This window comes from Oculina patagonica, chromosome 1, assembly GCF_052425735.1.
Source record: "Oculina patagonica isolate OP01 chromosome 1, crgOcupat, whole genome shotgun sequence".
Classification (NCBI taxonomy): domain Eukaryota; kingdom Metazoa; phylum Cnidaria; class Anthozoa; order Scleractinia; family Oculinidae; genus Oculina; species Oculina patagonica.
This window is the reverse complement of record NC_135758.1, coordinates 7824315-7967865: the sequence shown is the minus strand read 5'-3', so window position 1 is coordinate 7967865 and position 143551 is coordinate 7824315. Positions and strand designations below refer to the sequence as shown.

The window sequence follows — 143551 nt, the reverse complement described above, 5'->3', positions numbered from 1 at the left end:
GATTAAACTCGCTGTTGCAATCAATAGTAAACCCAAGACTACCTTAAGGTTACTATTTTTAGCGACTACTAATTTTAGCGATTTTTTCTGAGCAAGATTTAGCGACTCTATTTAATTTAGCGATTTTCCGAAAAGTTTTTAAAAAATCAGTGATCTCCTGTAAACCAGTTTTTGATGAGCCTGCCAATGCACACGTATTTCCGGCTGTCGCTTGTCGTTCACAGGCTAGTTTTTGATAAACATAAAGCTAAGATAGGATAAATGTTCAGTAACAGAACAAACTCACTTAAAATTGAACGAACATTTGCATTTTTTCATTGCCAGAAATAACAAAGTCACCGGCATCCATTTCTTGAAGAATTTTTCAAGTCAGCTATGTTTAATTTTGTTTTTCTTTGGGGTCGGAGGGGGGAGTACATAAATTTAACGAGTATTAAATTTGACCGAGACAAATTTTAGCGAGTACAAATTTTAGCGATTTTCGCCCAACTCGCTAAAATCTCTAAAATTAGTAGCCGCTAACAAGAGAGTCCAGGATAACTTGCATGCGCATGCGCCAGTTTTTCCCCCAAAATTGGGGGGAAAAACCATATTTGGAAGCACTTTTGAAAACGTGCGCGCACAGATGACGAGTTCAACTACGCGACCGTGTACTAAAGCAGGATCACCGGAATAACTTTAAAAAAGCGTAGCTTTCCAGTCAGTGTCTACTAAAAACTAACGGCCAAAACACAAAGCGCTATCCGTCAACTATTCCAAGTATTTTGTAGATGTTTATTGAATTGGTTTTGGATGAAATTTAGCAAAATTTTTTTTTCTTGCATTTATTCGCGCGCTTGGTCGCGTTGTTGAATTCGTCATTTGAGCGAGCATTTTTACCCAGCGCGCGCGTCCCAAACAAGTGACGCCACACTCCTCGCTTCTGATTGGTTCGTCCTGAGCTAGACTACCGGTATAAAACTGGTTTTAAAGAATAAATCTTTGTTCCTGCCAGACTACCGGTAGTCTGTCTTTTCTCTTAGGGTCAAAGGAGCGCGCGCATATACTAATCTGCAGAGACGCGAGCCGCAAACTTGCGGATGAACGAGAAAGGGATTGGGGCGAGACGAGAAAAAACATGTTTTTCCTCGATCGCGCGGGGTGAGCGCGCGCGCTCTCTTGTCTTGCCCCAGTCTCTCCTCGCGCGTACTGAACCTTCTCCTAAGCCTCATACTGCCTTACAAATTTCTAGAAAAAAACAGACTGCAAGCAGTCTAGTTCTGAGCATGTGCATGCAAGTTATTCTGAACTCTCTCTTCGCGCGCCTGGGTTCAAACCATATAAAAGCGCGCGGAAGAGAGAGTTCAGGGACTGGACTACTGACAATAGTAATCATGACTATAGCTCACACACGTTTTCCTGCGCGCTTTGCATCGGCTTCAAGCGTTGCTTTGAGTTTATTTGGTTCTCTGAACTAGTGATTTGTGATTACTTTGGTTTTGGTTTTTGCGACACTCATTTGCAAACCGCTCCAAATTAAAATTAAAATTATCTTGACAGGGGAAGATCTGCCAGTGGCTCGTGTTATTCCAAACCTGACAGTATCATGGGGAGACAGCGCGACGCTTTACTGCAACCTCACTCACAAGAACAACGAGATGACGACACCGATAGACAAGGTTACATACCTAAGGGGTAACAACACTGTGAAAATAACCAATGACGTCACACAGGCGTTGATCCTACCTTCTGTCAAGTCCAGAGATGGAGGAGATTATGTGTGCAGGATCCGAGTGCTGCTTCATTCGAATTCACGATTCCCATACTACGTGACCTCGTCTCCTGCATATCTTCACAGTAAGAGTTGGGCGGGGCGTTAGAAATAGGAACTCTAACTAAAATACTAACGTGAATCTGTTAAAGGTCCCCCCCCCCCCCAAAGTTGTATTGGAAGTAGTGTTCCCGGTCCATAAAAAAATTATTCTTCTTATGAGTCCTCACAAAAAGAAAAGCAATAGAGTTAGTTAATCACATATTCACTTAGCCGCTTTCCCTCTTTCCCTAGCCTCTTAACCGCTTATTCAGCAGTTCGCGAGCTGGACTTCCCAAGTGATATATATTGCAGCAATCTCTTATAACTTGATCGGAAAATTTTAAATAATTTCGAAATCGTAAATATAAGTCTTCACCCCAGATACTAGCGTAACCTTTCTCTACACTCTTAACAGTATCTTGAAGTGGCGTGCTGAAAGGAAAAATGGACAAGTAGATGCGAAACAACCATTTAGTCTGTGTCTGAGCCAAGTGGCCCATACAGCCGGAGCTTATCCCGGTTTCCGTAGCATTAAGCGACTAGGAGTATTGCTACTCTCCCCTGGATGGGATGCTAGTCCATCGCAGGGAAACAACCATACCATAATGATAAATATCAACCCAAAAATACCTCGACAAATTACTTAAACCAGGGAAGATTCCATGCCACACATGGTAGAATACGTTAATCTTAAACTTTTTTAGACTTACATTATTGAAAAAAAAAGAGAAAAAAATAAAAAAAAAAAAAAAAAATAAAAAAAATTATAAACAAAAAAAAAAAAACGCGTCAGAGGAAATCCACCTTTAGTCTGAAGTGGCAGCCGTCTTCTAGGCCTAGCACCTGGACGAGGGGCGCGGGCGAGACGTTCCTTCTCGCCAGTGCCTCCAGGAGCTAGCTGCTGTCGCTTCAGACTATAAATTTAACTCAGAGATTAAAAGAAAACGATGTCTTTCCGTTCAACAGTTCGTGTCAGGTTTCCCATCAAGGAGGCGAAGCTTGTGGCTTACATTGGAGATAGTGTGGCCCTGGTCTGCAGCGCTGAAGGTTACCCCTTGGATGTTGAATGGAAGAAAAATGAAGCAGGATCTTCTGTGATTATCAAACGTAAGTGCGATAGTAAAAGTTAAGGTAAAGCATGCTGTCGAGCCAAGTGGCTCATCTGGCTGGAGCTTATCCCGGTTTCTGTAGCATTAGAGCGACTAAGAGTATTTCTACTCCCCCCTGAATGGGATACTAGTAATAGTCCGTCGCAGGGTTACCCTGCAGCGAATTCGCCGGTACCAATTTATTCACCTGATCAGTGGAGAGAGACACTATGAGGGTAAAGTGTCTTGCCTAAGGAGACAACGCAGTGAACCAGCCAGGTGTCGAACCCGGACCGCTCGATCCGCAGTGCGGCGCACTATTAGCACACCTCGCCTCCCACAAAGTGCGATATTTTAATTTAAAGCTATATCAGACTTGCCCTCAGAGTTTTTTCTCTCAAACCAGTTACAACATGGTATTAAAATGAATTACGGGACATAAGTCTAAAGAAGCTGTTTCGTTCAGTCGAAGGATATGTGAAACACTTTGTTAACTTATTTAGACCAGGGACAGACTAAATGACGTCATAACAGACAAATGATCGCCAATAAAATACTCACGTTCGGATCGATTCTCAGATTACTGATTCACTGTTTCACATCACTGAATCAATCACGATCTCAGCGTCTAACAGCCACATCAGTTAAAAATTTAAATGATTTTTGTTATGTTTTTATCATCAACAGCCAATGGTCGTTTCATACTGCAGGGTGATTCAATTCTCATGATCCAAAACATAACCGTTGAGGATTCTGGGAACTACTCGTGCAGTGCAAGTGACGGTGCTGGTCAGCAGTTTTTCCTAGTTACAGTGAATTCCACCCCGACTTCTACCAATGGTGAGAGAAAATATTAAATTAAACCATGCATGCAGGACCGCTTTCGATATAGTTTATTATGCATTAATTGGTGACATTGCTTCTTTCTCCGCAACAGTTTCTGAATCAAATATCACTGCCACGTTTAAACGTTCACTGCGGTAAAACTCCCTGCTTGATTCTATTTAGCCTTAAAAAATACACAGCCGGTTTCTGAATATCTTATATTACGTACAGCTTTGAGAAATAATCCATCGAAAGTATTACAATCTAGGCTGGCAACACTTTATGTCAGAGGGACAGTCCAAACATTCTACAGAATTAGTCTAAACAGTGCCAGTTTAAGTTTTCTTTGCACCTTTGCTTAAATATACACCTCAACGATTGCCTTAAGGCGAATTTACACGAGCAATTTCCATATGGCAGTATTGATGTCACAATCTTTATTTGCTCGTGTAGATGAGAAAACTTGGCTAATTTTTATGTGTAAAATATATTTGTTGAAAACCTGGCGAGTTAGCTTTTACGTGACCAGGTATCACATACAAAAATTGCTCGTGTAGACGACTCGTCACATAAAATGTGGAAAATATTGCGTCAGAATATGTGGTCCCCAATCTCCTTAGCTCCCACAAAGCACTGCACGCATACCTCTGTGCGTATTTCTGCTACCCAATGTTTTTACTGGCGCACTTAACTTTGGACTGCTGACAAATAATTGTTGTGTCATCTACACGATCAAATATATTTGCCACATAAAAATTAAATTACCCGCTTTAATGGGACATATCCTAGCTAAGAAGCTATGAGACCGATCTTGCATTTCCGAATTAAGGCCAATTTTCTCAGACGCAGGTTGCAAGGCCCGAGGTTGCCAGAAAGTGCATGCATTAACTGCCTGATTAAGGGTTGCATTGCTTATTAATAATGCTCACGATTTTCGTATATTTCAGTGGCTGTTACTACCATGGGTCCTTGTTATCTGGCAACCATTTTACCAGCATTGATGTGGATTTGGTGGAGGCCCTCAATATGGCAGTGAAAATAGAAATAACATTAATTAGGCGCAAACATCTAGTTATTTCTTACGCCTAGCACTTTTATACCGGCTTTTGGCCTTTGGTTACATGGTATTGACATTAAGGGACGGACCATAATAATTGTTTTGGAGGGCGGGGAGATCTTTTTTTTTTTCCAAAATAACCAATTTTTTTTGTCAGTGTCGTTGTTTGTTCCAAAAAAAATTCGGCTGCAGTGTCCTGCAGATAAGGTTTTTTGATGTCTGCAGGCAAGTCATTAGGGCTTTTTTTTGCTTTTGCAAACGATTTTTTTCAACCACCATTTTTGAACCCCCCCCCCCCCCCCCCCGCCCCGTCCCACAAGACGGATAGAAATAATTTGCAGTGATTGTGAAGTTCATTCAGATAGATCGTGCCTTAAGCCAGGAATTCGAAGGACCTTTTTTGTGAAAGATAGAGTTGAGATTAGGAATTTCTTTATTAGTCCCTTGACTATTGACGTTACTTTGAATGATTTCCAGGCATTAGATGAGTGGATTAGAATTAGTGTTACTGCATTGTAAGGCCGTGAACCAGGTCTAACTTAGATTTGGAATTACTTAATAATTTCCGAGTTTATTGAAGTAAAATGTGAAGCTGAGCCAAGTATTACTAACGTACTTACAATCTGTTTTGAGATTTAGTAATAATAGCTATTGCGATATTTTATGAAGCAGGAATTTCGCTTACGTACAATGCAGTAAGATAATAACTTATTTCCCTCTCACAGTTTTAGTTTTATTTATAGTAAGAGTAATCACAATGAAATCTCATCTCTTTTCCATCCACCAATACATTAAAGTAATAAATCAGATTTTGACTAGCCAAGGAAAATAAAATTTTTAACTTAAAATAAAAAAAAACTGTTGCTACATTTAAAAATAATTTATACGAAATACATTTCTGTTGTTCTTGACAATTATCATGTTTAAATCAATTAAAGTATTTCTTGATGATTTTTTAAAATAAAATTTTCTAAAATTAGTTCCTGTCGATAACCAATTTCTTAACACTTGAGGACTCGAGGAGAACGTGGGACTTCGTTTTGAGCTCAGTAAACTAGTTAAAGAGAACGGACTTTCCATACATATTGTGGGCATTTGTCGATTTTCCGCGGTATCGCAAGCAGCCCTTTGTTCTCTCGCCAAGATGCAGTGTAAGTCAAGGTTTTAAAGTTGTATTAAGAGCTTATTATTTACGCTTTTTCTTCAATGCGCGCGAGTAGACGCCCCAAGTCGCTCGTTTTCGGCTTTGAATCGATAGAGTTATTTGAATAAAATCGCTTTGAAATCGCGCGCAGGAGATCGCACGGGATTCATTTGTGTAACGAACTAAGCTATGCTCCTCCGCCATTTTGTGTTACATGTCCGCGCGCACCCTCTGTCCGTTTTTGTATCCAGCAGTCTCCTGCGAATCAAACGAGCGACTTGGAGCAAGTGCATTTTATGTAAATACCCCGCACACAACAGAACGTCAAATCACAGATTTTTTTCGGCGATGACCTAATAGATAGTGCCTTTTAAACCAGAAGTACTTCAAGAAATGTAAAACCGACGTTTTATTTCCCTTTCAGTCAATTAGAAGCTGACAAAATTTGCTGACCCATGTACAGGCTAAACTACACAGGCTTATCAAGGGATAAACAAACTTTAAACAGCTAGGGACTGATGTTATAAATTTATTTTGGCCCAATATTTCGGTTGAACAAAACCAACCTTCATCAGGGGCATACAATGCTAAGTGAGTATGGAAACAAACGGTAACAAAATTTAAATAAACTAAGATGAAAAACCGGTACGTGATAGGCTGATAATAAGAAAACAAAACAAATAACGGTAGAAGATAGAAATAGCATACAACTGACAAACAAAATATATCAAGTTTCATCCCGTCTATTCATGCCATAGGGTTCAAGTGTTTTTCCTAATTAGAAATTAAAAATGCTTCTGTGGCTTTGCGGATGCTGTCTCTATGTGAGTTTATGAGTTCTATGGGGATGAATTCAAGGTTGTCCATTGAGTGTCCGGCGAGAGCGAAGTGGTCTGAAACGGCGGTGGGTTGATCAAGTGACTGTTTACGAATTACTTTTTCTATTGCACGTCGGTGTTCTCCGAATCGGTTTCTTGCTTTACGTTTTGTTTCTCCGATGTACTGTAGCTTGCATTTATTACACTGGATCATGTATATTAAGTTGGAGGAATAGCATGATATGTGCTGCCGTATTTGACGTTGTTCGTTTGTAGAGTGGAAAGTGTAAGAGCTAGTTCCTTCTTTGATAAAAGGGCAGGTCTTACACCGTCTTCTATTGCATCGGAAAACTCCGGGAGGCTTAGGGGGTTGCTTGCGGTGCTGGGCTCTAACAAGGATGTCACGTAAGTTCTTCGATCTACGGTAGGATATCAAGGGAAGAGAAGGGAAAGCTTCCCTGCATTTTTGGGAAGAATGTAGAATGCTGATATTATTGCGAATGACTTTAGATATGTTGGGAAGGATTGGGTTGAATGTTACGACAAACGGTATTCTGTTTTCCTCCCTCGATTTGGTGGACGTTTCTAAGGCTCTGCTTCTCGGGATTTCTACGACTTTCTTTATTTGCTCTTGGACAAAGCGGTGGTCGTATCCTCTTTTCACTAAATGCCCTTTGAGGGCTGTCGTTCTTTTGGTGAAAAGGGCTTCCGTTGAACAGATTCTACGAAGTCGAAGAGCCATGCTATATGGGATTGACTGTTTAGTGTGGGAGGGGTGGCAGGATGACTATAGAAGGTACTGGTGAAGGTTGGTTTTGTTCAACCGAAATATTGGGCCAAAATAAATTTATAACATCAGTCCCTAGCTGTTTGATCAGCCCTGCATTTAAAGTTTGTTTATTAAGTCTACTGCTGATCCTGATCTACACCAAGATCCGGCTACAATTTGCTCCTGTTTGTCAGAGTTATCAAGGGATAGCCTTTCACAGCGGTCGAACGCAGTGCGCGTGCGCAGTTCATGTGTAATTGTCTAAATTTTTAATTTTTTTTAAAAACCCCCCCAAAATTATACCCCGAGGAAAATTATAATTATCTCCCAGGTCCCCTTATTTTTTTACCCTAATATTTTTTTAAAAAATTTTTAAAAAAATTTTCCCCCTTTCGATTAAAAATTCGGGGGGGCGGAGACCGGATGTGCGTAAATTTTGCGTTTGACCCCTGTGCATGTGAAAGATAGCCTTCTGCTGAGCAGGCGCATGTGTAGTTTTGGGCGCGTATTTGGAAAACGCGTGACCGTCTCGTGCCTTTCACGTTTCCCAAATGCGAGCTCAAAATCGATCAAAAAGTTAAACTACACTAGCCTGTTCCATGCTCTCGGTCAGTCAGCGGGAAGCGAAGCGAGCGGAAAGCGAAAAAAACGAACGGAAGTGAGCGAAGCAAGCGGAAGCACACTTTCTCCCGCTTCGCTCACGTTCCGCTCGCTTTTTCTTTTCCGCTTGCTTCGCTTCCCAATGACTGACTGAGAGCCTGGAACAGGCTAAACTACAGTTCACAGGCTTATCAAGGGCGGGACCGGGAAGGGGAAATTTTCGTGGTGATAATCGAAATCGTTTAGTCGTACATTTTCGTTTTATAGGCCGGCTTAAGGGTACGTGATTACAAATTAAAATAACCAAAGTCTATCGATCTGTTCCTTTTCATTTTCATTTCTTCTGTTGTTAATTTGTATTATTTTCCACGATTCTAAGCGACCACCCCCCCCCCCCCCCCATTAAAGGCGCAGAAGTTGATGTGTTTAAGTACTTTAACTAAGCGTTCTGAACGAGACTAGAATCCGTTCTAATCGGGTTAAGTTTAAAGCCCTCTTGAACCACTTGATAACATATGTCCGATTCATTGAGCGTGCAAAAACAAACGCAACTCACGCAATCTAACTCGAAATATAATTCGTTATCCCTCTAGATCGGAAATAACCTTCACCAAAGAAACGAAAGTCGGGTTTTATTCCCGGTTATGAATAAGGCAACAACAACAGATGACATCATAATTATCGGCTAAACAGCTTTGTTTTGAATTATCCCATTGTTTTGAAAGCTGCAAAATCAGCCACTAAGAATCGAGCCCTTTAAAAGTCTGTCATCGCTGTTTTTACAGGAACAGTTCAGACAATTCAGGCGTTTAGACACGTTAAGCTTTGTTGTTACATTTTCTCGCTCCGAGTTACAAGAACAGGGACCTAAGAGATGGCAAATTACGCTTTTTTCTGCAGCCTGGTTTTGTTGGTTTACATTTCTAGATCTGCAGAAGGTAGGTTTAATCATAGAAACATATTGTATACTCCGATAATTCTAAAAAGTCAAATTAAAGTCGTATACAAAAATATTCAAAATTGCACGTTAAACGATTCCCTCTGTAGGTTGTCATGTTCAGTCGTGCCAATGTGTGTTTTAATTGAACCCACATTGCGTGAGGTTCTACTCTGAGTTTTGCTAGCGGTTGAGTCATAGATCGGCAAAATTCTAGCGCTTAAAGTATTAATTTTCCTTTAATGGGAGTTTTAGCTGGAAAAAATCAGGCGATTGATCAAAGAAATTTGTGCACGACAAAGCATCTTTTACTAATGCTTGTCAACATTAAAATTTCAATTTCGCAGAGACAATACCATACATGGGCAGCTAAAATTTTCTTTAGCTCATTCTTCATGGTTTTATAGGTCTAGTTTTTGTAACAATTTCTTTTATAAACGGTAACGCAATACGAAGAAAACTCGAACTTTTTCTGCTGATCTGCGCAAAATTTGTTTTCCTTGCATGTGTGTCGTGACAAAACTCCGAGGAAACATGCATTTTCACCTCGCAAAATGATCACGTAATCAAGAAATGATCACACGCAAGTTAGGAATACAGTCGAAGCTCTCGTAAACGGACACCCTCGGGACGCGAAGTGTCCGTAACTGGAGCGGCCGCTTCGGTTGTTCTCGTGCGGCCCGTGGGGGTGTGGCCGCTCGGGGCGCCCGCTCACCGACGGACGTGATGACGACAAACTAACACTACATGGTATTGTTACTGTCAGTGACGAACGGCGTGTGTTGATTGATACAGATACAGAGGCTTTTTAGGGATTTCCGTGTCCCTTCGGGAGCTTAAAAACAAAGAAAAAGTCCAAGTCGTAATCTGTGGTGTCCGCGGCCGCTTACGGGAATGTCCGCTTACGAGAATGTAAATACAGAGTTGTATGGGAGTTAAAACGGGGTTTCCCAGGCGCGTAGAGAGCTGCCCGCTTACGAGAGTGTCCGTTAAGAGAGCTTCGACTGTATATCATATTTACGGCAATTATGTTTATCGACTAAAGTTTTTCGTTTTTTAACATTTAAACATGTGGAGTTTTAAGGGGTATGTTATTTTCGGGGAAAGAACAAAAAAAATAATGAAATATTTCGTTAATATTCCAATCGATTTAACTGCCAATTTTGAATGGTTTTCCCCTTTCTCGTGGACTAAAAATATCGTACAGTGACATCATTGATGCTAAATACGTAATTTATTTTAACTTGCCTAGGTTAACGATCTTAGTATAAGCGCAATTTTATATGTGACAGTAAAATATACAACTATATTGACATTTCCTAAGACCAATTTACATGTAGAAAATATATTTTTTTCTCTTCAAATATGTACGACATGACGTGACAGGTTGTCAAAAGCATTATTCTTTTATGTCAGGTCAACATCAAATCTTTCACCATGTTTAAATTCATGTAATTCGCTGGGCTGATGTCAGGTTGTTGCATTGTTTGTTTATCACGACTTTCTAAACTAAAAATTGATAAATGGTTTACAGTCTTATAAATTTGTGAATACTGCCGCTGTAGAGTAGCTAGTCTTCAATAGCGTTCGTGTTAAACATGAAAGAGTAAAATAAACAATACTGCTATTGCAGGCTACTGGAACTGAAAAAAAAAATCGAACGTACCCAAAAAACTGATTAACAGATGATTATAATCAGGTTGCTAAGGTATCGTTTCGTGCTATAGTGTAATCAGTTTTCCTAAATTTTCCACCAATTTACATAAAATTAATGAGGAATTTACCTTGAGGGATTTACCTTGGCTCTATTTTCTAAAAAAAATATATAGCCAAAAAAAAAAAAAAAAAAAATTTGATAAGGTCTAGCCTTGACACGAAAGGTTAACTCGACAAGAATAACACTTCAAGTACCCAAAAACCTTTCAGGGGAAAAAATTGATCTTTATGTCGTACGTCTAATACGGTTAGTAAAACTAAAGAACCTACTTTAATACTTTTCTCGATTTTCAAAAGACCTGAAGTTAAGTAATGGTCCGTGTAAGAACTAGGCAAAAGAACAATAGGCTAGTGAAATAGCGGCAGTTAGGCTTCAGGCGCTAATTTCTCTAATCAAATTAAATCTGAACGACCTGATTGGCCCATACGCGAAAAGCGCGAAATTTGAATTTAAAATTTAAATTAAGATAACTCGTAAATCATTCAAACAACATTTTATTTCGGCTACCCATTCAATACATTCAAAACTGTAACATATCTAAAATTTGGACAATTTCTACGCGCCAAAAGGGAGAAAGTTACAATGATATAAAATAACTTTGGGATTAGCTCAGCGATACATCAATCAGCGACCTCGTGAAAACCATTTTGCTCGGATTTCACAAAGGAACTGCCAATTTGTGATCCAAAACAGCAACAATTCACGCGGATATCGGGAACGCGCCAAAGTCGCGCGAAATATCACCAACAGCAACAAACATTCTAAATACAGACTGAAAACAAAAATACCTCAGTGAAAACGTTCGATAATGCTTTTCAAAACGAGTCTTCTAATACATCTTATGCTGAAATAATGTCCACCACATCAACAATAATAATAATCGCCGTCTGCCGTGTCCGTTTCCAGGTCGAGTCCATTTCCGAGCCGCGGGAAAGGTTTTGATAAAAACAGACTCCATGTACTCCAAATCGATCCCCCTGGCACAAATTTCTTTGAGACTCTACAAAGAACAGATACAAGCGATAACGAGAACGCCGAAATGTTCGTTTTTGTAAAATGTTTATGCTTTCTTGTCAAGAATCGAAGCGACGGTTCAGCTTTGAACAGCTTGTTCTGCAATTCCGTCACCAGACTTGTATGTTCAATTCCTGAAGTGGCGTAGCAGTTGAAAATGAAGCAGCCTACAAAAATAACAAAGTCGAATGAGAGAAGAGTTTTAAAAGACAGACGCGTTTCGAAAGAAACAAACAAGCCAGTTGTAAGAAGTCACACGCGCGGACGTGTGAAAATATTTCCACTGCCTTCAGCCGGCTTACCTCAATGCAAGTGCTAAATTCGCATCTCGTTTGGAGTGGTATTCTCCCTACAAAAGCATATCTTTTGCTTTCACTTGTTGTGACCAGTTAGACTCCATTTACCAGTGCCACAAAAATTTTCTTCTTGGCAGGCGACAGCAAACAACTGTTCCAGGTCAACATTTCCAAATCCGTCACCCCTCGTGTTGTGGAAAGCAGCAGTCACTCTTGAAGGACATTTTCATCGATATTTTCGACGATATTTACTTTTCAATTGTAATAAATAATATGTTTGTATCCGAGAAATATATAATAAATAAATTTGGTGAAAAATACGACAAGATTCGCTCATAAAGGGCTAGAAAGCTCAGAGCTCCGATCGCAAATCCAACATGGCGTCGCATGAGATCGCGCTTGCTGAATGTTTTGCGTTCTCTTTTGATTGGCGCATAGAACAATGCTGAAACTTGGCCGTGAGAGGGATAACAGGGGCATGGGGAAAACTACGTGAAAAAATGTTGTTTTTGTCAGGATTTTCTTGTTTTTTTGGGCGATTTTTTGATATTGACCAATCAGATGCGTCGATTTAATTGAAATTAATAATTAAGACTTAACACCTTTTAATCGATTTTGCGTTTGGCCTGCCTAGTTTTTACGCGGACCATTACTTAAATATATGGATTAAGGGGCATATATCATCGATCTATCTGCTCAATGCTGTAACATCCCATTCGTAGCAAAACGCCAGCACGTTTGGACAGAGAGTGGTCACCGGAAAGCGAAACGAATATTAAATTCTCCCTGGGTAGCCATGTCAGTCATTACGCACGTTTGTGCACTGGCTGAAGGCTTTAATAAATACGTCATTTTTGTTTGCGCGTTTTAACTCACTGGGGCCAGACGATGACCAATACTCACAAGTTTCTTTAATTCGTTGCTATAGGGGAAAACCTGAGCACTAGTTTTCGACACTTGGACTACTGAGATCGCTTGAATAATCAGTGTGAGCTATGATACATGATTGGTCCCCGGTTTCCAAGGGCAACCATGAACCAATCATATACCGTATTTACTCGAATAAGCGCCGTGGCTCTTATTAAATTTTTCACGCCTCAAGTGCGGCGCTTATTCGAGGGCGGCGCTTATTTGATGGCGGCGCTTATTTAAAATTTGGACGCCACAAAGAATCTAATACTTTGCAGTAATCGAAAATAGCGTCTTTTGGACATGTTTGAGTGTCAGTATTGGTCTCTTGCTAAAGCGAGAAGTGGCGCTAGCTGTCCTTGTAAAGTTTGCGGCCTTCACAACATTTACAGAACTGCGTGATGTAAAAATGTTTGATAGAAAACAAGTGGGCGAGCGGTAAAAGAATCACTTTGAACTACAAAACATTGCTTTTGATGGTAAGAAATGTCCAAGTTTGTTCAAAAGTTGCTTTGTATGGCTGTTTTTAGTTAAAAGGAATTTCTCAAATAAGGGCCGCATCGGGACTGCGGCGCTTATTCGAGGGCGGCGCTTATTCGGGTTACCAACGCATCCTGGCGCTCAGTCTCCCCAGAGGTTTTGATGTGCGGTAAACCACATAGGGATGTTACTTGCTTAACCTGAGAAAACAAATGCACGTGCATTTTTCTGATCGACACGGACTACACAAATATGGTACGGTGTTCCTTTATACCTCTTTATTATGAATGCTTTGCTTAACTGCCAACCATCAAAACTCGCTTAAGGTGGATGTCCACTGGCGCGAAATTTTTGCGTGCGCGCGTATATGTTGCACAGTAATTTTCAAAGAGTTATTACTAGTTTATGTTGAGGTGCATAACTCGACGATTCTCTGTATTCGAATTAAAGATGTTTTTAGTTAAACTTTTTAGAATAAAAACAAGCGATATAAAAAGTGAACAACGTTTCGCTGTCTTCATGACAGCATTTTCAAGTGCAGTGTATATCGATTCTCTGCATGTTTTTTCCTTCGATATTTTACCATGATACCTGCTGGCTTTTCCTACTCACATAGTCTTTATATGTTTTCTTTCTCTAGCTGTGACACTTGTTGAGCCTTATCCGAACAACGTATTCGCAATCAGTGGATCAGCGGTCAATTTCACGTGCATTTTTGTTGGAGACAATGGGAAGCCTCCACTTAGGGTGATGTTTCAGAGACGAAAGGAAATTGAATTTCAGTGGTATGATATTCCGGAGACGGAGAGAGTTTATCAGACGAACAAGACCGAAGGTGAGACTAGCGATTACTTCTACAACTGGGATGGTATTATAGAAGATTTCAATTCGCACCATTTTGTTCAAGCTAAGACTTTAAGGGAAGTGGTCATAACAAGTGTACTCGACGAGGACCCACCTTGTGTAGGGGTAGGGGGGCTAGCAAGACACCACCTATCTAATTAGCCTAATGGACGAAATTTATTGGCCTCAAAATTCAAGTTGAGACTTTCATATTAGGTGTGTATAAAGCTTGTATTGCTGGAGAAATGGCACAAGGAGGTTTGAATATTTTTCTTAGTTTCTACTCCTGATAGAGTGGGGGCTATACAAACAAGGCACCATCTTTTAAGGCGGGAAAGGTAGGATACATGAAGAGACCACCTGTCTGTTTGCAGAGTGCACGTGGAGGGTCCTGTCTGAGAAAAATAGTTTTGACCATTTCCCTAAAAGTACCGAGAGCGAACATGTAGCGGCCGGTACTAAAATACAGTGTTTCTTGATATATGCCGAATTTGATTAAGAGAAGGAGAAGGGGAGGAAAGTGTATTTGTCACGGCTTTTAACAATTTTTTTTACCGCCAAAATATATATTTGTGTCGTAGGAAATCTAAAAAGAAAAGGTCCATTTTTATTACAGGGTCGTAACCAGGTATATGGGATCAGGGATTTCAGCCTTGGGATCGGGATCACAGCCTCGGGATCGGGATCATGGACACGGGATCCCGGGTCACAAGTCATGGGATCCGGATCGGCCAATCAGATGGGATCAGAATGGAATCAGGGATCAAATGTTGCCACATTTTGGGGATCAGAAATCAAAATTTAGAGCTAAAATTTGGGATCAGCAATAAAAAAATATACCTGGTTACGACCCTGTTATTAACAATTGCTATATTCTAATGAGAGAACATTTCGACATACAATTAAGAATAAAAATAAGCGAAAATAAGCCACGACGTTTCGAACTCATCTTGAGTTCATTATCAAGTAGATAAGACCGTAGATAAGATACTCGACCGTTATTTCATCTTATCTACTTGATAATGAACTCAAGATGAGTTCGAAACGTCGTGGCTTATTTTCGCTTATTTGTATTCTTAATTGCTATATTACACAGAAACTGTTAACAAGCGTCTTTGGCTGTGGATGGCTCGGATAACAATGGATTATACAACTTGAAAAATAAATAAGGCTAAATTTTTCAAGTTGTTTCCGAGTTGTTAAAAAAAACGATATTAACAGCCGGGATTTGATTTCTTAGCGCAAATTAAAGTGCACCTAACCCCCGAAACAATACTTTCAAAATTGATTGTACATGAGTTAGAGAGTTGAATGGTTAAATATTTCTTCATCTCAATGTTGCGTTTTTAAGTTATGAAGGTTTATTTTTCCAATATGTTAATGAGTATGACGTCTACCCAGGCTTTTAAGCATACTTGTTTTGCTTATATCATTATTTACTCGCCATTACCAGACACCAAATTTACAATAAAAATTGTGGAAATTGCGAGTATTATGATAATGCTTTTTAAATACTGCTTGTGTGAACCAGTCAAAATCTGTATATTGAATGAAGACTGGGTAGACGTCATACTCATTAACATATTGGAAAAATAAACCTTCATAACTTAAAAACGCAACATTGAGATGAAGAAATATTTAACCATTCAACTCTCTAACTCATGTACAATCAATTTTGAAAGTATTGTTTCGGGGGTTAGGTGCACTTTAAGGTTATATCGTCCTTTAGATTTTCAAAGATAATGTTTCTTCTTGTTGCGCATCTATAATTTCGAAACAGTTAAGAACAAATATCGGTGAAATCCCCTTGACGTAACTCCTTTAAGGTGGAGAATTCGGGGCTATAGTAGAATACAGATTTTTCGAATCCTCAGTTTCTTGAAACTCCCGATTCCTCGAACCAATTGTCGTTTGCTTTGGATGGTGCTTCTCTGTAATTTTAACCTCGATTTTTCGAATAAATTTTCGTTGCCTTTCTTTAACTGCGCCAAATTGGACCGGATTGGCAAAAAGGTTGCTAAATAGGCCTTATTCGTATTCTCGGTATTGGACTGGACTGCTTGCTGGAGGCTCATGCGGGTAATCTTTTCAAATGCATACATGAAGCTGTTTTTAATGATATTCCCCCGCATGAGCCTCCATTCAAGCTGTTCCAGTCCAATACCGAGAATACGAATATGGTCCATTAGCCAAAGATCGTTCAAAATGGCGTTTCTTTGTGGATACCCTATATGCTCCTTCTAGGATCTACGGGGTAAGTAGTAAAAAGGTATTACTAAGTAGAGGCTCGAGAAATCGGGATTCCAACGAGCATGTGCATAGGTATTGCATGGGAAAACTAGCACAGTTAAGCCTCTTTTATATATGGACACCAACGGGGTAGCTCTGAGTGCCTGTATTGTGTAGGTGTCCGTATATTGTATATGGTTTCTCGTCTCGTTTGACCAAGTGAATGAAGCTGCACGTAAAGAGAGATTCAAGTATACTTGTACTCTTCTTTGTAATTGCCGCATATGCTGAAGAAATACGTTACTATTGTTTTTATATTCAGGGAACAGAACAAGCGCTACACTGCATTTTACGAACATTACAGTAGAGGATGACCATGATATGGGGAAATACAAGTGTGTTGGATTGTCTGGAACAGGAGGAAGCTCAGACAGTCAGAGATTTACCGTACGAGTTACAGCAAGTAAGTAAGAAATGCCAGCCACCGAGCCAATTAAAATGGCAGTCCCGTCAGATTCGCTGTTGTTACCCTTGCTTAATATATGCCTTTTGTATGTCGTCGGTCCGTCCGTCCGTCCGTCCGTCCGTCCGTCCTCCGTCCGTCCGTCAGCCAGCCAGCCAGCCAGCCAGCCAGCCAGCCAGCCAGCCAGCCAGTCAGTCAGTCAGTCAGTCAGTCAGTCAGTCAGTCAGTCAGTCAGTCAGTCAGTCAGTCAGTCGGTCAGTCAGCCAGTCGACCAGTCAGTCGGCTGCAGTAGATGGGTTTGCAGGAAGGTAGTTCAAAGTAAGCCTCATAGATTACTTCCCTATAGCTACCGATAAAAACACTTTGGCCCAAGGACTCTTATTCTTAAAACAAAAAGAGCATTTTTCTTTCGAGTGCCGAGTTTTCGCGTTTGCTATGGTTTTTCATTACTGAGCTAAGTGATTGGTTGAAAAAAGTCGCGCCACTTCAAAACCAACTTTGTAGACGAGCCTAGTGGACCATCAGGCCGGAGCTTATCCAAGTTTCAATAGCTGACGAAAAGACCTAGCGGGAAGGTATTTCTTCGATTCGACCCTTTGGATTTGGGATGCTAGTCCATTGCAGGGTTACCCCCATCATTAAAATTCGCCAGTACCCAATTACACACCTGGGTGAAGATTTGAGGCACCGCCGTATGAGATAAGTGTCTTGCCCAAGAACATACTTTTCCGAGACCAAACATGACTGCGCTACACCCGTTTTCCTTTTGCGCTTTGCACCGGCTACTTCTTCAATCAGGTATATGTATTTGCTCCGAGTTTTTATTGGTTCACTGGATTTTTTGTGTCCATTGTGATCACATGATTGGCCAGAGTGTTTGCTTTGGATTGGTTTTACCAAAATTAAAAACCCTTTCTTAGACGTAATGAAATTAATTTATACAGGAGAGGATCTGCCAGTAGCTCGTGTTATTCCAAACGTGACATTATCATGGGGAGACGGTGTGAAGCTATACTGCAACCTCACTCACAAGAACAACGAGATGACGACACCGATAGACAAGGTTACATACCTGAGGGGTAACAGCCCTGTAAAAATAACCAATGACGTAACACAGGCGTTGATCCTGCCTTCTGTCAGGTCCAGAGATGGGGGAAACTACGTGTGCAGGATCCGTGTGCTGCTTCATTCACGAGTCCCCTACGAAGTTACTTCATCTCCTGCATATCTTCACAGTAAGAGTTGGGCGGGGCGTTAGAAGTAGGAGCTCTAACTAAAATACTAATTGAAGTTGATAAAGGTCCCCTACCCCACTTAAGGTTGCAAGTAGTTTTTTTAGGTCCAGGAAATTAAATAAATTATTCTTCTGTTAAAAAAGGTAAAGTCTGTGTCCGAGCCAAGTGGCCCATACAGCCGGAGCTTATCCTGGTTTCTGTAGCATGAAGCGACTAGGAGCATTTCTACTCCCCCCTGGATGGGATGCCAGTCCATTGCAGGGTTACCCCCAGCAGTAAATTCGCCGTTACCCATTTATACGCCTGGGTGGAGAGAAGCACTGTGAAAGTAAAGTGTCTTGCCTAAGAACACAACGCAGCGCCCCGGCCAGGGCTCGAACCCGGGCCGTTCGTCTCGGAGTCGAGCGCGCTAACCATTAGGCCACCGCGGCTCCCACTATTCTTCTAATCAGTCCACAAAAAACCTCATAAGTAAAAGATTTAGTTGTTCACCATTAATCACTTAGTCACTTTTCCTTTTCCTTACTATGCACTTCTCTCGCGTTCTTTAAACTCCTGCGTACTTGTATAATTAAACAATCAGATCCGTTAAACTCCGAAATAAGAATAAAAATTTGAAATGTTTTTTCCTTTCAACAGTTCGTGTCAGGTTTCCCATCAAGGAGGCGAAGCTTGTGGCTGACATAGGAGATAGTGTGGCGCTTGTCTGCAGTGCTGAAGGTTATCCCTTGGATGTTGAATGGAAGAAAAATGAGCCAGGATCTTCTGCTATTATTAAACGTAAGATAATAAGGCGTTTTAAAGCTATATCAGACTGTCATATCGTGCCCTCGGAGTCTTTTCATTCAAACCAATTAGAGCACTTGAAATACTTAAAATTTATTTCAAGTGAAAATGGGAATCATGCTTGGTACTGGGCATATGTGCTTAATGTTTTATGGCTTGTACTTTTTTTCACAAAACAGACAAAAATAATTAAACTGCTCTATCCTTTTGTAAACGTTTTTTTTATACTTAAAGTTTATTTTCGAAATTGGAATATTCAACTTTCTGTTTAATTCCCCACTTCCGTGCATGACGTTTTGCAAGTTTCTTACGCCGTTCGTAGTTCCGAAATTGTTAAATCAATTTGAGTAAATTCCTGATGTCATCAAAAAATCGTTAAAACCAAGAGTAATGGAAGTTCCTGACGTAATTCAGACCATATGACGTCATGATTGGCTTGTTACCACCTGCTATAAAATATTAGGTTCAAAGTTAAATGATTTTTTTTATCATCCACAGCCGATGGTCGTTTCATTCTGCAGGGTGATTGCGCCTACTGTGACTCACTTCTCATGATCCAAAACGTAACCGCAGAGGATTCTGGGAACTACTCGTGTAGTGCACGTGATGGGTCTGGTCAGCAGTTTTTTCTTGTAACAGTGAATTCCAACTCAACTTCTGGAACTGGTGAGAGACACACAGATTAACTTAGCACATGCATGCGGGACCTTCTTTCTTTGCGCCATTTTCTGAACCAAATGTCACTGTTACCTTCACTGCGGTATAAACTTACTGCTTTATTCCATTTAGCCCTGAAAATTTACAGAGATTCCGGGAATAAGGTTAACTTTGCGCACTTCCTCACACCTCAATGATAAGGGGACATAACTTAAGAAATTATGAAAGCAGTATTAAAGCAGTAACTAAAGGCCAATTTTTCCATACGCAGCATTAAATAACACTTAATGATTTGAAGTGCATGCAAAGCCAAACCTGGAGGCTATAAGGCCCAAGATTGAAAGAGAGTCCTGCATGAACTGCATGCAGGTATGCATACAGTTGTGACAAAAAACAATACTTCTCACCGTTTCTCTTATATTTCAGTGGCTGTTACAACCACGGGTCCTCGTTATGTGACAACCGTTTTGCCAGCATTCTTGTGGATTTGGTGGCCTTCAATATGGTAGTGAAAACAAACCTAACATCAGACGCATACGCACTTTTTCATCAGCCGCTGGCCTTTAGCTCATTACATGCCATTAAGCACAAGATGGAAAGGAATAATTTGCAGTGATTGTGAAGCCGGCATTCAGATAGACCGTGCTAAAAGCCAGGAAGGATTTGTGACTGAGTTAGACTGGTTTATGTTAGAAATTGCTGTATCACTCCTGAACCATCCCTTGGGTAATGGCGTTTAATACTTTGAATGATTCCCAGGCATTAGAAGAGTGGATTTAAATTAGTGTTACCGTAAAGGCCGTAAACCAGGTTTAACTAATATTTTGTTTACAGCGATTTTCGCGTAAGTGTTGAAAGTAATTCGCATTTGCTTTGGTTTTGCATTACTATGTTTAGCGATTAGTTTAAAAGGTTAGCCCCTGTTTTCACAACCAATTAGAAGGAAACCCCAAACGGTCGTGACGTTTTCCCGCGTTTCAAGCTACATGTATTTACGTCGGGTTTTGACAGGTTTTGATTACTTCACTGGATTGTCTGTGTCCTTCGTGATTGGCCAAAAGTGGTTACTTTGGTTTTGGTTTTTCTACACTCAGTCGAAAAATGCTCTAAATAATCTCGAAGTTTATTCAAGTTAAATTTGAGGCCAAGCCAAGTATTACTAACGTACTTACAATTATTAATACGATATTTTTCCATCTAGTTTGTATGAATCCTCTTGTTCATATGCATTAGAGCATTTAAAATGTACTCACTGTTGCTACGAATAGCAACAGTGGCGGATCCAGGGGAAAATAGCGCATTTTCTTTGAAGTGCCGGAATTATCTTTGCAGAATTTAACATTTATAGCCAAGCTGTTAAAAGTGGGCCCCCTCCTTAGCTGAAGGTCTGGATCCGCCACTGAGCAAGCATTATTTTATTGAAGCATGAATTTCGCCAACGCGCGATAAAGAAAAACAATAACTTATTTTCCCTCACAGCATTAGTTATATTTATTGTAAGAGTAATCACAGTGTAAAAAGCCAAGGAAGGAAGAATTTTTTTTACTTAAAATAGAAAAATCATTTCGATATCTAATAGTTATAGCCCCCCAAAAAAAAAAAAAAAATTTTCTCCAAAAAAAAAAAAAGGGACCCAAAAAAAACCAAAAAAAAGGGGGAAACCCCAAAAAAAAATAATTTTAAACAAAAAAAAAAAAAAACAAAAAAAAAAAAAAATTTTAAAAATTTAGAAAAAAAAAAAATTTTTTTAAAACCTCTTACCCCAAAAAAAAATATTTTTCCCCCAAAAAAATATTTTCGCCATTAAGCCAATCTTTATATCGGAGTTTCGATATAACGATATATTTTACTGCTTCCTTGGCATATCGTTATATCGGGGTTCTACTGTAACACGAAATTATCTATTGCTCTTGATTATCATGTTTAGGTTTATAAGCATTAGGTGTAATTAGTTTAAATACTATATTGTAATTAGAGCATCGTAATTTGAGTAATGTAACATGTCGCATTGTAAATATTGCTGTAGTGTAATGTAATGCAATGTAATAAAAAAATGTTTAGAATAAAATAAAATAAAAATGTTTAGGTTTATAAAAGTATTCCTTTATGATTTGCTATTATATCGTATTTAAAATATTTCCTTTTAATGCGTTCAATAAATTATTTCTAGAAATTTTGCCGATCCAAAGGCTCTTTGTTTAATAAGCGAATGGCCCGTCACTTTTTGCGCCATGCTTGTAAATAACTTATACGAACGAAACGACGTCAAGAATATATCAAATGGTGTTAAAGTCTTTGCCGGCAGTTTTAATTTTCTGAAGACATTTCAGGATAGGATGATTCCCCACCCCGCTGTATTGGTCTTCTATATTGCAGTGTTATAGGACTCTTTTATTATGCAACTCAGTACAATGTACAATGTTCAATGTACAGTACATTTATCCCGATTTCTGAAACCACCAAGGGGAAAGAAAATTGGTTCAAGAAATCGGGGAGGTCGAGAAATTAGAGATAAAATTTCAGTGCTCAATTTAGGGAGGGAAACAACTTTTGGTTTGAGTTATCGAGAGGTTCAAGGAACCGAGAGATCGAGAAATCTTGATTTTACTGTAGTTTCATGATCACGTTTTGCAATATCGAAGTCTAGATCTTGCCCTAGCTAGTTTAAAAATAATGGGGCGATTCCCTACAAATGGTCTACAAAGCTTCCCTCTGTTATCAGGGCTTATTGTTGACACAATTGATGGTGAGGTCCCAGGAAAAATAGCAATCCTTCCTCTCTCGACGTCCTAATATTAATTTTGCTAGAAATTAAAATTAGCGCTGTAGTTAGCAATAGCGAGAAAGAGATGAGAAGTGGCGAATCTATCGACAAAGCTGACTCAGCACTTTGATCCTTGTTACACCAGATGTGTGCGTTACCTCCCGTCACGGCACGTTAAGAACACTTCACCTCTGTCAAGACATGATACATCAACTTATCTTTATTTAAAAGTTATTTCTAGAAATACATCATCACTGTTTTGTTTTGGGATTAAGCTGTCTTAACAAGTGAAGACAAATGTAGCTCAAGAAATGACCAAAATTTGCGACGTTTATACAAAAACTAGGTGTTTTTTGGAGTATGATGGCTTAAGCCTTTTACCAAAGATTTTGCAACCTTCCTGCGTCAATTTCTTTGCGGAGTTTAACTGAAAATATCTGGGATTTTTTTGCGTGACATAACACTGCATAACATCAAAATGTCCACACGCAATGAGCACTTGAAGTACAACTCGCGTGACCGCGACAGCCTAGGCCGATTACTAAATAAAGCGATGATGACACATTTGTTTTCGACTTATAAAGGGTAAAGATTGGACAGACTCTTTCCAGGGGAACTATTCGATGATCTTGATACCTTGGCATTGAACAAAGTCTCTTTAGTCAGCGAGCCAATCACATGCGCCCTTGTTTGATAAGCATTTACAGGACTTGCCTTTGATTGGATTCGCTCTCCTACATAAACGAGCTTGTTGCATTGTCAAAGGAAAAATCCTGTCCCATTTTGCGCATCGTCGAAACCATTCCTGGCAAAAGAGCGTCTTTTTGAATTCCCTGCAAAATGGTGGTTTTCTCTGCTCGTGAAATCACTTTATTGGCCTTATTTTCAGCATTTGGAGTTGCTAAAGGTAAGTTAAACTATTCTCCTTGTAACCCAAACGCTCATTTTTTCGATCCATGTTTTCGTCGAGTATTTTTCTAGATGCAATTTTCAACGGCAACACGAAAAGACTCGTTTTCGTCGCAGTATTAAACAGTCAAATTATCAACCAGCTATTTTGTAATGGAGCATTTCGTTTTGAATTTTCCATCTGTTACTTTATGACAACGACGGAATTTTACAAAAAGGAAACAATGCATTTCATTTTTCCGATGATTTCAAGCTATATTTCACCGAGATAATATTAAAGTATATGTTTGGCATTAATTCGCTGGGAAACGATAAAACAATTCATCATTTGGTTTTGCAGTTGCGACGAAAATGAACAAAAAACATTTATCCGTTTATTTTTCTACTTTCCCTCTTTCTTGGATTTCAAAAAGACTACAACTTACATTGATATTTTTATCCCACTTTCCTACCCTACCTTGTTCATAGTCCATTGTTTTGCCTCCGGAATTTTTGTTATTCACTGAGCCCAGTTTACATCTTTTTTCTTTTCTTGTTTTTCAACCAGATCAATTTACTTCACACTCTGTCATGGCGTTTTGTGATTTGAATTATGTTTGTTTTTTTTTTCGCTCTAAAATCTGGTACTTTTATTTCACAAAAATGCAACATTCGAGGCGCTTGTTTTATAAAATGCTGAATACGGCTAGTTCTTCAGTAAACATTGCGTTGTGCGAATGTACACAGTCTATACATAAGATCACATAAGGCCATCCCAATAAAATGTTTCGTTTCCCATCGCCCCGTCTCTTGTAATGGTGGGTCGGTCGGTCGGGCAAAAAAAAAGAATGAACACTTTAAGGAGAGGCAGAACCGAAAGATTTTGTTTCGGTCGATCTCGCTGAGAACAGTTGGAACAATCGTTAATGCCCTTGGCACAAGGACATCACATCATACCAATTAATGTAAATAAAACAAGATCGCGTGCTTGTAAATTTAAGTACTTGCCTCTTTGACTAGTGAAACTGATTTTTTTTTTACATTTTAAAAAAAAAATGGGTCGGTCGAGCGACTGGGAAACGAACAATTTTATTGGGATGGCCTAAAGAAAATCGTCATCTCGAAATGTTGTCTTGTCGGGTCACGAAATTCTCAGAACTACATTGAAATAAATGTATTGGATTTAGTATGGAGAATATAAATTCCGAGCTTGACATCACTAAAAAATTTTGTTTCCTACTTTTCTTTGTGGAAAGAATCCGTCAAGTACGCGTTTCGACTCTTTCCGGCGTTTCACTAAGTTGGACTCTGGTCAGTACATCGAAATTGAAAGCGCACCAAATAGACATGATATAATCTTTTTGGTATTTGCATGGCTGTATGAATTTTCAAATGATGTTGACGAGACCCAATGATAAATTTCCGTACTTGACAGGCTTCTTCTTGCCTCAAAGTAAATGTCTCTTTGACGCTATTGTTAAGAACAAAGAGCGTTTTAAACAGATTAAAATACGACGCGACAAAGAGACAAAAGTCTATTTCATAAACTGCGCTGATACGCGAGTTCGCGTCTACGTGACGCGAAAAATCGTGAGGTTCGTGCCTTTTCCCTTTGCCTACGGTTTCTTTTTTTTATTGTTTTAGTGTCAATAATATCATCTGTTAGGGCAAGGCCTGACAAGACAATAATTTCCTCTCTCCAGGTTTTTCGTTTCTCACAAAAAATGCTTAGCAAAACGAAATTATTAAGGGGAAAGGTATATGCCTATTTAATAAGAGCTTTGAGGGAGGAGGGAATAAAATTTCACAGGTCTTTTAGGTCCAGCATTTTTTTTAACGGCGCGTTTCTCGCCAAAAATGTTGAGCGAAAACGAAATTCTTCAAAACATTCACATAATAAGTGAATGTATGTACACCCCTTCAGGGGAAAGGTTTGCCTATAAGAGCTCTTTAGCGAGGAGAAAAAAACATTTTTACAGGCCTTTTTTCATTCGCCAAAAAAAGTGCGTAGAAAAAACGAAATTCTTCAGGGGAAAGGTGGGAATAAAATTTCACAGATCTTTTTTTCATTCCCTTAAAATGCGTAGCAAAACGAAATTCTTCAGGGGAAAGGTGGAAATAAAATTTCACAGACCTTTTTTCATTCGCTTAAAATGCGTAGCAAAACGAAATTCTTCAGGGGAAAAGTGGGAAATAAAATTTCACAGATCTTTTTTCATTCGCTTTAAATGCGTAGCAAAACGAAATTCTTCATCAGGGTAAAGGTATGTCTATTAAAGCTCTTGAGCGAGGAGGGAATAAAATTTCAGAGGCCTTTTTCATCCAGCAATTCTTTTTTGAACGAGGGTCAGAGTTTTCGTTCTTGGTTGTTTATTTTAACCTTGTTAAAACATATCCAAGCAGATTACTTATGTTGATGCAGTTGACCCCAGTGGCCAAAATCTAGTCACGAAAGCATACTCGAGGTTTATTTTTATCAGCGTGATGTCGTAATGTTTTGAATGATTTCCCCGAACTTGAACCAGCTCAGACTTGATGGCCATAAGCCACAATTAGACGATGATATAAAGGAACAATTGTCTTTAGAACCGGAAATAATTAGTTGAATTTTTCCTCCACAAGTGTCTACAAGCGCGGACATGAATCAGTTAAATTTAGCAAGCAATTGGCACATCATATGCCTGAAGTCGCTGTCGAGCAAAGTTTCCGGCGCACAAAACTGATGAAAGAAACTTGTTGCAAGAATTATCCCTGCAAATACCGAATGCACCGTTTACAGCAGGTTTTGCACCCTTTGCTTTCAAATTTACCACGATAAATATATAAAAACGTTTCTTTTATTTATGTCTGTTGGTTCTGAACTCTGAACGCTCGATGTAAACAATGACGTCATTCTCAGACTTCTCTCTCTTCTCTCGTCCCTCTTGCGTTTAAAGTTTTTTGAAGTCATCGGATGATAAGATGCCCGGCCGCGCTAAACAAAAACACCGAATCATAGGATCTTTAGAATCGTTAGAATCCAGTGGCAAAGTCGTTACGACAAATATCTCTCGTTCCTTCGGCTGTGTTCCTTCGGTTGTGACTTTTTCAGTGGATATTTCTGTTTATAATTCTGTCCTATGGTATTGATTTTGACTAATCTCATATTTCACAAAACAGTACATTGAGAGTGAATTAAAATACTTTTATAAAAGGGAAAGTAAAAGCGTTAATGGGCCTTCAAACAATTTGCGGGCCTAGAGGTCGAACTCCAACTGTCCAAACTCCGGAGTGCAACGTATACAACTTATGTCCAACATAAAATTTAGAGTGCAAATGGAATGGCAACATTTTTTGTTTTTATTTTTCCCAGCTGAATTTGAAATCGTGGAGCCATACCCAGAAATCATCTATCCAATTGAGTACTCTTCAGCTGAAGTGACCTGTGTTGCATATGATTCGTCAGGAGTCAAGGTTCCCGATACAATCCTTTTTGTGAGGCGAGACGATTTCAATAACTATGTCAATCTTACAGATGATGGCAACTTGTACTTCACTAACAGAACAGAAGGTAGTAAAGTGCACTAAATTGTCACTAGAGAGAATATCTTGATTAGCAAGTTATAAAGTAAGACCTTTTTGTCTGGTTAAACTCTTTCTACTCAATCTTGCTTCCCAAACAATTTCAGTGAGGGTTTTAAGAACCAAAGACAAAACCCCCTTCCCCTCGAAATTTATCTTCTACTTAGACATAAACAACAATTATGTTCACAACTGGCTGGGAATGAAGAAACTACAACCAAAGTGGGGATGAGCTTCGCTGGCTATCTATATTCAAGCAATAACCTCTATTTCGAGCACAAATTTGCAGGGGTATTTGTCCGTGGACATTATATGTTCCCGGGAATTGTTTGAGAGCGCAGCTAGGACAAGTTAAGGGATAAAACGGTCAGCTAGCTGCAAGCGTTATCGTCTAACTCAGTTCTATATTGTGCTATACTTAACTCCGGCGAGAAAGATTGAACAAGTCTTTTAGAACTAGACCATACATGTTTGATTCGAAGAAAGAGGGTCTCAATGTGGTTAATCGTTAGTCGTAAAACGGCCGAAAATTTTCCCGTTAGGCGTAAAAATTGAGACAATTTTAACCGTTAGCCGAAAATATGTTAACCTTAAAAAAGTCGGTCAGTAATTATACCTAATCGTACCTTTTGTCCGCGTCGGCGGGCCCTGGTCGGGCGGACGCGTCCCCCCGCGCCTGTTCCGCGGTACTTAGGTTCGCCCCCCTCCGGTGATTCGCTCAGTCGGCCGCTGCCCGGTGCGCGCGTCTTCTTCCACTTCTCGCCTCTTTTTTCTCGTTGTGGTTCTCCTTCTCCCTGGGGCCCACTTCTTGTTCGGGGTTCAGTTCGTCGGTCTCCGCTGGCGGCGCGCTCAGGGGCGGGGTTTTCTCCGGTCCGCTAATCTGTTTTGGTACCTCTTCTCTCGTCGGCACTCTTTTTCAAGTGACCGTGATATGGTGGCATCGGTCGTGACTTGATTCGTGGATATCAGGACAGTGTCGCGCTCTGATTGGCTACTTGCAAATTTGGGTACGGTAATTATAAATACAGCATACTGGATCACTTTATCGTCCCAGAATGGTCCTAAGACCTAAAATATGTTCTTCAATAATGGAAATTAATTTTTAACTTTTAAAATAATGGACACTAATTTTTATTTTCTGTTAACTGCGTAATGGAAATAAAGTAACCGTTAGCCGTAAAAAGGCCAAAATTTTAACCGTTAACCGTAAAAGCCAGCACCCCATTTAGACCCTCTTGAAAGAGTTTGCGCACGTTTCATTTGCAGAAAATGGACGGAAGCTCTTTGTTACAATGCATATTCGCAATGTCACAATGGACGACGACAGTGCCAAGGGCAAGCTGGGAAATTACGAGTGCCATGCGTATGCAGTAAATCATTATGTCCCGGCTAGGTATGGCTTCAGCGTCAACGTCATCACAGGTAATGCACTGATGAGCGACCAATGATGATGGTTTTAGAAATGTAGGTCCGCTATGCGTGCATGTGTGAATTAGTGACCTTCAGATTTGACTTACGAGTTCGAGATCGAGTACGAGTACGACTTTGGAATTTCAACACAATTGTATCCCCCAAACTATAACTCTTCCCTGTTGCTGACTAACATATAAATAAACGTTAGGGATAAGACTGGTGTGATAAGTAATTATAGGAGGCACACGAATTTGGTTTGAAAACTCTTACTCGTACTCAATCTCGTACTCGTAGTCCAATCTGAGGGTCACTAATTAGCAGCATAGTGCGGCGAACAGAGAACGACAGGCGATATATATATGTTCGATTGGAAGTGCGCATGCTAAAAGTCAATAGCATGAAAGCTAACAAACTAACCTTAGTGATTTTCCTGTTCAATTTTTTAACATAAGTGATCTGACAAAAAAATACTGTGCTATGATTATTAAATGCAATTAGGCTTAATTAGATAAGGCGATTATGAGACTTAAATTAGATTCACGCTTTTGCTAGGGATAGGGTCATTTATTATATACTAAAACGGTGGATATCGTTTTTGGTACGCGCTGATTGGCTACTCAAACTCCAAATATGCTTTGCTGTTCACCCAGAGCAACGCGCGCGAGAAAATTGTAATCTTTGGCTGGAATAAACTAGTCATCAAATCATCCTTTTGGGCTCGTTTATCTCACTGTTTTAGAATATACTAAAACAACTATTCGCAGAAGAGGAGGTGGCTAGTGGTGGATATTTACCGAGCCGCGAACTATTATAGATTTGACAGCTAAAGAAAGGCACCTTATTTGATTGCATTTTAGGGGTTTTGAGGGATCAACCCGGCGGTGTAGTGTTTTGGGATGCTAACAAGCTAAAGGTCATAGCTGGTGACATAAAAAAAAACTTGGATGATAGTAAAAAAAAATTCTGCGTCGCTACTGGCATCGATTGTTTACGAAAGAAAAACGTGTGGTGCCTTCTTATTTGTGCTAAGTAATAAAGACAATTTTTGTTACTTTCTTTTAGCAAAGGAAATCCCCAAAGTGGTTGTTTCTAAAGTTAAGCTCCTGGAACACGATACGGACGCTTCAATCCTTTGCAACATGACGGAACGAGGAAGTCAGGACACACGACTTGTGAAGGTTTCGTGGTTCAAAGACGGCGTAGTGAACCGCACCGTGCTAATCCCTAACCCGCCAAATTCCAATAACCCGCTTGGTCCGTTTGTTCTCGAAGATGTCGGCGTCAAAGATGGAGGCGAATACACTTGTCTCTTGGAAGTGCTCTTGCAAAACAAACGGCCGTACAATGTAACAGACAGCACTGTTGTTAGCAGTAAGTGTGTGCTACTAATAATAATAATACAGCTTTTGTTTCAATTTATTTTGTTTCGTACGCGGTCCAGATAAACTGAATGCGATACACACAAACTAATTGTTTTTTATTTATCTGAAACGGCGGCATTTTTTATCCGGACAGCTAGCATGCTAGGCAATCAAAATGTTAATAACATACCGGTTTGTTGAGTTTAACTAGTAATAAAGTTATTTAACTAGAGTTATGACAAAGAGTCAGAGTAAGGCAAGGTTAAGTCGGTATACGGGCCCAGTAATCCAACAGGCCGGAGCTTATTGCGGTTCAACCCCTCCCCCCGACCTGGATGGGATGCTAGCCCATTAGGGTTATCCCCTAGCATTAAAAGACTTCTAAAACGTTCCATTATAAATTCCTGAATTCAAGACTAAAATCTTAAATCTCGAATACAGGAGCCTGGCTTACAAAGTCTTGAATTCAGGATTTTAGTCTTTGGTTATAACTCCAAAAATATAACTTTTAGAATAGCTTTCCCCTACCTTGCTCGGTACAAATGTAGATCTAGTATGTTCGAGTAATATTGACCTCTTTCATTATGTTTTGTTAATTTGTGAATTTTTATTGCGTTTTTTATTCTAGTTGCACCGTGGTTTGAACATGAAGGCGAGAAGGAAATCGTAAAGGAGACAGGAGAGGGCGCGAAACTGGAGTGCAGCGCAAAAGGATTTCCTTTGAACGTGGAATGGAAATTTAAAAACGAGAGCGACGAAGTGGTTAAAACCTGTATTGGTAAGTTTGAAGTTTGGACAGATTGAGTCAGTTTTGCCAACTTCGAGTCCCGTTCTGGAATAAAGAAAAGTCTCCCTTTAAATTCAGTGTTTCAAAAATTAAATCCTAAATTAAAAGGCTTTGTCCTCTCAAGAGCAACGCTGTTTGAGCTTTTGAGAAAGCACTTTTTGTGGTCTGGTGTGTATTGATCGTTTTTACTCTTTCAACGTTATTGAAAGACGAAAGAAAGAAATAGCAAATGCAACACTGTGCATACTAACATCAGTCAGTCGTTCGATCGGTCGATCGGTGGGTCGGTGGGTCGGTGGGTGGCGGGTGGTCCGTCTTTCGTTCGTTCGGTCGGCCGTCGTTTGGTCGGTCGGTCAGTCAGTCAGTCACACCAATAAAGTATTCGAAACCGGTAGAAACAAGTAATGGTCCATTAATTTTCGCGTTTGACTGTATTGCAGGTTCTTCAACGAATAAGCGTTACAATATCACACGCAAGGGAGTGTATGACCTTTATTACCTGGCCGTCAGTGACCTGGTCACGACTGACACCGGAAGCTACTACTGCTGCCTGCCATCAAACTGCTCTGAGAGCGTCGACGAGGATCGGTGTCAGCGGTTTGTCCTCACTGTCGAAGGTAAGGTATAGGTGTAGACTAGTCCTGAGATTGGGTTTTTGCTACCATTTGAATGAAAGGATTGAGAAAAGTTTGGATTCATCGTTGTCTTGACAAAATTAATTTGTGTTCTTGGGACCGTCTACTTTTAATTATACTATACATCTAGCAGAAAAGATAAGGGAATCTGACCTATTCACAAAAACCATCATGTTGTAGAACATAATAATAATAAATAATAATAAAAAGTATTTTTATAGCGCCAAAATCCAATAATTGCTCATGGCGCTTTACAGTAAAAAATATTAATAAAATGATGTTAAAAAGTTAAAAACTCTAAAAAATTTAAAAACGGATATTTACAAATATAAGTTCAAATGTACCTAAAAAATAATAATTATTAAAAAGCCTGTTTAAAAAGGTACGTTTTTAAATGTCTCTTAAAAGTGCCAATAGAAGGACTTAATCTAAGTTCAAGTGGGATTGTGTTCCACAGCCTTGGGGCTGCCACGGCAAACGCTCTCTCTCCATATGTTTTTAATTTTCTTTGGGGGTCGCCAGAAGGTGCTGTGTAGATGATCTTAAAAATCTCCGAGAGGTGTGATAGTAACATAACCCAAATCCCAAATTGAGACCGTCTAATTTTAATTATACTATACATCTATCAGAAAAGATGAGTGAATCTGACCAATTCACAAAGACCATCATGTTGTAGAACATAACCCAAATCCGTGACTACGAGCTATATTGACTCCTGGAAAAATGCCTGTCGAAACGCCCTTCAGAAGGGCCCTTTTCAGCCGCTTTTCTTTTTCTCCATTCCATCAATTTCACTTTTACTTCCTGGGTAGAAGCTTTCGGTTTGGAGATATTTTTGGCTTTGTATAAATCCCTCTAGACCCAAATTTCCTGGGATGAGTTCAAAAATTTTCGATTTGATTATCGCGGTTTGCAATATTTGTGAAAAATTAATGGTCCAGTCAATCTCTTGTGACCATCGGACCCTTGACAAAAGTTTGGGCCTATCCCATAAAGACTGTTCACTACATATTCCCGAGTACCTTTGTATGAAACTTGTGTATTGTATGAGACTAAGATAAACTTGTGGAGGCGCGGTGGCTAATGGTTAGCGCGCCGGACTCCGGAGCGAACGTTCCGGGTTCGAGCCCTGGCCGGGGTCACTGTGTTGTGTTCTTGGGAAAGACAACCCGTTACTCTCATAGTGCCTCTCTCCACCCAGGGGTATAAATGGGGGGAATGGGGGGGCCCCGCGCTAGACATCCCCCCCCCGGGGGAAAGAAAAAAAACCCTAGCTGCTTAATGCTATCGAAACCGGGATAAACTCTGGCAGTATGCGCCACTTTGGCTCAAAGCTGCCCTTTATAAGACAAAACTTGCATAAAAACGTACAGAACAGGAATGACTAAATTTTTCTTCTTATTCAATAGATCCTTTAGACCCGAAAGGTGGTGCGATGGCTTTGGCATCTCATGGTGTTCTGGCGGTGTTGGCTACATTCCTTGCGTCGTCCCTGCTTTTGTAAAATGACAAGTGAAGAAGCGCAGAAGAACGGGGAAAAGCGATTTTTTTATTTGCTGTCCCCTCTTAAGAAATTGGGGAATATGATTTAATTTTGAGTTATTTGCTACTCGATGCAAGTTTTTTATTTAAATTTTGACTTCTTTTGGACATATAAATTTGATTTCGTGCAGGCGAAAATCAAGCTTGTTACGTCATTTGAAGGCATGGTTATCGTATTCCGATTAACTGCGATGTCGTTGTTGTATGCTTTTTTGTCCCTTTGCAGACCTTATTACGTAGCCTTGTCAATAAAAAATAATGATCGGTTATGTACAAAATGGGTGCCAGAAAATTAGAAACATAATTGAGATTGGCCAATGATCTGATAATGAAGATTTAAAATTTTGAAAAAGTAAAAAGGTTTGTTTGATAAAAAGTTGCTAGGTAGCAAACTTTGCCATACCATGCATAAAAATCATGTAACGTTTTTAAAATTTTGAACGGTCATAATTAAGTTTCGGTCAATTGTGGCAGTGATGGTTGGAAGAATAATATTAAAATTATTTTAAAATACCTGCGACTCCAAAACGGCGGCGAAAACCGTGCATGCGCATTTCATGGCACTTTTGGTTTAAAGCAGATACAGTATTCATTTTATAGTACTGCGTTTTTCTTTGAGAAACATGCAGGAACTTAGAAATAGTTTGCAGTCAATATTTGATGTTGGAATTTAATTTGCTAATGTTTTTGTTTATAGATTATGAATAGCTTAGAGTTTCTTCCATTCTAAGCCGATCAGGTTTGTTCTGGCTTATATTGAAGAAAATGTTTAGGACAAAAAAAAATTATAAAAATGACAGATTTACTTTCGTTCCATAAAAAGCACTGTATTAAGATCATTATTGCTATGTTAACCTTATAAAAATTATATTTATTAATGATCGAAAATCATTGCAGCTTATATAGAAGTGTTTGCATATACCAGGTATCGTTCATAGACACATTTTGCTGTGATAATAAATGGAGGAAATGAATAGTGTCAGTGAATTACTGAATTGGAACAGTTTATACAACTGGTATATATAATTATGCAGAACAAAACACTGTACAAAGTAAGGCCCGGGGTACTATAAAATTTGGGTGGTGTGTGCGGCACGCCTTCCCGACCCTTATTGTACTTCAAACTAAAATAAGCTATTTCCTCTACCATTTTTTCAGACCGACCCTACCCCAGAACTGCTTCGGTTTGTTTAAACATTCTAGAAAGGCTTCAAATTTCCGATTTTGATTAAAATGATACAAATAGTTACTTCCAAAAATTATTCCTAAAGTTGACCAGATTGCAAAACCATACCCTATACCATATCCGTCCAAACCAACTATCTTCATTATTCCTCTGCTAAGACGAATTATGAAGATAGTTGGTCTGGACGGATGGTCCGTCTGTTTACCCCCCGTCCTGACCAATCGATGAAGCCGATAATCGATGATAATCAATACCAATCGATAATAATCGATGCCAATTAATCGATTGATATTGGAAATCGATGACCAATCGATGACGGAAAATTTTGTGACTTTTAATTTCATCGATTTTCATCGACTGTTATCGATTTTCATCGATTATCATCGATTACCATCGATTTTCATCGATCGTTTTTTATTTTGTTTGATTCAATATGGGTGCTATTACATCAACTCAGTGGCTCTTAAAAGCGATCAATACCTCATTTATTCATTTTCGTGATATACTGTTACCGTATTTTCTCGATTAAACGCCGGGCCCCGAATAAACGCCGGGTCTCCAAGGTAGAGTGGTAAGTAAGCCTTTCAGGCATTTATTAGAGGTGTAATATGCTTTAGGTATGATGGAAAGATACATTCATGTCACAAATATTGATTAAAAACCCTTGTTTAATAAACATTTTGCTCAAATAAACTGCACCATTCAAATAAACGCCGGATCTACGGAGCCAAGTTTGGAATAAACGCCGGGGCGTTTAATTGAGAAAATACGGTATGTCTGTTATGCAGCGAAAAAAAGGGGCAAGGTTTACACTTGCGTATAGGTTACTTCAGAAGATAGTAGCCTTTGACTACGTACTTAATAACAAGTGTAACCTCCGTTGCTTTATCCCCGGTTTTATCCGCATCTTCAGACATCGTGCGCTCGTCTCACGTTCAGTCGTTTTAGGATTGCGAAAATCTATTTCCGGATCATGACGAGCTTCTTGCGAATTTGAAATCGTGGACCCCTGCCGATGTTCTGCAGTTTTACTGCAGAACATTACCAGGGGGTCTAGATTTTTCGACACGTATGAATGAAATTCCTTGACGCCTCTTCGCCAGAGATGTGTTAAGGAATCAATTTACTCGAATATCGATCTGTTGTAGAATTATCCTGGGATGCCCAAGTACGCCCCAAGATATCGATGAAAATCGATGAAAATCGATGACAATCGATGACAATCGATGTAATTAAGGAAATTTTATTTGTGACTATTGATTGGTCATCGATTGGCCGATGCCAATCGATATCAATTAACTAACCATCATCGATTGATATCGATTGATTGATTGATTTCCGATCATCGATTTTCATCGATTGGTCAGGCCGGGTTACCCGTATTTATACACAGACGAATTATTGCACGAACTAAAAAATGCTCGCCTAATTAAAATGCAAGTTCGTCCAGACGGATCATCCGTCTCTAGTCTAAATCGGGCCAAGTGACAGAAATTCCTGACGCGTGTTGCACAAGCCATTCGCGTAAGCGAGAAAAATAACTTCGGAAAACGATGAATAATTCTACAGTAAGGTAAAAACTTAACGGCTAAAACATGACAAAAACCAGCAATTTACATTCACGGATACAAGGTTAGAGTAAATACTAAGTTAATAAGTTGGAAAGTTATTAAACGGAAAGTGTTGATTTGCGAACAAATAACTCTGACCTAAAAACATGATCCGTGTAGTCGAAAACAAACGAAGCGAATCTGTGTGTAAGACGAGAAAAGAAAACATAACTTTCCAACTTACAGTTGTAAAATAAAATGAAAATGATTTACTTGACAATAAAAAAAGGTTGAATTTAGCACAAAACGTGTGTTAAATGCGTAAACAGAATCAAACAAAAATAAAATAAAATAATAAATAAAAATTATTTTTATAGCGCCAAAATCCACTAATTGCCCATGGAGCTTTACAATAAAAATATTAATAAAATGAAGATCAAAACTCTAATAAGTTTAAACTAAAAGAGCACATTACGAAGACTAAACTACAAGATAAAGCGACTACAATTATGCAGTAATTAGCGAGGTCAAGTTCTTAAAAATAATAAACAAAATAATCAATCCTACCTTGCTAAAAGCAAGCTCTTTCTCTCTGCGCTCTTCAAACTGCCCCATTCTCGACCCCAGAGCTCTTGTCTTTTGCACATGACTGACGCCGTCAGTCATGTGCAAAAGAGAAGTGCTTTGGGGTCGAGAATGGATCTGCCCAGTTAAGTCTCGAGAACTGAACTGACTGCAAGCTAAAAACGTGCTCCTATTCATACTAGAGCAAAAAAAGGGAACGGCAGTTTCTCACGTACGAAACGTGTTTAAACAGGAGCAGTCCCGCACCGGTTCAAAGCGTCTCTCTGATTGGCTGATTCACGAGAACAATAGAAAATTATTTATTAAAATAAATACTTTATATGTTTTGTGGTGATTTCTTTCACCGTCAGTAGTTCCTCTAATTTCCCATCTAAGGAACATTTCTGGCTTATCATAGGTATTTTTTAATAGCAACGGCAAACATGGGAAAGCATGGACCGGCTGTACCGGCCGTTATAGCATTACCGACTGTACCGACTGTACCGACTGTACCGGCTGTACCGGCTGTACCGGCTGTACCGGCTGTACCGGCTGTAACGGCTGTACCGGCTGTAACGGCTGTACCGGCTGTAACGGCTGTACCGGCTGTACCGGCTGTACCGGCTGTAACGGCTGTACCGGCTGTACCGGCTGTAACGGCTGTACCGGCTGTACCGACTGTACCGGCTGTACCGGCTGTACCGGCTGTACCGGCTGTACCGGCTGTAACGGCTGTACCGGCCGTACCGACCGTACCAGCTGTACCGACCGTATCGACCGTACCGACCGTACCGGCCGTACCGGCTGTACCGAGTGTACCGGCTGTACCGAGTGTACCGGCTGTACCGAGTGTACCGAGCGTACCGAGTGTACCGAGCGTACCGAGTGTACCGAGTGTACCGAGCGTACCGAGCGTACCGAGCGTACCGAGCGTACCGAGTGTACCGGGTGTACCGGGTGTACCGAGTGTACCGGCTGTACCGGCTGTACCGGCTGTACCGGCTGTACCGGCTGTACCGGCTGTACCGGCTGTACCGGCTGTACCGAGTGTACCGCGTGTACCGAGTGTACCGAGTGTACCGGGTGTACCGGGTGTACCGAGTGTACCGGCTGTACCGAGTGTACCGGCTGTACCGGCTGTACCGGCTGTACCGGCTGTACCGGCTGTACCGGCTGTACTGGCTATAATAATAATAATAAATCTTTATTTCAACACGGTAAAAATCATCAGGACTTAAAATTACTTAATTTAAAATTACTTAATATCTATTTTACATAATAAATTTAAATTACATTAGTCGTCTACAATTAGTTATAATAAAAGAAATGCCTGCTTTCCATGAATGCCGTGTGATGTTAATATTTACATTGATTTTAGCCAAAAATGAAACTGCTGCAGCCGGATTTAAAGCTAGTGAGAGTTTGTGCTTGCCGAAGGTCGACAGGTAAACTGTTCCACAGCACCGCACCTCTATAGCTAAAACTGTTTTTAAGAAAATTAGTGCGGGGGAGCGGAACAGTTAGTTTACCCGCGGACCCTCTCAGTGAATAGGTACACGTATCGCTTCTATTAGAAAACATTGTCCTAAGGTAGTCAGCTGCAAGACCATTGAGTGATTTATAGACCATGACGGCTGTTTTAAATTTAAATTGGACATCGAGTTTATTCCAGCCAAGTCTTGCAATAAGATCATCAGCATTGGCATCGTAGGAAGAAGAGGTCAAGATACGCGCAGCACGGTTTTGCAGTTTTTGTAGTTTACTTGCCAGAGTTTTACTGCAATTCCCCCAAACGACACTACAATAATCAAAATGGGGTTGTACTAAAGAGTTATAGATACATAGTAATGTCTTAAATGGAACAAAAGACCTGCTACGCTTTAGGATGCCAATGCCAGATGCAATCTTTTTAGAAATATTTGTAATGTGTAGATTCCAAGTTAGGTTCTTATCTATATATACACCAAGGGATTTTGTAAATTCAACTTGCTTTATAGAGTCACCATTTATTGAGAAGGACAATGGTCTACTCAAAGTACTTAACCTTTGCCTTGACCCTAGCAACATAAACTCAGTCTTAGACTTATTAAGAGTGAGTTTATTTGCAATTAACCATTCAGAAACTTTAGTTAACTCATTATTCATGTTTTCTTCTAATAGGGTAACATCGTTACTAGCAAAGGTTAAGTGTGTGTCATCTGCGTACATCCTAGGTTGCGAAATAGAGTAGTCTCCTTCGCAGCGGCTGCGAAGGAGACTAGAAATAGAGAGACAGTTGGGCAAGTCGTTTATATAGAGTAAAAAGAGAAGTGGACCTAGGATTGTACCGGCTGTACCGGCTGTACCGGCTGTACCGAGTGTACCGAGTGTACCGGGTGTACCGAGTGTACCGAGTGTACCGGGTGTACCGAGTGTACACGGTGCACCGGGTGTACCGAGTGTACCGAGTGTACCGGGTGTACCGAGTGTACACGGTGTACCGGGTGTACCGAGTGTACCGAGTGTACCGAGTGTACCGGGTGTACCGAGTGTACACGGTGTACCGGGTGTACCGAGTGTACCGAGTGTACCGGCTGTACCGGCTGTACCGGCTGTACCGAGTGTACCGAGTGTACCGAGTGTACCGAGTGTACCGGGTGTACCGGGTGTACCGAGTGTACCGAGTGTACCGGCTGTACCGGCTGTACCGGCTGTACCGGCTGTACCGGCTGTACCGGGTGTACCGAGTGTACCGAGTGTACCGAGTGTACCGAGTGTACCGAGTGTACCGAGTGTACCGAGTGTACCGGCTGTACCGGCTGTACCGAGTGTACCGGCTGTACCGGCTGTACCGGCTGTACCGGCTGTACCGGCTGTACCGGCTGTACCGGCTGTACCGAGTGTACCGAGTGTACCGAGTGTACCGAGTGTACCGGCTGTACCGGCTGTACCGAGTGTACCGAGTGTACCGAGTGTACCGAGTGTATCGAGCGTACCGAGTGTACCGAGCGTACCGGACCGTAGAACGTTGAGAGTAAGAAGGAGTATCACAAAAGTTTGCAATGAGATGTATATAATTATCGTACAGTAATTCTGGTTCACAAAGTTCTCAAGCCTTACGCAAAAGCTCGCGGTGATTCTGTGTCATTCTGTAAAACGTCAAACCTGCTTTTTGATGTTTGGTGTTGTTTGAAAATATTTATTTCAACAAGAAAGTAGGACAGAAGTTGGCAATAGATTGAAAATAATTCAGGTGCATAAGTCTGACGGACTTCCTCTTATTCCATCTTTCGGCGTGAGAGTATTTCGTGGAAATTTATTTTCGCTATTTGGAGAAAAGTATGTTAAAACATTAAAAAATATATGTCCAATAATGTTTTAGTTTTATTGGAGACATATGCGGCTTTCACAAACGACTTTGGGAAATACTTTGTGCAGAAGATTGAAACGATCCGAAGTCGGCTTGACACGGATCCTGCTTTTTCACATGTAGAAAATGACACGTAATGCGCTGCTGTTGCTGACCCGGCACCATCGTTTGCTGGATTTACGCTGCTGTCTTGTGATGATGTTAAGAGGAAATCCGCCAGGACTTCGAGTAGTTATTGGACAAAATTATGTTCCAAAACTATTTACACCTGATTGCAAGCTTTTGTGTTACTGCTTAAAATATCTTATCGAAAGAAATCTTTTCTAACAACACCACACATCGAAAACACATTTTGAAGTTCCGCTGAATTCCACTGAATCGCTTAAAAGATGTAAGCTTTTGCCCATAGCTTGTGAACTTTAAATATCATTTTCTCAGACTCGGATAAGAAATTGTTGTACCAGAATTATTTCCACCTTATTGCAAACTTTTTTGTTACTGCTTCAAATATCTTATCAAAAGAAATCTTTTCTAACAACACCACACATCGAAAACACATTTTGAAGTTCCGCTGAATTCCACTGAATCGCTTAAGACGAATTTACAAAATGGCTACACGTGAGATTTTTCCTATACCTTGTGAACTTTGAAATTCATTTTCTCAGACTCTGATAAGAAATTGTTGTTGGTGTTATCACGGATAATTACTTACATCTTTACCTTTTATTAAGGGTAGGAAATAATGCAATAGGATTTAAATTATTCTGGAAATTGATTTTTGTCCAACTTTAATAAATATTACTCGACTTCCTAGTTGATTCTGTCTTAAATACTAGCAATCAACTGAAATACTCTTTACATAGATTGCAACCGAATGACCCGGTTTTGTGGACTTTTTAAATACCTCCTCAGGATCGTACCGTTACTGATGTTCGAGACAAGGAGTTGCATATAAACTCTAAATTTAATTTTTTAGTAATTTTCTTCGTGCAACCAGAGTGTGCGCTTATTTGTGCAATGTACCTTATTACATATAATTTTCGCGATACTTTCCCTTTTATTTTGCGAATTTTGATATTCCAAAAAATCGCGAAATAAAAGTGACGCGAACAATAAGTGTCGCGAATATGACATGCCGCGAAAAGTGACTCACATTATACTAACAATAAAAAAAATAACTTTAGTACCACTAAAGGAAGGAAGGAAGGATCAGTTTTGAGTGTAAATGAATGTTGTCGTCAATTGGCTCAAGAACAATAACTCATGCACATACAAACATGGCCTACTTGTAGACATTGTAAGAAGTGCTCTGTTGTCTGTCGGTGATGCGCGCATGTGTTTGTTTCCAAATCAGAAGTTTCCCAAACTTTAAGAGATCTTAAGATAATTCGGTTGAAATTCGCTCGGTGAATATTCGTTTTCTTCGTCGACGTTGTAAGCTCTGAAAAATATCAATCTTTTCGGTAGTTTCTTTGCGAATGTGAGAGTACGCGTTTTGTTTTAGCAGGTTTAGTTGGAAATTTGAATTTGCCGGCTTTCGAAAAAATACACGGCTGGGACCGTTTTCACGGAAGTGGTCCGTATGGCAAAATCCCGACCAAGAAAGAACCAATCAAAACGCTCGGATTTGTCTAAGACTGGCTTTGCCATACAATAGAAGTAAATTTAGTAGTAATAGTGGTAAAGGGGATATGAATGACGCGTAATTTTAAAAAATAAATTACTCACCCGAAGAAATTACACACGCACAGACACACGACACACACAGGAATCATGAAGTAAACGATTGGACGCAATAAGTTGTGTAAAAGACGCGTTCCCTCTGCTTTATTTATCCTTTTTGGGTTTGTGTTTGTTGTGAACTCAACGGCAAATTTCGGTGAACATGCATCGCTTAAAAGATCATATTAATCGTAGTACAGGTATGAAAAACGGCATCTAAGCCGGTACGCTCGGTGCGCTGGGTACACACGGTACGCCTGGTACGCCCGGTACACTCGGTACACTCGGTACACTCGGTACACCCGGTACACTCGGTACGCCCGGTACACCCGGTACACTCGGTACGCCCGGTACACTCGGTACACTCGGTATACTCGGTACACCCGGTACACTCGGTACGCCCGGTACGCTCGGTACACCCGGCCGTACCGACTGTACCGGCCATACCGACTGTACTGGGTGTACCGAGTGTACCGAGTGTACCGAGTGTACCGACTGTACCGGGTGTACCATAAACAACGCGATATAACTCAAACAGTTCCAACACAATAACAAAAAAACGTCCAAAGCTTGCAAAACTGACAATCTCAACTAAAATATCGTAAAAAACGATGCATCTAGTCGAACAGACGAACATAGCTAAATGACACCAACCGTTTCGCCGACCAACTTTGGCTTCACAACCAAAGCTCGCGTGTGATTGGTCCGGTACGTCTCGGTACAGAATTTATAAAATCAGCCAAAATCAGCCAATCAGAGAGCCGCTTTGAATCGGTGCAGGACAACTGTTTAACAGCGCTTCCAAACCATACCATTTCATTGCAAAGTAAACGTTGAACTTCCCAACAAGGATATCCTGCGCTAATTACAATATCTTTAACTAAAGGTGATAAGCCTAGATTATCAGATTAAAACGACCTACTAAAAGGCAACCACAAAAACCTAACCGCTATTAACGTAATTTAGCAATGAAACGTGGTTAGCGCTCACACTTAAAAACATTCAGGAGCAATGCATAGGCTCACGAAATGAAACCGGAAACTTGAAAAATCAGCCTGACTTTTTGTTTCTTTTCCTCAGAAACGATACGGTATTATTTTGGCTTCGATGTGAACTATTTACACAGTGGGGGCTACTATCCAATCAGAAGAACGGTCGTAACCACAAAGTAAATACGTTTGACCGAAGGCAATTAATTTCGTAAAAACATGTTCTTCAAATATCGGAAAGATAGTCCTCAGCATGACCAAAAAATATTGAGATTCGTTACAAACAGAAATATCTGACGACTGCAATGGTTTTAAGTTTGATTAAAGCGATGTATTGTAAGAAAACTAGAGAAAGCTCTCGTAGCGTTTAATTGTTAAGTAAACATTCTAGCGATTTTCTGTAACGGAAGTAAATTTCCACCAATCAGTGTTTGCAAGCTCAAACAAAAACGGGATGACTTGTCGTGTTTGCTAGCACGGGGAGCTGCTATCCAATCACAAGAACGGTCGTAACCACAAAGTAAATTCGTATGACCGATGGCAATTAATTTCGTAAAAACATGTTCTTCAAATATCGGAAATATATTCCTCAGCATGACCAAAAATATTGAGATTCGTTGCAAACAGAAATATCTAACGACTGCAATGGTTTTAAGTTTGATTAAAGCGATGTATTGTAAGAAAACTAGAGAAAGCTCTCGTAGCGTTTAATATTATTCTGAAACGGAAGTAAATTTCGACCAACCAGTGTTTGCAAGCGCAAAGAAAAACGGGATGACTTGGCGTATCTCGTGTTTGCTCGCACGGTAGAGCTTAAGTGCGCTACAAAGAGAAGTGCATATTTGCAGGTGAGTTACAAAGCTAATTTCACTTCATGTAACAGAGGAATGTATAAATGTGGGAGATTGCCCTATTCTATTTGTACAGGAAGATTCACGGCATCTTCGACGTCACAAACAGCGCGAATACACGCAAAATTGCGTGCGTTCTCGCGTGGATGTACCCGGAATTGCGTGATCAGTGTCACGTGCGTCGCAAAAACATTCGAGTCTACACGGAAAGTTGAGAATGAAAAAGAAGACAGTCAAGTTCTGTTCAAAGTTTAAATTTTGTATGGACAGTATCGTATAGCAAGGTGTGCAACTGCCGTGTCGAACTAAATTCGTCTCCGTAGTTGATGTAACGCTCAACATTAACTACCGTTGCAACTGCTGGAGCAGATTTCTGAGATTAAATTAATGATATAAACATTATTTGGATTATTCAAAGCCATCGCGGTCTGATCGAAACTCCACAGTATCGCCAAAAATGCAAATCGTTATTATCAGTGTTACCAATGCAAGGCTGTTACACTGACAACAGAAGCAACTTGGCTGTGTCTTATTCTGTGGAGATAATTTTGTATTTGCCGGGAGAGCGTGCAGCGCGGATCGAGCAAAATACAATCCTGGTATGACTATATACATGTATAACATATAACATAAAACTTTCTCTAAACTTGAATTTTGCTTAATTAAAAATCCCGGTTAAAAATCTGTGTATGGTAGCTTTTTACATTAATTTGCCCTGGTTGTTTACGTGTCTTTGTAAAGTGACAACAGGCATTTGATTTTGAAGAAATGGCTTCGAAGCAGTGTGCTTATCTCTGTTCTTTTCGACCAGGGTTTTGGTTTGTTTTGAATTTGGCATTTATTTGATTTGAGCATGTGATCAACTCAGAGAAGTATATACCTCAAGCTTTTTGTCAAAAGGTAATAATTTCATCTACGATTAAAGTGTTGTTTTTCATTTTATCAGAGATCAGTAGTCACAAAACACTTTATTTATGGAACTGATTTATTTTGGATTGTTTGTTTCAAAAAATAAACCATTTAAATCAGTTGCATTACTCTGATCGTGCATTTTACTCTTGTGATTTGATGTTTCCCCACATTGATAGGAATATATTTAAATATTTTCTGTAAGTTATTTTTCCATTCATGTTACATTCAAAGTTATGCTAAAAGGTGCCATTTTAAGCAAAAAAGTGTTCTGCAGAAATAAAAAATCATTTTAATTTTCACTGGATGATTAAAAACGACAAAGGCAAGCTCCCTTCACTTAACTTAATTTGGAGAGAAAGACACATGCTAGTTCTATAAAGAGAAATATTTATGTGTTACTTGAACTCTTGAAAGCCAAACTGCAGCAGGACGTAGTTTATGTCTCCTTTACATAAAATGGACAGTAGGTGTTAAATGGGAATTTAAGTTACTACTGAATATGAAGTTCTTCTTTTCATTCTTCACTCGTGCATAAATTCGGCAAATTCAACATACACTAGGACCTTCTCCAAATTAAAGTAAACCACAAACCCATCCGCAATCTGGAAACGAAACACTATTTCTTTTTGAAATAGCTGCTTGTTCAAGTTGAGATTTAAAGTTCCTGATGGCGTCACAGTAATATCACTTGTTTATCGCTTAGTACACTTGCACGGTGATTTTTAACAAAATTGGACCACTATTCGTAGTTTGCATACGTCTTTAGGTTCTTGAGTTTTTAAAATGAAACTAGTAAAAACCGGTCATCCTCTCCTCATGTTAACATGCCGAAGTTGGTAACTCGATAGCAAGAATGATCTTCCGCTATTACCGCAATCGTATTTTGCCATACGTGATCGAATATGACGTCAATGATTGTCAACAGGAAGTACATGTTACATGTTTAATTTAAAAATGTGCTTCACCAACCGAATGAACAGAAAGGATTGTTTCATTGACACAAACGTCTGACTCTGCTCCCGTCAAGAATCGATAATGCCAAAATTTTTCTTCTGTTATTTTTTCTTCTTGCTGCTATCTGTGATAACCGAGGCCAACTCAGGTAAGATTGTCTTTAGTGACTTGATGCATTCTTTTTATTTTGTAAGAATCTAGTTTATAAGAATATCAAGGCTGAAATTTTAAGAATATTTTAACAATAAATCTGAGGCTGAGATTTTGAAAAGAATATAATTTTGTGTAGAAAATTTGTAAATAGCGAGTAGAATAAGAAATAGAATAGAATAAGATATTTTAAATAAAAATATAAAATCATTTATCTCTCTAAACAGCAAAACGTTTAACTATCCGATAACACGATAAAAACCTGCACTAGCCAAAATGTTCGATGCTCATGACAGTTCGATGAACAGTACATTAATTGATACCCATTACGTACTGAAACGGAAATATCAAACGATATTAACGGGTATTATCTAAGAATGTTCATAAGAATATTTTCAGCCTAGATTTAGCAGAAAAATAAGAATATTCAACCTGGGTCAGAAAAACAATATTCTTAAAAATAAAAAGAGTGTAACAAGTCAAATAGCCTGTGTACAGCCGTCCGCTCCGCTCAAAAAAATCGCGGAGGGGAAACCGCCCGCAGCAGAACACGATTAAGAACGCCATAACACAGACGTCCCCTCCGCGATTTTTTTGAGCGGAGCGGGACGGCTGTGCACAGGCTACAAGTCAAACGAAACCTATGAAAAAGACGGCGTCGGTGGGCGACAAATGCACGTACGCGCGAGTTAGCCTCAATAACGCCTCGGTAGCCTGAATACTTCAATTAGCCTGTTCACAGTAAGCTCTCAATAATGGCTATGATATTAAAAAAGGTATGCACATGGGAGATTACGGCACCAATGCCATAAGCTGACGCATCACGAGCCGGGCGAAGGGGTTTTTTGAGATCATATTGGACAAGGAGAGGTAAACCTTGAAGCTGCTCCTTACTTCTTACAAACACACATTATTCTGTCCACTTCCAAGGGGATACAGAATCGTGGCTAGATCCTGAACAAACTTGTCATAGTAGTTGGGCAATCCCAGCTATGACTTTAATTCGGTGACATTGGTTTGCTGAAAAAATATGCACTTGGCCCGATTCAGTCGGATACCATGCTCTTGCAACCGCTTGAACACTTGAACACAATGTGGAGCGGCTTGAAACAAGAATGTCATCCAACCGACAGACAGTTAACTTCATTCCTTGAAGCAGTTGATCCATGATATATCTATAGCTGGTGAACTAGAGACCCCAGATGGCAACCGTTTGTAACAATACAATCCCTTGTGAGTATTAATGGTTAGATATTTCTGGAACTCTTCATCCAATTCAACTTGCTGATAGGCATGAGATAAATCAATCTTGCTAAAAATCCGCCCCCTGCCAATGTTGCAAACAAATCCTCGGCATTAGGCAATAGATACTGATCAACATCAGCACTCTGATTTACAGTTGTACATACACGCAGGGAACCATCTTTTTTTGGAAACAAGACCATAATGGAGCCGCCCACTCACTTTGATTCACTTGTAAATAATCCCCTCCTCTTCCAGTCGCTGCAGCTCTTGTTCCATTTTGTCCTTGAGCTCATAGGGGGGCGGTCGTACTTTCAGGAAAATAGGCTTCGCATGATCCTGAACTGCTTAAAGTGCTTAAGGTTTTCCATATCCACTTTCAGTAAAACTGCATACCTTGAGGTAATTCCAACTGCTGCATTCTCTTGGGCCACCTTGAAAATATTTGCTCAGTCCAGTCTTTGACTACAACGAAAACAACCTCCACGCTCATCGGACGGTGGTTTCCCGTTGTTGAATTTGTTCACTTTCTTTACAGGTTTCTATTGTTAGCGGCTACTTAATTTAGTGATTTTTTTCTGAGCAAGATTTAGTGACTATTAAATTAGGCGACTTTTCCGAAAATTGTAAGAAATTAGTTATAACGTGTAAACCAGTTTTTAATGAAGCTAAGATGAAGTGATATGATTGATAATAGCTAAGATGAAACTAAATGTTCAGTAAAAATTAAGTTTAACAGACAAAATTTAGCGAGTACTAAATTTAGCGATTTTCGCCCAACTCGCTAAAAATCGCTAAAATTAGTAGCCGCTAACAAATATGCACTATATTTTCAGTACTGTTACACTGAAGGATACAGTTCTGAAAATGGCATTATTAGTGCATAATAAATATTTTATGTCTTATCAGACATAAATCTTTTACGTTTTATCAATTCCTCATACATCCAATTTGCAGATAATAAACCCATGTTATTTGTTACCATGCACATCCGAAATGTAACATTGGATGATGACAGCCTGTATGGAGCACTGGGAAGCTACGAGTGCCATGCATTTGCAGTTGGAGATGTCATGGAGAGAGCAAGGCATGGCTTTAGCGTTAGCGTCATCACAAGTAAGTTGTGTAAACCATTCAACATCAGTTTTTAAGGAAAGTGGTTATAACAAGTGTACTCGACGAGGACCCCACCTTGTGTAGGGGTAGGGGGGTTATGCAAGATAACACCTGCCTGATTAGCAAAATGGACAAAATTTATTCGCTTCAAAATTTGAGTTAAGACTTTCATATTAGGTGTGCATGAAGCTTGCATTGCTGGAGAAATGGCACAAGGATATTTGAATCTTCTTCTTAGTTTCTACTCCTGATAGAGTGGGGGCTGTACAAACAAGACACCATATTTTAAGGTGCGGAAGAGTACATGTACATGAAGAGACCACCTGTCTGTTTGCAGAGTGGTGGGTCCTCTCTGAGTACAATATTTTGACCATTTCCCTAACCGCAAAATATTCCTTTGACCCAAGACACTTGGTATTGTATTTGATTGCACCGAACACACCGTGACAGCCGTGATGTCATTGCAAAAGGGTAAATGCGATTTTTTTTAAAAAGATGTATTGAAGATGTCACCGAACATTGAGAAATTCTTAACTGGTATTCGAGTAAGTAACGTTTTGGCTTGCACATTATTGTTGTTGTTTTTTCTTTAGGAGCTGAAATTCCCAAAGTCGTTGTCCCTGATATAAGTGTCTTGCAACATGGTGATGACGTCACACTCATCTGCAACTTGACTGAAAGAGGAAATAAAGCTTCCACCCCACTGAAGAGGATTTCATGGTTTAAAGATGGCAAGTTGTTAAAAACTGTGCGAAATCCTGATCCACAAAAACCCAACGACACGCTTGGTTCACTGAAAAGAGAAGGCGTCGGTGTCAGAGATGGAGGGAATTACACCTGTCTGCTGGAAGTGATGTTACGAAATGTTAAAGAATACAATGTATCAGATGACACTGTGATTCACAGTAAACTAAATGGACAATAGGGCAGTTTTCATTTGAGTATCGAAAATAAATCGCGTTTGCTTTGGTTTTGCATTACTCCATTTAGTGATTTGTGCAAAAATCTCGCGCCATTTTCTCATCCAATCAGAAGTCAAACCGAAACCAATCGTGACTCGCTCGCAAACGTTTTCCCGCGCGTCGCATCGGCTACATGTATTTGCTTTAAGTTTTGATCGGTTCACTAGATTGTCTGTGTCTTTGTAATTGGCCAGCGCGGCGTGATTACTTTGATTTTGATTTTGATTTTACGATACTCATTTGAAAACCGCTCTAAACAAAAAAGACCAAACCAAAGAAAGTAATGCAAATACGCTACTGTGCGCACAAGAAATTACGAGTGGCTTTACCTCAAAAGTAAACTTAATATCTATCTTATGGATGATTATACCACAACATTTTTTATTTTATACCATGATGCTTATTATAATGAGACTTTGAATACACTCCTAATTAATCGGTTCTACTGCAGGTTCTTCAACAGATAAACGTTACAATATCACACACAAGGGAGTATATGACCCTTATTACCTGGCCGTCAGTGACCTGGTCACGACTGACACCGGAAGCTACTTCTGCTGCCTGCCATCAAACTGTTCTGTGAGCGTCGACGAGGATCGGTGTCAGCGGTTTGCCCTCAATGTCGAAGGTAAGGCTAAGGTGTATACAAGTCCTGAGATTTATTTGCCACCATTTGAAAAGAAAAAAGGGGAAAAGTCGGATTCTTCGTTGTCTTAACAAAATTGTGATCTTGGGACCGTATAGCTTGATTCTACCATACATCTATCAGAAAAGATAAGGGCATCTAAAAAATTTAGAAATCATCACGTTGTAGAGCATATCCCAAATCCGCGTGGAAAAATACCTGGCGAAACGACCTTCAGATAGACTTTTTTTAGCCGCTTATCTCTTTCCCTCGTCCTCAAACAAAACCCATTCCATCCAACTCACTTTCTGGAGAAAAGCTTTCAGTTTGGGGATTTTTTGGCTTTGTACAAGTCTCTCTTGACCCAAAATTTCTGGGATGAGTTTACAAATTTTCGATTTGATTATCGCGGTTTGCAATAGTTGTGAAAATCCAGTCAATCATCTAGTGGCCCTCGGACCCTTGATAAAGTTTTGGCCTGTTCCATAACGACTGTTCAGAACATATTTTCGAGTACCGTTTTATGTACCTGTGTGTTGTACGAGACTAAGATAAACTTGCATAAAAACGTACAGAACAGGAATGACTAAATTTTTCTTCTACTTCAATAGATCCTAGAAGAACTGATCCTGAAGACCTGAAAGGTGGTACGATGGCTTTGGCATCTCATGGTGTTCTGGCGGGGTTGACTACATTCCTGGCCTCATCTCTGCTTTTGTAAAATGACAAGAGGACAAGCTCATCAGAAGAATATAAATAATTAATGGGAAACGACGATGTGTTATTTTGCTCTCCCATCTTAAAGAAAAGAGGGAAAATGATTTAATCTTGAGTGTAAACATTTCTTTTTTTAATTTTTCACTTCTTTTGGACATACATTCGATTTCTTGCAGGCGAAAATTAAGCTTGTTAAGGCTTTTATAGGCAAACTAAACGCATATTGTGTGTGTAGTCGACCCTACCACGGGACCTTGTTCAATCAAAAAATTGATCGTGCAAGCACGGAATGGATAGCAGAAAATTGAGAAGAGAGTTTTTTAACATTGTGATCGACGTCTCATTGTAAATGTTAATGGAGTTTTAAAATTTTGAAACATTAAGAAGATTTGTTTAGAAAGACGTTGCTGGATGGCAAACGTTCCCATTTTATTCATTCAAATTCTGTAACTTTTTCAAACTTTTAAACAGTCATAAAATCTCAAGTTTAACATCGAAGGTCTCAAAATTGGCAACCTTACCAACATCATCATGCTCTTCCCATTTTTGGCTTCCATTTTGTACCACGACAATCTCTATTAGTGCCAAGAACATATGACATATGGTTCTCACAGGGCCTTCAGAAATTAAGAAAACCGACAGAAATATGTCAAAAGGATGTCAAAAATTAACGAGAAACACAACTGAAAAATTGAACGAATTCTTCCAAAAGGAAACTTCTCTTGCTGCATAATTATGCTACTAATAAAGCACATAGCTGTAGACTATATATTGTAAGATAGTTTGTTTGAGTTCTTGCAATTGACTATTTTCGATTCATTCTCGTTTGGCCAGGGCTGTTGGACATCCTGGGATATTGCAGCAGTTCTATAAATTTATAAGTCTAGACTGAGACGGTATTCCAAAGACCTCTCGGAGAAATTTTAAAGAAAACAAGTGTCATATAAATGTTATGCTGACGTAATCTTTAAACGTGAGGCTTGGTCCGAGGTTTGTATTTCGCAAGATGTCGTCTACCAGTGGCGGTGAACTGCGTATGTAAATTTTATGACACTGGTTTTTAAGGGAAATTACCATTTATTATAATTATAGTACTGCGTTTTGCTTTGAGATCTATGCAGGAACTTAATAATAGTTTGCAGTCAATATTTGACGTTGTAATTCAATTTTTTATGGGGTTTTTTTTATAGATTATCACATGTATTATCTGAACTACGTTATAAAAAGCTTAGAAGTTTCTTTGATTCTAAGCTGGTCAAGTTTGCTTTTTGTGGCTTATATACTGAAAAGATTTTGTACAGCAAAAAAAAAAACAACGGTTATAAAAACGACAGCTTCAGTTCGTTTCATAATTAGTACTGTATTAGATCGTCTTTGCTATGTTAACCTAATAAAATTTATAGTTATTAATGATCGCTAATCATTGCATCTTATGTCGGAGTGTTTACATATACCGCTTCTGTTCATATATGATAGAACAAATGATGGAAATGATAAGTGTCGGTAAATTAATGAATTCGAACAAAACAATGTACAAAGTAAGGACCGAGATACTTCCTCAAAACTTGGGTGTCGTTGTGCCTTCTAAAACCCATACTATATTTCACACCTGACCCAAAAAATCAATGTCCTTTTCAGATCGACCAAACCCTACCTCAGCACTGTTTCGGTTTGCATAAGCATTCGAGAAGTCTTCAAATTCCCGATTTTAATTAAAATGAAAAAAATACTTCAAAGAATTATTCCTACTGTTGACCAGCTTGCAAAACCATACTCCATGTCAGGCAAAAACGGTCAAAAGCAATACCCTAGTTCACACCAAAACGCCCCAAAAATATACCATTAGGCGACCGCACATACTTAACAATTATTCCATGAGCGCCCGTTGGATATGAGATGGTAAAATTAATAGCCAGCGAGGCGCGTAGCGTCGAGTTGGCCATATCTATCTAATTGTTTTATTAAAAACACCCAAGAATTGCAAAATTTGAGCTCGACGGCTGTTCTCACTGACGCGTACACCTTCCATTTTTCTGTTTCTGTGGCCCATGTTATAGGAGTTCATATATCATGGCATGTAATCCAATCAAAATATACCGTAGCTAGTTTTTAATAACAATATAGCTTACATAGGAGAGTGTCGCACTCCCCAACCGGGAAACAATAATGTATGTCTGAAAATGTATCAGTCATTTGTGCGTGTCGTCATATTCTCGGACGTATTTCAGTCAAGAGGGTCAATATAGCGCTAATGCGTGTAGCAACTTCGGGTCCTTGAATAAAAACAATTAACCATTATTGGACGTCGGGTTGAGGAAATATCCCGATTGTTTGTCAGTGAAGAGCAGATCAATTATTGATGTGCAGATTACAATAGTTTGCAACAACAGATTACAATAGTTTGCAACAACAGATTACAATAGTTTGCAACAACGGGGTTAGATAATTGTCCTATCATTCGATCACTGAGCTTGTTTATGGTCTAATGGAAGTTTCAACTTACTTGCCGAAAACTCTGAAAAACTAGCTGCCTTTAAACAAGTGGACACAACTACGCATGTGCAAAATATTATTTGTAGAAATATCACTGTCAGGCTGTTATGCGCATAAGCAGACCATTATTTGTGGGCACTTATTTGCAGATCACGTGGTGGACTCTTGGTCAATGAAAAGGAAGAAAAAATGCATCGAATGATGATATTTGCTGTCCGCGACACACTTCACTGAAGCTGCCATACCCGGGTGGAAGGTTTGTAAAGGCGTGCTATTTAAGCTATTCTAGGCCGGTAATTCGCTTAACCGGGTCACCGTCCCCTCATGTTTAAAGATCGAGATTGGTAACTTGATAGTAAGAATGGTCTTCCACTGATCGCAATTTTATTTTGCCATACGTAATCGAAAATGACGTCAATGGTCGCCAACAGGAAGTATCGCTTTTTGAACATTTTACATGTTTAATTCAAAAATATGCTTCACCAACCGAATGCATAAGAAGGAGTGTGTTATTGACGCAAACTTCTGACTCTCCTCGCGTCAGGAATCCATCATGACAAAAGTTTTCTTCTGTTATGTTTTCTTCTTGCTGCTTTCTGTGATAACCGAGGCCAACTCAGGTAAGATTGTCTTTAGTGGCTTGATAACAAGTCAAACATATGTTTAAAGACGCGCGTCGGTGTGCGACAAATGCAGACTGCAGATCCGTACAGATCAGTACGCGCGAGTTAGCCTCAATAACGCCTCTGTAGCCTGAATGACGCTCCGGTCTGCGGCCTGTTTATGGTTAGCTCTAAATAATACTCTCTTATCCTCATCGAGCGAATGAGGACGCTTGAGGCCGGGAGCTCCAAATAACGGTAATGGCATAATACACTAAAATGCCTTGAACATCTGCATTATTGTACACCGCCGACAACCTGGAACGCTTAAATTAGAGACTGAATCTCCAACACTCAATAACTTTCACAGATTTTCGATAGCTATTTTTGACGAAAAACCTTATTCATTGATATTCAAACATCTTAAAAGTATTCCGTCTTTGTTTGGAAATTTCAAGCTGCTCAAAAAGTTGTTTTGCAGGGGTTTTGTACGTAGCTTATAAACAGAAGATAGTGGAGCTAGTGAAGCGTATAAAGAGACCAAAACTTAATTTAGCTGTTATACTGTAGACCCCCGAAAACTCGAACTCGGATAACTCGAACAACCCCGCTAATTCGAACTAAATTTCGTTTCCCTTGATCAAATTTTGGATCAAATTTACCCCGATTACTCGAATTCTGGTTTTTGCAACTCATCACGGATGCGCATGCCCATTGAAATATTCCATTAGCTCTTCTTGTCGTGTATTTGGATTTAAACACTAAAACACTAAAACGAACACTACGGCAATTTGATTTTAATTGCCAAACGAACAGATCACGTAAAATTGCTTTTCCCTTCAGGTCATTTTCTATATAATTTTACCCGCGATAACCTGGACAATTTCTGTTAATGCATGACAAGTGTTCTGTAGTTTAAAATATCGAATTTATTTTGAAGCAGCCATAAGCAATCTTTGTCCTTTTTTATTACAGAAAACGTAATCACTTCAGTTCAGGTATCGCTGATTTAGGGTTCATTTAACTACACTCCTTCAAAATGTCAATAAATCTCTTCTGTCCCTTGAAGTGCAGTCAGGTGTGCAAAGTACTGATTTATACAGTAATTTTGAAATGTCTTGTGTCATTTTCACTTGACTTCTCTATACTGTGACTAAATTTTATAAAAATGTACACTGTATGAATAGAAAAACAGTAGACACCTTTTTTCCTTGTTTATGGTCATTTAATCTCAACTCCTGATAACTTGAACCTTTTTCAATTTCCCGTGAAGGTTTAAGTTATGGTGATTCAACTGAACATGTAATAAGCGCATCTTCTTCTTCTTCTTCTTCTTTCAGTGAAGTCCCTTTTTGGAATTGTGGAGCCCTTTCCAGAAAACATCTATCCACTTGAGTTCACTTCCGCAGAGGTAACTTGTGTTGCTTTTGATTTAAATGGAATAAAAACTCCAGAGAAAATCCTGTTTGAGAGAAGAGATGAGTTTAATAACTTCAAACCACTCAACTCAACTATAAATCCCAACTTGCACTTTGAAATTAAAGCCGAACCGAAATACAAGGTGAGCACATAATATTATACTTATTTAGTTTATTGTACATGTACGCCACAATGCAGGGCTCGAGACTAACTTTTTTCTAGCTAGCCAATTGGCTAGTGACATCTTTGATTTTACTAGCCAAAACCAATTTTCTACTAGCCAGAATTCTCAAGCTAAGTTAGGTTTAGGCAGAGGCACTTTGCCATCTTCACTGCATGGCTCTGTTATCATTATCTTTAGGGTTGATTTTTTGGTAATTCAATAGCTTGTCCACAGTGGTTGATAATTGTATACGTGAGGACAGTGTACTTGTGAGTTCTGCTCTCTCTCTCTCTTTGGTTTTCTTCCAATCATTCCTGAAATTTTAACTTGCCATTTTGGCTAGCGAAACCCCAGAACCTACAGCCAAAACTGCACTTCTACTAGCCTGTGACTAGTTGGCTACCGTTAGTCTCGAGCCTTTGACAGTACGTCTTCCACTCAAAGAGTAATACCTTATTACATGAAATTTTCGCGTCACGTTAATTTCGCGAGTTTCGCGATTCCAAAAAAATCGCGAAATTAACGTGACGCGAACAATAAGTGTCGCGAACATAACATGACGCGAAAAATAAGTGACTCGCATTATGTCAATACTCAAGAAAGACTAAGTTGAGTACCGTTGAAGGAAGGAATTTTCAATGTAAATGTTTGTTGTCGTCAATTGACTCATGAACAATAACTCACGAACAAGCAAGACCTACTTGTAGACATTGACATTGTGAGTCCCGTCCTTCCGTTTTTGTTAATTTTGACGTTGTTGTTCCTTTGATGAAGTCGTTTTATTAAATTCAAGGGCATGTTAAATAATACTGCCAAGGAATTGTTAATTGCGTCTTACTTAAAAAAGCGAAATTAAAGTGATTCAAAATACAAAATTTTCGTAAAATCGCGAAATTTAACGTGTCGCGAAAATTTCATGTAATAAGGTATTGGAAACTTGTCGCAAGAAAACCCATATAATTGGGTGCTTACATAGCCACAAAAACCGGAATTTACAAGATGTATGTTTGGAATGCAAATGGTTACTACCGTAATGATTCGATTTAGCGCCCTCCTTCCAATAAGCGCCCAATTACGGTAGGTTAATTTTCTGGAAGTTCCAGTTGGAACTAGTGGACAATCTCCAAAGGTTGTCTTGCGATTCCAATTGCACGGTTTTACAGCTCCAGTCTCCTATTAACAGAAAACAACACGTAAAAGAACTGAATTATAAATGGTAGGTTCCGTCTCTCCTGGTCTGGTTCTTTCTGACAAAATGGTGCGTGACAAGTGACATAACACTGTATAACATCAAAATGTCCATACGCATTTAGCTAGCACTTCAAGTACCACTCGCGTGACCCTGACAGCTTAGGCCGATTACTAAATAAAGCGATGATGACACATTTGTTTTCGACTTATAAAGGGTAAAGATTGGACAGACTCTTTCCAGGGGAACTATTCGATGATCTTGATACCTTGGCATTGAACAAAGTCTCTTTAGTCAGCGAACCAATCACATGCGCCCTTGTTTGATAAGCATTGACAGGACTTGCCTTAGATTGGATTCGCTCTCCTACATAAACGAGCTTGTTGCATTGCCAAGGGAAAAGTATTGTCCCATTTTGCGCGTCGTTGTCGGGCAAAAGAGCGTCTGTTTGAATTCACCGCTAAGCAAAATGGTGGTTTTCTCTGCTCGTGAAATCATTTTATTGGCCTTATTTTTAGCATTTGGAGTTGCTAAAGGTAAGTTAAACTATTTTTCTTGTAATACATACGCCTATTTTTCGCTCCATGTTTTCGTCGAGTATTTTTCTAGGTGCAATTTGCAACGGCAACACGAAAAGACTCGTTTTCGTCGCAGTATTAAACAGTCAAAGTATTAGTTATTTTGTAATGGAGGCATTTCGTTTTGAATTTTCCATCTGTTATTATGACAACAATGGAATTTTACCAGAGGGAAACAATGCATTTTATTTTTCCGATGATTTCAAGCTTTATTTCACCGAGACGCAATTTAAGTATCTGTTTGGCATTAATTCGCTGGGAAATGATGGAACAATTCATCATTTGGTTTTGCAGTTGCGACGAAAATGAACAAAAAACATTTATCCGTTTATTTCTCTACTTTCCCTCTTTCTTGGATTTCAAAAAGACTACAACTTACATTGATATTTTTTATTCCACTTTCCTACCCTACCTTGGTCATAGTCCATTGTTTTGCCTCCGGGATTTCTGTTATTCACTGAGCCCAGTTTACATTTTTTCTTTTCATTCAACCTGATTAATTTACCTTACAGTCTGCCATGGTGTTTTGTGATTTTCAATTATGTTTGTTTGTTTCGCTATAAAATCTGGTACTTTTATTTTACGAGAATGCAACATTTAAAGCGCTTGTTTTATAAATTGCTCAATAAGCTAGTTCTTAAACATTGCGTTGTGCGAATGAACACAGTCTATACATAAAGAAAATCGTCATCTCGAAATGTTGTCTTGCCGGGTCACGAAATTCTCAGAACTACATTGAGATAAATGTATTGGATTTAGGATGGAGAATATATATTCCGAGCTTGACATCACTAAAAAATTTTGTTTCCTACTTGTCTTTGTGGAAAGAATCCGTCAAGTACGCGTTTCGACTCTTACCGGCGTTTCACTAAGTTGGACTCTGGCCAGTACATCGAAATTGAAAGCGCACCAAATAGACATGATATAATCTTTTTGGTATTTGCAGCTGTATGAATTTCAAATGATGTTGACGAGACCCAATGATAAATTTCCGTACTTGACACACTTCTTCTTGCCTCAAAGTAAATGTCTCTTTGACGCTATTGTTGAAAACAAAGAGCGTTTTAAACAGATTAAAATACGACGCGACAACGAGACAACAGTCTATTACATAAACTGCGCTGACACGCGAGTTCGCGTCAGCGTGAGTTTTGTGCCTTTTCCCTTTGGCTTGAGTTTCCTTTTGTTTATTGTTTTAGTGTCAATAATATCATCGGTTAGGGCAAGACCTGACAAGACAATAATTTCCCCTCCAGGATTTTCGTTTCTCACAAAAAATGCTTAGCAAAACGAAATTATTCAGAGAAAAGGTATAAACGTACTTAATAAGAGCTTTGAGGGAGGAGGGAATAAAATTTCACAGGTCTTTTAGATCCAGCGATTTTTTTTTAAACGGGGGAAGGCCTGACAAGACAATAAATTCACCTCCAGTTTTTTCGTTTCTCGCCAAAAATGTTGAGCGAAAATTAAATTATTCAGGGGAAAGATTTGCTCTTGAGCGAGGAGGAAATAAAATTTCACAGGTCTTTTTGATCCAGCGATTCTTCTTTTTTTGAACAGGGGAAGGCCTGACAAGACAATAATTTCACCGCCAGGTTTTTCGTTTCTCGCCAAAAATGTTGAGCGAAAATTAAATTATTCAGGGGAAAGATTTGCTCTTGAGCGAGGAGGAAATAAAATTTCACAGGTCTTTTTGATCCAGCGATTGTTTTTTTGAACGGGGAAGACCCGACAAGACAATAATTTCGCCGCCAGGTTTTTTGATGTCATTAAAAATGCTTAGCAAAACGAAATTATTCAGGGGAAGCTAAGCAAGACGAAACTCTTCTGGGGAAAGGCATGCTTATTTAAAAGCGCTTGAGCGAAGAGGGAATAAAATTTCACAAGCCTTTTTTTGATCCAGCAATTCTTTTTTGAACGAGGGTCAGTGTTTTAGTTCTTGGTTGTTTATTTTAACCTTGTTAAAACATATCTAAGAAGATTACGTATGTTTGATGCAGTTGACCCCAGTGGTCAAAATCCAGTCACGAAAGATTACTCGAGGTTTATTTTTATCACCGTAATAACGTAATATTTTGAAAGGATTTCCCCGACCTTGAACCAGCTCAGACTTGATGGCCGTAAGCCATAATTATACGATGATATAAAGGAACAATTGTCTTTAGAACCGGAAATCATTAGTTGAATTTTTCCTCCAGAAGTGTCCACATGCTCGGACAGGAATCAGTTAAAGCGAGGGCGCGCGAGTGACGTCACGACTCAGACAAACAAACCGAAATTGCGAACGATTTTTCCTAAAACACTTTCTAAGACAGCCGGTGTTCCTAAAACACTTTCATAAACGAAAACTTCGCCTAAATTCCTTCTATTTCTCTCAGAACACGCGGGTGTTTTCTGAGCTGAGCCTTGTGGGGGTTATATTCATTTGCATTCTATTTTTAGACCTCGTGCGCTTCGCTATTGGAACATCTATACCGTATGTTTAAGATCAAAGTTTCTGGTGCATAAAACTGATGAAAGAAATTTGTACCAAGAATTACCCCTCAACCATACAAAAAGGATGTAAATATTACAACTACTGAATGCACCGTTTAAAGCAGGTTTTCCACCCTTTGCTTTCAAACTTAGCATGATAAATATAATTTAAACGTTTCTTCCAGTTTATGTCTGTTGATTCTGAACTCTGAACGCTCGATGTAAACAATAACGTCACCGTATCGGTCAAGACATGAACCCGAAAAGGGGTCTAGGGAGAGCACTGAGACGGTCTTTGCTCGTTTTCAGACTTCTCTCTTCCATTCTCTTCTCGTCCCTCGTGCGTTTGAAGTTTTTTGAAGTCATCGGATGATAAGATGCGCGCCCGGGCTAAACAAAAACAATGAATCATAGGATCTTTGGAATCTTTAGAATCTTGGGGCAAAGTCGTTACGTCAAATCTCTCTCGTTCCTTCGGCTGTGTTCCTTCGGTTGGGACTTTTTCAGGGGAGATTTCTGTTTATAATTCTGTGCTATGGTTTTGATTTTGGCTGATCTCAAACTCCACAAAACAGTACATTGGCAGTGAATTAAAATACCTTTACAAAAGGGAAAGTAAAAGCGTAAATGGGCCTTCTAACAATTTCAGGCCTAGAGGTCGAACTCCAAACTCCGGGGTCCAACGTATACAAGTGCAAACGGAATGGTAACATTTGATCTGTTTTTTTTTTCAGCTGAATTTGAAATCGTGGAGCCATACCCAGAAATCATCTATCCAATTGAGTACACTTCAGCTCAAGTGACCTGTGTTGCGTATGATTCGTCAGGAGTCAAGGTTCCCGATACAATCCTTTTTGTGAGGCGAGACGATTTCAATAACTATGTCAATCTTACAGATGATGGCAACTTGTACTTCACGAGGAAAACAGAAGGTAGGAAAGTGCACTAAATTGTCACTAGCGGGGATATCTTGATAAGCAAGTTATAAAGTATGACCTCTTTTCATTGTCTTTTGTCTTTAGTTTCTGTAAGAAATTTACGGCGTTTAGGTCGGAATGTTGTTGCGTATGTCATTTCGATGTGTGTAAAAATCAAGGGTAAACAAGAGTTATTAGTTTTGAACTAAATTGAAAGAGTTTGCGCACGTTTCATTCGCAGAAAATGGACGGAAGCTGTTTGTTACCATGCACATTCGGAATGTCACAATGAAAGACGACAGTACTAACAAGCTGGGAAATTACGAGTGCCACGCGTATGCAGTAAATCATTATGTCCCGGCTAGGTATGGCTTCAGCGTCAATGTCGTCACAGGTAAGGCACTGATTGGCATTTTAGAAATGTAAGTCCGCGATGCGTGCATGTGTGAACTGACATGCCCGAGTTCTCTCGGAATAAACTAGTAACAAAATCATCCTTTTGGGTTATATTATCTCACTGTTGTAGTATATACTAAAACAACTTTTAACTCAAGTGGAGGAGGCTAGTGATAGATATTTACCGAGCTGCGAACTATTAAACAAATAGATTCCATTTTGCCGTGCGTCTGTTCAGTTATAGATCACAGATGTCGTCAAAATGTGGTAAGAACAAAGAAGTGGCCACGAGCCGCTAGGCGAGTGGGTCACTGATGTTCTTATTACATTTTGACGTCTTCTGTGATCTTTAACTAAACAGACCCACGGCAAAATTGAATCTATTTTTCTATTTGTTTCATACAATAACACAAGTTTAGAGTACACTTTAGTGTAAGAAATGCCGCTAACGGTGAGCTTAAAGTTGTTTTCGTTTCATGATAAAGTTTTCCGTAACTACGAAGTACTGCTTAACCGATTTAATAAAAAGAATAATGGGAAATTAAAACATCAACAAAAGAACTAACCTTTATTCCATCTGGAAAATTGTTTAAATCAGTAAACTTTAAACATAGCGTTCAACTGCCACTCAACATCGGACAAAAACTTTCATACAGAATTCGATAGTTTCTCAAATCATTCACTATCTTCTTCAAGCTTGTTTAGCCCAGTTAAATATTTCGAAAGGTAAACGATACTTTCTGGAGATTTATAACTGGACTGAACTTTTTTGCTTTGTGGTGGCCCCGCGAGTTTTAAAAAACTTTGTCGACAACACCGATTTGAACTATGAACTTTGATCACGCATGCGAGTAACACCACGCAGTGACGTCATCTGTGCGTCTGTACTCTAATAGATAACAGGTATCAACCAATAAAAACGCGCGCAGTAGCACGGTTGTTGTATAATATAGATTTGACACCTGAAGAAAGGCGCTTTATATGATTACATTTTTGGGGGTTTGAGGGATCAACGTAGTGGTGTAGTGCATGTTTTGGGATGCTAACAAGCCCAAGGTTATGGGTTCGATCCGTAGGTGGTGACATAAAAAAAAATGATGATAGAAAAAAAAATTGCGTCTTTACTGGCACAGCACGAAATCGGAAATTTACTCAACTTTCCGAAAGTTGCGTAAAGCTGGAGTTGGAGCTTTACGGAGCTTTAAAGGCACGTAAAGATGCGTAAAGGTAAAACCGCTGTAAAGCTCTGTTAAGAAAAAACGTGCAGTGCCTTTTTATTTGTGCTAAGTAATAAAGACAATTTTTGTTGTTTTCTTTTAGTAAACGAAATTCCCAAAGTGGTCGTTTCTGAAGTTAAGCTCCTGGAACACGATATGGACGCTTCAATCCTTTGCAACATGACGGAACGAGGAAGTCAAGACACACGACTGGTAAAGGTTTCATGGTTTAAAGACGGCGTAGTGAACCGCACCGTGTTAATCCCTAACCCGCCAAATTCCAATAACCCGCTTGGTCCGTTTGTTCTCGAAGATGTCGGCGTCAAAGATGGAGGCGAATATACTTGTCTTCTGGAAGTGCTCTTGCAAAACAAACGGCCGTACAACGTTACAGACAGCACTGTGATTAGCAGTAAGTGTGTGCTACTAATAATAATACAGCTTTTGCTTCAATTTACTTTGTTTCGTACGCGGTCCATATAAACTGAAGGCGATACACACAAATTTAACTAATTATAATTGGTTTTTCTTAATCAGAAACGGCGGCATTTTTTGTCCGGACAGCTAGCACGCTGATTTATCCCCTTTGTTATGTTAGAAAAGGCAGCCAAAATGTTAATAACATGCCAGTTTGCTGATTTTAACTAGAAATAAAGTTTTTTAACTAGAGAAATGACAAAGAGTAGGAGTAAGGCAAGGTTAAGTCGGTCTACAAGCCCAGTAGCACATCAGGCCGGAGCTTATTCCGGTTTTCGTAGCATTAAGCCACTAGGAGTATCCCCCCGTGGATGGGTTGCTAGTCCATCGCAGGGTTTCTCCCCCCCCCCCCCCCCCCCTCAGCATAATAAATAGACTCCACAAAACGTTCCATATTAACCTACCAAAATTCTGAATTTAAGATTTTGAGAGGCCAAAATCCAAAATCTTGAAGTTCACGAGTTGGTCTTGAATTTAAGAGTTTGGCCTTTGATTATACCTCTATAAAAATAACTCTGAGAATAGCAATGTAGAAATGCTAACCTCATTCATTTTTGTTGTTGTTCACTTGTGAATTTTTATTACGTTTTGTTTTTAGTTGCACCGTGGTTTGAACATGAAGGCGAGAAGGAAATCGTAAAGGAGATAGGAGAGGGCGCAAAACTTGAGTGCAGCGCCAAAGGATTTCCTTTGAACGTGGAATGGAAATTTAAAAACGAGAGTGACGAAGTGGTAAAATCCTGTATTAGTAAGTTTGAAGTTTGGAGAGATTGACTCAGTTTCACTAACATCGAGTCCAGTTCTGGGATCAAGAGAAGTGTTCCTCTAACTTCAGTGTCCAAGAGTCCTTGAGAAAAAATAGAAAACTAGAAATACTTAAGGTTTTGTCATCAAGATGAACGTTGTTTGAGAAAGCAGCTTTGTGGTCTGGCCTTCATTGATCGTTTGTAACTCTTTCAACGTCCAAGAATCAGTCAGTCTGTCTGTCGGTCGGTCGGTCGGTCGGTCGGTCAATCGGTCGGTCGTTCGTTCGCTCGGTCGTTCTGTCGGTCAGTCAACCAATAAAGTATTCGAAACCGGTATAAACAAGTAATGATCCACTGAATATCCCGTTTGATTGTATTGCAGGTTCTTCGACGAATAAGCGTTACAATGTCACACGCAAGGGAATATATGACCCTTATTACCTGGCCGTCAGTGACCTGGTCACGACTGACACTGGAAGCTACTACTGCTGCCTGCCATCAAACTGCTCTGAGAGCGTCGACGAGGATCGGTGTCAGCGGTTTGTCCTCACTGTCGGAGGTAAGGCTAGGGTATAGACTAGTCCTGAGATTGGGTTTTTGCTATCATTTGAATAGAAGAATGGAGAAAGAGATAGAAGCAATGTAGAGAAAGAGATAGAAGCAATGTATAAATAGATAGAAGCAATGTAGAAATGCTAACTTCATTCATTTTTGTTGTTGTTCATTTGTGAATTTGTATTACGTTTTGTTTTTAGTTGCACCGTGGTTTGAACATGAAGGCGAGAAAGAAATCGTAAAGGAGATAGGAGGGGGCGCAAAACTTGAGTGCAGCGCCAAAGGATTTCCTTTGAACGTGGAATGGAAATTTAAAAACGAGAGTGACGAAGTGGTCAAATCCTGTATTGGTAAGTTTGAAGTTTGGAGAGATTAACTCAGTTTCACTAACATCGAGTCCAGTTCTGGGATCAAGAGAAGTGTTCCTCTAACTTCAGTGTCCAAGAGTCCTTGAGAGAAATAGAAAACTAGAAATACTTAAGGTTTTGTTTTCAAGATGTACTTTGTTTGAGAAAGCAGCTTTGTGGTCTGGCCTTCATTGATCGTTTGTAACTCTTTCAACGTCCAAGAATCAGTCAGTCTGTCCGTCGGTCGGTCGGTCGGTCGGTCGGTCGGTCGGTCGGTCGGTCGGTCGGTCGGTCAATCGGTCGGTCGTTCGTTCGCTCGGTCGTTCTGTCGGTCAGTCAACCAATAAAGTATTCGAAACCGGTATAAACAAGTAATGATCCACTGAATATCCCGTTTGATTGTATTGCAGGTTCTTCGACGAATAAGCGTTACAATGTCACACGCAAGGGAATATATGACCCTTATTACCTGGCCGTCAGTGACCTGGTCACGACTGACACTGGAAGCTACTACTGCTGCCTGCCATCAAACTGCTCTGAGAGCGTCGACGAGGATCGGTGTCAGCGGTTTGTCCTCACTGTCGAAGGTAAGGCTAGGGTATAGACTAGTCCTGAGATTGGGTTTTTGCTATCATTTGAATAGAAGAAATTGAGAAAAGGTTGGATTCATCGTTGTCTTGACGAAATTGCAGTCTTGGAACAGTCTACCTTAATTATACCACACGTCTATACGAAAAGATAACTTGAGAGTATTTCAACGATTCAGAAATAACCATGCTGTGCAGCATTAGCCAAATCTGTGACTACAAGCTATAGTGAATCCTGGGAAAATGCCTTTTTAGCCACTTATCTCTTTCTCCATTTCACTTCCTGGGGAGAAGCTTTCGTTTTGGCGATTTTATCGACTTTGTATAAGTCCCTAGTCACCCACATTTCCTGGGATAAGTTCAAAAATCTTCGATTTGATTATCGCGGTTTGCAATATTTGTGAAAAATTAATGGTCCAGTCAATCTCTTGTGACCTTCAGACCCTTGACAAAAGTTTGGGCCTGTCCCATAAGAAGTGTTCACTACATATTCTCGAGTGGCCTTGTTTGAAACCTGTGAGACTAAGATAAAATTGGGGAGGCGCGGTGGCCTAATGGTTGGCGCGCCGGACTCAGGAGCGAACGTTCTGGGTTCGAGCCCTGGCCGGGTCACTGTGTTGTGTTTTTGGGCACAACACCGTTTACTCTCATAGTGCCTCTCTCCACCCAGGTGTATAAATGGGTACCGGCGAAATAATGCTGAGGGGTACCCTGCGATAGGCTAGCATCCCATCCAGGGGGAAGTAGAAATACTCCTAGCTGCTTAATGCTATCGAAACCGGGATAAGCTTTGGCAGTATGTGTCACTTCGCGGCTCGAAGCTTCCCTTTATAAGATAAACTTGCATAAAAACGGTACAGAACAGGAATGACTAAATGTTTCTTCTTATTCAATAGATCCTTTAGACCCGAAAGGTGGTACGATGGCTTTGGCATTGCATGGTGTTCTGGCGGTGTTGGCTACATTCCTTGCGTCGTCCCTGCTTTTGTAAAATGACAAGAGGAGAAGCACAGAAAAATAGGGAAAGGCGATTTGTTTGTTTGATGTACCCTTTTAAGAAAGGGAGGAATATGATTTAATCTTGAGTGATTTGCTACTCGATTTAAGCATTTTCATTTAATTGTTGACTTCTTTTGGACATATAATAATATTCGATTTTGTGCAGGCGAAAGTCAAGCTTGTTACGTCATTTGAAGGCATAGTAATCGTATACCGACTAACTGCGCAGGTGATGTGTGATGTGTTCCTTTCCAGACCCTATTACGTAGCCTTGTCGATTGAAACATAATGGTCGGTTTTGTGCAAAATGGGTGCCAGAAAATTAGAAAGATAGTTATGTAAGATTGGCCATTTTGAGATTAAATATAATTGTAAATGCTAAAGGAGATTTAAACTTTTCAAAAAGTAAGAAGATTTGTTTGATAACAGTTGCTGGGTGGCAAGGTTTGCCATACCATGCATAATGATCATGTAACTTTTTAAAAATTTTGAACATTCATAATTTCAAATTGAACATCGAAGGTCTCAAAATTAACAACCTTCCCCAATGTCATCATGCTTTTCCGTTTCTTGCGTCCATTTTTGTCCCACGACCATTGTTATTATTGCCAAGAACACATAATATATGGTACTCCACAGGGCCTTCAGAAATTTGGAAAACCGACAGAAATATGTCAAAAGGATGTCAAAAATAAACGAAAAACACAGCTGATCATTGAACGATTTCCTCCAAAATGAAGCTTCTTTTGCTGTATAATTACGCTACTAGTCAAGCTGATACCTATAGTCTACTGATATATTGTAAGATAGTGTCTCAGAATTTCAGTTGACATGCTCTTACAATTGGCTATTTTTTTTATTCATTCTTGCTAAGCCAGGGCTTTGGAATCTGGAATATTGTAGAATTCTATTCTGAAGTTTATAAGTCTACACTGAAACGGTAAACCTTGCCAAAACTTTCTCTGAGAATGTTTGAAGAAAACAAAAGTGTAATGAATGGCATGATGGTGTAATCTTCAAACGTGAGGCCAGGCCCGGAGTTTGCATTGTGCATGCAATTCAACTGTATGTCGTCGGCTATTGGTGACAGTGTCAGACAGTGATGGTTGGAAGATGATACAGTAAACACCCGCGTGTAAGAACCTAGTGGTTTAAGAACCTGCTGGCAGAAATTTGCCATTTTAATACCCCAAAATACGTATAAGAACCTGTTTAGCCAAGCAAATTTCAGCAGGTTCTTATATGTGGGTTATAGAAATTTTTTATGAACATTTTTCACAGAACATCCCAAACTGTATTTACAAATAAAGAAAAGACAGATTCACATAGACTGTAATTGTCTTCTTTGGACCTTGCATGAGGCTTGAAGCAATACAGTTATGAATAATTATAAATGCTGCATAATGAAGGACCAAACCCATTTTTTTTTCTTCTCGTACAATCAAAAACTATGGCTCCTCCTTAGAAACTAAGAACCTTATTAACAACCTACTTAGCATAAATTACCAATAACTACCCCCAAATACAAGAACCTATTTTGCCAAACTTAGAAAATTGTAGGTTCTTACACGCGGGTGTTTACTGTATTTAAATTATTTTCAAATACCTGCGACTTCACAATGGTGGTGAACACCGTGCATGCGTATTTCATGGCACTTTTGGTTTTATAAGTGAGATGTACCATTGAGTTATATAAAATACTGCCGGCGTCTTGATTTGAGAACAATGACCTTGCAGGAACTTATAAATAGTTTGCAGCCTATATTTGATGCTGAAATTTAATTTTTAATGCTTTTGTTCATAGATTATGAAAAACTTAGAGTTTCTTTCATTCTAAGCCGATCAGGTTTGTTCTGGCTTATATTGAAGAAAATGTTAAGAACACAAAAAAACGATTATAAAAACGACAGATTTCATTTTATAAAAAGTACTGTATTAGGATCATTATTGCTATGTTAACCTTATAAAAATTATATTTATTAATGATCGATAATCATTGCAGCTTATATAGAAGTGTTTGCATACCGTAATGATTCGATTTAGCGCCCGGGGCGCTTATTTACTTTTGGCACCTCGAGGGAGGGCGCTTATTTGAGACAGGGCGCTTATTCGGGACAGGGCGCTTATTTAATTTCTTGAGAAACAACCAAATGTATCTAACAATAACAGAAACTGTAACAGTTAGAAATTGTTTAAAGTTCAGTTACTTTTAAAATAATTGTTCATTTTAGCAGTAAATATATACATGAACTGTACGGCGAACGGTCAGGAGTTTATCTAGTTGACGTCAATGACTTCAGTATGGGCAGTTATCTACAATAGGGACACTTATTAGAATAGGGGTGCTTATAAGAACGGGGGCGCTAATTAGAATGGGGGCGCTTATTGGAATAGGGGCGCTTATTTACAAAAACACATTCGAAGGGGGGGCGTTTATTCGGAAGGGGGCGCTTATTTGAAGGAGGGCGCTAAATCGAATCATTACGGTATACCAATATAGTTCATAGACATATATATTTTGCTGTGATAATAAATGGTGGAAATAAATAGTGTCAGTGCATTACTGAATTGGAACAGTTCATACAACTGGTATATATAATTATGCAGAACAAAACACTGTACAAAGCAAAGCCCGGGGGTATTATAAAATTTGGGTGGCGTGTGCGGCACGCCTTCTCGACCCTTATCCTTCTTCAAAACAAGATGAACGTTGTTTGAGAAAGCAGCTTTGTGGTCTGGCCTTCATTGATCGTTTGTAACTCTTTCAACGTCCAAGAATCAGTCAGTCTGTCTGTCGGTCGGTCGGTCGGTCGGTCGGTCAATCGGTCGGTCGTTCGTTCGCTCGGTCGTTCTGTCGGTCAGTCAACCAATAAAGTATTCGAAACCGGTATAAACAAGTAATGATCCACTGAATATCCCGTTTGATTGTATTGCAGGTTCTTCGACGAATAAGCGTTACAATGTCACACGCAAGGGAATATATGACCCTTATTACCTGGCCGTCAGTGACCTGGTCACGACTGACACTGGAAGCTACTACTGCTGCCTGCCATCAAACTGCTCTGAGAGCGTCGACGAGGATCGGTGTCAGCGGTTTGTCCTCACTGTCGGAGGTAAGGCTAGGGTATAGACTAGTCCTGAGATTGGGTTTTTGCTATCATTTGAATAGAAGAATGGAGAAAGAGATAGAAGCAATGTAGAGAAAGAGATAGAAGCAATGTATAAATAGATAGAAGCAATGTAGAAATGCTAACTTTATTCATTTTTGTTGTTGTTCATTTGTGAATTTGTATTACGTTTTGTTTTTAGTTGCACCTGGTTTGAACATGAAGGCGAGAAAGAAATCGTAAAGGAGATAGGAGGGGGCGCAAAACTTGAGTGCAGCGCCAAAGGATTTCCTTTGAACGTGGAATGGAAATTTAAAAACGAGAGTGACGAAGTGGTCAAATCCTGTATTGGTAAGTTTGAAGTTTGGAGAGATTAACTCAGTTTCACTAACATCGAGTCCAGTTCTGGGATCAAGAGAAGTGTTCCTCTAACTTCAGTGTCCAAGAGTCCTTGAGAGAAATAGAAAACTAGAAATACTTAAGGTTTTGTTTTCAAGATGTACTTTGTTTGAGAAAGCAGCTTTGTGGTCTGGCCTTCATTGATCGTTTGTAACTCTTTCAACGTCCAAGCATCAGTCTGTCGGTCGGTCGGTCGGTCGGTCGGTTGATCGGTCAGTCGTTCGTTCGCTCGGCCGTTCGGTCGGTCAGTCAACCAATGAAGTATTCGAAACCGGTATAAACAAGTAATGATCCACTGAATATCCCGTTTGATTGTATTGCAGGTTCTTCGACGAATAAGCGTTACAATGTCACACGCAAAGGAATATATGACCCTTATTACCTGGCCGTCAGTGACCTGGTCACGACTGACACCGGAAGCTACTACTGCTGCCTGCCATCAAACTGCTCTGAGAGCGTCGACGAGGATCGGTGCCAGCGGTTTGTCCTTACTGTCGAAGGTAAGGGTTAGGTGTCGGTTAGGTGTAGACTATAGTCCTGATTGGGTTTTTGCTACCATTTAAATAGAAGAAATTGAGAAAAGGTTGGATTCATCGTTGTCTTGACAAAATTAATTTGTGTTCTTGGGACCGTCTACTTTTGATTATACTATACGTCTATCAGAAAAAATAAGGCATTCTGACCAATTCAGAAATCATCATGTTGAAGAACATGACTACGAGCTATATTGACTCCTGGAACAATGCCTATCGAAACGCCCTTCAGAAGGGTTCTTTTCAGCCGCTTTTCTTTTTCTCCATTCCATGCATCAATTCGACTTCCTGAAGAAAAGCTTTCGGTTTAGGAATTTTTTCGGCTTTGTATAAGTCCCTCTTGACCCAAATTTTCTGGTATGAGTTCACAAATTTTCGATTTCATTATCGCGGTTTGCAATATTTGTGAAAAATTAAAGGTCCATTCAATCTCTTGTGACCTTCGGACCCTTGACAAAAGTTTGGGCCTGTCTCATAAGGACTGTTCACTGCATATTCTCGAGTGCCCTTGTTTGAAACCTGTGAGATTAAGATAAAATTGGGGAGGCGCGGTGGCCTAATGGTTGGCGCGCCGGACTCCGGAGCGAACGTTCTGGGTTTGAGCCCTGGCCGGGTCACTGTGTTGTGTTTTTGGGCACAACACCGTTTACTCTCATAGTGCCTCTCTCCACCCATGCAGGTGTATAAATGGGTACCGGCGAAATAATGCTGAGGGGTACCCTGCGATAGACTAGCATCCCATCCAGGGGGAAGTAGAAATACTCCTAGCTGCTTAATGCTATCGAAACCGGGATAAGCTTTGGCAGTATGTGTCACTTCGCGGCTCGAAGCTTCCCTTTATAAGATAAACTTGCATAAAAACGGTACAGAATAGGAATGACTAAATGTTTCTTCTTATTCAATAGATCCTTTAGACCCGAAAGGTGGTACGATGGCTTTGGCATTGCATGGTGTTCTGGCGGTGTTGGCTACATTCCTTGCGTCGTCCCTGCTTTTGTAAAATGACAAGAGGAGAAGCACAGAAAAATAGGGAAAGGCGATTTGTTTGTTTGATGTACCCTTTTAAGAAAGGGAGGAATATGATTTAATCTTGAGTGATTTACTACTCGATTTAAGCATTTTCATTTTCATTCATTAAGCATTTTCATTTAATTGTTGACTTCTTTTGGACATATAATAATATTCGATTTTGTGCAGGCGAAAGTCAAGCTTGTTGCGTCATTTGAAGGCATAGTAATCGTATACTGACTAACTGCGCTGGTGATGTCGTTACAAGGCCTATATGTGTTCCTTTGCAGACCCTATTACGTAGCCTTGTCAATAAAAAATAATGGTCGTTTATGTGCAAAATGGGTGCCAGAAAATTAGAAAGATAGTTATGTAATATTGGCCATTTTGAGATTAAATATAATTGTAAATGCTAATGGAGATTTAAACTTTTGAAAAAGTAGGAACATTTGTTTGATAATTATAACAGTTGCTGGGTGGCAAGGTTTGCCATACCATGCATAAAAATCATTTAACTTTTTTAAAATTTTGAACATTCACGATTTCAAATTGAACATCGAAGTCTCAAAATCAACAACCTTTTTTAATGTCATCACGCTTTTAGATTTCTTGCATCCATTTCGTACCACGGCCATCGTTATTACTGCCAAGAACACATAATATATGGTACTCCACAGGGCCTTCAGAAATTTGGAAAACTGACAGAAATATGTCAAAAGGTTGTCAAAAATTAACGAAAAACGCAGCTGATCATTGAACTATTTCCTCCAAAATGAAGCTTCTTTTGCTGTATAATTATGGCACTAGTAAAGCACATACCTATAGACTATATATTGTAAGATAGTTTCTTAGAATTTCAGTTAATGACATACAGGATAAACTAATACGAGAGTTTGAGCTCTTACAATTGACTAGTTTTGATTCGTTCTTGCTTGGCCAGGGCATTGGACATCCTAGGATATTTCAGCAATTCTATAAATTTGTAAGTTTAGACTTAATAAACGGTATATATACTTGCCAAATTCTCTCTGAGGAGTTTTTAAGAAAGCAAAAGTGTCAGGAATGGCATGATGATGTAATCTTTAAACATAAGGCTTGGCCGGCCGTTTGTGTTGGCCATGCAATTGAAAATGTCGTTTGCCAGTGCATTTCATGACACTTGCGTTTTTTTAAAAGAGATGTACCATTCATTATCTATTACTGGTGCCTTTTGCCTTGAAAACCCTTCAAGAACTATTGCATAGTTGGTGGTCAATATTTGACGTTGTAATTTGTTTATAGATTATCCGAACAAATTGTTATAAAAAGCTTACAAGTTTCTTTGATTCTAAGCTGATCAGGTTTGCTTTTTGTGGCTTGTAATTATATTGAAGAGATTTTTTACAGCAAAGAAACAGTTATAAAAACGACAGCTTGAGTTCGTTTCATAATTAGTACTGTATTGGATTGTTTTTGCTATTTTAACCTTATAAAAACGATATTTATTAATGATCGATAATCATTGCAGCTTATATCGGAGTGTTTGCATATACCGCTTTTCGATAGTTTAAGACACATTTGCTTTGATAATAAATGATGAAAATAAATAGTGTCAGCGAATTACTGATTTTTTTTCAATCGGTATATAATTATACAGAACAAAGCACTGTACAAAGCAAGGCCCGGGCCCGGGGGAGTGGAATTTCAATATAAAAATGACTTGGGATGCTTGTCGTACCTGTTTGGGGGTAAAATTTTTAAGGTCCTAAAACCCAACTGCCGCTACTGTCACGGTACCTTTAAAGGGCTTTTGATATTATCAATTTGAAAATGATGGGAATATAACTGCATTTGCTACGCAAATATCTTTTATTTCGGAATAATTTGCTTGAAAACATTCATCCTATTTTAGAATTGGTACTACTTTGGCGTGAAAATTAATTTATGCCACGCCCACAAAATGAGAATCTAGTACCCTATTTAAGACCATAATAGGCGATTTCCCTTTAGTCTATTTCATACCTGACCAAAAAAAAACAATACCCTTTCAGATCGACCCTACCCCAGAACTGCTTCGGTTTGCATAAGCATTCGAGAAAGGCTTCAAATTTCCTATTTAATTTAAAACGATAAAATAGTAACTTCAAAGAATTATTCCAACTGTTGACCAGCTTGCAAAACCACACCCTATATCAGGCAAAAATGGTCATAAGTTATACCCTAGTTCAACCAAAACTCCCCTTCATGAGCGCGCGTTGGATATGAGATGGTAGATAGCCAACGAGTCGCGTAGCGCCGAGTTGGCTATAACTATCGCACATACAACAAGCGCGAGTGGAATAATTGTTTTATTAAAAACACCCAAAGAATTGCAATAATTGAGCTCCTTGGCTGTTCTCACTGACGCGTACACCTTCCATATTTGTGATCCATAATCAGATGGTATATGAGCTTTTATTTAAAACTAGCAATTGTATATTAATATTAAGTAAATAAAGTACTTACGGTACTTTTTAAAACATAAAAAATTATCCCACCTTCAAACAGTAGACAGTGTCTTTCAAAGTGTGGAATAAATTACTAAACAAATATCATATAATCCTGTAGTTTAATACTCGCCGCATTGTGTTGAACAATGCACATTGTTATTACAGTGAACAATTAGATAAGTTTCAAAGAAATAAACGAGCCTCTTGCGTAACATTTTTCATCCAGAGACCCCAGTCAAACAATTATTTCTGCCGTCACGAAAATCTGGGCTCAAAACTCGAAACGTAATGTCTTGGAACAGAACTAGCTACATAAAGTATCCCGAATTTAAACGGCTTGCTTCTTTGCCCAGAGAGCAAGTAGACGCTCTTGTTACCAGGCTCCATACGTCGAAAGCATCAGACGAAAACGCAGGCAACTCCGTCAAGAAAGCTATGAGAAAGTCACTAAGCCAAGAGCAAGTTAAGGACATGTTGGAGCGGCTAGCTAATGCCAGAAAAAACAAAGAGAAGACGCCAGAAAGACAGCGGACCGGGGCAGGAAGAGTGATGGGGGTAGTTAATACATATGCCTGGATGGACAGAAGACTACTAAGAAGTCGCATAACCCGACCAGATGGAAACTGGTATTAACCAGCTTAAATGGACTGTGTCGCGGCTGTGTTTATTCCATGTTATTAACATTTGCCAAATACTTGTTGTGAAACATAATGTTAGCGAAGAAATTACTTCTTTGGACCGTTAATGACAGGACTATAGCTCTGAATGACAAAAAAAATGTGTTACCCGGGCATGATAATTTTAAGTTACAAGCAACATTGCGTTGTCGAAATGTTCCATCTCTGTTCTAAATGGTTATATTTATATTTAAAATATAAAATACTTTAAATATAAATATATATAAAATATTTGATGGAATTTGATGGCCGTTCCCATGCCTAATTTTGGCAAAAATCCGTGACACAGTTGCTTTTTAAAAACGGCGTCATGCTCGGACTGAGATATCGATCCGAAAAGAGATAGCCTGCGAATACAGCCGCCTCTCATTTGCTCCTGGGAGCTGTATTTGCAGGCTAGAAAAGAGAAGGCCTTACGCTAGTCTTACATGACTGAACGTACATGTGATCAGTGCTTCAAGATTTCTACAAGATGGTGCAATTATAACTTAATCGTCTTAATCAAGGCCTGTTGGACTGTTGGAGTTTTTGTGTGCTTAACTATACTTTGAGTCATTTGGAGTTTGTGGTCGACGTACATTGTTAAACAGGGAAAAAAATTAAAAGGGAACAATAATATCATATATTAAAATCATCGAAGCGATATAAGATTCTGAAAGAAACTCTGTTTGACAATCCGCCATGTGAAGTTTTATTAGTATGTAACGGGATTCAGCGATAACCGACAGTGTTAAATGATAAAAACTGCAAAGATTATTAAACGGGAATTTTAGTATTAAATTTGTGTGTATGTTTGAGTATCAGCGTAACGGAAGATCCAAAAGGAACAAATTTAGCTAGCCTTTTCAAACTGCGGTTCTCTGAGAAATATGTAAACACAGTGCCCTACCATCATCATCATGTCTCGTCGCGCCAGTAGGCGCATAAGGCCGTAGGTCCACAAGTCCACACGTCTATGTATCCACAAGACCACAGGTCCATAGGTTCACAAGTCCCAGGTTCTTTGCGGTCATTTTAAAGATGACGGCAGTCCGTTCACTGAAGTCTCTGCTCACGGATATGGGTTCGTGCTCTCAGGTGTCGTAATTTTGAGCAGCAAATAAAATTTGAGAGAAAGATGCGCCCAGGGGGGGGGGGGGGGGGTACTCCGGCTTGTAAATGACGGGGATGATCGAAGGATTTTTTTGGGTTTGAAATTTTTGATTCCGGGATTATTTAGGGTTGGAAAATTTGCCAAGTATATTTTTGGGTATTAAAAACGAACTTAAGTGTCTAGGCGCGGCCTTGTCGTATCAATGAACTGACCTCACAAAAATCCAATAAAACTGTTATTAATGAAATGGAATATAGTGGGGTAAATTCTGAAGATCAAACAGATATTGCAGAAATAATAAACTACTTTTTCACAGAAGTTGGGCCAAGCCTTAGTGGAGACGTAACAGAAGTTGATAAATCCTTCGACGAATTTCTTACCGCAACTGATAAAAATTTTGTTTTTGAAAAAACAACACCTACACGTGTTTTTGCACTACTATCAAAGCTTTGTAGGTCAAAGGCAACAGGATTAGATAATATTTCAGCAAAAATTCTAAGTGAATGTCCTGATTTACTGGCCGAATCTCTCACTCATAATATTTAATCAATCCCTAATGACGGGTATCTTTCCCGATGAGTGGAAATCTGCCAGAGTCACTCCATTGTATAAAAATTCTGGGAAGCGTTCTGATCTGACGACTATTATCGGCCAATATCATTAATTCCAGTTGTAGCCAAAGTCTTTGAGCTTGGTGTGTGGCGGAAATGACGTCACACAGCTGCGCGCTGGTGGCCTAATGGTAAGGCGTCTAACTTGAAATCAGATCTTCGGGACTGAGGACGGGGGTTTGAATCCGTAAACTCCAAAGTAAGTTACAGTTTTAAGTAAATTTTAGACACGGCCTCCATGAAAAGCAGACTTTTCTTCGTTATTTTGAATTTGTTGTTATTAATTAGATAGGTAGATAGTCCAGTAACTTAATTGACTGATGGAAAAACCGTGTATAAATAAAGTCTTATCTTATCTTATCTTATGAATAAACAAACACGAGCGTTCAATTTTTTATGGTTTTCTTTGTGTTATATTTTTGCCCCTCCTGGCAATACCCGATTCCCTCTATAGCGCGCGCATGCAGGGAATCACGGTAGTTGTATTCATCAAACCATGCCCGAGACTAATAAACGCGCATCGTTGCTTAGTCTCGCGTAGGGTTTGATGAATATAACTACCGTGATTCCCTGCAGGCGCGAGCTATAGAGGGAATCGGGTATTTAGGGGTAATTTGACAAGGGATTTTTGGGGGGCTATTTTTGGTCCAGGGAATTTTTTGCGTTATGTCGGAAGACTTAGGGATTTTTTTGGGTCTTGAGTTTTGCCTCCATTCGATCAGTCCCGTCATTTACAAGCCAGAGTATCCCCCCTCCCCCCACCCCCTGGGAAGATGCGCGTTTCTGCACAAAAAAAAAAAAGATGAAAAAACGGATGACGTGACTAAAAATAATGTGACGCGAAACAAAATCGTGCAGCATGACAAGCTTAACTGCATGTAGCTTTAATAGCTGCTATAAGTAATGTCACAATCTCACTTTATTTGCATTGTTTTTTTACGTGAATGGGTCATTGATAGCATATGCTCTGAGGCTTCGTAGACTTCGTAAAATTCTATTCTCTTTTATCACTGGAAGATAAGTGTAACTGATCCCCTTTCGATTTGTTTTGTGAAAATTCAACCTTGTTGCCTGAAAGAGAGAGACCCTGGGAATGAGGTTGTGGAATAATTTGCTTTTGATTGACATGTGCTGAATGGCGTTTTAAAGAACCTTTAATACTTGAATATCAGGTTTAATATCAGAATGGAGTTAGCGAGGGAAACACGTGACTTTGAGAATGATCACGACAACCTCATTACGATGAGGTAAAAACGTACCCCAATTTTGTTAAAAATCTCCATGCAAGTGTACTGAGCGATAAAGAAGTGATATTATTGTTTGTATTGTGATGCCATCAGGATCTTTAAATCTCAACCTGAAAAAGTCAGGCGGACTTTTTCAAGTTTTGTCCTTTTGTCCTTTAATGGTCTGCTTATGCGCATTACAGCCTGACAGTGATTTTTCTACAAATAATATGCGACAGAGTCACTAGACATATTTTATTATTTTTCAATAATTCTAGAGGCTCTAAGATTTTTCTGTTTCGTTTTGTAATTTTGTGTTCAGGAATTTTCCGGTTTAATTTCGTGAGCCTATGCATCGCTCCGGAATTTTTCTTCGTGTGCGCTTTTAATACCACGTTTCATTGCAAGTGTTTGTGGTGACCTTTCGGTAGATCGTTTTAATCTTATACTGTAATCTAGTGTTATCACATAAAATATAATTAGGGAGCTGCGTACTTAGCGCAGGAAATCCTTGCTGCAGCGTTTTATTACTTTGCAAGGAAATGGTTTTTATGGTTTGGCAGCGCTGTTTTAAAGTCGTTTCTTACGTGAGAAACTGCCGTTCCCTTCTTTTGCTCTAATAAAAATAGGACCACTATTCGTAGTTTCCATACGTTTTTAGGTTCTTGGGTTTTTAAAGTTAAACTAGTTAAAGCCAGTCACCCTATCCTCATGAGGTCAAAGTTGGTAACTCGATAGCAAGAATGGTCTTCCGCTGTTACCGCAATCGTATTTTGCCATACGTGATCGAAAATAACTTCAATGTCAACAGGATGTTTAAGACCTTTTTAGCTAGCTGGTCACGTGGTTTGAAATGGGTAAACAGAACATTCAAGATGGCGGATTCGGTTGTAGTGTTCGAGTCGCACTGGCCAAAATACTTAAAAAACGTCCATAAAGTATCTTCAATTACTATTGCAAAGCAACCTAACAGGCTGTGGAGAAAAGGAGACTGCGGAAAAAAAGGATATAAATGCTTTACAGAAAATTACATACACAATGTTTTTGTGAAAGAAGACAATCATGGATCGTGTTTCGTAAAGGTCTGCTGCTTCCGGAGCCAAAAGAAAAGCCGAGATTCCCTCTCAATAAATTTGAAATTGAAAAGTGACAAGAGAAGAGGAACTGTTACAGAAGCAAAATGTTCTTAATTTTGTTAAGCTGGGTAAGTTCTTACAACCACGCGCGCTAGACAAGAGAATAAATGATGATACAAGATATTCTGTCTCAGTTGTGCAATGTGTTTTTACTACTATAGTGTTGTTATGTTAGCCTAGCTATTAAAGGACCCACTCGTATTCTATTAATTGAGAAGATTATGAGTGGTGCTTTCAATTGTATATCTCATCCAAAAATTGAGTTACTTGCTTGAACCTACCTTGCTAACTAGTAACTGCCTTGTGATTTCATGCCTGGAGTAATAAACTGGCTACAGAAAAACCTGTTTGTGTTATATGGTCTATTCATCTGTATTGCTAACTTTTACAATCATTTGGTGGTGAAAGTTTTTTAATTTGTATACTCTCTTCTTGTAGAAGTGGAGGGTACTTCAATCATGTTTTGCTGGGCCTTTTGTATTTGCTGAACCACTGGTGTTTTTTTTAAGGATCAAGTACATTTTAGTAAATAAAACCTGCACTAGTGTTCCTCATGAATGGCATAAACGAAGAGGGGATAGCATTAACCCTGAGCCAGCCATGAAATCTGTATTAAGAAAAGCTTCCTCTGACTTGGCTGACACACTTAAACTACATCCAGTCACTAGCAAACTTTATGATTCCTGAGAAAAGGACCCTACTGCCTAAATTAACATGACATGACAACAACAATAACAACCATTTTATTTTGCCAAAATAAATAGAAATAATAATAGCATAAAATAAATTTACTAAAATAGGCAAAAACCTACACAGAATAGAAATACACTAATCAAGCTGAGTAGTTACAAGGTTGTACATGACAGTCAGACAGATTCCCCCCCCTCCCCCCCAAAAAAAAACAAAAACAACAATAGTTTTGTCCCTCAAAAGACGGAACTATGAGGCAAATTTTTACTTGTAAAAATATTCTCAAAGTAGAAATGTTATACACAGATGGTTCCTGAACAGCTGTTACACTCATCAGTTAAAATGGGATTCATGAGGTTTGAAAGTAAGCAACAAACTGTCCAGACTTGATTGATGGTACCCAATGAACTTATTGGTAGTACAAGTCGGGTATTTTAATAGTTTTAAAAAGCTAAAGAAATGTCTCACTTTCTTATGACCTCCTTTGCATTAAACTAGGGTTGTTTTTCAGGAAGGGAGGGACGTTCAGTTGAATTTCTACTTTCTTTACTCTTCTTCAATATCAAAGCCTTAATCTGCCACGATACTGTCACCAGCAGCTTAGATACTTCTTTATTTCCTGAAAGTACCTCAAGAAATCCATTCCTTGTGAGAATTTGTTTATCAGATATTTAAACTCAGGGTTTGTACGGGTCCTGGGAGACAACTGGTCCTGGAATGTTTTGAAAATCTGTTAAACTCGAGTAACAACTGAATTCTTAGAACTTGCATCATAAGAAATGTATGGAAGACAATAAGGAGAAATAATATTGAGATCTTAGGAGTGAAAGGGTTAATGTGAATTTAAGAGTCCTGGACAGATCAATCTGAGTCCTGGAAAAGTCCTAGAAAATTGTTTTTGAAAAGGTTATGAACCCTGTAAATCTGTGTTCAGCTGTGAAACAAACATAATACCTCCCTTTAAATCAACTCCCACAAGAGATTTCATAGTATTCAGTGATGGATTTGTATATTGAGTAACTTTGTGATTGAACTGATACAAGTGAAATGGGCACTGGATTTTTAATTTAGTGCAATCTATGATTATAATATTATAATACCGGTACAAAGAAAACACTTTTAGAAAATCTGTGCTCGCAGATTTTCTTGAGTAGGTCTCGAAAAGCAGTTAGATCGAATTAGCCTTCACCCTCTGAAGCCGTTTCAGTTAGCTTTACGTCAAGGACAGCATTTAGCTCTTCTATCTGTTTTTTTTTTCTTCTCTGGAAGCGACCGCTCAGGAGCTATTTTCGTCCAGCTGCAAACTGATGGGCAAGCGAATTGGTTTCAGTCCTCTTGAACTTGTGTCAAAGCACACAAAATTCTCTTGTTGGAAATGCTCCAAACAAACTTTGGTATAAGCTTGTACCTTGAAATCGTTTTTAGGGTCACTTCTAATTCTTGAAATTCATACATTAAAGCGACAATGTAACAAGCTTGAGTAAATGAATGTTTCAAGTTCATCAATAATGTTGCCGTAAATCGTAGACAAAGCGTAGTTGGAATCGTATTTTAGCGATTAAATTTTTCCAACCTTGACGAGTTTTTTATCGCTGGGAAAACTATGGAAAGATATATCTTCGTTAGTAGAGATAGTAAAGCAGTTATACACACGGGAGTATAAATACTCCATATCGAAATCCACAAAACTGCTTTGTTTGTTTACCCATTTCAGACCACGTGATTAATGTATGACGTATCAAGCTAAAAAGGTCTGATCTCATTAACACAAATGTCTGACTCTGCTCGCGTCGAGGATCATCGATCATGCCAAAATTTTTCTTCTGTTGTGTTTTCTTCTCGCTGTTTTCTGTGATAATCGAGGCCAACTCAGGTAAGATTCTGAAGATTGTCTTTTCGCTAAAAACGCGCGCTAAAAACTACACAGACGCCTGCTACGCAGGCTAGTCTTTAGTGGCTTGATGCCCGGGCTTGATGACAGATCAAACGAAACTTGTGTATAATTGAGGACGGCGTCGATGGGCGACAAATGCAGGCTGCAGATCGATCTACGGACGTGCGCGCGAGTTAGCCTAAACAACGCCTCAGTTCACAATTAGCTCTCAATAATGGTAATGATATTTTTTTCTAAAAAGAAGGTAAAATTTGCGTTGTTGCACCACCAGCATCCGAGAACGATTTAAGGTTTCCGCATGCATGGGGTCAAGACGCAGGGACATGTCGCAGCGACATGAAGGAGCGACCAAACTATGTGTTGTTCACAAAGAGAGGACATTTAGCAGGGACGTGTAGCGGGGACATGTAGCAGCGACAAAATCTCAATGTGTACACACGCAAGAAAATGTAGCGGGGGCATGTCGCAGCAACATGTCCCCTCGTGTGTGCTGATGATTTTTGGCGCGTGCAACACGAATTCTTGCAACATTTTGTCCCTGCAGCATGTTGCACGCAGTCCAACGAGTTGAAATCCGTGCAACATGTCGCAGGAACAAAACTTCCGCAAAATCGTCCCTGCTACATGTCCCCTCAGTGTGAACAACACATGATTTTGTCGCTACTAAATGTTGCTGCAACATGTCCCCAAGTGTGCGGAGACCTTAAAGCTTTGGCGGAATTGTCGACTCTCAACAATTTTCCTTTATTTTCGACAGCTAATTTTAACTGAGTATCTTTTTTAAACCCCTTGAAAGTATTTTGTTTTTGTTTTGAATTTCGATGCGAGCGATTCAAAAAGTTATTCTGCGGGTTTTGTACGTATCTTACAAACAAAAAGCGGTGGAGAGACTAAGAGTGGAAACCATAAGGATTTTAGGTGAACTGGAGTAGATTTAGACCAATATGAAAGATAATAAAAACGAAAGAAAATCAAAAATTAGAAGCTAAAATTTTGGTCAAATTCCCCGCTATGTTGGCAGTTTAGGCGGTCAAATGCCCCACTAGTTGGGGCTTCACAGAGCGTCTATTTCCTAACACTTTTCATATTTTAAAGAGGCCTTCCAAGGCGGGGTAGCCGTGTCGCAATGTCGCATGCTTCTGAGGACCGTTGTCGCCTAGTAACCAACGGCTGTAAATGTCGCTGTCGTTTTATCGCAGTGTTGACACCGATGCTTCAAGTTTTCCCTGTTAGCTTTTGCAGCCTCTTAAATAACGGAAGGATGGTTATGATTGGCTTACTTTTTTATTTTAAGTTCGATTTTTTGCCGCATCTCAGTTGGCAGTTTGTGTCATCGGCTCAAACATTGCTGAGTTCTCTTTTCACGAGAAACTGTTTTGTCATAGGATCAGAGGGCCTTAGCCGCACTTTAATCAGGCTAGTACAAATTTATCAAGAGCAGCGAACCTGTGTGGGGGCAATTTTTAAAATCTAAGCTCTCCGAAATGCCATTTCGTGCACTCACTTCCATGCTATATTTAGGGTATATTTACTCACCATTTTCTAGCTATTATTGATAAATGCACAACTTCCAATCATGTCGCTGTCATTTTTTAGCGTTTATTGTGTTGCTGTCGCATTTCAATGCCGCAATCATGTCGCTTGTCGCTGTTTAGAAATTCCGCTGTCGCCAAGACTCGGGGCTGCGTCGCCCGGGGGGGGGGGGGGGGGGTACTCCTTGAAATTTTTGATGGGGGTGTGTCGCCCGCATCTTCAAATCCAGACCCAATTTCAGACCAAAAAATTTCATTTTTCACACCCGTTTTCAGACCTGGACTCAAAAATCCATACCCGTTTTCAGACCTGACCTTGAAGTGAACGCTGAACGCTGAACGTAACAAGGATGAATAGGTAAAATTTAGCTGAAATGATATATCTTATCTATTCCTCTTTGTCTCACCAGTTACTCGCTCCGGTTGCTGGGAAGAAAAATAAGTTTATAAGCTTTCGTGAACGTTCTCCAGGTAACCACACCCAATTTCAGACCAAAATTTTCAAAATCTATACCCGTTTTCAGACCAAAACGGCTCAAAAACCATACCCTTTGGGGCGGCACATACCTATATACCTTATATGGGGGGAGTACCCCCCTCCCCGGGGCGTCGCTTGTCACTGTTACCCCTTGGAAGGCCTCTTTAAAGGCAAAATGATTTTAAACTACAACAAAATGACGAAAACATCGATGTTTACTTTCGCTCTGTGTAGCTTGTGATCGCTCTCTCTAGCTCTGCTAATTCGTTATCTGCGAAGGGTTTTGAAAATATCTTATTGATACCTACCCTGGGTTCGAGAGGGTTTTTTGTGTGGACTTTAAAGTCTACACATTGTTGTGATGCAGTTTTTTCCGATTGGGGGGTCACTTTCCGTGATAACTCGGGTTAGTGCTTTCGGAAGTTTTCGACAGTGATCGGAGAATCCGAAGTTACGGTGAGATGGGCAGCCAAGGCATTAAACCCAGAAATTCGATCAGTATCGAGTAAGTCGCACTTTATTCTTGAATCTAGAAGCCTTTTTTGACACATCTTTCGAAAAGCGTGTGGTGGCTGGAAAATATACATCAAGGAACAACTTCAAAGGCAGCGGTGGCGTAGATGAAAAGTGAAATATTTACACAGGGACGGCGGAGCAGTTTTCCAGGTGGGGGGGCTGACTAGTGACTTTAAGTGGGGGGGCTTAAAAGACTCTTCTCTTAATAAGTCTCTTTTTTTTTTCGGAAAAAGTGGGGGGGGGGGGGCTAAAGCCCCCCAGCCCCCCGGCTCCGCCGTCCCTGAATAACAATCGCGACGGCTGAAATCTGCATATCTAATGAGCTGAACAACTGCGGTCGTAGGTCACGTTTTTTTTTTCACACTTTTGACTCACTTTCCGCAGTGTTTGTTTTTCTGTGCGGCTTGAGCATTTTTGATTCGCATATTAAAACGAATCAAATGTCTGGTTATTTATTTATTTCAGCTTTGCCACATACAATGAATGCACAACGAGTTCCATCAAAACAAGTTCGCTGATCATGTTGTTTTACTTGTCTTGGACTCCGGGATATAATTCACTCGCTCCATTTCTCTCAAGTAGTATATTTAACAAAAGACCGATGTCGAATTCAGAACTGAACTAAAACATTGTCATGAAAAGAATAAAAATAACATCGAACCGTAGAATATGCATATATCCAAACCGTGCGACAAAATAATTTAATTGTCGGTTCAAATAACGTCCTTCGCCGCCTCTCAAAACACCGACTCCAAGTGAATATTTCGTAAACAGAAAAATGTATTTCTCCACCTTTCTACGCAAGCTAGTATCCTATCTTGCTAGCGGTAAGGAAAGGCTTTTGGTCTAATAACTGCTGTTCTTGGAGGATTCTAGGTTTTTATTTGCATGAAAAAAAGGCACTTGTCGTGAAGTATGTGACAAAGGGTCACACGACGCTCCTTCACATTGCGTGACATCCCAAGCGGCAATGGTAACGTGTGTTTCTTGAAGCGCAGTACATAAGACAAGTAATAGTACACTTTGTTCTTCCAACAGTCTTGTAAAAAATAAATTGATTGATAAGTTCTTTGTTTTTTCGTCTTGTATCTCTAATTACTCGATTCGATCGAAACTTGAAGTTGTTGAATGCTACAGTAACTCATTGATTAATTCATAATGTCAACTTTTATTCAAATGAAAGTCCACACATGTTCGCATAGCGGACTCACTTTTACTGTTATTTTTTTAAGCGATGACGTAGTCAAGCTTTATGCCGGAGCCCTTGGATCGGTTCTGTCGTTCTCGTTCGAACAACCGAATAGGACTGGGAACTACAGGGAGAACAAAGATTAAGTTTAGCACAACAAGAAATCGCCGCGAAAAACACAAAGCAAAATACTCCTGGGAAGTTAAAAAGGACTAATAAAAGATATGAACGAAAGAGACAAATTATATTTGACAAATTCTATTAGATTCAGTAAACAGACATATGTACAACTGACCTGTGTAAACGAGAACAATGCGCCAGATAGAAGAAATATGTTGCTTTTGTTTCGGGGTTACTGCCCCTTCTTCTGTGGAATAAATTGAAATGCCAGTTGATTTTTCTCCACAGAAGAAGAGACAGAAACCCCGAAACGTATGGAACATATTTCTTTTATCTGTCGCCATGTCCACCAATTAAAATCAGCATATAAAATCACTGTTTATATACGCTACGCAGTCGCCCGAAATCATACAATGGGTCTGTGTGGCCCGGTCAGAGACAGAACTTGACCTTGCATATCCGGTCGTTCGCGAAAGGTATCGTGTATCGTAGATTAGATGTCACGCTATAAGGTAACGCAACTAGAATTAAACGCATAGCTTGAAGAAAGTTTTCATTTTTCTAACGAGGTGCAAAAAGGACAAAATCAATACAAATGGAAAAATGTATGGTGCAAAGATAATATAAGCAGTGACCGAAAAGTATCCGTAAAGCAAGGTAAACTTTGTAGGAGAGCGTTTCACTTGGGTCACAGTAGAAAGTGTCTGTTGTCCGTTATTAAATTAATGTTAGAGACTAGTAGTAATCAGAGATTAGGGGAGTGCGTTCGACGTATCTGTAAGGTAAGGTAAGCAGGCAGTGGCAAAAAACCGACATGGTCGGCCTACTAGTAGTATGCCTTGAGTCAAAGTTAGTTTCCATGCTTATACCTCACTAAACGCGAGGAGGATAAGTGTGAGAAAGATTGTGCGACGAGCCAAAATGAATGAAATATTATTTACACAAAAATAATTATTTATTTCACTTGACCTGTTATCGTTTGGCACTAACGAGATTTAAACTTCCACAAACTTCGAATTCTGAAAATAGTTTTACTTTGATTTAAAATTCCACAAAGTACTTAAAAATACAGACAATTCACACAGTAATCCACTACACGCATATTACATTCACACAACGATTTCCTCGTCAAAACGACTAGTGTTTCTAGGAAGAACGGTATATCACAAATTCAAAGAAGTGATAAAACAATTTCGATCCGTATTATACCCACTCTCGATGCATTCAATTCTAACAATTTGTAGTTTTGTGCAACATATAATTGGAGGAAAATACGCTGGTTTACCTACGAACGAACTCCGTACGAAACTACGCATCGACTTACTCGATTTCCACTCTTTTTACGACGTTCGGTGGCTGAAGACAAATCTGCTACCTTGGATGATAACCTTCTAATGTTCTCCATGACATTTTTGCCAAAATTACAATGTTGTAAACACGTTTTTAACCCTTTTTTTTTCAAGCAAAATAATGTTTCTAAGCTCCGTTTGGGACGCCATCTTGTTTTGCATAAAATCGAGGCCATCTGTGGCTACCAGTTTCCCGCCGGAGATTTGCCCCTGCAAAAATCAATCGGGGCGGCCAATTTGGAGTCCATACACCTGCGCGCGCATTACGGCTCGATTCATTCCGCATAACAGTGCACAGGCCTACCAACTCAAAAGACACAGGACGCAAAACAGAATTAGGCTTGCGCTCTCCTTCGTCGAACGCAAAAATGTATGGACAAACAAAACTGTTCGTGTTAAGCAGGTGCCCTAAAGCGGTGTTCCACTGAACTTTAATTTACGTTAATTTTTGACAAATTTCCTAAAAATATTTAAAACCCTTTGTAAAACGTCATCGCTTCTGCATGCATTGCGTGCCATTTATTTGTGGTGACAAAGTGCGGCGAAACCGCGATCGTCGAGAGAGTACCAGAGGGGTAATTGATACCGAGAAGAAATTTGTCTTCTGACAAGAAATCCACAGTTGAATGTTTTTCGATGGCGGCAAAAAGGATACCATAACAAAAACCGAGGTGGAATCGTGGAATATAGCACGAGTACCGTGAACAATCGTATCCAGTGCGGTGACGTGCTTTACATGTGACCGCCCTCTTTCTCGTGTCATCCCCACCTGGGGCGTCCCGCTCGCGGCGAAAAAAAAAAATCGTAACGCACCTCTTCGCTTTACAACACCGGGACAAGCATAACGGATAACAGTCCCCCTTATTTCACACAACTCTCCCTACTCTTCGTAGTGTGTGTTCTATCCCCTACAACCGTATCGAGACGACTCGTTCCTCGAACTATTCTAACATTCAGTTCATCAACACCCCTCATCGTGTCCTCTACCACCAACCTCCCGCACTCCGCTCTACAACTACTACTCGCGGTACTACTTCCCACTATCCACTTCCGTACGCTTCATCCCCTTAGTCACGACCATACCACGTATCTAATCCGTGGCCGCCTACCTCTCCCACGCTACTCATATCCTCCTAACCCTTCCATCAATCCTGATATATCCCGCGCACCGCAAAAATCCTTAACTCCTCCCGAATTGTTTCCCACATTTACCGTTCTTATCTCACGCCACGTCTCTCTTATACTCCTTCTACTTCACTGCTCCGTGCTTCGAGCCCTACATCATACTCTATCCCAACAACTTCAAATTAAAACACTCCACCCGCTTCCGCGGACTCGCTTGTCCGTCGCGGCTGCGACATCACTCATCTGCGGCGGGGGCAGCATAGTGGAACTATTGCTTTTTTGTTTTGTTATTATTGTTGAAACAATAATTTGTTAGGTCGACTCACTATCGATGTAACGGTCGCTCCGTGTGTACTGCTAAAAACAAGTCGCTCGACAAGTGTTTGTTGGAGCAAGGGGGTAGGATGTGAACTATTTTCCTTCTCGGCGAAAATACTGCGCTCTCGATTGTCGCAACGTCGCGCGAGTCGGGGTACGCTGCGACCTGGCCTGCGGGTCCCCTTTGTCGGCGACACTCTTCTTCCGCCGCCCCTTATCCTTCGTTACTTTACTTTTTCACCGTTGTCCTGTGTGGCCCCTGTTACCACGACTTAGTTCTCTCTCGTGTCGGTGGCGACTGCAATTTATGTGATGTTTGGATATCTCTATACATCCGCACCCAGGTTTGTGCCTCCCCTCTCTGAAACATGAAGGCATTAGTCAAACCCGCGTGTCCAACTTGACGTGTCAGAAAACAACTTTTCATTTGAGGGGTGTGCCGCCAGGCTTACCCTGCCCTATTTAGATGAAGAAAGCGAAAATTATCCCTTTTTAAAGCCCAAGCCCGAAAAATGACACCCTATTCAAGAGAAAAACAAAAACGAAAAATAGCGTGAACGGGTCAACTTTATTACGTTTTTTGACACGTTAGCGTGTCGAGTTATAAGCGTGCGAACGTGTCGTGCGCGTGTCAATACCAAAGTGATCAAAATCCCTTGGAGGGTCACAAATATAATTTTATACTTTTAGTATTTTGGTCTCTTTTAGTGATAAAAAAAAGCTTGAGACACGCCCAGATTGGTCTCTTTTAAGGTTTCTTTTCAAAGTTTCCGAAGAGCATGTAAAATAAGGTGGCACTCTCCATATGGGAGTCCCACCTCCCAGGAAGAGAGCGTAAGAATGGAAAATGAGGCAGCCGCACTGAAGCGCGCAATCTACGGAGGGAACTTGTCAAGAAAAAAATGACTTCAGAAATTCGGTCAGAATGCGCGGCCTTTAGAGCATCTTGGAACGACGGTGATTCGTTTAATTTTACTCCTAACGCAGTTAACGAATATTTGAAAGACATTCGGATTCCTGTACTCGCTGTGAACGAGTTTCCAAATTGGCACGCGGCGCTTATCAATGTACGGATTTTTATTTGCAGTTCAGCATGCTTAAACTAGATTGGCTTAAAGCTAAGTGTTTTGGATTCCAAAAATGGAATTCTTCACACTTTCACCGAAGAAAGGTCATGTTCAACATTATTTTTACCTAGATAAATCAATTCATATTTTATATTAGGCGTAATTGAAGCATTTCTGTTTGGGGACTATCAGACGGGTTTTAAAGGCCATTTCTAAAACTCATTTCGGTATAACTCACCTCGAAAAGAAAACGAAATAAAACCAAATGCTAGTCATTATTCGTACGAAGAAAATGTTTTAAGTTAATTTCCGAGGCTGTTTTTGGATTTTGACAAAATTCTAAATTTTTTTTACAGAATTTAAACTTTCACCATTTTAAGGTACATTTGAAGCTACGAAATAAAGGCCAAAGTTATACAACCTGAAGATGGATAATAAGTGCATTTTCTTCATCTTCATTTTTCAGGGTCCCTTTTTGGAATTGTGGAGCCCTTTCCAGAAAATATCTATCCACTTGAGTTCACTTCAGCACAGGTGACATGTGTTGCTTTTGATGCAAGTGGAGTCAAAACTCCTGAGAAAATCCTGTTCATGAGAAGAGATGAGTTTAATAACTACAAAGAACTCAAGCCAAATGACAAGCTCCACTTTAACAGCCGAACAGAAATTTTATGGGGTAAATATCATTTCAGGTTCATTTATATCGTTACTGTGATATTCGGGGCTCGAAACCAAATAAAGTTGTTCATAACATGGCAACCATGTGCTCAGGTTTTTAACCAAATTGCGCATGCTCGACATATGGCCTTACGAAGAGAGGGCCTGGACCTAAGTATATTACATTCCTCTCCAACAAGAGGGATTGTTAACTGGAACGAAATGACAGAAACGTCTAGAGTACGCAAATTAAAAGTCAAAGTTCACAAATGTCTCAAAATTCAATTCAAAGATCACAAAATAAGGTGGGTGGTCTCCTTTCCCGCTGAGGATACCTCGGTCGCTGACAAACTAACCCTGGCGAACTTGGAGTGGTGGACTCCTCTGGATTTGTTCCACGGTGCTATCTAGCCTGTTCCTCCTTTGGGCACTGAACAGTCCTTCACCTTCTCGGTACCAGCGCTCACAGCAACACAGTGCGGTGTGGAAGCACTAATGGGAGACTCCAAGACAATGGTTGAGCCACTTGTCATTGGTCCACGAAACACTGACTCATCCATGGGAGGCAGTTCCTCCAATGGTGCACTCATGTCAGCCACAGGACCGGACGGTTCACATGCAGTGGACTTCAGATGGTCAACATGAACAAATCGCACTTGGTTCCCACAATAGACTAGGTATGTACGCTGACCTTTCACTTGAATGATTCGTCCAGGAACCCACCTTTCAACTCCCTGTCGCCAGTTACGAACTAGAACCGCCTCATTTACTTTAAAAACTCGAGCCTTTACTGCTCCTTCATCATGGTGTTGCTTCTGTTTCACCAATCTGTTCTTTCGCAGCTTTGTTCAGGATTGGCTTAAGTAGTGTGAAGCAATTTCTGATCTTTCGTCCTCAGAAAAGCTGAGCTGGTGACTGTCCATTGACAGTATGTGGCATACTGCGGTACATGATAAGGACGTTAGCCAGCCGGTGCTCCTGACTGAGTTTACTTGTTTTAATATCCAGCACTTGCTTAGCCAGGACCACTTTAGTTTCTGCACTGAACGCTCAATAGCTCCATTCGATGATGGGTGGTACAGTGGTACGCGGGTCAACTTGACACCATTCTGTTTCATGAACTGAGAAAACTCTTCTGAAGCAAGCTGAGGCCTATTGTCGGAGACTACTTCTTCGGGCAGACCATAACGAGCAAACGACGAGCGCAAAACCTCAATGATTTTCAGACTGGTCGTGGTTGTCATGGGAATCACTTTCAAACATTTGGAATAGGCGTCAACCACAATAAGAGAAGTCGACTTGTCCTCCTAGGAAAAAGCAATGTGAATTGTCTCCCAGATATTTGACAGGCCATTTCCATGGGTGTTAGGGTGCCTTTGATGGAGACTTGCCGACTGACGCACAGACTTTCCAACCACTGACCCTCTGAGCAATGTCTGCATCTAATCCGGGCCACCAAAGATGCCCTCTTGCTAATGACTTTATACGGCAGATCCCATGATGCTCCTGATGCAATTCATCTAAGAGGCGATCCGGATACCTTCCGGGAACTCTCAAACTCTCAACCCCCACAGCAAGCAGCCTTGATCCACAGAAAGTTCCTCTCTGCGTCGGAAAAATAGAGCTGTAACAAGTGATCCTCAATGGCTTGGGGCCACCCATGCAAGGTCATATCATACACACGAGCTAGAACTAGATCTTTTCTTGTGGCAGAAGCCAAGTCTCTAGCAGTAATAAGCAGTTCATCTACATAACTGATCACAAAAGCCTCACCAGTCTCGACATAGCTCGGTATTGGCATGTTCTGCTGATTTCCGATATTTAATTTCATGCTGGTAAGCTGCCAAAATCAGGGCCCATCGCTGCATTCTCGCGGCTGTCAGTGTGGGAACATTCGTCTTGGGTACTAATATGGTGACCAGGGGCTTATGATCTGTAATCACCATTAACTGTCGCCCATACAGATAAGAATGGAACTTTTTTACCCCAAATACAATTGAGAGCGGATTCTTTTTCAATCTGCGAGTAGTTCCGTTCACTAGCAGAAAGAGACCGGGAGGCAAATGCAATGGGCCTCTCTACAGACCTCTACACTATTCTCCATCACATGGGAGATTACGGCACCAATGCCATAAGCTGACGCATATGTACAAGCCAGGCAAAGAGATTTTTTGAGATCATAATGGACAAGTAGCGGTGAACCTTGAAGCTGCTCCTTACTTCTTACAAACGCCCTTTCACATTCTTCTGTCCACTTCGATTCCAAGGTGCATCCTTCTGTAAAAGTCATGAATTCAAGTGGATGCAGAATCGTGGCTAGACCCGGAACAAACTTGCCATAGTCATTGGGCAATCACAGATATGACTTACATTCGGTGACATTGGTTTGCTGAAAAATATGCACTTGGCCCGATTCAGTCGGATACCATGCTCTTGCACTTCGATTGAACACTTATATTACTCCCAAATCTCCAAGTTTTCCTCTGTGGAGCAAATTTTAAGATTGCTACCGGTTTAGATAATTGGGGTGCTTCAAAACAACTGTCTTACCTTGGACAATGAACAATCAGAATTGTTTTCTGAAGACAAATGTAAAGCATGAATTGGCAAATTGAGAATTGTTTTCTGGTGAGTGAAAAGTCAAGAACATTTTGTTTGTTCTCTTCATTGCATGTCATTGGTTGTTAACCATTAGATGAAATGTAAACAAAGAGCATCACAATTTAAAACATCTGTTCTTGATTATTTCTTCGCAGCCGGAGGCTGCAAGCCCACTGGTACAATTTGCTTGCTGCAGAATAAGACTAGAAATACTTTTAATTATGAACATAATGTCATATATTGGAAATTTTGTTACAATTCAACCCTTGCATTAGGATTGAACTCGGGCTAATCAATCCGCCATTGACCATTGCAGAGTCTATTTGATACAGTGCAGTTAAAATATCTTAAGGTTAATGTTGTCAGCGGCTACTAAATTGAGTGATTTATTCTGAGCAAGATTTAGCGACTATTTAATTAAACGAGTTTTCCGAAAATTGTAAGAAATTAGTGACAACGTGTAAACCAGTTTTTAATGAACATATAGCTCAGATGAAGCTAAATGTTCAGTAAAATTAAGTTTAACAGACAAATTTTAGCGAGTAATAATTTAGCGATTTTCGCCCAACTCGCTAAAAATCGCTAAAATTAGTAGCCGCTAACAATAGTAAACTTAAAGTACTTCACATGTCCAATACTAAACATGTCATGTAATACATAATATGCACTATATTTTCAGTACTGTTACACTGAAGGATACAGTTCTGATAGTGGCAATATTAGTGCATGATAAATATTTTATGTCCTATCAGACATAAATCTTTTTACATCTTATCAACTCCCTCATACATCCAATTTGCAGATAATAAACCCATGCTATTTGTTACCATGCACATCCGAAATGTAACATTAGATGATGACAGCTTGTATGGAGCACTGGGAAGTTATGAGTGCCATGCATTTGCAGTTGGTGATGTCAACGAGAGAGCAAGGCATGGCTTTAGCGTTAGCGTCATCACAAGTAAGTTGTGTAAACCATTCAACATCAGTTTTTAACCGCAAAATATTCCTTTGACCCTAAACACTTGGCATTGTATTTGATTGTACCGAACAAACCGTGACAGCCGCGATGTCATTGCAAAAGGGTAAATGCGAAGTTTAAATAGTGCTAAGATGCGTTAAAAATTGCTTTCTGTTTCTTCTTGAAAGTTCTTCAGCTTAACTTTGTTTCTATTGCATAATTTAAAACTACCAATGGGCTGAAAAAATTGTAAGCCTAGGCACACTGATCTTTAAGCTAGCTACGCCATACATGTAGCTGTGCGCATTTATCGAGTTATGGATACATCTAATTGAAGAAACGTTGACCATGGAAAAAGCATAAACCATGAACGATATGGCCCAATGGCATTCTGTGTAAACTTCCTTGGTAAGCTTAGTAATATTCAATTATGGATAATCAAGATAATTTTGTTTTTGAGTGCCTTAAGAGCACGATTTATGCCATCCGTAAACTTTCGCCCGAAAATCCCGTTGTCCCGATAAGCTGCCCGTCGCCCCCACTAACTGCCCCTGGGTCTCCGAGGATGGATTTATGCAGCATGTCTTATTATGAGTTGCCCTTGGCCGCGCCTGAAACAACTGGTTCATCTTTTGCGTTCTGCGAACTTTTCACATGCATCTTTCTACACTTTTGAAGATGCATTGAAGATGTCACCAAACATCGAGAAATTCTTAACTGGTGTTTAAGTAAGTAACGTTTTGGCTTGCATATTATTGTCGGTTTTTTTAGAAGCTGAAATTCCTAAAGTCGTTGTCCCTGATATCAGTGTCTTGCAACATGATGATGACGTCACACTCATCTGCAACTTGACTGAAATAGGAAATAAAGCTTCCAACCCACTGAAGAGGATTTCGTGGTTTAAAGATGGCGAGCGGTTAGAAAGTGTGCGAAATCCTGACCCCCAAGACCCCAGGGACATGCTTGGTCCGCTAAAAATAAAAGCTGTCGGCTTAAGAGATGGAGGAAATTACACCTGTCTGCTGGAAGTGCTGCTACGAAATGTTAAAGAATACAATGTGTCAGATCACACTGTGATTCATAGTAAGTGCAGAGTATACTTCTGAGATTACTTGTTCTATCCTGAATGGTACATGTATCGAGATACGAATCTTATCTCGGGAGAGAAGATTGGCGTGTCACATAGATTCACTTGAGCAGTGACTATCAAATAAATAAGAAATATAACTTATCTTGTAAAGTAATTCATAGTTTAATCATGTTGTGTCGTTGAAAGGCAGTGTGCAAAATCTGGACCCGCAAAATCCAAGGGCAAAGGAGGTCCATTTAAAAATGTTAAGTATTGGTGTCGGAGATGGAGGGAGTTGCACTTCTCTCCTGGAAGTACTGAATGATTTTGAATGATTTAATAATTTATATAGCGCTTTTTACATGTGCTGATCAAAAGCGCTTTACAATAATTTCATTAAAAACAATAAAAAGTATACATATACATAAAACTACTAAAACCTAAAGGTAAAATACAGTAAAAATTTAAAAAGATACATTAAAAAGCTGATCTAAATAAAAATGTCTTAAGTTTACTTTTAAAAACACGAAGTGTCGTAATGATACGCAGGTCGGCCGGCAAACTGTTCCATAAAGCCGGTGCAGATGAAGTGAAGGACCTGCCGCCAAGTGTTGGGCGCATTGTCTCCCGTGGAACTTCTAATAATAGGCTACTATTTGAGCGTAACGAGTATGAGCTCGTTTGCTTAACTTTCACCAAATCACTAAGATAAGATGGCGCAAGACCATAAATTGATTTAAAGGTAAGAATTAAAATCTTAAACTTAATTCGATGAGCAACGGGAAGCCAATGAAGCTCGTAGAGGGCTGGAGTTATATGTGAGTACTTTGGTATGTCCATAATTAGTCTTGCAGCGGCATTTTGAACACGCTGCAGTTTGGAAATTTGAAGAGTTGGCAGTCCATACATTAAGCTATTACAATAATCCAGTCGAGAGGTAATAAAAGCATGAACAAGTGTACGTAGACTATCAACAGATAGATATTTCTTAATTCTCCTTATATTATGTAAATGAAAGAACGCACTACTGCATGCCTTGCTGATATGTGTAGACATGGACATTTTTTCATCAAACCAGACTCCCAAATTTCTAGCACAGGCGACAGACCTTATGTCATTATCACCTACGTGTAAACAGCCGTCGCAAGCTAACTTATTTAGCTGATACTGAGTTCCAATTAATAACATCTCGGTTTTGTCATCATTTAGTAGAAGTCTATCACTAATCATCCAACTTCGAATATCTGCAATACAACTTTCCATGGCCCTCATTGCAACATCTTGACTGACTTGGCTATCCGGTTTAAAGCATAAATAAAGTTGAGTGTCGTCTGCAAAGCAATGGACGCATGGTAGGTGTTTTTCTATAACGTCAAACAACTGAGATGAGTAGATAATGAATAGAAGAGGTCCTAAACAAGAGCCCTGAGGTACCCCGCAGTCCAAGTTGAAGCATTTAGAAAGTGTACCACTGATGGATATCTGCTGACTTCTGTTGGACAGATATGATTTGAACCAGTTCAGGACTGTTCCCTGTAAGCCGACTTTGTTTTGCAACCGATTGATGAGTATCTCGTGATTAACAGTGTCAAACGCTGCACTAAGATCTAACAATACAAGGAGCGTGACACATTTTGAGTTCATACCAAGCATGATGTCATTCATAACCTTCAACAAAGCAGTTTCAGTACTATGGCCTGCACGATATGATGACTGTAAAACTGGGTAGATGTGGTTCTGAAGCATGTGTCCATGAGTCTGATTGTATACAGCCCTTTCTGTTAACTTAGAAACATACTGAAGATTACTAATGGGTCTGTAATTCTTGTACAACAAGTCAAGGCCAGCCTTTTTTAAGATTGGATTCACCAGTGCACACTTCCATCCGTCAGCAAATTGACCAGTCATAATAGATGTATTGATGATTTTTGTTAGGACCGGAAGTAAAACATCCAAACAGTTTACAACAAGAGGCGTTGGGATTAGATCAAGCATGCACGTTTTCTTCGCAGAACTGAGAACTAGACCACGTACATTACATTCTGTTAGTTGCGAAAATGTTTCCATGGTAACAGCAGCAGTCATACTAGGGTTAGTAAGAGAATCAGAGTCGTTGCTAGGTAAGACTTCCGTCATTTTATCCAACTTTGAGTGAATATCACAGATCTTTTTAACAAAAAAGTCACCCATCTCATTTGCCAGTTGCAGCTTATCTTTGAGAGGCGGAAACAAAACTTCATTCTCCTGCTTCAACAATTTTCTAGTGGCATTGAAGAGATCTCGTTGATTTTAGCTGTTTTCATTAATGAAGTCGGTGTAAAATCTTTTCCGTGCCACATTCATAAGATAAGTAGCATAGTTCTTTTTTGCTTTGAAATAAGTTAAATCAGACGAATTCCTGGCGCCATCTGCGTTCAGCCCTCCGTCGGTCTCTCCTAGCATCCTTGATATCATCATCATACCATGGTACCAGAGGTCTGACTTTGATGGTCTTTGTCACCAGTGGTGCGTGACAATCCAGTATCTCGGATAGTGTTGTGTTGTACAGATTTACTAGATCATCAAGATTATCAGGACTGTCTTGAATAAGGACAATAAGAGCCGAAGACCGCACATCATGTGAAAACAATTCAATGTCAATACCTTTAATTTTGCGATAGGATATCTCTTTGACAGTCAACGATGGTTTCTTAATTATAAGATCACAGATCACAGTGATGTGGTCGGAGAAGAGATAATCCACGACAGGAGCGGTTGATATTAGCTCGTCCACGTCCCTTGTAATCACAAGATCCAGTGTATGGCCTGACACGTGGGTCGGTTTATCAACGTGCTGTTGTAAACCCATAGACTCCAACAACTCTAACAATCGTGCACGATCAGCGTCACCAAAAACGTCGACATGAATATTAAAGTCGCCAGTGATTAATAATGGCTCAGATGACATAATTATTGATTCCAGATATGAAGTGAATTCTTCAAAGAATTTGCCTGTTGTAATTGGATGTTCTGAAGAATATGGTGCCCGATAAATAATCATGATTCTAAGTTTACTAGATCCGCAATCCACAATCCATTCCGAGTATTCAAATGACGCTTTCTCGCCAGCATCCACTTTCTTCACATGCAGAGAGTCTCTGATTATTAGCGCTGTTCCACCACCAGTGCGGCCGACACGAGAATGATCAACCATTTTGAATCCAGGAGGTGTTGCTTCTATTCGTATCGTTTTTAAGTACTCCTTAAAAACCATATATAGACCGTATAATTTGTCAGACAGCACTATGTGTGTGCTAATTATAATACTTACAATGACATGAATTGCAATATGATCTACTCTCGGGCTAATCTTTTCGAGAATGTATGGAATGTTTATGGTCTTGGTACCAAATGGATGCCAGAAATAGAAAGATGGTGATGGTAATAGTACGATTGCTAATTTTGAGACCATTGCATTGACGTGTAAATGTAATTGTTTATGGCACGGTTCAAGGTTTGAAAACTTAAGACGACCGTGTATGGCAAATCCTTTAAATTTTTTTTTCAAACGCCTCGGGATCTGGAACTCAATATCACCATTTGTAAGGGATGCTAATGATCTTTTAACTTTTAAACGATTACTAGGTAAATATTTTAGGTTTTAATATTTTTAACTCTTTTTAGCCGCCTATTATATAATACATATTTTCATAAATAATTATATAACTTTTTTTTCTTTTATACAATTTTGCGTTCACGCACACATTTTAACGAGCGCTTGCGCTGAGCGCTTGCGCTCCTAGGTGTCGCGTGGTTAAATAAAGTATCATTGTTGTTAAACCGGCTTTCAAACCTCCATAAAATCTCAAAATTTAACCGATAATAAATGGCCTTAAAATTGGCAAACTGACGAGTTTCACCAAGCTCTTTCCATTTGTGGCTTCCATTATATTGTAGGCAAGGGAATGTGACAAAGATATACAAAGAGCGTATTATTGTGTATCATTTTATGTGTTGTCATTTTATTGCGTTTTTGATTCTAGTTGCACCGTGGTTTGAACATAAAGGCGAGAAGGAAATCGTAAAGGAGACAGGAGAGGGCGTGATACTGGAGTGTAGCGCCAAAGGATTTCCTTTGAACGTGGAATGGAAATTTAAGAGTAGCCAAACTTTTGTTTCTTGTATTGGTAAGTTTGAAGTTTGGACAGATTGCAATTGATCAGCTTTATTTCTCCCTTTTTCAAAGATCCTTGCGGTAAAAGCGAATACGCCAGAGAGAAACAGGTTTTGTCACTCGTGATCAACGCTTAATTAACAGAGGGACTTTCGGTTATTTGGCCTTTTTAATCGTTAGAAACTCTAAACAAATAAATGCACAATAAACAAAAAAGACGAAACCAAAAAAGTAACGACAAGTGGTTTACTGTGCGCACAAGCAACTGCGAGTGGCTTTACCTCAAAAGTAAACTTACATGCTTATCTATCTAACAGTTACTCCATCCATCCATCCATCCATACATCGATCCGCCAATCAATCAATCAATCAATCAATCAATCAATCAGTCAGTCAGTCAACAAAAAACTGATAGCTATTCAGAACCAGCAAGGGCAAGTATGAAAAATAAAATTTACGGTATCAAGGTTCCAGTCACAGGGAACGTCATTTTATAGCATAAAGGTTATATATTTTACACCCTAGTGCTTATTATAATGACACCTTGAATACCCTCTTAACTGGTTCTACTGCAGGGTCAAACGCTTCTAATAAGCGTTACAACATCACACGCAAGGGAGTATATGACCCTTATTACCTGGCCGTCAGTGACCTGGTCACGACTGACACCGGAAGCTACTACTGCTGCCTGCCATCAAACTGCTCTGTGAGCGTCGACGAGGATCGGTGTCAGCGGTTTGTACTCACTGTCGAAGGTAAGGTTTAGTGGTGTATTAGCCCTGAGATTTTTGTTAGAACCTTTTGAGCAGAAAAAGTAGGAAATGGTCGGATGTCGTTGTTTTGACAAATACAGGTGGTCTTGGGACCATCAACCTTTATTATACTATGCATCTATCAAAAAAAAGGTATGGGTTCACAAATCTTCGATTGATTTGCTGTTTGTTGTATTCGTGAAAAACGTAAGGTCCAGTCAATTTCCCGTAACCCTTGATAAAATTCTAACCTTTTTCACAAGGATTGTTCTTTACATATTTTCGAGTACCTTTTGATGCACCTGTGTGTTGTATGAGACTTAAATAAACTTGCATAAAAAGTACAGAACAGGAATGACTAAATTTTTCTTCTTATTCAATAGATCCTGAAGACCAGAAAGATGGTACGATGGCTTTGACATCTCATGATGTTCTGGTGTTGTTGTCTTTATTCCTGGCGTCGTTTCTGCTGTTGTAGAATGACAAGTGGACAAGCTCAGCAGAAGAACGGAAAAAGACTCTTGCTCTCCCCTCTTAAGGGAGGGGGGAAATGATTTAATGTAGAGTGATGTGCGACTTGATAAACATTTTTTTTTAATTTTTGACTTCTTTTGGACATACATTCGATTTCTTGCAGGCGAAAATTAAGCTTGTTAAGGCTTTTATAGGCACACTAAACGCATATTGTGTGTGTAGTCGACCCTACCACGGGACCTTGTTCAATCAAAACATTGATCGTGCAAGCACGGAATGGATAGCAGAAAAGTAAGAAGAGAGTTGTTTAACATTGTGATCGACGTCTAATTGTAAATGTTAATGGAGTTTTAAAATATAGAAACATTAAGAAGATTTGTTTAGAAAGACGTTGCTGGATGGCAAACGTTCCCATTTTATTCATTCAAATTCTGTAACTTTTTCAAACTTTTAAACAGTCATAAAATCTCAAGTTTAACATCGAAGGTCTCAAAATTGGCAACCTTACCAACATCATCATGCTCTTCCAATTTTTGGCTTCCATTTTGTACCACGACGAGCTCTATTAGTGCCAAGGACATATGACATATGGTTCTCACAGGGCCTTCAGAAATTAAGAAAACCGACAGAAATATGTCAAAAGGATGTCAAAACTTAACGAGAAACACAACTGATAAATTGAACAAATTCTTCCAAAAGGAAACTTCTCTTGCTGCATAATTATGCTACTAATAAAGCACATAGCTGTAGACTATATATTGTAAGAAAGTTTGTTTGAGCTCTTGCAATTGACTATTTTCGATTCATTCTCGTTTGGCCAGGGCTGTTGGACATCGTGGGATATTGCAGCAGTTCTATAAATTTATAAGTCTAGACTGAGACGGTATTCCAAAGACATCTCGGAGAAATTTTAAAGAAAACAAGTGTCATATAAATGTTATGCTGACGTAATCTTTAAACGTGAGGCTTGGTCCGAGGTTTGTATTTCGCAAGATGTCGTCTAACAGTGGCGGTGAACTGTGCATGTAAATTTTATGACACTCGTTTTTAAGGGAAATTACCATTTATTATAATTATAGTACTGCGTTTTGTTTTGAGATCTATGCAGGAACTTAATAATAGTTTGCAGTCAATATTTGACGTTGTAATTCAATTTTTTATGGGTTTTTTTTTTATAGATTATCACTTGTATTATCTGAACTACGTTATAAAAAGCTTAGAAGTTTCTTTGATTCTAAGCTGGTCAAGTTTGCTTTTTGTGGCTTATACACTGAAAAGATTTTGTACAGCAAAAAAAAAACAACGGTTATAAAAACAACAGCTTCAGTTCGTTTCATAATTAGTACTGTATTAGATCGTCTTTGCTATGTTAACCTAATAAAAGTTATAGTTATTAATGATCGCTAATCATTGCATCTTATGTCGGAGTGTTTACATATACCGCTTCTGTTCATATATGATAGAACAAATGATGGAAATGATAAGTGTCGGTGAATTAATGAATTCGAACAAAACAATGTACAAAGTAAGGACCGAGATACTTCCTCAAAACTTGGGTGTCGTTGTGCCTTCTAAAACCCATACCATATTTCACACCTGACCCAAAAAATCAATGTCCTTTTCAGATCGACCAAACCCTACCTCAGCACTGTTTCGGTTTGCATAAGCATTCGAGAAGTCTTCAAATTCCCGATTTTAATTAAAATGAAAAAAATACTTCAAAGAATTATTCCTACTGTTGACCAGCTTGCAAAACCATACTCCATGTCAGGCAAAAACGGTCAAAAGCAATACCCTAGTTCACACCAAAACGCCCCAAAAATATACCATTAGGCGACCGCACATACTTAACAATAATTCCATGAGCGCCCGTTGGATATGAGATGGTAAAATTAATAGCCAGCGAGGCGCGTAGCGTCGAGTTGGCCATATCTATCTAATTGTTTTATTAAAAACACCCAAAGAATTGCAAAATTTGAGCTCGACGGCTGTTCTCACTGACGCGTACACCTTCCATTTTTCTGTTTCTGTGGCCCATGTTATAGGAGTTCATATATCATGGCATGTAATCCAATCAAAATATACCGTAGCTAGTTTTTAATAACAATATAGCTTACATAGGAGAGTGTCGCACTCCCCAACCGGGAAACAATAATGTATGTCTGAAAATGTATCAGTCATTTGTGCGTGTCGTCATATTCTCGGACGTATTTCAGTCAAGAGGGTCAATATAGCGCTAATGCGTGTAGCAACTTCGGGTCCTTGAATAAAAACAATTAACCATTATTGGACGTCGGGTTGAGGAAATATCCCGATTGTTTGTCAGTGAAGAGCAGATCAATTATTGATGTGCAGATTACAATAGTTTGCAACAACAGATTACAATAGTTTGCAACAACAGATTACAATAGTTTGCAACAACGGGGTTAGATAATTGTCCTATCATTCGATCACTGAGCTTGTTTATGGTCTAATGGAAGTTTCAACTTACTTGACGAAAACTCTGAAAAACTAGCTGCCTTTAAACAAGTGGACACAACTACGCATGTGCAAAATATTATTTGTAGAAATATCACTGTCAGGCTGTTATGCGCATGAGCAGACCATTATTTGTGGGCACTTATTTGCAGATCACGTGGTGGACTCTTGGTCAATGAAAAGGAAGAAAAAAATGCATCGAATGATGATATTTGCTGTCCGCGACACACTTCACTGAAGCTGCCATACCCGGGTGGAAGGTTTGTAAAGGCGTGCTATTTAAGCTATTCTAGGCCGGTAATTCGCTTAACCGGGTCACCGTCCCCTCATGTTTAAAGATCGAGATTGGTAACTTGATAGTAAGAATGGTCTTCCACTGATCGCAATTTTATTTTGCCATACGTAATCGAAAATGACGTCAATGGTCGCCAACAGGAGGTATCGCTTTTTGAACATTTTACATGTTTAATTCAAAAATATGCTTCACCAACCGAATGCATAAGAAGGAGTGTGTTATTGACGCAAACTTCTGACTCTCCTCGCGTCAGGAATCCATCATGACAAAAGTTTTCTTCTGTTATGTTTTCTTCTTGCTGCTTTCTGTGATAACCGAGGCCAACTCAGGTAAGATTGTCTTTAGTGGCTTGATAACAAGTCAAACATATGTTTAAAGACGCGCGTCGGTGTGCGACAAATGCAGACTGCAGATCCGTACAGATCAGTACGCGCGAGTTAGCCTCAATAACGCCTCTGTAGCCTGAATGACGCTCCGGTCTGCGGCCTGTTTATGGTTAGCTCTAAATAATACTCTCTTATCCTCATCGAGCGAATGAGGACGCTTGAGGCCGGGAGCTCCAAATAACGGTAATGGCATAATACACTAAAATGCCTTGAACATCTGCATTATTGTACACCGCCGACAACCTGGAACGCTTAAATTAGAGACTGAATCTCCAACACTCAATAACTTTCACAGATTTTCGATAGCTATTTTTGACGAAAAACCTTATTCATTGATATTCAAACATCTTAAAAGTATTCCGTCTTTGTTTGGAAATTTCAAGCTGCTCAAAAAGTTGTTTTGCAGGGGTTTTGTACGTAGCTTATAAACAGAAGATAGTGGAGCTAGTGAAGCGTATAAAGAGACCAAAACTTAATTTAGCTGTTATACTGTAGACCCCCGAAAACTCGAACTCGGATAACTCGAACAACCCCGCAAATTCGAACTAAATTTCGTTTCCCTTGATCAAATTTTGGATCAAATTTACCCCGATTACTCGAATTCTGGTTTTTGCAACTCATCACGGATGCGCATGCCCATTGAAATATTCCATTAGCTCTTCTTGTCGTGTATTTGGATTTAAACACTAAAACACTAAAACGAACACTACGGCAATTTGATTTTAATTGCCAAACGAACAGATCACGTAAAATTGCTTTTCCCTTCAGGTCATTTTCTATATAATTTTACCCGCGATAACCTGGACAATTTCTGTTAATGCATGACAAGTGTTCTGTAGTTTAAAATATCGAATTTATTTTGAAGCAGCCATAAGCAATCTTTGTCCTTTTTTATTACAGAAAACGTAATCACTTCAGTTCAGGTATCGCTGATTTAGGGTTCATTTAACTACACTCCTTCAAAATGTCAATAAATCTCTTCTGTCCCTTGAAGTGCAGTCAGGTGTGCAAAGTACTGATTTATACAGTAATTTTGAAATGTCTTGTGTCATTTTCACTTGACTTCTCTATACTGTAACTAAATTTTATAAAAATGTACACTGTATGAATAGAAAAACAGTAGACACCTTTTTTCCTTGTTTATGGTCATTTAATCTCAACTCCTGATAACTTGAACCTTTTTCAATTTCCCGTGAAGGTTTAAGTTATGGTGATTCAACTGAACATGTAATAAGCGCATCTTCTTCTTCTTCTTCTTCTTCTTTCAGTGAAGTCCCTTTTTGGAATTGTGGAGCCCTTTCCAGAAAACATCTATCCACTTGAGTTCACTTCCGCAGAGGTAACTTGTGTTGCTTTTGATTTAAATGGAATAAAAACTCCAGAGAAAATCCTGTTTGAGAGAAGAGATGAGTTTAATAACTTCAAACCACTCAACTCAACTATAAATCCCAACTTGCACTTTGAAATTAAAGCCGAACCGAAATACAAGGTGAGCACATAATATTATACTTATTTAGTTTATTGTACATGTACGCCACAATGCAGGGCTCGAGACTAACTTTTTTCTAGCTAGCCAATTGGCTAGTGACATCTTTGATTTTACTAGCCAAAACCAATTTTCTACTAGCCAGAATTCTCAAGCTAAGTTAGGTTTAGGCAGAGGCACTTTGCCATCTTCACTGCATGGCTCTGTTATCATTATCTTTAGGGTTGATTTTTTGGTAATTCAATAGCTTGTCCACAGTGGTTGATAATTGTATACGTGAGGACAGTGTACTTGTGAGTTCTGCTCTCTCTCTCTCTTTGGTTTTCTTCCAATCATTCCTGAAATTTTAACTTGCCATTTTGGCTAGCGAAACCCCAGAACCTACAGCCAAAACTGCACTTCTACTAGCCTGTGACTAGTTGGCTACCGTTAGTCTCGAGCCTTTGACAGTACGTCTTCCACTCAAAGAGTAATACCTTATTACATGAAATTTTCGCGTCACGTTAATTTCGCGAGTTTCGCGATTCCAAAAAAATCGCGAAATTAACGTGACGCGAACAATAAGTGTCGCGAACATAACATGACGCGAAAAATAAGTGACTCGCATTATGTCAATACTCAAGAAAGACTAAGTTGAGTACCGTTGAAGGAAGGAATTTTCAATGTAAATGTTTGTTGTCGTCAATTGACTCATGAACAATAACTCACGAACAAGCAAGACCTACTTGTAGACATTGACATTGTGAGTCCCGTCCTTGCGTTTTTGTTAATTTTGACGTTGTTGTTCCTTTGATGAAGTCGTTTTATTAAATTCAAGGGCATGTTAAATAATACTGCCAAGGAATTGTTAATTGCGTCTTACTTAAAAAAGCGAAATTAAAGTGATTCAAAATACAAAATTTTCGTAAAATCGCGAAATTTAACGTGTCGCGAAAATTTCATGTAATAAGGTATTGGAAACTTGTCGCAAGAAAACCCATATAATTGGGTGCTTACATAGCCACAAAAACCGGAATTTACAAGATGTATGTTTGGAATGCAAATGGTTACTACCGTAATGATTCGATTTAGCGCCCTCCTTCCAATAAGCGCCCAATTACGGTAGGTTAATTTTCTGGAAGTTCCAGCTGGAACTAGTGGACAATCTCCAAAGGTTGTCTTGCGATTCCAATTGCACGGTTTTACAGCTCCAGTCTCCTATTAACAGAAAACAACACGAAAAAGAACTGAATTATAAATGATAGGTTCCGTCTCTCCTGGTCTGGTTCTTTCTGACAAAATGGTGCGTGACAAGTGACATAACACTGTATAACATCAAAATGTCCATACGCATTTAGCTAGCACTTCAAGTACCACTCGCGTGACCCTGACAGCTAAGGCCGATTACTAAATAAAGCGATGATGACACATTGTTTTCGACTTAAAGGGTAAAGGTTGCACAGACTCTTTCCAGGGGAACTAATCGATGATCATGATACCTTGGCATTGAACAAAGTCTCTTTAGTCAGCGAACCAATCACATGCGCCCTTGTTTGATAAGCATTGACAGGACTTGCCTTAAGTTGGATTCGCTCTCCTACATAAACGAGCTTGTTGCATTGCCAAGGGAAAAGTATTGTCCCATTTTGCGCGTCGTTGTCGGGCAAAAGAGCGTCTGTTTGAATTCACCGCTAAGCAAAATGGTGGTTTTCTCTGCTCGTGAAATCATTTTATTGGCCTTATTTTTAGCATTTGGAGTTGCTAAAGGTAAGTTAAACTATTTTTCTTGTAATACATACGCCTATTTTTCGCTCCATGTTTTCGTCGAGTATTTTTCTAGGTGCAATTTGCAACGGCAACACGAAAAGACTCGTTTTCGTCGCATAATTAAACAGTCAAAGTATTAGTTATTTTGTAATGGAGGCATTTCGTTTTGAATTTTCCATCTGTTATTATGACAACAATGGAATTTTACCAGAAGGAAACAATGCATTTTATTTTTCCGATGATTTCAAGCTATATTTCACCGAGACGCAATTTAAGTATCTGTTTGGCATTAATTCGCTGGGAAATGATGGAACAATTCATCATTTGGTTTTGCAGTTGCGACGAAAATGAACAAAAACCATTTATCCGTTTATTTCTCTACTTTCCCTCTTTCTTGGATTTCAAAAAGACTCCAACTTACATTGATATTTTTTATTCCACTTTCCTACCCTACCTTGGTCATAGTCCATTGTTTTGCCTCCGGGATTTCTGTTATTCACTGAGCCCAGTTTACATTTTTTCTTTTCATTCAACCTGATTAATTTACCTTACAGTCTGCCATGGTGTTTTGTGATTTTGAATTATGTTTGTTTGTTTCGCTGTAAAATCTGGTACTTTTATTTTACGAGAATGCAACATTTGAAGCGCTTGTTTTATAAATTGCTCAATAAGCTAGTTCTTAAACATTGCGTTGTGCGAATGAACACAGTCTATACATAAAGAAAATCGTCATCTCGAAATGTTGTCTTGCCGGGTCACGAAATTCTCAGAACTACATTGAGATAAATGTATTGGATTTAGGATGGAGAATATATATTCCGAGCTTGACATCACTAAAAAATTTTGTTTCCTACTTGTCTTTGTGGAAAGAATCCGTCAAGTACGCGTTTCGACTCTTTCCGGCGTTTCACTAAGTTGGACTCTGGCCAGTACATCGAAATTGAAAGCGCACCAAATAGGGGACTGGTCAATAAGTATCAGGGGGGGTGGGCCGGAGTAATTGGAAAAGTGGTGGCTCGAAAATTTGTGACCCACCCCTTCCGTCTGGCTCAAAACTGACTAACCCACCCCTGACAGGGGGTTGAAAATTACATGACCCACCCCCTTTGCTAAAAAAAAAATCAAGGACCTATCATTTCTTTATCATCTGTTAGGGGTTGGAGATTTTTTATTTGAATTTAGCTTTTAAAGTGAAATTCCCTACATAGACATTTTCCCTGATGGACACTGCTATTCCATGTACGTCTTTTTCCATTTCTTTACACACCAAAGAAGGATAAATTTATCACTTCTCATACTAGCCTTTTGTAAGTTTTCCACCTATTTGTGTGTAAAGTCCATGGGGAAATTTAGACACAAACATATGCAAAAAACTGAATCAGTATGATATTAATTCATAATCAATTATTGAAGAGTTCATATTTTTATACAGAAATTAATAACATAAAATACAACCACTGTCCATTATTCATATTTGCAAATTGTTTTAGAAAAGAGTTTACTGGTATTAAAAGGCCTAAAGCCCAGCGTGAAACTATGCAGGTTGAAGAGAGTCAGGTAAAACTGATGATATGATTACAAGCCATCTAGGGGGGTCAGGGGGCATGCTCCCCCGGGAAATTTTATATTTGGGTCTTTTGAAATCGCTAGAAATTCATTTAAAACTGCTTACATAGAGAAATTTATCAATTTTATATACTGATGAATACAACATTTCTTGGAACTATAACAGTTAAAAGTTAGCGAATAAATAAGATGACCCACCCCCTACGTGAAGATCAAAATTACATAACCCACCCCTTTTCGGGGGCTCAAAAACTGATGACCCACCCCCTTTCTGCTCCGGCCCACCCCCCCCCCCCCCCCTGTTCTTATTGCCAGTCCCTTAAGTCATGATATAATCTTTTTGGTATTTGCAGCTGTATGAATTTCAAATGATGTTGACGAGACCCAATGATAAATTTCCGTACTTGACACGCTTCTTCTTGCCTCAAAGTAAATGTCTCTTTGACGCTATTGTTGAAAACAAAGAGCGTTTTAAACAGATTAAAATACGACGCGACAACGAGACAACAGTCTATTACACAAATTGCGCTGACACGCGAGTTCGCGTCTGCGTGACGCGCAAACCCGTGAGTTTCGTGCCTTTTCCCTTTGGCTTGAGTTTCCTTTTGTTTATTGTTTTAGTGTCAATAATATCATCGGTAAGGGCAAGACCTGACAAGACAATAATTTCCCCTCCAGGATTTTCGTTTCTCACAAAAAATGCTTAGCAAAACGAAATTATTCAGAGAAAAGGTATAAACCTACTTAATAAGAGCTTTGAGGGAGGAGGGAATAAAATTTCACAGGTCTTTTAGATCCAGCGATTTTTTTTTAAACGGGGGAAGGCCTGACAAGACAATAAATTCACCTCCAGTTTTTTCGTTTCTCGCCAAAAATGTTGAGCGAAAATTAAATTATTCAGGGGAAAGATTTGCTCTTGAGCGAGGAGGAAATAAAATCTCACAGGTCTTTTTGATCCAGCGATTGTTTTTTTGAACGGGGAAGACCCGACAAGACAATAATTTCGCCGCCAGGTTTTTTGATGTCATTAAAAATGCTTAGCAAAACGAAATTATTCAGGGGAAGCTAAGCAAGACGAAACTCTTCTGGGGAAAGGCATGCTTATTTAAAAGCGCTTGAGCGAAGAGGGAATAAAATTTCACAAGCCTTTTTCATCCAGCAATTCTTTTTTGAACGAGGGTCAGAGTCTTGGTTCTTGGTTGTTTATTTTAACCTTGTTAAAACATATCCAAGCAGATTACTTATGTTGATGCAGTTGACCCAAGTGGTCAAAATCCAGTCACGAAAGCATACTCGAGGTTTATTTTTATCAGCGTGATGGCGTAATGTTTTGAATGATTTCCCCGAACTTGAACTAGCTCAGACTTGATGGCCATAAGCCATAATTGACCATAATTATACGATGATATAAAGGAACAATTGTCTTTAGAACCGGAAATCATTAGTTGAATTTTTCCTCCAGAAGTGTCCACATGCTCGGACATGAATCAGTTAAAGCGAGGGCGCACGAGTGACGTCACGACTCAGACAAGACTCAGACAAACAAACCGAAATTGCGAACGATTTTCCTAAAACACTTTCTAAGACAGCCGGTGTTCCTAAAACACTTTCATAAACGAAAACTTCGCCTAAATTCCTTCTATTTCTCTCAGAACACGCGGGTGTTTTCTGAGCTGAGCCTTGTGGGGGTTATATTTATTTGCATTCTATTTTTAGACCTCGTGCGCTTCGCTATTGGAACATCTATACCGTATGTTTAAGATCAAAGTTTCTGGTGCATAAAACTGATGAAAGAAATTTGTACCAAGAATTACCCCTCAACCATACAAAAAGGATGTAAATATTGCAACTACTGAATGCACCGTTTAGAGCTGGTTTTCCACCCTTTGCTTTCAAACTTAGCATGATAAATATATTTTAAACGTTTCTTCCAGTTTATGTCTGTTGATTCTGAACTCTGAACGCTCGATGTAAACAATGACGTCATCGTATCGGTCAAGACATGAACCCGAAAAGGGTCTAGGGAGAGCAGACGGTCTTTGCTCGTTTTCAGACTTCTCTCTTCCATTCTCTTCTCGTCCCTCGTGCGTTTGAAGTTTTTTGAAGTCATCGGATGATAAGATGCGCGCCCGGGCTAAACAAAAACAATGAATCATAGGATCTTTGGAATCTTTAGAATCTTGGGGCAAAGTCGTTACGTCAAATCTCTCTCGTTCCTTCGGCTGTGTTCCTTCGGTTGGGACTTTTTCAGGGGAGATTTCTGTTTATAATTCTGTGCTATGGTTTTGATTTTGGCTGATCTCAAACTCCACAAAACAGTACATTGGCAGTGAATTAAAATACTTTTACAAAAGGGAAAGTAAAAGCGTAAATGGGCCTTCTAACAATTTCAGGCCTAGAGGTCGAACTCCAAACTCCGGAGTCCAACGTATACAAGTGCAAACGGAATGGTAACATTTGATCTGTTTTTTTTTTCAGCTGAATTTGAAATCGTGGAGCCATACCCAGAAATCATCTATCCAATTGAGTACACTTCAGCTCAAGTGACCTGTGTTGCGTATGATTCGTCAGGAGTCAAGGTTCCCGATACAATCCTTTTTGTGAGGCGAGACGATTTCAATAACTATGTCAATCTTACAGATGATGGCAACTTGTACTTCACGAGGAAAACAGAAGGTAGGAAAGTGCACTAAATTGTCACTAGCGGGGATATCTTGATAAGCAAGTTATAAAGTATGACCTCTTTTCATTGTCTTTTGTCTTTAGTTTCTGTAAGAAATTTACGGCGTTTAGGTCGGAATGTTGTTGCGTATGTCATTTCGATGTGTGTAAAAATCAAGGGTAAACAAGAGTTATTAGTTTTGAACTAAATTGAAAGAGTTTGCGCACGTTTCATTCGCAGAAAATGGACGGAAGCTGTTTGTTACCATGCACATTCGGAATGTCACAATGAAAGACGACAGTACTAACAAGCTGGGAAATTACGAGTGCCACGCGTATGCAGTAAATCATTATGTCCCGGCTAGGTATGGCTTCAGCGTCAATGTCGTCACAGGTAAGGCACTGATTGGCATTTTAGAAATGTAAGTCCGCGATGCGTGCATGTGTGAACTGACATGCCCGAGTTCTCTCGGAATAAACTAGTAACAAAATCATCCTTTTGGGTTATATTATCTCACTGTTGTAGTATATACTAAAACAACTTTTAACTCAAGTGGAGGAGGCTAGTGATAGATATTTACCGAGCTGCGAACTATTAAACAAATAGATTCCATTTTGCCGTGCGTCTGTTCAGTTATAGATCACAGATGTCGTCAAAATGTGGTAAGAACAAAGAAGTGGCCACGAGCCGCTGGGCGAGTGGGTCACTGATGTTCTTATTACATTTTGACGTCTTCTGTGATCTTTAACTAAACAGACCCACGGCAAAATTGAATCTATTTATCTATTTGTTTCATACAATAACACAAGTTTAGAGTACACTTTAGTGTAAGAAATGCCGCTAACGGTGAGCTTAAAGTTGTTTTCGTTTCATGATAAAGTTTTCCGTAACTACGAAGTACTGCTTTTTTTTAAAACCGATTTAATAAAAAGAATAATGGGAAATTAAAACATCAACAAAAGAACTAACCTTTATTCCATCTGGAAAATTGTTTAAATCAGTAAACTTTAAACATAGCGTTCAACTGCCACTCAACATCGGACAAAAACTTTCATACAGAATTCGATAGTTTCTCAAATCATTCACTATCTTCTTCAAGCTTGTTTAGCCCAGTTAAATATTTCGAAAGGTAAACGATACTTTCTGGAGATTTATAACTGGACTGAACTTTTTTGCTTTGTGGTGGCCCCGCGAGTTTTAAAAAACTTTGTCGACAACACCGATTTGAACTATGAACTTTGATCACGCATGCGAGTAACACCACGCAGTGACGTCATCTGTGCGTCTGTACTCTAATAGATAACAGGTATCAACCAATCAAAACGCGCGCAGTAGCACGGTTGTTGTATAATATAGATTTGACACCTGAAGAAAGGCGCTTTATGTGATTACATTTTTGGGGGTTTGAGGGATCAACGTAGTGGTGTAGTGCATGTTTTGGGATGCTAACAAGCCCAAGGTTATGGGTTCGATCCGTAGGTGGTGACATAACAAAAATGATGATAGAAAAAAAAATTGCGTCTTTACTGGCACAGCACGAAATCGGAAATTTACTCAACTTTCCGAAAGTTGCGTAAAGCTGGAGTTGGAGCTTTACGGAGCTTTAAAGACACGTAAAGATGCGTAAAGGTAAAACCGCTGTAAAGCTCTGTAAAGAAAAAACGTGCAGTGCCTTTTTATTTGTGCTAAGTAATAAAGACAATTTTTGTTGTTTTCTTTTAGTAAACGAAATTCCCAAAGTGGTCGTTTCTGAAGTTAAGCTCCTGGAACACGATATGGACGCTTCAATCCTTTGCAACATGACGGAACGAGGAAGTCAAGACACACGACTGGTAAAGGTTTCATGGTTTAAAGACGGCGTAGTGAACCGCACCGTGTTAATCCCTAACTCGCCAAATTCCAATAACCCGCTTGGTCCGTTTGTTCTCGAAGATGTCGGCGTCAAAGATGGAGGCGAATATACTTGTCTTCTGGAAGTGCTCTTGCAAAACAAACGGCCGTACAACGTTACAGACAGCACTGTGATTAGCAGTAAGTGTGTGCTACTAATAATAATACAGCTTTTGCTTCAATTTACTTTGTTTCGTACGCGGTCCATATAAACTGAAGGCGATACACACAAATTTAACTAATTATAATTGGTTTTTCTTAATCAGAAACGGCGGCATTTTTTGTCCGGACAGCTAGCACGCTGATTTATCCCCTTTGTTATGTTAGAAAAGGCAGCCAAAATGTTAATAACATGCCAGTTTGCTGAGTTTAACTAGAAATAAAGTTTTTTAACTAGAGAAATGACAAAGAGTAGGAGTAAGGCAAGGTTAAGTCGGTCTACAAGCCCAGTAGCACATCAGGCCGGAGCTTATTCCGGTTTTCGTAGCATTAAGCCACTAGGAGTATCCCCCCGTGGATGGGTTGCTAGTCCATCGCAGGGTTTCTCCCCCCCCCCCCCCCCCCCCCCAGCATAATAAATAGACTCCACAAAACGTTCCATATTAACCTACCAAAATTCTGAATTTAAGATTTTGAGAGGCCAAAATCCAAAATCTTGAAGTTCACGAGTTGGTCTTGAATTTAAGAGTTTGGCCTTTGATTATACCTCTATAAAAATAACTCTGAGAATAGCAATGTAGAAATGCTAACCTCATTCATTTTTGTTGTTGTTCACTTGTGAATTTTTATTACGTTTTGTTTTTAGTTGCACCGTGGTTTGAACATGAAGGCGAGAAGGAAATCGTAAAGGAGATAGGAGAGGGCGCAAAACTTGAGTGCAGCGCCAAAGGATTTCCTTTGAACGTGGAATGGAAATTTAAAAACGAGAGTGACGAAGTGGTAAAATCCTGTATTAGTAAGTTTGAAGTTTGGAGAGATTAACTCAGTTTCACTAACATCGAGTCCAGTTCTGGGATCAAGAGAAGTGTTCCTCTAACTTCAGTGTCCAAGAGTCCTTGAGAAAAAATAGAAAACTAGAAATACTTAAGGTTTTGTCATCAAGATGTACTTTGTTTGAGAAAGCAGCTTTGTGGTCTGGCCTTCATTGATCGTTTGCAAATCTTTCAACGTCCAAGCATCAGTCCGTCTGTCTGTCGGTCGGTCGGTCGGTCGGTGGGTCGGTTGGTTGGTGGGTCGGTCAGTCGTCGGTTTTTCGGTCATTCGTTCGCTCGGGTCGGTCAGTCAGTCAACCAATGAAGTATTCGAAACCGGTATAAACAAGTTTTGATCCACTAATTATCGCGTTTGATTGTATTGCAGGTTCTTCAACGAATAAGCGTTACAATATCACACGCAAGGGAGTATATGACCCTTATTACCTGGCCGTCAGTGACCTGGTCACGACTGACACCGGAAGCTACTACTGCTGCCTGCCATCAAACTGCTCTGAGAGCGTCGACGAGGATCGGTGTCAGCGGTTTGTCCTCACTGTCGGAGGTAAGGCTAGGGTATAGACTAGTCCTGAGATTGGGTTTTTGCTATCATTTGAATAGAAGAATGGAGAAAGAGATAGAAGCAATGTAGAGAAAGAGATAGAAGCAATGTAGAAATAGATAGAAGCAATGTAGAAATGCTAACTTCATTCATTTTTGTTGTTGTTCATTTGTGAATTTGTATTACGTTTTGTTTTTAGTTGCACCGTGGTTTGAACATGAAGGCGAGAAAGAAATCGTAAAGGAGATAGGAGAGGGCGCAAAACTTGAGTGCAGCGCCAAAGGATTTCCTTTGAACGTGGAATGGAAATTTAAAAACGAGAGTGACGAAGTGGTCAAATCCTGTATTGGTAAGTTTGAAGTTTGGAGAGATTAACTCAGTTTCACTAACATCGAGTCCAGTTCTGGGATCAAGAGAAGTGTTCCTCTAACTTCAGTGTCCAAGAGTCCTTGAGAGAAAAAGAAAACTAGAAATACTTAAGGTTTTGTCATCAAGATGAACGTTGTTTGAGAAAGCAGCTTTGTGGTCTGGCCTTCATTGATCGTTTGTAACTCTTTCAACGTCCAAGCATCAGTCAGTCTGTCGGTCGGTCGGTCGGTCGGTCGGTCGGTCGGTCAATCGGTCGGTCGTTCGTTCGCTCGGTCGTTCTGTCGGTCAGTCAACCAATAAAGTATTCGAAACCGGTATAAACAAGTAATGATCCACTGAATATCCCGTTTGATTGTATTGCAGGTTCTTCGACGAATAAGCGTTACAATGTCACACGCAAGGGAATATATGACCCTTATTACCTGGCCGTCAGTGACCTGGTCACGACTGACACTGGAAGCTACTACTGCTGCCTGCCATCAAACTGCTCTGAGAGCGTCGACGAGGATCGGTGTCAGCGGTTTGTCCTCACTGTCGAAGGTAAGGCTAGGGTATAGACTAGTCCTGAGATTGGGTTTTTGCTACCATTTGAATAGAAGAAATTGATAAAAGGTTGGATTCATCGTTGTCTTGACGAAATTGCAGTCTTGGAACAGTCTACCTTAATTATACCACACGTCTATACGAAAAGATAACTTGAGGGTATTTCAACGATTCAGAAATAACCATGCTGTGCAGCATTAGCCAAATCTGTGACTACAAGCTATAGTGAATCCTGGGAAAATGCCTTTTTAGCCACTTATCTCTTTCTCCATTTCACTTCCTGGGGAGAAGCTTTCGTTTTGGCGATTTTATCGACTTTGTATAAGTCCCTAGTCACCCACATTTCCTGGGATGAGTTCAAAAATCTTCGATTTGATTATCGCGGTTTGCAATATTTGTGAAAAATTAATGGTCCAGTCAATCTCTTGTGACCTTCAGACCCTTGACAAAAGTTTGGGCCTGTCCCATAAGGACTGTTCACTACATATTCTCGAGTGCCCTTGTTTGAAACCTGTGAGACTAAGATAAAATTGGGGAGGCGCGGTGGCCTAATGGTTAGCGCACCGGACTCCGGAGCGAACGTTCCGGGTTCGAGCCCTAACGGGATCACTGTGTTGTGTTCTTGGGCAAGACATTTTACTCTCATATTGCCTCTCTCTACCCAGGTGTATAAATGGGTACCGGCGAAATAATGCTGGGGGGTACCCTGCGATAGGCTAGCATCCCATCCAGGGGGAAGTAGAAATACTCCTAGCTGCTTAATGCTATCGAAACCGGGATAAGCTTTGGCAGTATGTGTCACTTCGCGGCCCGAAGCTTCCCTTTATAAGATAAACTTGCATAAAAACGGTACAGAACAGGAATGACTAAATGTTTCTTCTTATTCAATAGATCCTTTAGACCCGAAAGGTGGTACGATGGCTTTGGCATTGCATGGTGTTCTGGCGGTGTTGGCTACATTCCTTGCGTCGTCCCTGCTTTTGTAAAATGACAAGAGGAGAAGCACAGAAAAATAGGGAAAGGCGATTTGTTTGTTTGATGTACCCTTTTAAGAAAGGGAGGAATATGATTTAATCTTGAGTGATTTGCTACTCGATTTAAGCATTTTCATTTTCATTCATTAAGCATTTTCATTTAATTGTTGACTTCTTTTGGACATATAATAATATTCGATTTTGTGCAGGCGAAAGTCAAGCTTGTTGCGTCATTTGAAGGCATAGTAATCGTATACCGACTAACTGCGCAGGTGATGTCGTTATAAGGCCTGTGTGTTCCTTTGCAGACCCTATTACGTAGCCTTGTCAATAAAAAATAATGGTCGTTTATGTGCAAAATGGGTGCCAGAAAATTAGAAAGATAGTTATGTAATATTGGCCATTTAGAGATTAAATATAATTGTAAATGCTAATGGAGATTTAAACTTTTGAAAAAGTAGGAAGATTTGTTTGATAACAGTTGCTGGGTGGCAAGGTTTGCCATACCATGCTTAAAAATCATGTAACTTTTTTAAAATTTTGAACATTCACGATTTCAAATTGAACATCGAAGTCTCAAAATCAACAACCTTTTTTAATGTCATCACGCTTTTAGATTTCTTGCATCCATTTCGTACCACGGCCATCGTTATTACTGCCAAGAACACATAATATATGGTACTCCACAGGGCCTTCAGAAATTTGGAAAACTGACAGAAATATGTCAAAAGGTTGTCAAAAATTAACGAAAAACGCAGCTGATCATTGAACTATTTCCTCCAAAATGAAGCTTCTTTTGCTGTATAATTATGGCACTAGTAAAGCACATACCTATAGACTATATATTGTAAGATAGTTTCTTAGAATTTCAGTTAATGACATACAGGATAAACTAATACGAGAGTTTGAGCCCTTACAATTGACTAGTTTTGATTCGTTCTTGCTTGGCCAGGGCATTGGACATCCTAGGATATTTCAGCAATTCTATAAATTTGTAAGTTTAGACTTAATAAACGGTATATATATTTGCCAAATTCTCTCTGAGGAGTTTTTAAGAAAGCAAAAGTGTCAGGAATGGCATGATGATGTAATCTTTAAACATAAGGCTTGGCCGGCCGTTTGTGTTGGCCATGCAATTGAAAATGTCGTTTGCCAGTGCATTTCATGACACTTGCGTTTTTTAAAAGAGATGTACCATTCATTATCTATTACTGGTGCCTTTTGCCTTGAAAACCCTTCAAGAACTATTGCATAGTTGGTGGTCAATATTTGACGTTGTAATTTGTTTATAGATTATCCGAACAAATTGTTATAAAAAGCTTACAAGTTTCTTTGATTCTAAGCTGATCAGGTTTGCTTTTTGTGGCTTGTAATTATATTGAAGAGATTTTTTACAGCAAAGAAACAGTTATAAAAACGACAGCTTGAGTTCGGCGTTTCATAATTAGTACTGTATTGGATTGTTTTTGCTATTTTAACCTTATAAAAACGATATTTATTAATGATCGATAATCATTGCAGCTTATATCGGAGTGTTTGCATATACCGCTTTTCGATAGTTTAAGACACATTTGCTTTGATAATAAATGATGAAAATAAATAGTGTCAGCGAATTACTGATTTTTTTTTTCAATCGGTATATACTAGTTATGCAACGCTTTCGAGTGGTATACTATGGAATATCCCACGAGTCACTTGTATTTTCTCGGTATACACACGAGCCTCTAGGCGAGTGTGTATACGAAGAAAATACAAGTGACAAGTGGGATATTCCATAGTATACCACGAGAAAGTGTTGTGTAACTATTTTATACCATGCCATAGAAAATACGCTCACTAAATTTCATCGAGAATAAGATCGCAGCGCACGATGGGAAGGTTGGGTTGAATACCGTCGAATATACAACGGCTTTCCTGTATTCTGATTGGCTGTATTGGCATGGTATAAATAATTATACAGAACAAAGCACTGTACAAAGCAAGGCCCGGGCCCGGGGGAGTGGAATTTCAATATAAAAATGACTTGGGATGCTCGTCGTACCTGTTAGGGGGTAAAATTTTTAAGGTCCTAAAACCCAAAATGACTGCCGCTAGAGGTGTCACGGTACCTTTAAAGGGCTTTTGATATTATCAATTTGAAAATGATGGGAATATAACTGCATTTGCTACGCAAATATCTTTTATTTCGGAATAATTTGCTTGAAAACATTCATCCTATTTTAGAATTGGTACTACTTTGGCGTGAAAATTAATTTATGCCACGCCCACAAAATGAGAATCTAGTACCCTATTTAAGACCATAATAGGCGATTTCCCTTTAGTCTATTTCATACCTGACCAAAAAAACAATACCCTTTCAGATCGACCCTACCCCAGAACTGCTTCGGTTTGCATAAGCATTCGAGAAAGGCTTCAAATTTCCTATTTAATTTAAAACGATAAAATAGTAACTTCAAAGAATTATTCCAACTGTTGACCAGCTTGCAAAACCACACCCTATATCAGGCAAAAATGGTCATAAGTTATACCCTAGTTCAACCAAAACTCCCCTTCATGAGCGCGCGTTGGATATGAGATGGTAGATAGCCAACGAGTCGCGTAGCGCCGAGTTGGCTATAACTATCGCACATACAACAAGCGCGAGTGGAATAATTGTTTTATTAAAAACACCCAAAGAATTGCAATAATTGAGCTCCTTGGCTGTTCTCACTGACGCGTACACCTTCCATATTTGTGATCCATAATCAGATGGTATATGAGCTTTTATTTAAAACTAGCAATTGTATATTAATATTAAGTAAATAAAGTACTTACGGTACTTTTTAAAACATAAAAAAATATCCCACCTTCAAACAGTAGACAATGTCTTTAAAAGTGTGCATGGAATAAATTACTAAACAAATATCATATAATCCTGTAGTTTAATACTCGCCGCATTGTGTTGAACAATGCACATTGTTATTACAGTGAACAATTAGATAAGTTTCAAAGAAATAAACGAGCCTCTTGCGTAACATTTTTCATCCAGAGACCCCAGTCAAACAATTACTTCTGCCGTCACGAAAATCTGGGCTCAAAACTCGAAACGTAATGTCTTGGAACAGAACTAGCTACATAAAGTATCCCGAATTTAAACGGCTTGCTTCTTTGCCCAGAAAGCAAGTAGACGCTCTTGTTAGAAATGTTACACACAGATGGTTCCTGAACAGCTGATACACTCATCAGTTAAAATGGGATTCATGAGGTTTAAAAGTAAGCAACAAACTGTCCAGACTTGATTAATGGTACGCAATGAACTTATTGGTAGTACAAGTCGGGTATTTTAATAGTTTTAAAAAGCTAAAGAAATGTCTCACTTTCTTATGACCTCCTTTGCATTAAACTAGGGTTGTTTTTCAGGAAGGGAGGGACGTTCAGTTGAATTTCTACTTTCTTTACTCTTCTTCAATATTAAAGCCTTAATCTGCCACGATACTGTCACCAGCATTAAGCTTGGATACTTCTTTATTTCCTGAAAGTACCTCAAGAAATCCATTCCTTGTGAGAATTTGTTTATCAGATATTTAAACTCAGGGTTTGTACGGGTCCTGGGAGACAACTGGTCCTGGAATGTTTTGAAAATCTGTTAAACTCGAGTAACAACTGAATTCTTAGAACTTGCATCATAAGAAATGTATGGAAGACAATAAGGAGAAATAATATTGAGATCTTAGGAATGAAAGGGTTAATGTGAATTTTAGAGTCCTGGACAGATCAATCTGAGTCCTGGAAAAGTCCTAGAAAATTGTTTGTGAAAAGGGTTATGAACCCTGTAAATCTGTGTTCAGCTGTGAAACAAACATAATACCTCCCTTTAAATCAACTCCCACAAGAGATTTCATAGTATTCAGTGATGGATTTGTAATTTGAGTAACTTTGTGATTGAAGTATACAAGTGAAATGGGCACTGGATTTCAGTTTAATTTAGTGCAATCTATGATTATAATATTATAATACCGGTACAAAGTAAACACTTTTAGAAAATCTGCGCTCGCAGATTTTCTTGAGTAGGTCTCGAAAAGCAGTTAGATCAAATTAGCCTTCACCCTCTGAAGCCGTTTCAGTTAGCTTTACGTCAAGGACAGCATTTAGCTCTTCTATCTGTTTTTTTTTTCTTCTCTGGAAGCGACCGCTCAGGAGCTATTTTCGTCCAGCTGCAAACTGATGGGCAAGCGAATTGGTTTCAGTCCTCTTGAACTTGTGTCAAAGCACACAACTGAAATTCTCTTGTTGGAAATGCTCCAAACAAACTTTGGTATAAGCTAATACCTTGAAATCGTTCTTAGGGTCACTTCTAATTCTTGAAATCCATACATTAAAGCGACAATGTAACAAGCTTGAGTAAATGAATGTTTCAAGTTCATCAATAATGTTGCCGTAAATCGTAGGCAAAGCGTAGTTGGGATCGTATTTTACCGATTAAATTTTTCCAACCTTGACCAGTTTTTTATCGCTGGGAAAACTATGGAAAGATATATCTTCGTTAGTAGAGATAGTAAAGCAGTTATACACACGGGAGTATAAATACTCCATATCGAAATCCACAAAACTGCTTTGTTTGTTTACCCATTTCAGACCACGTGATTAATGTATGACGTATCAAGCTTAAAAGATCTATACTCACCCAGACCAACCGAATGCAAAGAAAGGATTGTTTTATTAACACAAACGTCTGACTCTGCTCGCGTCAGGAATCCATCATGCCAAAATTTTTCTTCTGTTGTTTTTTCTTCTTGCTGCTTTCTGTGATAATCGAGGCCAACTCAGGTAAGATTCTGAAGATTGTCTTTAGTGGCTTGATGCCCGGGCTTGATGGCAGATCAAACGAAACTTGTGTATAATTGAGGACGGCGTCGATGGGCGACAAATGAAGGCTGCAGATCGATCTACGGACGTGCGCGCGAGTTAGCCTAAACAACGCCTCAGTTCACGATTAGCTCTCAAGGATTTTTTTGGGTTTGAAATTTTCGATTCCGGGATTTTTTGGGGTTGGAAAATAATGTAATAATCGTGCAGCATGACATGCATGTAGCTTATAGCTGCTATAAGTAATGCCACAATCTCACTTTATTTGCATTGTTTTTTTACGTGAATGGGTCATTGATAGCATATGCTCTGAGGCTTCGTAGACTTCGTGAGCTTCTATTCTCTTTTATCACTGGAAGATAAGTGTAACTGATCCCCTTTCGATTTGTTTTGTGAAAATTCAACCTTGTTGCCTGAAAGAGAGAGACCCTGGGAATGAGGTTGTGGAATAATTTGCTTTTGATTGACATGTGCTGAATGGCGTTTTAAAGAACCTTTAATACTTGAATATCAGGTTTAATATCAGAATGGAGTTAGCGAGGGAAACACGTGACTTTGAGAATGATCACGACAACCTCATTACGATGAGGTAAAAACGTACCCCAATTTTGTTAAAAATCTCCATGCAAGTGTACTGAGCGATAAAGAAGTGATATTATTGTTTGTATTGTGATGCCATCAGGATCTTTAAATCTCAACCTGAAAAAGTCAGGCGGACTTTTTCAAGTTTTGTCCTTTTGTCCTTTAATGGTCTGCTTATGCGCATTACAGCCTGACAGTGATTTTTCTACAAATAATATGCGACAGGGTCACTAGACATATTTTATTATTTTTCAATAATTCTAGAGGCTCTAAGATTTTTCTGTTTCGTTTTGTAATTTTGTGTTCAGGAATTTTCCGGTTTAATTTCGTGAGCCTATGCATCGCTCCGGAATTTTTCTTCGTGTGCGCTTTTAATACCACGTTTCATTGCAAGTGTTTGTGGTGACCTTTCGGTAGATCGTTTTAATCTTATAATCTAGTGTTATCACATAAAATATAATTAGGGAGCTGCGTACTTAGCGCAGGAAATCCTTGCTGCAGCGTTTTATTACTTTGCAAGGAAATGGTTTTTATGGTTTGGCAGCGCTGTTTTAAAGTCGTTTCTTACGTGAGAAACTGCCGTTCCCTTCTTTTGCTCTAATAAAAATAGGACCACTATTCGTAGTTTCCATACGTTTTTAGGTTCTTGGGTTTTTAAAGTTAAACTAGTTAAAGCCAGTCACCCTATCCTCATGAGGTCAAAGTTGGTAACTCGATAGCAAGAATGGTCTTCCGCTGTTACCGCAATCGTATTTTGCCATACGTGATCGAAAATAACTTCAATGTCAACAGGATGTTTAAGACCTTTTTAGCTAGCTGGTCACGTGGTTTGAAATGGGTAAACAGAACATTCAAGATGGCGGATTCGGTTGTAGTGTTCGAGTCGCACTGGCCAAAATACTTAAAAAACGTCCATAAAGTATCTTCAATTACTATTGCAAAGCAACCTAACAGGCTGTGGAGAAAAGGAGACTGCGGAAAAAAGGATATAAATGCTTTACAGAAAATTACATACACAATGTTTTTGTGAAAGAAGACAATCATGGATCGTGTTTCGTAAAGGTCTGCTGCTTCCGGAGCCAAAAGAAAAGCCGAGATTCCCTCTCAATAAATTTGAAATTGAAAAGTGACAAGAGAAGAGGAACTGTTACAGAAGCAAAATGTTCTTAATTTTGTTAAGCTGGGTAAGTTCTTACAACCACGCGCGCTAGACAAGAGAATAAATGATGATACAAGATATTCTGTCTCAGTTGTGCAATGTGTTTTTACTACTATAGTGTTGTTATGTTAGCCTAGCTATTAAAGGACCCACTCGTATTCTATTAATTGAGAAGATTATGAGTGGTGCTTTCAATTGTATATCTCATCCAAAAATTGAGTTACTTGCTTGAACCTACCTTGCTAACTAGTAACTGCCTTGTGATTTCATGCCTGGAGTAATAAACTGGCTACAGAAAAACCTGTTTGTGTTATATGGTCTATTCATCTGTATTGCTAACTTTTACAATCATTTGGTGGTGAAAGTTTTTTAATTTGTATACTCTCTTCTTGTAGAAGTGGAGGGTACTTCAATCATGTTTTGCTGGGCCTTTTGTATTTGCTGAACCACTGGTGTTTTTTTTAAGGATCAAGTACATTTTAGTAAATAAAACCTGCACTAGTGTTCCTCATGAATGGCATAAACGAAGAGGGGATAGCATTAACCCTGAGCCAGCCATGAAATCTGTATTAAGAAAAGCTTCCTCTGACTTGGCTGACACACTTAAACTACATCCAGTCACTAGCAAACTTTATGATTCCTGAGAAAAGGACCCTACTGCCTAAATTAACATGACATGACAACAACAATAACAACCATTTTATTTTGCCAAAATAAATAGAAATAATAATAGCATAAAATAAATTTACTAAAATAGGCAAAAACCTACACAGAATAGAAATACACTAATCAAGCTGAGTAGTTACAAGGTTGTACATGACAGTCAGACAGATTCCCCCCCCCTCCCCCCCCCCAAAAAAACAAAAACAACAATAGTTTTGTCCCTCAAAAGACGGAACTATGAGGCAAATTTTTACTTGTAAAAATATTCTCAAAGTAGAAATGTTATACACAGATGGTTCCTGAACAGCTGTTACACTCATCAGTTAAAATGGGATTCATGAGGTTTGAAAGTAAGCAACAAACTGTCCAGACTTGATTGATGGTACCCAATGAACTTATTGGTAGTACAAGTCGGGTATTTTAATAGTTTTAAAAAGCTAAAGAAATGTCTCACTTTCTTATGACCTCCTTTGCATTAAACTAGGGTTGTTTTTCAGGAAGGGAGGGACGTTCAGTTGAATTTCTACTTTCTTTACTCTTCTTCAATATCAAAGCCTTAATCTGCCACGATACTGTCACCAGCAGCTTAGATACTTCTTTATTTCCTGAAAGTACCTCAAGAAATCCATTCCTTGTGAGAATTTGTTTATCAGATATTTAAACTCAGGGTTTGTACGGGTCCTGGGAGACAACTGGTCCTGGAATGTTTTGAAAATCTGTTAAACTCGAGTAACAACTGAATTCTTAGAACTTGCATCATAAGAAATGTATGGAAGACAATAAGGAGAAATAATATTGAGATCTTTAAGGAGTGAAAGGGTTAATGTGAATTTAAGAGTCCTGGACAGATCAATCTGAGTCCTGGAAAAGTCCTAGAAAATTGTTTTTGAAAAGGTTATGAACCCTGTAAATCTGTGTTCAGCTGTGAAACAAACATAATACCTCCCTTTAAATCAACTCCCACAAGAGATTTCATAGTATTCAGTGATGGATTTGTAATTTGAGTAACTTTGTGATTGAACTGATACAAGTGAAATGGGCACTGGATTTTTAATTTAGTGCAATCTATGATTATAATATTATAATACCGGTACAAAGAAAACACTTTTAGAAAATCTGTGCTCGCAGATTTTCTTGAGTAGGTCTCGAAAAGCAGTTAGATCGAATTAGCCTTCACCCTCTGAAGCCGTTTCAGTTAGCTTTACGTCAAGGACAGCATTTAGCTCTTCTATCTGTTTTTTTTTTCTTCTCTGGAAGCGACCGCTCAGGAGCTATTTTCGTCCAGCTGCAAACTGCTGGGCAAGCGAATTGGTTTCAGTCCTCTTGAACTTGTGTCAAAGCACACAAAATTCTCTTGTTGGAAATGCTCCAAACAAACTTTGGTATAAGCTTGTACCTTGAAATCGTTTTTAGGGTCACTTCTAATTCTTGAAATTCATACATTAAAGCGACAATGTAACAAGCTTGAGTAAATGAATGTTTCAAGTTCATCAATAATGTTGCCGTAAATCGTAGACAAAGCGTAGTTGGAATCGTATTTTAGCGATTAAATTTTTCCAACCTTGACGAGTTTTTTATCGCTGGGAAAACTATGGAAAGATATATCTTCGTTAGTAGAGATAGTAAAGCAGTTATACACACGGGAGTATAAATACTCCATATCGAAATCCACAAAACTGCTTTGTTTGTTTACCCATTTCAGACCACGTGATTAATGTATGACGTATCAAGCTAAAAAGGTCTGATCTCATTAACACAAATGTCTGACTCTGCTCGCGTCGAGGATCATCGATCATGCCAAAATTTTTCTTCTGTTGTGTTTTCTTCTCGCTGTTTTCTGTGATAATCGAGGCCAACTCAGGTAAGATTCTGAAGATTGTCTTTTCGCTAAAAACGCGCGCTAAAAACTACACAGACGCCTGCTACGCAGGCTAGTCTTTAGTGGCTTGATGCCCGGGCTTGATGACAGATCAAACGAAACTTGTGTATAATTGAGGACGGCGTCGATGGGCGACAAATGCAGGCTGCAGATCGATCTACGGACGTGCGCGCGAGTTAGCCTAAACAACGCCTCAGTTCACAATTAGCTCTCAATAATGGTAATGATATTTTTTTCTAAAAAGAAGGTAAAATTTGCGTTGTTGCACCACCAGCATCCGAGAACGATTTAAGGTTTCCGCATGCATGGGGTCAAGACGCAGGGACATGTCGCAGCGACATGAAGGAGCGACCAAACTATGTGTTGTTCACAAAGAGAGGACATTTAGCAGGGACGTGTAGCGGGGACATGTAGCAGCGACAAAATCTCAATGTGTACACACGCAAGAAAATGTAGCGGGGGCATGTCGCAGCAACATGTCCCCTCGTGTGTGCTGATGATTTTTGGCGCGTGCAACACGAATTCTTGCAACATTTTGTCCCTGCAGCATGTTGCACGCAGTCCAACGAGTTGAAATCCGTGCAACATGTCGCAGGAACAAAACTTCCGCAAAATCGTCCCTGCTACATGTCCCCTCAGTGTGAACAACACATGATTTTGTCGCTACTAAATGTTGCTGCAACATGTCCCCAAGTGTGCGGAGACCTTAAAGCTTTGGCGGAATTGTCGACTCTCAACAATTTTCCTTTATTTTCGACAGCTAATTTTAACTGAGTATCTTTTTTAAACCCCTTGAAAGTATTTTGTTTTTGTTTTGAATTTCGATGCGAGCGATTTAAAAAGTTATTCTGCGGGTTTTGTACGTATCTTACAAACAAAAAGCGGTGGAGAGACTAAGAGTGGAAACCATAAGGATTTTAGGTGAACTGGAGTAGATTTAGACCAATATGAAAGATAATAAAAACGAAAGAAAATCAAAAATTAGAAGCTAAAATTTTGGTCAAATTCCCCGCTATGTTGGCAGTTTAGGCGGTCAAATGCCCCACTAGTTGGGGCTTCACAGAGCGTCTATTTCCTAACACTTTTCATATTTTAAAGAGGCCTTCCAAGGCGGGGTAGCCGTGTCGCAATGTCGCATGCTTCTGAGGACCGTTGTCGCCTAGTAACCAACGGCTGTAAATGTCGCTGTCGTTTTATCGCAGTGTTGACACCGATGCTTCAAGTTTTCCCTGTTAGCTTTTGCAGCCTCTTAAATAACGGAAGGATGGTTATGATTGGCTTACTGTTTTATTTTAAGTTCGATTTTTTGCCGCATCTCAGTTGGCAGTTTGTGTCATCGGCTCAAACATCGCTGAGTTCTCTTTTCACGAGAAACTGTTTTGTCATAGGATCAGAGGGCCTTAGCCGCACTTTAATCAGGCTAGTACAAATTTATCAAGAGCAGCGAACCTGTGTGGGGGCAATTTTTAAAATCTAAGCTCTCCGAAATGCCATTTCGTGCACTCACTTCCATGCTATATTTAGGGTATATTTACTCACCATTTTCTAGCTATTATTGATAAATGCACAACTTCCAATCATGTCGCTGTCATTTTTTAGCGTTTATTGTGTTGCTGTCGCATTTCAATGCCGCAATCATGTCGCTTGTCGCTGTTTAGAAATTCCGCTGTCGCCAAGACTCGGGGCTGCGTCGCCCGGGGGGGGGGGGGGGTACTCCTTGAAATTTTTGATGGGGGTGTGTCGCCCGCATCTTCAAATCCAGACCCAATTTCAGACCAAAAAATTTCATTTTTCACACCCGTTTTCAGACCTGGACTCAAAAATCCATACCCGTTTTCAGACCTGACCTTGAAGTGAACGCTGAACGCTGAACGTAACAAGGATGAATAGGTAAAATTTAGCTGAAATGATATATCTTATCTATTTCTCTTTGTCTCACCAGTTACTCGCTCCGGTTGCTGGGAAGAAAAATAAGTTTATAAGCTTTCGTGAACGTTCTCCAGGTAACCACACCCAATTTCAGACCAAAATTTTCAAAATCTATACCCGTTTTCAGACCAAAACGGCTCAAAAACCATACCCTTTGGGGCGGCACATACCTATATACCTTATATGGGGGGAGTACCCCCCTCCCCGGGGCGTCGCTTGTCACTGTTACCCCTTGGAAGGCCTCTTTAAAGGCAAAATGATTTTAAACTACAACAAAATGACGAAAACATCGATGTTTACTTTCGCTCTGTGTAGCTTGTAATCGCTCTCTCTAGCTCTGCTAATTCGTTATCTGCGAAGGGTTTTGAAAATATCTTATTGATACCTACCCTGGGTTCGAGAGGGTTTTTTGTGTGGACTTTAAAGTCTACACATTGTTGTGATGCAGTTTTTTCCGATTGGGGGGTCACTTTCCGTGATAACTCGGGTTAGTGCTTTCGGAAGTTTTCGACAGTGATCGGAGAATCCGAAGTTACGGTGAGATGGGCAGCCAAGGCATTAAACCCAGAAATTCGATCAGTATCGAGTAAGTCGCACTTTATTCTTGAATCTAGAAGCCTTTTTTGACACATCTTTCGAAAAGCGTGTGGTGGCTGGAAAATATACATCAAGGAACAACTTCAAAGGCAGCGGTGGCGTAGATGAAAAGTGAAATATTTACACAGGGACGGCGGAGCAGTTTTCCAGGTGGGGGGGCTGACTAGTGACTTTAAGTGGGGGGGCTTAAAAGACTCTTCTCTTAATAAGTCTCTTTTTTTTTTCGGAAAAAGTGGGGGGGGGGGGCTAAAGCCCCCCAGCCCCCCCGGCTCCGCCGTCCCTGAATAACAATCGCGACGGCTGAAATCTGCATATCTAATGAGCTGAACAACTGCGGTCGTAGGTCACGTTTTTTTTTTTCACACTTTTGACTCACTTTCCGCAGTGTTTGTTTTTCTGTGCGGCTTGAGCATTTTTGATTCGCATATTAAAACGAATCAAATGTCTGGTTATTTATTTATTTCAGCTTTGCCACATACAATGAATGCACAACGAGTTCCATCAAAACAAGTTCGCTGCCCGGGGGGGGTACTCCAAAAAGTTTTGTACGGGGAGGCTCCGCCCCAAGTTCTAACCCCTTACCCTTTTATATACCATTTTTGACAGAAATTGTACCCCTTTCGTATACCTTTAACTGAAAAAAGGTACCCCTTTCATATACCTAAGAGACATGGCGTGGACTTAAAATAGGACGTTTTCTTGTCATTTTTATGTAGCGCTTAATAAATTAAAATAATACAGCCATGAATTGCGTATGTTTAAAATATATTAATTAAAGGCCCTTTTAAATAGCCAAATGACATATTTCCATACCCTTTCATATACTTAAACGCGTGAAATCCCTACCCTTTTATATACCTGAAGCCTGAAAAAGGTACCCCTTTCGGGCGGAGCCTCCCCGTATAGGCCATTATAGGGAGTACCCCCCCCCCCCGGGGTTCGCTGATCATGTTGTTTTACTTGTCTTGAACTCCGGGATATAATTCACTCGCTCCATTTCTCTCAAGTAGTATATTTAACAAAAGACCGATGTCGAATTCAGAACTGAACTAAAACATTGTCATGAAAAGAATAAAAATAACATCGAACCGTAGAATATGCATATATCCAAACCGTGCGACAAAATAATTTAATTGTCGGTTCAAATAACGTCCTTCGCCGCCTCTCAAAACACCGACTCCAAGTGAATATTTCGTAAACAGAAAAATGTATTTCTCCACCTTTCTACGCAAGCTAGTATCCTATCTTGCTAGCGGTAAGGAAAGGCTTTTGGTCTAATAACTGCTGTTCTTGGAGGATTCTAGGTTTTTATTTGCATGAAAAAAAGGCACTTGTCGTGAACGATGTGACAAAGGGTCACACGACGCTCCTTCACATTGCGTGACATCCCAAGCGGCAATGGTAACGTGTGTTTCTTGAAGCGCAGTACATAAGACAAGTAATAGTACACTTTGTTCTTCCAACAGTCTTGTAAAAAATAAATTGATTGATAAGTTCTTTGTTTTTTCGTCTTGTATCTCTAATTACTCGATTCGATCGAAACTTGAAGTTGTTGAATGCTACAGTAACTCATTGATTAATTCATAATGTCAACTTTTATTCAAATGAAAGTCCACACATGTTCGCATAGCGGACTCACTTTTACTGTTATTTTTTTAAGCGATGACGTAGTCAAGCTTTATGCCGGAGCCCTTGGATCGGTTCTGTCGTTCTCGTTCGAACAACCGAATAGGACTGGGAACTACAGGGAGAACAAAGATTAAGTTTAGCACAACAAGAAATCGCCGCGAAAAACACAAAGCAAAATACTCCTGGGAAGTTAAAAAGGACTAATAAAAGATATGAACGAAAGAGACAAATTATATTTGACAAATTCTATTAGATTCAGTAAACAGACATATGTACAACTGACCTGTGTAAACGAGAATAATGCGCCAGATAGAAGAAATATGTTGCTTTTGTTTCGGGGTTACTGCCCCTTCTTCTGTGGAATAAATTGAAAAGACAACTTAAACTCTTGCATTCATTAAAGACTGCGTACCGCGTACCGCGTAGCCAGCGAAAAAGATAACTTCCAGTCTTGCATTTATTACTCACTGCGTAGCGTACCGCGTAGCCAGCGAAAAAGAAAACTTCCAGTCTTGTATTTATTTCTCACTGCGTACCGCGTACCGCGTAGCCAGCGAAAAAGATAACTTCCAGTCTTGTATTTATTTCTCACTGCGTACCGCGTACCGCGTAGCCACCGCTTTTCAGTAAAGGGCTCGATGTGGCGGGGTATTCTGCAGTTACTCCTGATTTTTCTCCACCGAAGAAGAGACAGAAACCCCGAAACGTATGGAACATATTTCTTTTATCTGTCGCCATGTTCACCATTTAAAATCAGCATATAAAATCACTGTTTATATACGCTACGCAGTCGCCCGAAATCATACAATGGGTCTGTGTGGCCCGATCAGAGACAGAACTTGACCTTGCATATCCGGTCGTTCGCGAAAGGTATCGTGTATCGTAGATTAGGGACGGACCATTAGAAAAGTGATAGGGGGGGTGGGGAATTTTCGGCTTGCACGAATTTTTTTTTCTGTCCATTTCTTGTGCAGGAATTTTTTTTTCGGGTGAAACCCTCTGCTCGAATTTTTTTTAGACAAATGTTTTTTTTTTTTTTTTCAGACAAATGCCATGTATTGCTACTTGCTACTGCTTAATAGTTAAAATATTTTAAAAATGCTGTTGTTCATTGATTTCATCCGTTAGGGACTGTCAATAAGTACTGAGAGGGGGGGAGGGGTGAGGGGGTCAAGGGGCGGTGCAATTGGAAAAGAAAAATATGTGACCCACCCCTTCCTTCTAGCTCAAAATTGACTTACCAAGCCCTGATCGAAGGTTGGAAATAAACATGATTCACCCCTTTCTACAAAAAATAGTTAATAAGGAAAAAGTCTTTTTGATTGTCTGTAATGGATTAGAGGTTTTTGAATTGACATCAGCTTTTAAAGTGCGATCTCAATCATACACCACCCTGTGTCCTATATCCATAATGGACACTGTGATTCTATGTACATCTTCTTTCGGTTCTTAACACACCAAAGCAGGATGAATTTCTCACTTCGTATAACAGATTTGTGTTTTTCACATATTTCTATGTAAAGTCCGTGGGAAAACTTAGACATAAACATATGCAAAAACTAAAACAAAACGTAATAGAAATTCAGTACTAATTACTGCAGAAAACATATTTGACAGGAATTGACAACAGAAACTACAACCACTGTACCATTCATCTGTTTGAGAAATGAGTTAACTAGTAAGCAATCTACGCAGGCTGGAGAGAGACGAGCTAAACGAATTTTATGATCAGAATCTATCTAGGGGGGTCTGGGGGCATGCTCCTCCAGAAAATGTTGAAATTTCTTATGCTCGGAAATGTTATTTTCAGCGTTCTCCACCATATATTTCGTCGAATAATTGATCTCATCAAGTGTTAAATGATAACAGGTATTTTCAGAGCTTATTAGAACCTTTCCTTCTGCACGAATTTTTTTTCTTTGCCTTCCCCTTTGCACGATTTTTTTTTCTTACCATTTTGGCTTGCATGAATTTTTTTTTGGTTTTTTCCCCACCCCCCCCCATCACTTTTCTAATGGTCCGTCCCTTAGATGTCACGCTATAAGGTAACGCAACTAGAATTAAACGCATAGCTTGAAGAAAGTTTTCATTTTTCTAACGAGGTGCAAAAAGGACAAAATCAATACAAATGGAAAAATGTATGGTGCAAAGATAATATAAGCAGTGACCGAAAAGTATCCGTAAAGCAAGGTAAACTTTGTAGGAGAGCGTTTCACTTGGGTCACAGTAGAAAGTGTCTGTTGTCCGTTATTAAATTAATGTAAGAGAAAATGTATGGACAAACAAAACTCTTCGTGTTAAGCAGGTGCCCTAAAGCGGTGTTCCACTGAACTTTAATTTACGTTAATTTTTGACAAATTTCCTAAAAATATTTAAAACCCTTTGTAAAACGTCATCGCTTCTGCATGCATTGCGTGCCATTTATTTGTGGTGACAAAGTGCGGCGAAACCGCGATCGTCGAGAGAGTACCAGAGGGGTAATTGATACCGAGAAGAAATTTGTCTTCTGACAACAAATCCATAGTTGAATGTTTTTCGATGACGGCAAAAAGGATACCATAACAAAAACCGAGGTGGAATCGTGGAATATAGCACGAGTACCGTGAACAATCGTAGTCGCAGTGAATGAACGGGTGACGAAATGCTTTAGCATGTGACCGCCGACTCTTGTTTCTTCGATGGTCAAATGCCCCACCTGGTGAGCGAAGTTTTGCGTTAAATTCCCGGCTATACGTTTAACGAGCGAAGAGAGAAGTATTAGTCCGGGACTTCCGTAGTACGCTTCTCAGCAAAGAATGTCCCCATTGCAAGTGCTAGTGCACGTTTTCAATGCCAATTTCAGACGCACGTAAATCGTGAATCCGTGAAGCCGCCGTGACCTCTGTAAATAACTAGTGTCGCGCCAGCGCGTATAACTTGAAATAAACGTGTTACCTTTTGAACAACTCCAGCGTAGTGAAATACACTGCCTGACTCAAGTATCCGATTTAGATTCTTCTATCAGATGTAAGTGCCTTTTCAAGAGAAAACAAAATGACAGAGTAAACAATAAGTTTAATATTTGCGTTATAAATCATGGCACAAACTAACGTACGCGTGAGTTATTCGAGTTAAAATAAAGTTTATTGCCCCCGCAGGGCTTTCGCCCAAAGGCGAAAGCCCGAGGAGGCATTCATTGTAGATTGCGCGTATATATAGAGAATGTACTTACAGTCAAAATATACTGTATTTATTGCCAACGAGACAGCCGAGCCAAGAGGTGAGGCTGTCGAGGCGGCAGAATCATAGAGCCGTGTGCGTATGAGTGTATAGGCAGAGAAAATCTTATGTTCTGCGTAAGGGACTTTTTTTTTTACCATATTTGGGTGTAAGTAAACCCCATATTTGGGTTGTATTGTTCTTCCTAACTGGTTCCCAGTCTCTCACTCATTGCTAGAGAGCAAATGACCAAAATGGCGTCCACGCGGCTCGCTGTTAAAATTTTCAATGTGGTCATTCATCCCTTTACCGATAAATACACACTTAGGGAACTAAAAATGGAAAGAGAATACCCTACAGAAAATTCGACCACCGAAAAAATGAACATCAAGGTCTTCAAAGCGATGAAATAATCTTTCGACTTTGGAGTCCTTTGATTTACGATCGAAGAGAGACATGAAAATCAAAAGCGGACTGTTTATTCAAATAGAGTTTTCTTGACTTATGAGAATGCTGAAGTTGGGTAAATGCTTCCTTTTAGTGTTGATTGTGTTTATAGTAATTTTTGACCGATGATTTATTCCAAATCAAATACCGTTTATATTTTATTTGGCACGCATTTTCGCTCCGCGTAGGAATAACATCAATTCAAAGCGACGCTCACTAAAATTACTGCATGCGAATACACACAAGAAAGTCAAAAGTTTTTTGCTTCTAACGGCAAATGTAATGTTTACTTGAATAAAAATTTTGTCCCCAAATAATCCTTGATTGTTCAAGTTAGCGTAGCAGACATCTGTGTACGTTTTTTAGTGTGTTTAAAAGAGTGCGCGATCGCGAGAATACGCGCGCTGGAAACTACGGCGCCTGCTACGCAGGCTATCAAGCCTGTGTCATTTATGAACACTTTTTTCGCATATTACCTAAAATACAATTTACCATAACAGTGGTCATTTCAAATATAGTTCTATCAAAAACCATTCAATATCTGTTCTTATAAACAAACATGAGTATTTCGCTCGTTGGCACTTACCGATAGGTACAACTAGTACCAGAAAAAATCTCGATTTGTTCGAAAAAGGTCGCAAGGAATGTAGGGTAATGATGACGTTTTACCGCAAAGCTTAATGATGACGTATAATCAGAAGATTCCCGAAGGAGTTATAGGTATTATGACGTTACAATAACAAAGGCGTGTTTTGGCATATGTCACACGTTGATTACTCCGATTTTTGGCTCACGCGTGTTTGCAGATTTGTTCGAGCGGTTTCTCTGCTTTGGTTGTGTTAGTGATATTTGAAGCAGTTGTTAGTAATACGTCGAAAGATTTCGAGCAATCGGTTTCATGTTCTTGGCTACGTGTGTTCCAAGAGCTGCTTCGAGCGTTAAGGTGGTTTGCTTTCGGGAGTTGCCTGTGTCGTATACATCTTACAACCACTAATAGACAAAAGCATGAACTTTGTCATGTAATACAAGGTAATTCGTTTCGCTAACAAACTGTCAGATTATTTGATCCAAAAAGTGGTTTGAATAAGGATCAAAAATTGTTTTTTTGAATCTTTGAATGTGCCATAGTTTGGAATTTTTAGTCTTTTTGAATCTTACGTGTTGTCACCACGAATAATGTGTTATGTGTTATTTCCGCTTGGTGTTATTTCCGCGCGCTAGGTAATTTAACTTGTGAATATTTTTCGGACGCAATGGTGTCACACAACAAGAAATTCCGCAACAAACAGACCAAACAATGTCTTGACGCACATAACACAGTACAAAAGAAGCCTAATTTTAAAGGCGACAAAAAGACTCCACCAATCATAGATTATTGCTGCAAAACAAATTATAAAACGGCGGAGGCAGCTTTATAGTGAGAACTATTGCTTATGTTATGTTATTGTTAGATTGTTATTATTGTTGACAACAATAATATGCGACAGGTCGCTACGACGAGTCGCCCGTGTGTACTGCTTAAAAAAAAGTCGCTGCGACAAGGTGTTTGTTCGGAGCACAAACAGCGAATTTGGAAGGGTAGGAATGTGAACTAGTTTTCCAATTCAATACGGCGAAAATACATGACGCTCTACGTAAATTTATAACTTGTCGCAGCAACTTGTCGCAGCGATTTGTCGCAGACGTGTACACACGCTGCGACAATGCTGCTATCGTTCATTTTGTCGCTGCGATGTGTCGCACGAATTCTGGTTTGAATTCGTGCGACACATCGCAGCGACAAAATTTTGTCGCAGCGACTGGTTTGTCGCAAGAATGTACCATGTCACACTAGGCGACACGTCGCTGCAACACGTCGCCGTTCGATTTGCCCTTAATTCATGCACTTTCGACTGTTTGGAACTATTTCGAACTTTTTGTTCACCTATAACACGACTGTGTACAACACTGAGAGTGTGGCCCGCTTGAGAAATTTACTTCAAGCGACTCAAGACTCGACTTGAGAATCAAAACTCGAAATCCTCGAATTTCGATGATCGAGTTTTGAGCGACTGCCATTACATTATCATTATGATTGAAATTGTATTGGATATTGTTGAAGCCTCAAATGTAATAAATGTCCCTAAATGTAATAAAGGTCCTAAGTGTAATAACTTTTGGTCCTAAATGTAATAAAGGTCCTAAGTGTAATAACTTTTGGTCCTAAATGTAATAAAGGTCCTAAGTGTAATAACTTTTGGTCCTAAATGTAATAAAGGTCCTAAGTGTAACAACTTTCGGCCCTAAATAAAATAAAGGTCTTCAGTGTTATTAAGGTTCGGCTAAACATGAAATCATGCACGGTGCTTCTCTTTATTAAAGCAAGGAGTTAAAAATGTATCTTAGGGATCCAGATTATGATGTACTTTAACAAACAGTTACCGCTTGCCTTAAAGAATGTGCCAAAATCTATTTTATTTTGCATGTCTTATTGGACATGGGCCAACGGCAGCAGACGCTTATACACATGTAGGTAACAACAGAAGTAGTTTACTCAAAATCCTCAATAGTGCAGAATGAACAATTGTGATGGTTGTTTGGGCTTGTAGCCCGCTAAAACGCTAAGCTCCTTACGCCCTAAGGCTAAAGGTGTAAACTTTCAATAGTCAATTAATTAATTAATTTATTTATTAATATCAATAATTATTAATTTTTCCTGAGTAAGGGGGGGGGGGGGTCCTGATCGTCTGTCCTTGGTAAAACGGGAAGTTTACCTACATTACTTTTTATATAAAGCGCACAAAGGTATATATCCAGCCTCCTCCTCAGGCGCTTCGCACTCGATTCCCGCTGCAATAACACAAGGCGAGCGCTAAACGCGAGTGACTGGTGACGAGCGCGAAGTGCGAGGGACCACGCAAAGGAGAAAGAAAGCGCCCATTTCCCCAAACAAGAGAGAGGCGTCTGGGTACGAGGCAGGTATATATCTGTTTCAGAAAGCAATATGCTCTCCTTGTGGAACAAAACACTTTATGCTAAATGCATGCGCAGATGAGTCTACTTTATATGCTGAGACACTTACAAACGTTGCATGTTTCTTCCTGCGGAAGTATTCCTGTAGACTCTGTGGCACCAACTTAAAACCGCAAAAAATTAAATTAAACTTGTTTGGAAAGAAGCTGAAGACTATCACGTTAACTGTTTTAACCTCAAACCAAAATCCAATCTACAGAAAGTTAACATAACAGGGACGTGTTTAGAAAAATTTGGTTTCTTAAGCCTGACGTCGTGTGCTTGTTAATGTAGAATTCTTGTAGACCTGTGCCGCCAGTAAAACCGTAGTTTAATTAAATTGAACTTGAAAGCGTCAGAGCGGTTTAAAAGAAAACAAAAGTCTAGTACGTTTGCACGAAAAATAAAAGTATCATATTTGTTGCTTCAATAGCCTTTTTAAAATTCGAGTTAAAAAAAGTTATCATAAAGCACGACGGTTCAAACAATCGAAAACTTCCTAAAAAATCAGGTAAAAAATTGTACTCAAGAACTCAAGAATTGTGCTCTAGTGTCAAGTGATCGATCGCGTGGATGAACGTTGTCACGTGATTTAGTTGCTTGCTTCATGACAAAATCGAAATAGCATCTTACAGTACTGGAAAGAAAATGAAGCAAGTAAACATAAAACAGGTTTCAAACTGAATATAATACATAGAAAAGCACCGAGCATGATTTCTTAAGATGGAACCTTTAATACACTACAGACCAGTTTATTACATTTAGGACCAAAAGTTATTACACTTAGGACCTTTATTACATTTAGGACCAAAAGTTATTACACTTAGGACCTTTATTACATTTAGGGACATTTATTACATTTGAGGCCTCAACAATATCAAGTTCTAAAGATAAACTTAAATCCGCACCCAGGGCAAATCTATCCGACTGATCGCTTCTACCCGCATTTCAGAAATAATGTTTTTAGACATTCAGTTATGTTGAAAACTAAACACATGAAGTGCATTACAGTGCTGCGCGTCGAACCGTGAACACCTAACAAAGTTTCGTACAAGTTTTTGACAGGTTTTTGACAAGTTTGATGAGTTGTCCGGTCGCCGAGCCAATCAGAAGGCGGGATACGTAGGAAGGCGAAGTCGCTGACTCATGCGGTTTTGAAAGTGTTTTGCACCTTTCCCGCGAGTTCTATTCCGAGATGGCGACTTATCAGATCAAAGTAGAATACGGAGACGACAAGCGGTTTAGCACTTTTCTCCTGTACGATATCACCTTGGAAAAACTCTTATCTGAAGTCAAGCGGCACTGCTCGCCTTTAGCTCACCTGCCAACCTCAAATATTAGAATACGGTTCCGAGACGAAGATGGAGACTTTATCAATCTTTGCGGCTCTGATGGCTTCGCATTTCAGGAGATGCTGAGAAGCTCAAAAACCGTAAAGGATCAAGACTACAGGAAAATTTATCTCGTAGCAAATGAGGTTGATTCGCCAATGCCTAAAAAGTGTAGACGTACGGAGCGAGCCGAATCGGAACCCGATATGGATCAAAATAGCGGTGCGTCCTTGGAGCCTAAACAGTTGTTGTTTACCCCAGAGAGTGCGGCATCAAAATCTCTCAAGCAAAGCCCTTTGGACACCCAACAACAAGAAATCGAGGATAATCTTCAAATGCTTAGAGTGCAAATAACAAGTGCAAAGGATGAACTAGCGAAACTGAATGAGAGACAAAAAGAATTCCGCTCTCTTGGAGAGATAAGAGGTCGAGTTTGCAACAATTGTCACCAAGGCGGGCACACTAAAACAACATGCTCTGGACTTCCATGCAACGATATCAATCGGTGCAAAATAAAGGACAAGCACCCAGAAGAAAAGCAAAAGGTCACCGGTCTTCAACGTGAAATCAAAACTCTTGAAACTAAGTTTATCGAGGAGGAATCCAATTTCAAGAAATTCACAGCCGCGCGTGAAAGACGTAAATTCTCATTCTTCGCGGTAATGAGACCGCGCTTGAAAGCCCAGAACATGTTCAAGTACAGCACTGGTAACAGAAATATTGTGGATCGTGATCTTCTTATTCTACAGAGAGCACTCAAAAAGGTCCCTGACTGGGATGAAAGTGAGGATTGGCGTTTACCGAAAATAATCGAACAGTATGAGAAATCTAACGTGGACATTTATAAGCCAAACCTAGTGTAAACAAGGCGCGCGGCAATGAACTGAAGTTGAATTGAATGAACTTGTGTTTTATTTATTTTCGCACGCCCGAACGCTTTCGGATATAGTTTGAGCTGTTTGTAGTTCCTTTTAGAAAACGTTTATTGACATTATCCTCAGTATGTTGGAAAATATTTGGAAGAATTCAATACTCTGTCTTTTAATATGTAAACAAATCGAACAGTATAAATATTCTTGAGTTCTTATGTAATTTCATTGACAAGATCGAGATAGTATCCGGTTCATATTTATTAAACATGTTCACTTGTTATTATACAAGTATATTAGTAATGAAAAGGCTAGAAATAGCCGCAGTGTTTAAAGTGAGCGAATGAGTTTGCTGGGGAAATGTTTAGAACCGCATCAGCTATCGCCACTTTAGTCTCGTTCATTGCCAACATCTGGTGCCTTCGCAGAAATGCCTTTATCTGATGAAAGCACAGCTCACACGTATTGAATTGTGGAGAATAGGGAGGTTGGTAAATGAGTCGCACTCCACAATCAGTTAGCATATTTCTCAAGACAGGCTCGATGTGGTGTCCATGGTGGAAACCGCAATTATCCATAACTACGCAGTCACCGCGCTCCAAAACAGCGCTTCCATCTCCGCGTTCGAGTTGTAGTGCTTCATCAAAAAACTGCAGAAGCTCCATTCCGTTTGAGGGACCATCTACGATGTTGTAATAGTCAACACCAAGGAAAGAATGGAGAAGATTAAGCGTGTAATTGGCATTTGATGCGTAGCGCTGCATCTCGAACGCAGCTTGGCCTAATGTAGCACTTCCATATATCCTGTTCCCAGTCGTTTTGATCACACTTGATTCATCAAAAAAGTGCAGGTTTGTTGCGTTTATGTTTGATATTTCGGTCAGATATTCATCAATGCGTTGTAAATTATGTGGCGTCGCAGATTCAACAGGAATAACACTGATCTTTTTCCTTGTCATAATCAATTTTTCGCGAACAACTTTGTTTATCTGCGAAACGCTTGGGATGTCCGCGGGATTGACAACGCCATCTAGCAAAAGCCGTTCTTGAAGTTCTCGGCCATAAATGCTTGGCTTCATCAGTTTCTGGACTTCTATATAATCTAAAGCATCTTGATCGATCTTTCGGCTTTCATTGTGACTTTTAGCTGGACGAAGGGATGTGTTTGCTTCATTGTAACGGCTCACTACTTTATTGACGTAACTCACACTCTTGCGAAGTTCTCGCGAGATTTGTCGCTGGCCCCATCCTTCGTCATAGAGATCTAATATTCTTTCCCTGTACATGTTTGGTAAAACTCTACCATTATCGAATATTCCACCATACGCGTTCACTCGTAGCTGCACATCAGCTGTATAAGAAGCGCAAAATTAAAAAGAAGCAATAAACTCGCACGCGGCAGAACACGATACGAAATACAGAAAAATAAATTCCACGAACTGTGAAATACTTACAAACATTGTTTTGATAAGCATTCATATCTTCAAGTTCAATATAAATGCTCCTTCTTTTTCCGTCCGCGCCTGTCGAAACTTTACACTTCGATAGACTCAATGAAATCCCGCGCTTTTTCAAACCCGTTCGCTGATTGGTCGACAGAGACGACTCATCAAACTTGTCAAAAACTTGTACGAAACTTTGTTAGGTGTTCACGGTTCGGCGCGCAGCACTGTAAGTCAAGAACATAATTCCCTCTTCGTAACGTGTCAAGCAACAAAACCTTCTCGAAACGTGTCAAGAAAACAAAGCTTTTCCATTTTCGAATAGGGGTGTGCCGCCAAGGCTTTTTAAACCCTGACCCTATTTAAGGATGAAGAAAGCGAAAATTAATACCCTTTTTAAAGCCCAAGCCCGAAAAATGACACCCTATTCAAGAGAAAAACAAAAACGAAAAATAGCGTGAACGGGTCAACTTTATTACGTTTTTTGACACGTTAAGCGTGTCGAGTTATAAGCGCGCGAACGTGTCGTGTGCGTGTCAATACCAAAGTGATCAAAATCCCTTGGAGGGTCACAAATATAATTTTATACTTTTAGTATTTTGGTCTCTTTTAGTGATAAAAAAAAAGCTTGAGACACGCCCAGATTGGTCTCTTTTAAGGTTTCTTTTCAAAGTTTCCGAAGAGCATGTAAAATAAGGTGGCACTCTCCATATGGGAGTCCCACCTCCCAGGAAGAGAGCGTAAGAATGGAAAATGAGGCAGCCGCACTGAAGCGCGTAATCTACGGAGGGAACTTGTCAAGAAAAAAATGACTTCAGAAATTCGGTCAGAATGCGCGGCCTTTAGAGCATCTTGCAACGACGGTGATTCGTTTAATTTTACTCCTAACGCAGTTAACGAATATTTGAAAGACATTCGGATTCCTGTACTCGCTGTGAACGAGTTTCCAAATTGGCACGCGGCGCTTATCAATGTACGGATTTTTATTTGCAGTTCAGCATGCTTAAACTAGATTGGCTTAAAGTGTTTTGGATTCCAAAAATGGAATTCTTCACACTTTCACCGAAGAAAGGTCATGTTCAACATTATTTTTACCTAGATAAATCAATTCATATTTTATACTATCAGACGGGTTTTAAAGGCCATTTCTAAAACTCATTTCGGTATAACTCACCTCGAAAAGAAAACGAAATAAAACCAAATGCTAGTCATTATTCGTACGAAGAAAATGTTTTAAGTTAATTTCCGAGGCTGTTTTTGGATTTTGACAAAATTCTAAATTTTTTTTACAGAATTTAAACTTTCACCATTTTAAGGTACATTTGAAGCTACGAAATAAAGGCCAAAGTTATACAACCTGAAGATGGATAATAAGTGCATTTTCTTCATCTTCATTTTTCAGGGTCCCGTTTTGGAATTGTGGAGCCCTTTCCAGAAAATATCTATCCACTTGAGTTCACTTCAGCACAGGTGACATGTGTTGCTTTTGATGCAAGTGGAGTCAAAACTCCTGAGAAAATCCTGTTCATGAGAAGAGATGAGTTTAATAACTACAAAGAACTCAAGCCAAATGACAAGCTCCACTTTAACAGCCGAACAGAAATTTTATGGGGTAAATATCATTTCAGGTTCATTTATATCGTTACTGTGATATTCGGGGCTCGAAACCAAATAAAGTTGTTCATAACATGGCAACCATGTGCTCAGGTTTTTAACCAAATTGCGCATGCTCGACATATGGCCTTACGAAGAGAGGGCCTGGACCTAAGTATATTACATTCCTCTCCAACAAGAGGGATTGTTAACTGGAACGAAATGACAGAAACGTCTAGAGTACGCAAATTAAAAGTCAAAGTTCACAAATGTCTCAAAATTCAATTCAAAGATCACAAAATAAGGTGGGTGGTCTCCTTTCCCGCTGAGGATACCTCGGTCGCTGACAAACTAACCCTGGCGAACTTGGAGTGGTGGACTCCTCTGGATTTGTTCCACGGTGCTATATATCTAGCCTGTTCCTCCTTTGGGCACTGAACAGTCCTTCACCTTCTCGGTACCAGCGCTCACAGCAACACAGTGCGGTGTGGAAGCACTAATGGGAGACTCCAAGACAATGGTAGAGCCACTTGTCATTGGTCCACGAAACACTGACTCATCCATGGGAGGCAGTTCCTCCAATGGTGCACTCATGTCAGCCACAGGACCGGACGGTTCACATGCAGTGGACTTCAGATGGTCAACATGAACACATCGCACTTGGTTCCCACAATGGACTAGGTATGTACGCTGACCTTTCACTTGAATGATTCGTCCAGGAACCCACCTTTCAACTCCCTGTCGCCAGTTACGAACTAGAACCGCCTCATTTACTTTAAAAACTCGAGCCTTTACTGCTCCTTCATCATGGTGTTGCTTCTGTTTCACCAATCTGTTCTTTCGCAGCTTTGTTCAGGATTGGCTTAAGTAGTGTGAAGCAATTTCTGATCTTTCGTCCTCAGAAAAGCTGAGCTGGTGACTGTCCAGTGACAGTATGTGGCATACTGCGGTACATGATAAGGACGTTAGCCAGCCGGTGCTCCTGACTGAGTTTACTTGTTTTAATATCCAGCACTTGCTTAGCCAGGACCACTTTAGTTTCTGCACTGAACGCTCAATAGCTCCATTCGATGATGGGTGGTACAGTGGTACGCGGGTCAACTTGACACCATTCTGTTTCATGAACTGAGAAAACTCTTCTGAAGCAAGCTGAGGCCTATTGTCGGAGACTACTTCTTCGGGCAGACCATAACGAGCAAACGACGAGCGCAAAACCTCAATGATTTTCAGACTGGTCGTGGTTGTCATGGGAATCACTTTCAAACATTTGGAATAGGCGTCAACCACAATAAGAGAAGTCGACTTGTCCTCCTAGGAAAAAGCAATGTGAATTGTCTCCCAGATATTTGACAGGCCATTTCCATGGGTGTTAGGGTGCCTTTGATGGAGACTTGCCGACTGACGCACAGACTTTCCAACCACTGACCCTCTGAGCAATGTCTGCATCTAATCCGGGCCACCAAAGATACCCTCTTGCTAATGACTTTATACGGCAGATCCCATGATGCTCCTGATGCAATTCATCTAAGAGGCGATCCGGATACCTTCCGGGAACTCTCAAACTCTCAACCCCCACAGCAAGCAGCCTTGATCCACAGAAAGTTCCTCTCTGCGTCGGAAAAATAGAGCTGTAACAAGTGATCCTCAATGGCTTGGGGCCACCCATGCAAGGTCATATCATACACACGAGCTAGAACTGGATCTTTTCTTGTGGCAGAAGCCAAGTCTCTAGCAGTAATAAGCAGTTCATCTACATAACTGATCACAAACGCCTCACCAGTCTCGACATAGCTCGGTATTGGCATGTTCTGCTGATTTCCGATATCTAATTTCATGCTGGTAAGCTGCCAAAATCAGGGCCCATCGCTGCATTCTCGCGGATGTCAGTGTGGGAACATTCGTCTTGGGTACTAATATGGTGACCAGGGGCTTATGATCTGTAATCACCATTAACTGTCGCCCATACAGATAAGAATGGAACTTTTTTACCCCAAATACAATTGAGAGCGGATTCTTTTTCAATCTGCGAGTAGTTCCGTTCACTAGCAGAAAAGACCGGGAGGCAAATGCAATGGGCCTCTCTACAGACCTCTACACTATTCTCCATCACATGGGAGATTACGGCACCAATGCCATAAGCTGACGCATATGTACAAGCCAGGCAAAGAGATTTTTTGAGATCATAATGGACAAGTAGCGGTGAACCTTGAAGCTGCTCCTTACTTCTTACAAACGCCCTTTCACATTCTTCTGTCCTCTTCGATTCCAAGGTGCATCCTTCTGTAAAAGTCATGAATTCAAGTGGATGCAGAATCGTGGCTAGACCCGGAACAAACTTGCCATAGTCATTGGGCAATCACAGATATGACTTACATTCGGTGACATTGGTTTGCTGAAAAATATGCACTTGGCCCGATTCAGTCGGATACCATGCTCTTGCACTTCGATTGAACACTTATATTACTCCCAAATCTCCAAGTTTTCCTCTGTGGAGCAAATTTTAAGATTGCTACCGGTTTAGATAATTGGGGTGCTTCAAAACAACTGTCTTACCTTGGACAATGAACAATCAGAATTGTTTTCTGAAGACAAATGTAAAGCATAAATTGGCAAATTGAGAATTGTTTTCTGGTGAGTGAAAAGTCAAGAACATTTTGTTTGTTCTCTTCATTGCATGTCATTGGTTGTTAACCATTAGATGAAATGTAAACAAAGAGCATCACAATTTAAAACATCTGTTCTTGATTATTTCTTCGCAGCCGGAGGCTGCAAGCCCACTGGTACAATTTGCTTGCTGCAGAATAAGACTAGAAATACTTTTAATTATGAGCATAATGTCATATATTGGAAATTTTGTTACAATTCAACCCTTGCATTAGGATTGAACCCGGGCTAATCAATCCGCCATTGACCATTGCAGAGTCTATTTGATACAGTGCAGTTAAAATATCTTAAGGTTAATGTTGTCAGCGGCTACTAAATTGAGTGATTTATTCTGAGCAAGATTTAGCGACTATTTAATTAAACGAGTTTTCCGAAAATTGTAAGAAATTAGTGACAACGTGTAAACCAGTTTTTAATGAACATATAGCTCAGATGAAACTAAATGTTCAGTAAAATTAAGTTTAACAGACAAATTTTAGCGAGTAATAATTTAGCGATTTTCGCCCAACTCGCTAAAAATCGCTAAAATTAGTAGCCGCTAACAATAGTAAACTTAAAGTACTTCACATGTCCAATACTAAACATGTCATGTAATACATAATATGCACTATATTTTCAGTACTGTTACACTGAAGGATACAGTTCTGATAGTGGCATTATTAGTGCATGATAAATATTTTATGTCCTATCAGACATAAATCTTTTACATCTAATCAACTCCCTCATACATCCAATTTGCAGATAATAAACCCATGCTATTTGTTACCATGCACATCCGAAATGTAACACTAGATGACGACAGCTTGTATGGAGCACTGGGAAGTTATGAGTGCCATGCATTTGCAGTTGGTGATGTCAACGAGAGAGCAAGGCATCGCTTTAGTGTTAGCGTCATCACAAGTAAGTTGTGTAAACCATTCAACATCAGTTTTTAACCGCGAAATATTCCTTTGACCCTAAACACTTGGCATTGTATTTGATTGTACCGAACAAACCGTGACAGCCGCGATGTCATTGCAAAAGGGTAAATGCGAAGTTTAAATAGTGCTAAGATGCGTTAAAAATTGCTTTCTGTTTCTTCTTGAAAGTTCTTCAGCTTAACTTTGTTTCTATTGCATAATTTAAAACTACCAATGGGCTGAAAAAATTGTAAGCCTAGGCACACTGATCTTTAAGCTAGCTACGCCATACATGTAGCTGTGCGCATTTATCGAGTTATGGATACATCTAATTGAAGAAACGTTGACCATGGAAAAAGCATAAACCATGAACGATATGGCCCAATGGCATTCTGTGTAAACTTCCTTGGTAAGCTTAGTAATATTCAATTATGGATAATCAAGATAATTTTGTTTTTGAGTGCCTTAAGAGCACGATTTGTGCCATCCGTAAACTTTCGCCCGAAAATCCCGTTGTCCCGATAAGCTGCCCGTCGCCCCCACTAACTGCCCCTGGGTCTCCGAGGATGGATTTATGCAGCATGTCTTATTATGAGTTGCCCTTGGCCGCGCCTGAAACAACTGGTTCATCTTTTGCGTTCTGCGAACTTTTCACATGCATCTTTCTACACTTTTGAAGATGCATTGAAGATGTCACCAAACATCGAGAAATTCTTAACTGGTGTTTAAGTAAGTAACGTTTTGGCTTGCATATTATTGTCGGTTTTTTTAGAAGCTGAAATTCCTAAAGTCGTTGTCCCTGATATCAGTGTCTTGCAACATGATGATGACGTCGCACTCATCTGCAACTTGACTGAAATAGGAAATAAAGCTTCCAACCCACTGAAGAGGATTTCGTGGTTTAAAGATGGCGAGCGGTTAGAAAGTGTGCGAAATCCTGACCCCCAAGACCCCAGGGACATGCTTGGTCCGCTAAAAATAAAAGCTGTCAGCTTAAGAGATGGAGGAAATTACACCTGTCTGCTGGAAGTGCTGCTACGAAAT

The 143551-nt window shown here is 39.6% G+C and overlaps 9 protein-coding genes and 1 long non-coding RNA gene across 14 annotated transcripts in view; 9 read left to right on the top strand and 1 right to left on the bottom strand.

Moving 5' to 3' along the window:
- Positions 1-5744, top strand: part of LOC144654032 (neural cell adhesion molecule 2-like) — a 10084-nt gene extending 4340 nt beyond the window's left edge. Inside the window, exons 4-7 of the mRNA XM_078514152.1 lie at positions 1540-1836; positions 2759-2899; positions 3568-3720; positions 4653-5744. Of these exons, the coding sequence (XP_078370278.1) occupies positions 1540-1836; positions 2759-2899; positions 3568-3720; positions 4653-4741 (680 nt within the window). The 3' untranslated portion in view covers positions 4742-5744. The remainder of the gene's footprint in view (positions 1-1539; positions 1837-2758; positions 2900-3567; positions 3721-4652) is intronic.
- Positions 5745-8730: 2986 nt separating this feature from the next.
- Positions 8731-21237, top strand: LOC144654712 (neural cell adhesion molecule 1-like). The gene is made up of 7 exons (XM_078514941.1): positions 8731-9031; positions 14087-14281; positions 16841-16981; positions 17926-18216; positions 18856-18996; positions 19501-19668; positions 20086-21237. Exons 1-7 carry the CDS (start codon positions 8968-8970, stop codon positions 20166-20168), a joined length of 1083 nt encoding a protein of 360 aa, XP_078371067.1. The 5' UTR covers positions 8731-8967; the 3' UTR covers positions 20169-21237.
- LOC144654024 (uncharacterized) lies at positions 11226-12709 on the bottom strand. The gene is made up of 2 exons (XR_013570864.1): positions 12064-12709; positions 11226-11928 (listed from the first exon to the last, which is right to left on the bottom strand). It is a non-coding gene; the product is annotated as an uncharacterized LOC144654024 (long non-coding RNA).
- A 1857-nt stretch (positions 21238-23094) lies between the features above and the next one.
- On the top strand, positions 23095-33584 carry LOC144654625 (uncharacterized). Of its 2 annotated transcripts, none has more exons than XM_078514819.1 (7): positions 23095-23330; positions 26664-26861; positions 28139-28294; positions 29348-29656; positions 30275-30424; positions 30874-31050; positions 32478-33584. In XM_078514819.1, the coding sequence occupies exons 1-7, from the start codon at positions 23264-23266 to the stop codon at positions 32570-32572; spliced, it is 1152 nt and encodes a 383-aa protein (XP_078370945.1). In that variant the 5' UTR covers positions 23095-23263; the 3' UTR covers positions 32573-33584. The 2 variants fall into 2 exon arrangements, with proteins under 2 accessions (XP_078370945.1, XP_078370951.1); XM_078514825.1 differs by having other exon boundaries at positions 23096-23330; positions 32487-33584.
- A 13413-nt stretch (positions 33585-46997) lies between these two features.
- Positions 46998-50871, top strand: LOC144655151 (hemicentin-2-like). The gene is made up of 3 exons (XM_078515366.1): positions 46998-47195; positions 47789-48785; positions 49394-50871. Exons 1-2 carry the CDS (start codon positions 47048-47050, stop codon positions 48118-48120), a joined length of 480 nt encoding a protein of 159 aa, XP_078371492.1. The 5' UTR covers positions 46998-47047; the 3' UTR covers positions 48121-48785; positions 49394-50871.
- A 4871-nt stretch (positions 50872-55742) lies between these two features.
- On the top strand, positions 55743-68083 carry LOC144654590 (immunoglobulin superfamily member 10-like). Of its 4 annotated transcripts, XR_013570938.1 has the most exons (11): positions 55743-55901; positions 59153-59350; positions 59577-59729; positions 61052-61360; positions 62024-62173; positions 62554-62730; positions 62927-63076; positions 63484-63660; positions 64557-65599; positions 67596-67772; positions 67969-68083. XR_013570938.1 is itself a non-coding variant. In XM_078514780.1 (9 exons), the coding sequence occupies exons 1-9, from the start codon at positions 55835-55837 to the stop codon at positions 64649-64651; spliced, it is 1467 nt and encodes a 488-aa protein (XP_078370906.1). In that variant the 5' UTR covers positions 55743-55834; the 3' UTR covers positions 64652-67046. The 4 variants fall into 4 exon arrangements, 2 of the variants coding, with proteins under 2 accessions (XP_078370906.1, XP_078370890.1); XR_013570939.1 differs by lacking the exons at positions 67596-67772; positions 67969-68083 and adding an exon at positions 66464-66481; XM_078514780.1 differs by lacking the exons at positions 67596-67772; positions 67969-68083 and having other exon boundaries at positions 64566-67046.
- LOC144644726 (uncharacterized) lies at positions 65394-71292 on the top strand. The gene is made up of 6 exons (XM_078504250.1): positions 65394-65460; positions 66464-66505; positions 67596-67752; positions 67969-68117; positions 68489-68665; positions 69604-71292. The coding sequence occupies exons 1-6, from the start codon at positions 65394-65396 to the stop codon at positions 69696-69698; spliced, it is 687 nt and encodes a 228-aa protein (XP_078360376.1). The 3' UTR covers positions 69699-71292.
- An 8075-nt stretch (positions 71293-79367) lies between these two features.
- On the top strand, positions 79368-115369 carry LOC144655247 (titin-like). The gene is made up of 12 exons (XM_078515472.1): positions 79368-79480; positions 87662-87871; positions 91256-91414; positions 92186-92497; positions 102290-102510; positions 108736-108874; positions 110204-110512; positions 111177-111326; positions 111731-111907; positions 112104-112237; positions 112637-112813; positions 113717-115369. Exons 1-12 carry the CDS (start codon positions 79414-79416, stop codon positions 113888-113890), a joined length of 2229 nt encoding a protein of 742 aa, XP_078371598.1. The 5' UTR covers positions 79368-79413; the 3' UTR covers positions 113891-115369.
- A 7415-nt stretch (positions 115370-122784) lies between these two features.
- Positions 122785-143551, top strand: part of LOC144655236 (fasciclin-2-like) — a 43206-nt gene continuing 22439 nt past the window's right edge. Inside the window, exons 1-4 of the mRNA XM_078515462.1 lie at positions 122785-122900; positions 138754-138963; positions 142350-142508; positions 143280-143551. The exon at positions 143280-143551 is cut by the window's right edge and continues 40 nt beyond it. Of these exons, the coding sequence (XP_078371588.1) occupies positions 122834-122900; positions 138754-138963; positions 142350-142508; positions 143280-143551 (708 nt within the window). The 5' untranslated portion in view covers positions 122785-122833. The remainder of the gene's footprint in view (positions 122901-138753; positions 138964-142349; positions 142509-143279) is intronic.
- LOC144648290 (uncharacterized) lies at positions 134716-137585 on the top strand. Its single transcript, XM_078507903.1, has one exon. It carries the CDS (start codon positions 134905-134907, stop codon positions 135901-135903), a length of 999 nt encoding a protein of 332 aa, XP_078364029.1. The 5' UTR covers positions 134716-134904; the 3' UTR covers positions 135904-137585.

Coding starts and splice junctions, on each gene's coding strand:
- LOC144654712 (XM_078514941.1), top strand. CDS start 8,968: ATGGCAAATTACGCTTTTTTCTGCAGCCTGGTTTTGTTGGTTTACATT. Junction 18,217..18,855: donor ATCTCCTGCATATCTTCACA/GTAAGAGTTGGG, acceptor TCCTTTCAACAG/TTCGTGTCAGGTTTCCCATC. Junction 18,997..19,500: donor ATCTTCTGCTATTATTAAAC/GTAAGATAATAA, acceptor TATCATCCACAG/CCGATGGTCGTTTCATTCTG.
- LOC144654625 (XM_078514819.1), top strand. CDS start 23,264: ATGGTGGTTTTCTCTGCTCGTGAAATCACTTTATTGGCCTTATTTTCA. Junction 23,331..26,663: donor AGCATTTGGAGTTGCTAAAG/GTAAGTTAAACT, acceptor TATTTTTCCCAG/CTGAATTTGAAATCGTGGAG. Junction 31,051..32,477: donor GTTTGTCCTCACTGTCGAAG/GTAAGGTATAGG, acceptor CTTATTCAATAG/ATCCTTTAGACCCGAAAGGT.
- LOC144655151 (XM_078515366.1), top strand. CDS start 47,048: ATGTTATTTGTTACCATGCACATCCGAAATGTAACATTGGATGATGAC. Junction 47,196..47,788: donor TAGCGTTAGCGTCATCACAA/GTAAGTTGTGTA, acceptor TTTTTTCTTTAG/GAGCTGAAATTCCCAAAGTC.
- LOC144654590 (XM_078514764.1), top strand. CDS start 55,835: ATGGTGGTTTTCTCTGCTCGTGAAATCATTTTATTGGCCTTATTTTTA. Junction 59,351..59,576: donor CTTCACGAGGAAAACAGAAG/GTAGGAAAGTGC, acceptor TTTCATTCGCAG/AAAATGGACGGAAGCTGTTT. Junction 62,731..62,926: donor GTTTGTCCTCACTGTCGGAG/GTAAGGCTAGGG, acceptor TTTTGTTTTTAG/TTGCACCGTGGTTTGAACAT.
- LOC144644726 (XM_078504250.1), top strand. CDS start 65,394: ATGAAGCTTCTTTTGCTGTATAATTACGCTACTAGTCAAGCTGATACC. Junction 66,506..67,595: donor TTTCATTCTAAGCCGATCAG/GTTTGTTCTGGC, acceptor ATTGTATTGCAG/GTTCTTCGACGAATAAGCGT. Junction 68,666..69,603: donor GTTTGTCCTTACTGTCGAAG/GTAAGGGTTAGG, acceptor CTTATTCAATAG/ATCCTTTAGACCCGAAAGGT.
- LOC144655247 (XM_078515472.1), top strand. CDS start 79,414: ATGCCAAAATTTTTCTTCTGTTGTGTTTTCTTCTCGCTGTTTTCTGTG. Junction 108,875..110,203: donor CAGCGTCAATGTCGTCACAG/GTAAGGCACTGA, acceptor GTTTTCTTTTAG/TAAACGAAATTCCCAAAGTG. Junction 111,908..112,103: donor GTTTGTCCTCACTGTCGGAG/GTAAGGCTAGGG, acceptor TTTTGTTTTTAG/TTGCACCGTGGTTTGAACAT.
- LOC144648290 (XM_078507903.1), top strand. CDS start 134,905: ATGGCGACTTATCAGATCAAAGTAGAATACGGAGACGACAAGCGGTTT.